Genomic DNA, 132,299 nt, shown 5'->3' on the forward strand with positions numbered 1-132,299 from the left:
CACACTCTACATCTATTCCCACAATACGTTCGGCATTATTAATTACAGTTACTCCAGTGTGTATTGGCACAAAAGGGCCCACCCACAAAGATATATCAGCCCACTATTCAGAGTTACTTCCAAATCCAGTTAAAGTAATTTTTCAAAATGGGCGTGGACATTTCTTGGCACCTCCATGACTTGTGCCCCTGTGTCCAGAAGAATTGACATGTTTGGCAGCCTTGGTTGCTACCAAGTCCCTAACACACCGTGCAGGGCATAAGGCCTTGGATTTTATTATGGACAGAAGTTCCTCAGCCTCTGCCCTGATGCAGTTTATTCTTGAAGAGTTTGAAGTCAGGGTAGAAGGTGGAGTTAGATGCATTAGATACGCCCCTGTCCTCACGGCACAGACCTCAGCATGGAGATTCAGGTCTTTCTGGTCATCCTCCAGTTTCTTCACAGTCAGCACCAAAGCTGCTCAGGCATCTTCTCCAGATACTGCTCAGAGCTTTAAGTGTGTTTGCCCTCTCATGGTCTGATAACAAAAGAGAATTTCCCTCATGGGAAGTTCACCAGTATCTCCTCTTTGGGAATCACCTGGCATTATAGCCATGTCCATACGGTCCCATAGTTTGGATCTTTGGTTAGATTTTTCTTCCTCCTTATCCTGAAGGCATTTCCCTTGGTGCCTGGAAAGGGCTCACTCAGTGGGCCTCGGTTGCTCAAACCCTGCATATTCCCCAGAAAAGCCTGTCTTCAGGATTGGACTTTGGTGATTTAGGTCACTCATGTTAGACAAAGACCTGAAACAAACTGAGGTTTTCAGTGAGGACAGGGAAAATGTGGAATGGGTAGTGAAACAAGAAAACCAATGTACCATCATGGCCTGATTCCACAAAATAAAAATAAGCATAGTGAAAAGAATAAAATTTTTTAAATCCATTTTTATATTAAAAAATTTTTTAAATACATATTTTAAAAGGTGTCATGGCCTCATGATAAATTACAGAAACAAGTATGGTAGTAGCTTTGCATATTTTTCTTTGTAATATGTATACATTAATATTACATGCTCACCACTTTTTTCTCTCCATTCATTTGTTGTATATACATGTTGTTGGAGTTTAATCTTATAATGTAGTCTTCAGGTAACAGAATATTTGGTGGACCTGTGATAGATTTTGAGGAGTGACTAATATGGTCAGTGATGTATACAATAACTGTTGGAACTGTGCATCTCCTTATTTGGTGTAGAGGGTGCAAACTTCTTTACATACAAGGAAGAAAGTTCTACTTTGTTTGATAGGAATAAGAGTTGTCACATTGTTTCATGTAAGTTCTGATAAGTGTCGAAGGGTGCAGGTGGAAACTCAGTAGTCAAATGCTGAATGGCTGTCCTTTCCTTTCTCTTTGTAGGTGCATGAATTTACATTCTCAGCAGCAGTGTCTGTTTTAGACTTTTTAAATATTCCATAACAAAATATGAGGAATATGTTCACCTTGTTGACTCAAAAAGTATTTGGATCATACACAAGCAGATATAGGATTCAGAGATGCAAATTTTTCATCAGAATATGATGATGTAAAATTCAAGGGAGTGTAGAGGCTGGATGGGTGGAAAGAACTACATCCAAAAGAGAAGGGAGGTCAAGTCAGAAGAGGGCAGAGAAGGGAGGTCAAGTCAGAAGAAGCAGAGGCACCAACTCTGATGTTCTTTTTATAAGTGGCATTTTGAGTGTCATGATTTGGAGAGTCTCTGTGGCTGTTCCAAGCAAGGAGAGAGGGGAGAAGGAAACAGCTACAGGAGGAGGAGCAGCAGGGAGGAGGGGCATTGGCCATTCCATACTGCTGTAGAAGGCTCTTCTCTCGTATGTATGTATGTATGTATGTATGTATTTATGTATGTATGTATTTTTTGAGACAAGGTCTCACTCCAGTTGCCCAGGCTGGAGTGCACTGGTGTGATCTCAGCTCACTGCAGCCTTGACCTCCCAGGCTCAGGTGATTCTCCCACCTCAGCCTCCTGAGTAGCTGTAACCACACATACGTGCCACCACTCTTGGCTAATTTGTTGTATTTTCAGTACAGACAGGGTTTCACCTTGTTGCCCAGGCTAGTGTCAAACTCCTGTATTCAAGCTGTCTACCTGTCTTGGCCTCCCAAAGTGCTGAAATTACAGGAGTGAGCCACCACACTCAGCTTCCTCATTTCTTCTCCAAAGCTCAGCTCACACATTGCTCCCGAGAAAGGTTGCACTGATGACAATGGTTTGTCTCCCCTGTCTCTTGATCCTGTCTGTGCTCACTCCTCTGCCCCATCTTTGCCCCACTCTGTTTCCTTTCAGAGTCAGTGGCTTCCTTCTGTCTCATCCAGTGAACTGTGAGCTCATTAAGGAACAGAGTCTTACCCTTGTGTTTCACTTTCAATGTCTATAGTTATCCCACATAGAAAGCCACACACAGAAGACAGATGGATTTGCAAGTGCTTGGATAACAAACTGTTATGAGGTAAAAAGTCTTGACTCTGAGTTGTCCAGGCTCATGGGGCATTGAACAAATAATGAATAAAACACTCAAAGCAACAAAAGAGCAAAGCAATGAAAGAAGCAACAAAAGCACAGATTTATTGTGCACAAACAAAGCGATGAAAGAATGAAGCAATGAAAGCACAGATTTACTGAAGCAAAAGTACACTCCACAGAGTGGAAGCAGGCTCAAGTAAAGGGCTCAAGGGTGCTGATTACAATGTTCTTTAGGGTTTGTATTAAGCTATTGATAAAATAATTTAGTAACACCTCTAGGTGCCCTTTAGAGGCCTCCAACTGGTTACACCCTATGAAGGACTTACTCCGGATGAAACAAGAGGCTGAAGTGGAAACTTCTGTCTTGTTGTAACAGGAGGGAGGATGTGACTTCCATGCTGTCTAGTGCTGGCTGCACCTGCTGTTTTTTTGCTTATGCTTTAACCGTTGGTTACCCTAATTCCCTATTCTCCTGTCTCAGAATGATTTCAGAGGTACAGTAAGGGAAAAAAATGGCCTTGCAGAGTGGGCATCTGAGCGTACCTTTGAAGAGTAGTTCCTGAGAATTCCCAAGGTGGGCACCAGTGATGGAGGCAAAGCTCTCCAGGCAGCAGAAGACCATAAGGCAGCCACCCACTTAGGGCGTCAGTGCCACCTCCTCTCAATGCCATTGGTACCAATGATGGTGCCATTGTTGAATGCTGTTTTTACTCCACCTGGAAGTTTATGCTCAGATAGGGAGCTTCACCAGTGTAAAGTATGGCAGGAGACAAGGACTTAATTCTGAGGCCTCTCTCCCAACCTGGTAAAACCTTTCCACTAGAATTTGAAGGAAAAAAAAAAAAAAAAAAAAAGGTGGTATTTGCGGTGCCCTCATAAACAGGATCCCAAAGATTCTCCCCTCCTCACCCATCAGATGCCCCAGGCTGGAGGGTGGCCCCAAGAGAACACCTTCTAGCCCCTGCCTCCTTCCCCATCTACCCCTATCTATTCAGCGCCCCTCAGAAAACATCCCAAGTTTGTAGCAGAAAACAAAAGTGTAAATCAGAAGAGGTGACATTCACACTTCACACCTTCATGTAGAAGCCCAGCAAGCTCTTGAACCCAGAGCCAGGATGCCTTCCAGAGCCAGCTGCTGCCAAGACCCTGAGAGAAGGCAGTAGAGGGAGGAGGCCTGCTCAGAAGCTCAAGCATCTGATCCTCCATTCTAAAACACCTGCTAGTGCTGCATAGCTGGGGTCTCCATGATGACTGAAGACGAGACTGACACCTGGTCCACTGCTGCCATAGCCACAGTGGTCCTCAGTGTAATGTTGCCATCCGAGTGGTAGCCCAGATGTGCTGGATGTGACTAGCAGGAATGTGTGCAAAACATAGCCCTTAGCAGGGCCCAGTCTTACTAAGAGGTCATGTATGCTCTAGGCAAGGCCAGGCTGGCTCTATGGTCTGCAACCGTCAACTTCATCACAGGGGCAGCAGGGACTGAGAGAAGAAGGGTTGGAGTCTCTGTTATTCAGCTCCTCTGAGCAGCAGATGCCAAGAGCACACTAAACTGCAAGGGTTTTAGGAAGGAGCATAACATTGTGAAAATTATGAAGGACAGGGTGAGCCATCAGACCTTAAAGCAAGTATCAGCCCTAGTGGGAAACAGAGGGGAAGAGGATGGGTGGGACTGCTCAGAACTATATTCTAAGGAAAATCCATGGAGCCTTTAGGGAGTCTTTGAAACAGCCAGCAAATAAGTTCCAGGCGTGCCAGCAGCAAATTGGCCTTAGCACCCCCACCACACTCGGTCATCAGAGGAGAGCTGCCAGGGGAGGCCCATACCAGGTGGATACCTGGAAGGAGCAGCCCCACCCGGAGGAGGTCAGGCACACAGAGTCCTAGGTACTGAGGTTGGGCACCATGGATGGAAGTGCAGCTGAGAGAACCCAGAGGTTCCTGGGCTCCCTGGGGCCCAAGCCAGGACCAGCAGGCGAACACCCATAAGGAACTAGAAGACCTACTTGCTGGTGGGGTTGTCCTAGAAGGGGGCAGGCGGGTGGGACCAAAACCTCCTGCAAGAAAGCAGAATACCATCTGTGGGGCTCAGAGATTGGTTGGTGTTAGGAAAGAGGCTCTTTTCTATTTATTTTAAAAATCAGAGTTATACATTCACAGGTAACAAATGGTCAAATAACACCTAAGAGGCAACTCTTAGGTTTTCTACTTCAGAAAACAGCAACTGTCCCCCTTCTTTGCCATTTGCTGTCTCATTTGCCGGTGCTATCTCCTTCTCCCAGAGTGATGGCCACCCACTCTGTTACCTGACCTTTGTATGATTGCTTCATTGGCAATTTTTTGCAACAATTTGGTAATAATTTGACAGTTAACCTATTCTTCCAGGTGTATAGCATCTCGTAACAGACTAAATTAGATTCTCCTATGTTGCCGATTTTCTTAAGAATATTCCTTATGTTAAAGCCCTGATAAAATATGTTTGAGTTCCTTGGGAGTGTCCCTGCCACAGTGTTTGGGCCTTGATTCAAACAGGGAGATCCCACATTTATGCAGGGACTGCCCTGTTCTCACATGAACTTCTAGCACCATTCTCTCTTCTGGTGACTCCTAGCTATGCTTGATGGGGACATATGAACATCAGGAGCCTCCAAATCATGCTTACATTCTTTGAACATAAACTTGGACCCAAATCCCCCCCATTCCCCTTGGCATTGCTGCCAAGCGCCCAACATTTGAAGGCCCTGGACTCATTGCTGAACAGCCCCTAGTCTGACTTCAATCCACTCTGTATGCCCAGAGTCTGGCCCCTCCCCTCAGTCCTCAATTTTCTCCTGATTCTATTGATCACATCTGGACATTTAGCACAGAATAGGATGAAAAGGGACACGGCAGTAATGGGAGAGATGGCAGGTGAGGTTTCTTTACCATCGCCATGGATGCCTCAGGCCATGTGCACTGGGTGGGGCTTCGGAGGTGACGAGGTCAGACAGTGCTTCTTAGGCCCTGGGTTCATCTCAGTTCACTGGAACCCTCAGACATTAGGAATCCCTGGGAGGTAGCGGTGTCACTGAGCCCCATTTCAAGGGCTTACCACACTCCCCGCTCTGTGTGATATTGACAAGTCCACCCTCTCTGAGCTCCAATTTTTGTTTTTACTCTTTAAAGTGTGGGACATTTCTTTATTCCCGAGTGAACAGCAGGAAATGAGATGGAGTGAGAGCCGAAAGAAGGCAAGGAATATTCCTGAGATTGTTCTCAAAGAGATGGAGATGTCCGTGGATGAATCACAAAGGGAGGAAATGGGTGCAAAGGTCTCACTGAGATCCAATGACAGCAGAACCTGTCAGAGTCTAAGATCTGGACCAGATTTGGCTGAAGTTTTCGGGGAGCCTATATGACAACATTTTGTTTCTACTGGCACCGTGTCATACATGAACAATGTCATACATGAACAATGTCATACATGAACAATGTCATAGCACTCAAAAATGGGTTTAGCCGAAGCCTAAAAATAGGCCACAAAATTCAAGAAGAAGCTAAAATATTATCGGATTATTTGTTAAAGACATAATCAGGAAACTTTAGAAAACACCAGCATGCATCATCCAAAGTAGTAGATTCCAGTTCAAAAAAAAAAAAAAAGACAGCGAGAGAGAAAGAGGAATACAGCAGAAGCTCAGAGGTGGGTGAGATTTGGGAAGACAGTTACTTTGTAGGACCCTGTGAGCAACCTGCACCTGAGTCCAAAAAGACAGCTGGAGTTAAAGAGAGAATGAAGCAGAAGTTGCACCCCAGGAAAATAAATATTTGGTGAGAAACGCTTATAATATCATCTCCAGGAAGATCTGGTCATAAAATCCTTCCAGAGAGAGGTCCTCAAACCCAAATTCACTTCTTGAGGCCAAACACTGAAATGGGCTGAACCCCTGTCTACTGTCTACCCACACCATGTTCCACCTGCAAGGCTTGTCTCTCCTTTAAATGAGATGAGCTAAGAACGGAACCTGTGTTTGAGGATGGGTCTTCATCTTCACTTGACCATAACTTGCCTACAACTTTAGGGTAAATGTAATACTTTCAATACTTTTGTTCTCTATAATTAAAAACCAAAGCAAAACCCCACACCAATAACTTTGTCAAGAGATTCTCACTTGGGCATTGGACCCATTGGCCATATCAAACTCTGATCTGTACACTCTTGGGGGATTAGAATATGCCCAGTTGGTAGAGCACCTGACCAGCTGGGAAAGCACTTGCCCTTCACCTCATTCCACCCTCAAAACAGAGGGTCCAGGAGGACAAGGACTGCCAAGGCTCTAAGAAGTTCTCTCACCCAATGTTACTCCTGACAGCAAATTGTAAGGAGGAGTAGCACTCACCAAGAGGCCTAGGGCCTGCCTTGGATCTTTGCATATAGAACTTAATGGCAGCCCTCAGTGTATTAGTGAAGACATTGATCTTACTAAGGAGAGAAAAGAGGCACAAAGAAGCTGGTCGAACTTGCCCAAGGTCACACAGCCAGCCTGTGGCCCAGCTTGCCTTTGAGCTCAGGCACTCGACTCCACATTCTCTGACACCTTCTGGTTCCTCTGACTTCTTCCCATCTGAGGCTCCCTGCTCTGCGCTCAGATGCCCCCTCTGACTCGCTGCTCAGGAACATAGGCTTCCACAGATAGAGGTAAGGATATGAAACCAGCCAGGCCGGCAAGGACTGAATCCAAATCCCAGGTTTCTCTCCAAGTCCAGCCCTTTCCTGGCAGATATGAGCAGCAAGACCAGGGTAGCCACAGAGGTGAGCTTGGCTGGGCGGAAACTCCCTGAACAGCCAAGTGTGCATGGGATTCTTCCAGGGGTCAGCCCGGTCCTGTCCTGTTCCGGTTAGGAGGCACTGGGCATCTGGGCACTCAAAACCTCCCACTGTGAAGAAGACTGAACCAGTAAGGCCACACGCCGGGCACGGGTCCCCATTTTCAGAGGATGGAGTCAGCCTTGTCAGGGCCGCTCATGTGTCCACCTCCTGCAGGCTCCCTCTATCCAAACGGCAATTCCATACCTGGGAATTTGCAAAAGGAGAGAGTGAAAGGCCCAGGGCATTTCTGTGGTCCCGACTAACCCTCAAAGATACTCTTGGTCTGTGTGTTCCTCATTTTCAAATTAGAGGCTAAACATGGAAAAGGCTGGTAGCAGAGTGTGCAGGTCTCCTGGCCAGCCCTGTATTTACTCCTCTCTCCAGGCAGAGTGGCCAGTGCCACTCGCTCAGGCAGCAGTCACGTGAGGTCCATCCTCTGGGAAGGCCCTCCCTGATGATCCCTCTGTGATTCTGACCACAGGATGCCTGCAGCGCCCAGAGTCCCAGGTGGAGCAGAATCGGCCATGAGAATAAGCTTGGTTCCGAGGTCTTTCTGCTGTTATGTCTGTAATTACTAAACTTTTTTCATATAATTGCATTTTTCAAACATATGAGGATTACAAAAAAATAACCTAACAGGTAAACAGAAGTGCCATTTTGCTTCCATGGCTCTGACCCCCTAAGGGGCAGGAAAGCAAGTGACCTTATTCCTGGTATCAAAATGGCATGGCTGGAGTTGAGGTGGGCTGATGGGAAGCTGTGCATCCTGTAGCACCCTGGAATGGCTGAAATTAAGTCCTTTATGTGGAAAAATTGGCTCATGGAGCAGAAATAGCCCGCCCATAGGCACGTGGGAGCAAGATGTCCTTCAGGCCCCCAAACCTCTTCTGAGCCTCTTTGCCTGCAGACAGCTGGGCGGGCGTGTCTGACCATCCCATGTGGCCAGGGTCCATCTGCAGCAGTTGTGGATTGAGACCTGTGTCCTTGTCCGTGCTGATTTGAGAGGGATTGGAGGAAGGCTGCGGTGTCTTGGTCTTCTTCCCCAGTGTTAGCCACTGCAATGGCAGGGGGAGGAGGTGGTAGGCTGAGAGCACGGACAATGCAAAGGCAGTCATGGCTGATTGCTAGAGGGAAAGATGAAGGAGACATTAACTCTTCTCCTGAGGCCCAAGTCAGAACAGATATTTTTCAGGTGTTGAGCATGCATGTGCCTCACTTGGGTGTGGGCAGCATTTCTGATTGAACAGAGCCACAGCGCTTGATGCAGGTTTATGTGAGCCCCAGTTTCACCAGGGGGTCTTCTCTCCTCCCTCCTCGGATGTCTCATGGCTCCATCTGCACTCTTAGTGGCCTGGTCTTTCTCTGAGACAATTCCAGGCTGGTTCCCCTGCTTTGCTATCCTCCACAACCTCTCCCACACCATTGCCCAGCTCCCAAGAGCTCATTGTGGCTGAGGAAAGGGGGTGCCTTGACATGGAGTTCCCTTCACATGAGGGTCCCAGAACACTCCTCCTGGAAGTGCTCCACCAGGACCCCTGCCACACGCGCCTCTTGGTGCAGGGAGGGGAAGAGAGCAGGTCGTGTCCGATGTGGGTGTGTCTGTGTGCAATGGCTGCTTGTATCCTTGTGTGTTGTGTACCTGCTCAGCAAACGCCTCCAGTTAACTGACGGCCCAAGTGATCCTTCTGATCAGGTACGGCCCTGGAGGAAGTGCAGGAGATGGCCTTCTCTTTTTGTCTTGGGGGGTCCAATTTCCCAGGATCACTTTGTCCTGTGGCCAAGAATGATCCTGAGCAAAACAGCACATTTAACCCAAGTTTGATTTCAACTCAACACTTTCCCATTGTGCCTCCCTCTCATCCCAAATGTGCCAAATACTTCTAATCTTAGTATTTATTCTTTACTTTGTCTGTCAGGTCCTGTTCTCTATGAGTGAATATCCTAATGACCATAATAAAATCAGTTCCCTTTTTGGGGACTGACCTTTGCTGAGAACTGTCTCTATGAATGCTGTCTTGCCGCAAAACTTCACCTCTGGATAAAGCGGCTGTGCTCCTTCTGGGTGTCTGCATCGGGGCTGCTGAGGCACCGCTGAGAATGCACCACACAGCTGACTACGCTGCTGAGCATATCTCATTACCAAAAGCACGTCCCTTTCAAGGATGCCAGGCCATTAGGGCTGCATTGCCACCTTGATGGACACTGGGGATTAATGCCTGTGTGTCCTTGTTTCATTAAAAAGTTTGAAGTTTTCTGGGTGCGGTGGCTCACGCCTGTAATCCCAGCACTTTGGGAGGCCAAGGTGGGCAGATTACGAGGTCAGGAGATCGAGACCATCTCGACCAACATGGTGAAACCCCATTTCTACTAAAATACAGAAAAGTAGCCAGGCGTGGTGGTGGCGGCTGTCATCCCAGCTACTGGGGAGGCTGAGGCAGAAGAATGGCTTGAACCCGGGAGGAGGAGGTTGCAGTGAGCTGAAATGGTGCCACTGCACTCCAGTCTGGTGACAGAGCAAGACTCCGTCCCCCGCCCCCAAAAAGTTTGAAGTTTGATTTTATGAGTTACTGGTATAATGGTTAAGTATATTAATTTCATATAGTTAAATTTTTTTTTCTCCTGACTTTGAAAGAAATTGACACTCTTTCGTGGGCCTGTAAGTTTCCTGGCCCTGGTCACTGTACCCACTCTGCCCATGGCTTAGGGGTCCTAGCAGCAAGCCTGTTTGTGACTGGCCCCTACACTCTCCCACTCTGCCCTGAGATTTTTTCCGAAAGGAATCTCCCTGCACAGAGGGTAGAGCTGGAGATCTCCATGTCCTGGGGTGGCTCCCAGGTCACCACTGCCCAGCATGTCTCTGTCTGCTGACAGGACTCTGCTTTCTTAACTCCTTAATGGAGTTCCTGGAGTTGGAGGGAAGCGCTTCCCACCAGAAACCCAATTGTGTCGGTTTTTCTTCCATTTGAAACAAATGATCAAAGTGATAGCGTTTTCTATGTTACATGTCTGTTTCTGGTCACTTAAAAACAAAACAGCAGGGAGTCTCCCTGACAGCCCAGGAGAACAGGAAGGCAGCCCTGGGGTAACCTGTCAAGGTTCAGATCATGACCTCCAGCATCGGCCACGGCTGGGTGACATCCTCATTCCCCAGGGGACAGGTGATCCTTTCCTCACCCCACAGCTCAGACCCCAGGATCGCCCCCAATCCCCGTGTTCTGAGTTCCTCCTACTTCCCCTTTCCATACTGGTCTGTCCCCAGCCAGCTCCGAAGGAGACCAGCCCTGTGGGACAGGGAGGGGTCCAGCCTGAGACCCGGCCTGAGCCGGGAAGGAGCGCTTGTCCTGCTCTGGCCCCTGTGTCGAGTCCCCTCTTACCCGGCAGGTGGTGACTCCCCATCCGCGGAGGCTCCCCCGCCAACACCGAGTCCGCACCGGTCTGTCCTCCAGGGCCCGGTGCAGGAGCACCCTTTGCCCCTGGGTGGCCTGACCCTGCTGACCACAGGTCACCTCCCTGACCACCAATACTCTGCCAATTGCCCCCTGAGTGACCAAGACAGCCCAGTCTAAATTCCCGACTACCCGGGGTGACCCAATAGTCCCGACTCCCCAAGACAGCGACCCTGAGACAAAGGCTTCGTCAGTTCCTCCGAGAACCAACTGCCGGGAGATTCTGATTGGCTGAGCCGCGTGTCCACGTGACGGACCGAAACCGGCCACCGGGGTCTCCCAACTGCCTGTCAAACGCACAGCCCTGTGGGGTCCCCAGAGAGGAAAAGCCGAGAAGGAGGCTGGGCCGGGGGCCAGGCGGCTTCCTCCATGGACCCTTTAATCCACCTCACTTTTTTATCTTTTTTTTTTCAGCAGCTTTACTAAGTTATAATTAACACACTATGTAATTCGCCCATTTAAAATGTGCACTGGGCCCGGGGCGGTGGCTCACGCCTGTAATCCCAGCACTTTGGGAGGCCGAGGGGGTGGGGTGGGGGGTGCGGGTCACCTGAGGTCATGAGTTCAAGACCAGCCTGGCCAACATGGCGAAACTCTGTCTCTATTAAAGATACAAAAAATATCCAGGTGGTGGTGCGTGCTTGTAATCCCAGGTACTCGGGAGGCTGAGGCAGGAGAATCGCTTGAGCCTAGGAGATAGAAGTTGCCATGAACCAAAATTGCACCACTTCACTCCAGCCTGGGTGACAGAGTGAGACCCTGTCTCTAAAATAAAATGAAATAAAATAAAGAGAATATACACTGGTTCTTAGTATATTCACAGAATTGTGCAATCATCGGCACCGTCTAATATGAGAACATTTTCTATATATATATGTAGAGAAAGGGGTCTTGCTATGTTGTCCAGTCTGGCCTTGAACTCTTGAGGTGAAACCATCCTCCTCCTTCAGCCTGTGCAATACCTAAGCACAGGTGCAAGCATCCATATTACAGGCATGAGATGCCTCACCTGGCCCAGAACTTAGTTTTTTTACTGAAAAGTATTCCCTTGTATGCATATACGATATTTATCCAGTCATCAGCTGATGGACTTTTGAACTGTTTCCACTTTTGTTTATTATGAATAAAGCTGCGATGAGCATTTTTGTACAAGATTGTGTAGATTTATGTTTTCATTTCTGCTTATACATGTAGGAGTATAATTTCTCGGTCAAAGTATAACTCTGTTTAATTTCTGAGAGGAATTACCAACCTGTTTTCCCTCTTCTTTTTTTTTTTTTCTTTTTCAGAGACAGGGTCTCACTCTGTCAACAAGGCTGGAGTGCAGTGGCACAAACACCACTCACTGCAGCATCGACCTCCTGGACTCAAGTGACCCTCCAGTCTCAGCTCCCTAAGTAGCTGAGACTACAGGAACACGCCACCATGCCTGCAGAACTTTTTGTTTGTTTGTTTTTTATTTGTTTTGTTTTTATAGAGACAGGGTTTCATCATGTTGCCCAGGCTGCTCTCGAACTCCTGACCTCAGGCAATCTGCCCATTTTGGCCTCCCAATTGCTGGGATTCCAGGCATGAGACACCGCACCTGGCCGCCAACCTGTTTTCTAAAGTGGCTGCACCATTTCACATTCCCACCACCAGTGATGAGGGTTTTTTCCTCCATCCTTGCCAACACTTGTTCTTGTCTGTAGATTTTATCACATAAGGATATAAGGTGGCATCTCATTGTGCGTTTGATTTGCCTTTCCCTAATGACTAATGGTATTGAGCATCATGTCATGTGATTATTAGCAATTTGTATATTATCTTTGGAGAAATGTCCATGCAAATTTTTCACTCATTTTTCACTTGGGTTATTTTCCTTTTGTTGAGTTGTAAGAGTTCCCTGTGTATTCTGATACAAGTCCCTTATGAGATAAACAAGTTGCCAGGTTTTTCTCCCATCCTATGGCTTGTCTTTTTACTTTCTGGGTGGTGTTCTTTGAAGTCAAATTTTTAAATTTTGGTGAAGTCCAATTTTGTTTTTGTCACTTGTACTTTTTTTCTTTTTTCTTTTCTTTTTTTCTTTTCTTTTTCTTTTTCTTTTTTTTTTTTTTTTTTTGAGACAGGGTCTCATTCTGTCACACAGGCTGGAGTGCAGTGGTGCAATCATGGCTTACTGCAGCCTAGAACTCCTCAGCTTAAGTGATCCTCCCTCGTCAGCCTCCAGAGTAGCTGGAGTAGCTGGGACTGAAGGCACACGCCACCACACCTAAATTTTTTGTTTTGTAGACACAGGGTCCCCTTATGTTGCCCAGACTGGTCCAAACTCCTGGGATCCTCCCGCTTTGGCCTCCCAAATTGCTGGGATTACAGGTGTGACCCACCATGCTCGGCCACTTTTACTTTTGGTGTCATATTTAAGAAATCGCGGCCGGGCGCGGTGGCTCACGCCTGTAATCCTAGCACTTTGGGAGGCCAAGGCGGGCACATCACCTGAGGTTGGGAATTGGAGACCAGCCTGACCAACGTGGAGAAACCTCGTCTCTACTAAAAATACAAAATTAGCCAGGCATGGTGGCACATGCCTATAATCCCAGCTACTTGGGAGGCTGAGGCAGGAGAATTGCTTGAACCCATAAGGTAGAGCTTGTGGTGAGCCGAGATGGTGCCACTGCACTCCAGCCTGGGCAACAAGAGCAAAACTCCATCTTAAAAAAAAAAAAAAAAAAAAAAAAAAAATTGCTTCCTAATCCAAAGTCACAAAGACTTGTCTACGTTTATCTATGTTTTCTTCAAAAAGCTTTATAGTTAGTTCTTATATTTAAGTCTTTGATGTATTTTGAATTAATTTTTGTGTACAGTGTGAGTAGTACCAGCTAGTCTGGAGACTAAGGTGGGAGGATCACTTGAGCCCAGGAAGTCCAGTCTAGAGTGAGCCATGATTGAGCCACTGCACTCCAGCCTGGATGACACAGTGGGACCCTGTCTCAAGGAAAAAAAAAAAAAAAAGCTGGGTCTGATGGCTCATTCTCCTGCAATCCCAGCACTTTGTTAGGCCGAGGCAGGTAGAGCACTTAAGGCCAGGAGTCAAGACCAGCCTGGCCAACATGGGGTTTAGTAGAAACCCCGTCTCTACTAAAAATACAAAAATTAACCAGGAATGGTGGCATGCACTTGTCCCAGCTATGCAGGAGGCTGAGGCAGGAGAATTGCTTGAACCCCAGAGGTGGAGACTGCAGTGAGCAGAGATCACACCACTGCACTCCAGCCTCAGCAAGCATGAGAAACAGAATAAATAAAAAGTTTTAAAATTTTTATATAGGTCCCATTTTGATCTTTTCCCTGGGTTTATTAACTGCGTATGCACGTTGCTGGAGTTCAATTTTATAATTTAATCTTCAACAGAATATTTGGTGGACCCGTGATTGATTTTGTGGAGTCATTAACATGGTCAGTGATGTATACAATAACTGTTGGAACTGTGGGTCTCCTATTCTGCATAGAGGGTGCCAACTTCTTCAGATACAAGGAAGAAAGCTGTATTTTGTTTAATAGAAACAAAAAGTTGTCACATAGTTTCATATAAGTCCTAATAAGTGTTGAAGGGTGCAGATGGAAACTCAGGAGTCAAAAGGTGGATGGCTGTCCCTTTTCTTTCTCTCTGTGGGTACATGAATTTACTTTCTTATGGGCAGAGCCTGTTGGAGACGTTTTTTAAAAATCCCGCAACCAAATGAGGAATATGTTCACCTTGTTGACTCACAGAGGATACAAATCATACACAAGCAGATGGGGATTCAGAGACCAAATGTTTTCATCTGCTGTCGAGGGAGTGTGGAGATTGAGTGAATGGAAAGAACTATATGAGACCAAGAGGGCAGGGAAGGGAGGCCAAGTCAGAAGAAGCAGAGGCACCTACCCAGATGTTCTTTTTAGATGTGGCATTTTGAGCATCATGATTTGGAGAGTTGCTGTGACTGCTGAGCAGAGACAGAGGGAAGAAGGGAACAGGGAAGCAGGACGGGGAGAGGCAGGGAAGAGGGGCATTGGTCTCTCCATACATCTCAGGAGGGCTCTCCTCCCACACTTATTAAAACCTCATTTCTTTACAAAGCTCAGCTCACACATTGCTCCCCAGAAAGGCTGCACCAATGAGTGGTCTTTCTCCCTCTTCTCTTGATCCCCTCTGTGCTCACCCCTCTGCCCCATCTTTACCACACCCTGTTTCCTTTCAGAATCAGCTTCCTTCTGTCTCATCCAGTGAACTGGGAGCTCCCTAAGAAAAGGCGCAGTGGCTCACACCAGTAATTCCAGCACTTTGGGAGGCTGAAGCAGCTGGATCACCTGAGGTCAGGAGTTCGAGACCAGCCTGACCAATACGATGAAACCCCGTCTCTACTAAAAATACAAAAATTAGCCAGACATGGTGGCATGAGCCTGTAATCCCAGCTACTTGGGAGGCCGAAACAGGAGAACTGCTTGAACCCTGGAGGCGGAGGTTGCAGTGAGCCAAGATTGTACCATTGCACGCCAGCCTGGGCAACAAGAGCAAAACTCTGTCTCAAAAAAAAAAAAAAAAAAAAAAAAAAAAGAAAAAGAAAGAAAAGAAAAGAAAGCAAGAAAGCAAACGAGAAAGAAAAGGAATCGAGTCTTGCCCTTGTTTTTCACTCTGTCTATAGATATGCCACATACAGAAAACAGGTGGAATTACAAATGCTTTGTTAACAAATGATTTCAGAGGTACATTAAGGAAACAAAATGGCTTTGCAGAGTGGGCATCTGAGTGTACCTTTGAAGAGTAGTTACTGAGTATTCCTCAGGTGGGCACCAGTGATGGAGGCAACCTCTCCAGGCAGCAGAAGACCACAGAGCAGCCGCCCGCTTAGAGGGTTAGTGCCACCTCCTCTCTGACGGCTGAAGGCTGTTTGTGCTCAACCTGGCAGTTTGTGCTTGGCCTGGGAGCTTCACCAGGGTAAACGGTGGCAGGAGACAAGGTCTTGATTCTGAGGCCTCTCTCTCAACCCAGTAAAACCTCTCTGCTAGAATTTGAAAAAAAATGTGGTATTTGTGGTACCCTCATGGACTGGATTTAAGGGACATGTGTTGCCTAAGTCCCATCTTCAAAATGACCCAGCAGTGACACTGTTCCTTTTCACTCTTAGGGTGCATTTCTCACCTGCATTATGGCCCAGGAATCTCAAGTCACCATCCCTACCACGGTCACCCCAATTTGAAGCAACCTGGTGACCCCAGGCAGGAACTGATCATCAGGGGAGGCTGGAGGCAGGCGGATTTTTACAGAAATCTAACAGCAGGACCAAAACAAGGAAAAAGGTGGAAGCAGGAGGGTGGTCAACTGGAGACCCAGGAAAGGATTCCAGGATGGTGGGAAGTCCTCATCCAGCAAGATTGGTGGAGGCCGCATCTGTGCCCTGCTCCTTTCAAGAGGTTTCCTCTGCACCCCCACCCACCCCCACCCTGGCCACTGACCTGCAGGAACAGCAGATATAACTGTGGGGCCCCGAGGCCTGCAGGAACCCAGGGACTCAGGAAAGGCAGGTGTTGTGTTGAGCAGGATCCAAGTTAGCCAGGGAGGGATGTGGGAGTCCTTATTAGAGGAGGATGTGAAGGGATTGGGATGAAGGAGTCCAGGAGGAGCAGCAGGACCCGAGGCCCTCCCTCTGCACACAGCCTTTCTCTGCTGGGCTCAGGCCCTAGCAACAGTGCCTTATTTATTTCCCCCACCCTTGCTCAGGCTTAGACAGTCCTTGCTCCAATGATGGGGCAGGGGTCATAATGGGACTCTTGTGACATCACTACATCCCACCCCTCATTCTCTCCTGTGAAATTCTCCTGGAGCTGTCTCTGTCCTATGCCCTGTCCCAGAGAGCCCTCCTGCTACAATCCTTCCTTCCTTCTAGCCCCTGCCTCCCTTGCCCCACCCACCCCCAACTATTCAGTGTCCCTCAGTAAACGTCCCAAGTTTGCAGCAGAAAACGAAACCATAGCTCAGAAAAGGTGGCATTTGCATTGCATACCTTCATATAGAAATCTAAGCAAAGCTGTTGAACCCACAATCAGGATGCCTTCCAGAGCCGGCTGTTTCAAGACGCTGCTAGAGGCAGTGAAGAGCACAGGAGGCCTTTCCAGCAGCTGCAGGGAAGGGCAGAGGATTGGGGTCGCCCTCTCAAGCATCTGACCCTGCATTCTAAAACACCTGCTAGCGTTGGATGCCGGGGTTTCCATGGTACTGAATACAAGACTCTGCTGCCTGGTCCACCACTGTTATGACCACAGAGGCCCCCCAATCTAATGTTGCCATCAAGACTGGTAGTTCAGGCTGGGTGTGGTGGCTCACATCTGTAATCTCAGCACTTTGGGGGGCCAAGGTGGGAGGACCGCTTGAGCTCAGGAGTTCCAGAACAGCCTGGGCAACATGGCAAAACCCTGTCTCTACTTAAAAAAGAAAAAAAAAAAAAAAAATGGGCCAGGCATGGTGGCTCATGCCTGTAATCCCAGCACTTTGGGAGGCCGAGGCGGGTGGATCACCTAAGGTCAGGAGTTTGAGACCAGCCTGACCAACATGGAGAAACACTGTCTCTACTAAAAATACAAAATTAGCCAGACATGGTGGCACATGACTGTAATTCCAACTACTCGGGAGACTGAGATAGGAGAATTGCTTGAACCTGGGAGGCAGAAGTTGCAGTGAGCCGAGATCACGCTATTGCACTCCAGCCTGGGCAACAAGAGCGAATCTCCATCTCAAAAAAAAAAAAAAGAAAAAAGAAAAGAAAGAAAGAAAAAAGTAACCTAGATGCACTGGATATGACCAGCAGGAACATGGAGAAACACAGTTCTTAGTGGGGTCAGGCCTTGTGAAGCAGCAGCCTGTGGTTTGGACAAGGTCAGGCTGGTTCTGTGGTCACCCACAGTCAACCCCACCACAGGGGCTGCAGGGACCGGGAGAAGAAGGGTTGGAGTCTGTTTTCCAGCTCCTCTGAGAAGCAGACACCAAGGCAGGATTAAATTGCAAGGGTTTTAGCAGGGGACATACCTTTGTGAAAAGAGTTACAAAAGACTGGGAGAGCCACCAGACCATGAAGCAAGTCTCACTCCCAATGTGAGGGAGAGAGGGGAAGAGGAGAGGTGGGAGCGCTCCGGACCACAGTTCTGAGGAAAATCCACAGAGCCTTCGCTGAGTGTTTGAAACAGGCAAAAAAGAAGGTCCGGGCAACCAGCCTGGCCTTAGCATCCCCACCATACTCAGTCATTAGAGGAGAGCTGCCGCAGGAGACCTGGCCTGATGTACTACACAGTGGATACCTGTGAGAAGCCGCACTCCCTCCAGGAGGTCAGCCACAGCGTCCTGGGCACCGAGGTTGGGGACCATGGATGGAAGTGTAGCTGAGAGAACCCAGAGGTTCCTGGGCCCCAGGGGCCCAAGCCAGGACCAGCAACAGAACACTTACAGAAAGAACTAGACCTCCTTGCTGGTGGGGTTGTCTTAGAAGGGAGCAGGCGGGTGGGACCAGAACCTCCTGCAAGAAACCAGAACATCGTCTGTGGGGCTCAGAGATTGGGTGGTGTCAGGAAAGAGGCTCTTTTCTATTTATTTTTAAAATCGAAGTTATACATTCACAGGGAACAATCAAGTAGTCAAAAAACACCTAAGAGGCTTTATCTCAGGAAACAGCAACTCTGTCCCCCTTTCCTCATTGCCTGCCCACAAAATCATTTTCCTGTCTTTGAGCTGAGTCACAGACCTTCTTCTGTGCTGTCTCCTTCTCCCAGGGTGATGGTGACCCCCTCTGTTCCCTGAGCCCTTATAGCTATGCAGGATTGCTGCACTGGTAATTTGTTGCAGCAATTTGGTGCAAACTAATTTGACGCTTCACTTAGTTTTCCACATGTATAGCATCTTACAGAAGATTACATGAGATTTTAACTCATGGTGCCAATTTTCTCCATAACTGATATTTATGTTAAAACCCTGATAAAGGCCAGGCGCGGTGGCTCACGCCTGTAATCCCAGCACTTTGGGAGGCCGAGGCGGGTGGATCACAAGGTCAGGAGATCGAGACCATGGTGAAACCCCGTCTCTACTAAAAATAGAAAAAATTAGCCGGGCGCAGCGGCGGGCGCCTGTAGTCCCAGCTACTCGGGAGGCTGAGGCAGGAGAATGGCGTGAACCCGGGAGGCGGAGCTTGCAGTGAGCCGAGATTGCGCCACTGCACTCCAGCCTGGGCAACAGAGCAAGACTCCGTCTCAAAAAACAAACAAACAAACAAACAAACAAACACAACATGAAAAAATACATGCTGGAGTTCTTTGGCGCTGTCCCCACCACAGTGTTAGGGCCTCTACTGAAACACCTGCGGTGCCTGGGAGACCCCCACATGTATCCAAGGGTCTGCCCTGTTCCCACATGAACTTCTAGCACCAATCTTTCCTCCAGTGGCTCCCAGCTCTACTTTTGGGGGACGCATGAACATCAGGAGTCTCCAAATCATGCTTATATTCTTCCCAGCATAAACTTGGACCTCAATCCCCCCGATTCCATTTCACACTGCTGTCGAGCTCTTAAGGTTTGAAGCCCCTGCACTCAGAGCTGCAGAGCCCCCAGTTTGACTCCAACCCTTCTCCTCCAAGAGTCTGGCCCTCCCCTCAGGGCTCCATTTCCCTTTGATTCTATTGATCACATCTGCACATTGAGCATGAATAAGATGAGAGGGGACTCGGCAGGATTGGGAGAGGCAGCAGGGGAGGTTTCTTTAACATCACCATGGAAGCCTCAGGCCATGTGCACTGGGTGGGGCTTTGGAAGTGGTAGAGCCAGACAGCCATTCTTGGGCCCTGGGTTCAGCCCAGCTCACTGGGACTCTCAGACATTAGGAATCTCTGGAAGGGAGACTTGCTGTTGAGACCCATTTTCAAGGGTTTACCACACACTCAGCTCTGTGTGATCTTGACAAGTCCACCCTCTCTGAGCTCCAATTTTTTTTTAAATCTCTAAAGTGTGGGACATTTCTTTATTCCATAAGGAAGAACAACAGGCAGGTGGGATGGAGTGAGAGATCGGCTGGAGGTGGAAGAAGGCGAGGAATATTGCTGAGATAGTTTTCAAATCAATGGAGGGGATGTCCATGGATGAATCACAAGGGGAGGGAATGGGTGCAAAGGCCTCACTGAGATCCAGTGACAGCAGGAGTTGCCAGGGTCTGATCTGGACCAGATTTGACTGAAGTTTTAGGGGGGACCTATATGACAGCGTTTGTTTCTATTGGCACAACGCCATACATGGACAATGTCATGGGACTCAAAATGAGTTTGGCAGAAGTTCAAAATTATGCCACAAAACTCAAGAAGTAGCTAAAATATCAGATTCTTATTTTTATCTTTTTTTTTTTTTTTTTGAGACAGAGTCTTGCTTTTTTGCTCAGGCTGAAGTGAAATGGTACAATCTTGGCTCACTGCAACCTCTGCCTCCCAGTTTCAAGCAATTTTCCTGCCTCAGCCTCCCGAGTAGCTGGAATTACACGCACCCACCACCGCACCTGGCTAATTTTTGTATTTTTAGTAGAGATGCGCTTTCATGATGTTGGCCAGGCTGGTCTTGAACTCCTGACCTCAGGTGATTCACCTGCCTTGGCCTCCCTAAGTGCTGGGATTACAGGTGTGAGCCATCATGCCCAGCCAATATCGAATTTTTTTGTTGTTGTTTTAAGACCGAGTTTCACTCTGTTGCCCAGGTTGGAGTGCAATGATGCAATCTCAGCTTACTGCAACCTCCGCCTCCCGGGTTCAAGTGATTCTCCTGCCTCAGCTTCCTGAGTAGCTGGGATTTTCGGTGCTCACCACCGCATCCAGCTAATATTTTGTATTTTTTTTAGTAGAGACAGGGTTTCACCATGCTGGCCAGGCTGGTCTCGAACTCCTGACTTTAGGTGATCCACCCACCTCGGCCTCCCAAAATGCTGGGATTACAGGCCTGAACCACTGCGCCCGGCCTCAAATTTTTAAAAGGACAAAACCAATGAGAAACCTTTTGAAAATATAATTCTAGAAAATAAAGGATGGGAGGAGTAGCGCAGAAGCTCTGAGGAGAGGTGAACCCTGAAGACTCTGTGAGCAACCAGCACCTGAGCCAAAAAAGACAGTATTGATTCTCCAGACCTGAGACAAGGCAGGAGGAAATCTGAGCATAGAGAGATAGTTCTCCAGGCCCTATGCTACTTCTGATCCCTTTCTGCCCGAAATCCTACAAATAGGACTCTAGAATTGAGTATACCTGGGGCCACCAGGGGACTGTGAGGCCTAGGGAGCTAGGGTAGAGATGGCTGCTTCAAAAGATGAGAAACTGCGGGGATAAGGAAAGTGGAAGGATAATGCCTCCGTGTAAAGTCCAAAATCATGTACAAGCCCTGTTCCGTGATGTTAATGTCCACTGGCTGCTCCTTGGTCCTTTGATGATAATTAGTGACTCAACATGACATCAAAAGAAAGGAATGTAAACATCAGTAACCAAAATGAGGCCCACTACCCTAGAGGCAAATATGAGAAAATCAGAAAACAAGCCTTCAAGTGGAAGTGCCTCAGTGAATTTACACTTGTTTGAGCCCACAGAGCTAATACCAAAGCTTCACTTAGAAAACCTCTTATGTCTTAAAGTTATAAGACAGGATAGAATTGGATTGGTATACACTATACCACATGAGGGTCTAAGACCTGGACCAGGTTTCACTGAAGTTTTAGGGGAGCCTTTTATGGTAGCATTTTTTTCTTTTGGCACATTCCATAAATAGAAAATACCAAGTAGCTCAAAAATGGGTTTAACAGGCAGGCATTGTGGCTCACGCTTGTAATCCCAGCACTTTGGGAGGTAAAGGCAGGCAGACCACCTGAGGTCGGGAGTTCAAGATCAGCCTGACCAACATGGAGAAACCCTGTCTCTACTAAAAATACAAAAATTAACCAGGTGTGGTGCCACATGCCTATAATCCCAGCTACTTGGGAGGCTGAAGCAGGAGAATTACTTGAACCCAGGAGGTGGAGGTTGCAGTGAGCCAAGATTATGCCATTGCACTCCAGACTGGGCAACAGGAGTGAAACTCCATCTCAAATAAATAAGTAAATAAATAAATAAAAGGTAGTTTTATAATCAGCTATAGGACTCTAACATATGCTCTTAAATACAGGTTTCCAATAACTTTGGAGATTGTGACATTAGAATAGAAGAAAAAAACTTTCAGGACTCTCATGGAGAGCAGAAATGTTCATGAATATGAAGCAGAACAGGAGTTAACTACATGAACTGAACTAATGGAAGACTAAAACAATCCTTTTATGACTTTTTGCTTAAAGAATTGCTAACCCTTTGTTTTGTTTTTCAAAGCCAAAAACAAGTTTTTTGAGCTATTTACAGCTTTTAAAAATTGAGTATAGAATTCTCCTATAAACAAAATTTGGAGCATATTTCTCTCTACTGAATTTCTCCAAAATTTGGAAACCATTTGTAGAGTATTCTTAATTTATAGCAATATAGTTTTTTGCACAAGTGCAATATGAATCTGTTTTCTTTTCTAACAGGACACAATTGGAAACACTGGTTATTTTACCAAGGCTTTAACTGAAATGGCTTGCTTTGAGATACAGACTCCTTTAAGGAATCAAAGTTGACTTATAGAGACAATAAAATCCCCTTGAGAAAACTGGCCTCATACCTAGTCTATACAGTTCCTGTACAGGGTTCCTGACCTGTGGTAAGTAAAGAATATCAGTTCCTAGCAGGCCCAGGATCCCCAAGTTATATTAAGACCTCAAGAGGAGAGAAATTTACTCAACTCATTCAGATGAGTGAAAACCATGGCTGGGCTCAAGGCTTTAAAGTCTTATCTGAGATTCCTCATGGAACAATGTTCCATCAAAGCCAATATAAAAAGGAGCCTATATGGCAAATAATTATTCTTGCTGTGCTTTATGCAAATAATCAGGCCAAGTATATAATAAGACTAAAGTTTATTTTGCAAACAAATCAGTCCTATCATGGTCTGTTTTTAATAAAAATGAGGACTGGAGAGAGAAAAAGTATGTTTTAAGAACTATGAGGCTGGGTGCAATGGCTCATGTCTGTAATCCCAGCACTTTGGGAGGCTAAGGCGGGCAGATCACCTGAGGTCGGGAGTTGGAGACTAGCCTGACCAACATGGAGAAACCCCGTCTCTACTAAAAATGCGAAAAATTAGCCAGGCATGGTGGCATGTGCCTGTAATCCCGGCTACTTGAGAGGCTGAGACAGGAGAATCACTTGAACCCGGGAGGCAGAGGTTCCAGTGAGCTGAGATCATGCCTTGTACCCCAGCCTGGGCAACAAGAGTGAAACTCCATCTCAAAACAAAACAAAAAAAAACTATGACTATGGTATACCTGTTATTAGATTCTAGTCTCATCCATTGTTTTTGAGGTTTTTTTCTGCAATTTAGACTGATCCTGCTTATTTCTGTAAACCAACCAGTGATCTCTGGCTACAGCTCAGATGAAATAAGAGGCATGGGTAATGTAAAAATCTGGATCAATGTTCTATTTCTGGGCACATATTGGAATCAGCTAGCAACCCCATGCCCCCAAGTCTTACCAGGTATGACAATAGCCATGAGCTACCTGGGCATGATGGCAGCCTCAGGAGTTTTTGAAGCTGTCCTTACCCACTTATTTCATTTGGACACCTCTACTTAAAACCCAAGGAGCCATCTATATTTGTGGCCAATCAGTTCACCAGTGCTTCCCCACTAACTGGAATGAAACTTGTACCATAGGCTATGTATCCCCAGACATCTTCATAGTCCCTGGCAATCTCTTTCTTCCAGCACCAATCTACAGGCATCCTATCTTGCCCAAGGTGAAGAGGGCTATCCAATTAATTCCACTTTTTGTGGAACATGGTATTATACTCTGTGTGGAAACCAGAATTGCTGGAATCACAAAAGTCTCCTTGATCTATAGCCAACTCTCAAAGGAAATAGCCAACAACATTGAGGCCCTGACTAAAATTTTAACAATGGTGTGAGAACAAATTGACTCTTTAGGAGCTGTAGTCCTCCAAAATCTCCAAGGACTAGATATGTTAATGGAAGCACAGGGAGGAATTTGCTTAGCCTTAGATAACAAATGTTGCTTTGGGGTAAATGGATTGGCAAAAGTACAAGACAACATTAGACAACTCCTAAATTGAGCCTCTGATTGATGGGAACAAGCTTCTCAGGGTTAGATTAGGAAGCAACATGGAAATGGTTCACTGGGTTTTTCCCTTTTTAGGTCCACTTTTACTCTCCTACTTTTGCTCCTTTTTGTCCATGTCTTCTAAATCTAATCACCTGATTTGTCTCCTCTCACTTTTGGGCTGACAAGCTCCAGGTGATCCTCAGTGAGGGATACCATCCTCTCAATGATCAAGAGTCACCCTTCTACAGGAGACCAGTAGACTGCCCAACAGTGGGATACAACAGAGGTGAATTCCCTGTCTCTGTTAGATCTGGCTGGATACCGTTTTCATTAACCTATGGAGCCACCCTGCCCTGACAGCTAGCAAGAGGCCAAAACCCACAGAACAGACACCACCACCCCTCTGTCAGCAGGAAGCAGCTACAGAAGACTGACCTTCATCCATTTTTTCCAGAATTGGGTCTAGAATCTTGAGGGGGGAAATGTTAGAGTAGGTAGTTAGACAGACATGAGCAGGGAAGGAGAGGCCCCCACTACCACCAGGACAGTCAGACAACCATCTGGTGATGGTTAGGTGGTTGTTAAACTGTCTCTCTAAAATACTAATTGGTCACAGCTGGCACAAGGGAACGGCAGTCTCCCACTAGATACAAAACACCTGAAGCTGGTGATTAGCCGCTTTAGCAGCTTCCTGATGAGATTTTAGGACTTGGTGAATGAGCTCAAGCATGCCCACTAAGAGGCAAAATGGCAGTTTAACTAGCATATGACCTTCCTCTAGGAACATTCCGCTGCTAAGTGAAAAACACTTCAAGTGAGCATACATACAACTTCAGTTAACACGCTGTGCATGCAGACCCTCCCAAGTGCTGGTAGGCCACTCTGCGAGGGGACAGCCCACCCCAAGGGAAGAATAAGGGGAAGAGAGACACAACCCTCCAGAATCATGCCAATGTAAAAAAAACTCAAGTCAAAGGGCAATCTCTCAAGTTTCCTGCTTGGCCCTTTTCCAAGTGTACTTTACTTCCTTTCATTCCCGCTCTAAAACTTTTTAATAAACTTTCACTCCTGCTCTAAAACTTGCCTTGGTTGCTCACTCCACCTTCTGCCACTCAGATGAATTCCTTCCATCAAGGAGGCAAGAATTGAGTTCCTGCAGACCCATATTTCACTGCTGGTAATAGTATCATGAAAGATAGTCATTTTGAAGGAGGAGGAATGGAGATGTATTCCTATGAATAACCTTACAGTTACCTGTCACTGAGTAAAAAGTGAAGCGTTAATATTAATGCAAGCATCCAAAGTATTTGCAAGGAAGTAGAATAGGAGGAACCTGTTTTCACTGGGATGGGGGTGGGGGGCAAATGTCTAAATCAGTATGACCACTTTGGAAAACAGTTTGCCCTTATCCAATAAAGTTGAACATGCAACTCTGGCCCTGCAATTCCATTACTACACAGCACTTTGCACATGTGTCCTGGAAGACAGGTAAATATTGATCAAGGCAGCAAAACTGAAAACAATCCAAATGTACATTAACAGAAGAATGGAGAAATGATATGCGCTACGGCCATTACAGTGGAATACTGCACAGGTTTCGTGCTCCAACATGCAGGAAAGTCACAAACAAGGTGTGGAGATCCAGAAGAACAGTAGGGCATAAAAAGCTTGCAAAACTATTCCATGTAATCTATGCAAATACAAAGAATTGAGGCAGACTACAACGAAGGGCAATTGATTGAAAAACATAAAATTCTGAATAGTGGTTGCCAAGGTGGGTACAGAGAGTTCTGCAAAAATAATCATAGAAGTTCATTTCTGGAGCTGAGCAATGGCTACACTGGGATGAGTTCTGGAATTAGTTCTTTTTCTGCATAACATGTATGTGTTTATATGTTCTTTCATGTTGACTACTGTATTTCTTTAAAATTTTTCTCTCCATCACCCAGGCTGGAGTGCAGTGGTGCTATCACAATTCACTGCAGCCTTGACCTTCCAGACCAAGTGATCCTCCCACCTCAACCTCCCAAGTAGCTGGTACCACAGGCATGCATACGCTACTCATTTCAATTTTTTTTTTTTTTTTTGAATCAGAGTCTCACTCTGTTGCCCAGGCTGGAGTGCAATGGTGTGATCTTGGCTCACTGCAACCTCCACCTCCCAGGTTCAAGCGATTCTCCTGCCTCAGCCTCCTGAGTAGCTGGGATTATAGGCACGTGCCACCATGTCCGGCTAATTTTTGTATTTTTTAGTAGAGACGGGGTTTCACCATATTGGTCATGCTGGTCTTGAACTCCTGACCTCGTGATCTGCCCGCCTCAGCCTCCCAAAGTGCTGGGATTACAGGTGTGAGCCACCGCACCTGGCCACAATATTTTTTTTGAGACAGTCTTGCTATTTCACCCAGGCTGTAGTGCAGTGGCACAAACTCAGTTCACTGCAACCTCTGCCTCTCAGGTTCAAGCGATTCTCATGCAACATACTCGGTGAGCGTACTCGGTGGTGAATGTACTCCATAAACCTTGCTTTGCCTTTTCTTTTCAATTCTTCTTTTTGTATGATTTTTGTACTTCTCTCCAGGTCATTCTTTCATTCTAGGCAACATACTTGGAGGCTGAGGCAGGAGAATCTCTTGAACCTGGGAGGCGGAGGTTGCAATGATCTGAGATTGTGCCATCGCACTCCAGCCTGGGCAACAAGAGTGAAACTCTGTTTCAAAAAAAGAAAAGGAAAGGAAATAAAATGGCATCCTGAGGGGCAGGTACAGGGGATAGCCCAGGGAAGGAGGTTGCCGTTTCCTGAAATAGAACCTCTTAGAAACTGACTGTTCAATTCATGCAAAATTTGAACAAGAAATCAAAATGATGGAAAGTAACCTCTTTCCTGACCATCACCCAATGCCTGTCACACAGCGCCAGGGACTGAGAGACCCTCCTCCCCATTATCCTGCTCCCTTCTAGGACACCCCACCAGCACAAAGTTTTCCATTGACAGGCCCACGTGTGTCTTCCTGGGGTTGATCCTAGTGCTAGAATCAAGGATATAGGAATGTTCTCAGCTCCCTTAGCCATGACTCCACCTGCTGTCCTCCCAGTGTCCTATACTCCTCAGGTTCAGAGCCCCAGGCCTCAGCACCTCACCTTTCCTTGTTGAAGTCCCCAAGGCCTGACCGTTCACCTGGGGACTCTGCGCTCTCTGTTCCTGCTCATCACATCTGGGCTGTCAACCTGTGGCCGTGTTACCCAATCTGAGCCTCAGGTTTTTTTCTTGTGCAAACTTAGGACAGGGAATAGAATAGGCTTATGATGGACAGGCAGAGGTGAGATGGGGTGAGAGAAACGCAGGAGCTAGAAGGAGGAAAAGACTCAACGAAGGGGTTCCTCTGAGACTGAGAAGTAGGCAAAGGCAGGTTGAGAGTCAGTTTCCGGAATCAAGTACCTGAGGGAAGGGCAGTGATAGCGCCACTGCACTCCAGCCTGGGCGGAAAAAAAAAGAAAAGCTAAACATGCAACTACCATGTGACCTAGTACTTACTGTTCTCGGAATTAGCCAACAGAAATGAGAACTTAGTTCACACAAAAGCCTGTGCACAAGTGTTTATAGCCGATTTATGCAGAGTAGCCCCAAACTGGACACAACCCCAATGCCCTTCAGTGTGTGAATGTCCAGAGCAGCCTGGGGACTGGCACTGCCACGCTCTTACTTGGAATGTGTGTAGTTTTCCAGAGAATGAGTTAAGGTGTGTGTTGAGGGGCTGGGGGCGAGCAGTGCTGGCACACCAGCAGAACTGAGTTGGGTACATCTTGAGCGGAATCTCTAAGGCCTTCAGTTTCCCAGATCTGCTTCCCTTGGAAGCACTTAGGAAACAGGGCCTCCCTCCACAGGACAGCCTCCTGGGCCTGCAAAGGGGCATGTGTTTCCTCCTTAGACATGGATGTGCCTTGTCCTCCCTTCTCCTACACTTAGAGCAACCTGTAAATAATTTGATGGGTGAAATAACCCATTGTCTGGAACACCATTTTTGGTGTGGATTTATGGGTGCCTATGTACCATGTGTATGTATGTAACATGTAACATGTAATCCTGCTCAAAAAGGTTAGAAGTCAGTCAGCTAGCGACTCCAGAATAATCAGACACATGTTCCCCCAACATACCACAAGATGGCAGCACACGCACACAGCATTTCAAGCTCCTGCCCACTGAGATGACAGCAATTAATCTGCTCTCTAGTAACGCCCCTGCCACCCTGGACAGCCCTACACTTAAAAGGTTATGATGCCTGTTTCTATGATAGTGTGTTGCAAACACACACAGCATTTCTGAGGTAGATGAAGAGATCCAAAGGGTAACAGGAAATTATGTAGTTCAGAATTCTTCACCTTTTTTAAAAAAACTTATGTATGTATGTATGTATGTATGTATGTAGTTATAATAGAGACAGGGTCTCACTATGTTGCCCAGGCTATTCTTGAACTGCTGGGCTCAAGTGATCCTCCCACTTCAGCCTCCCAAAGGTCCGGGATTACAGGCATGAGCCACTGAGCGTGGCCAGAATTCTTCACCTTTTGGTAAAGAGTGTATATGTTGCACCTGAAGCCAGAAGTCAATGATACTCGATGAAAGGGTTTGTTCAGCGCAGATGACTGACTTGGGTTCATGGCTTGCATGTGTCATAATTGTTGCTGTTTATTTCCTGAAACTTTAGAGGACATTGGGCACAATATCAATGCCTTACATGCATGGTCGCATTAAACTTTACTGTAGCCATCTGACATAGTGATTATTATCCTCATTTTACAGATGGGGAAAGAAAGGATTAGAACTTCAGGAATCTTGGCAATGGAACGCACAGTGAGTAGAGGCAGAGAGAACCCGCTTTCCTGGTGGCCCACACTCCTCCGGCACACAAGGCTCCCTCTAGCCCGCGCATGTGTCTCAGCTTTTACTGCTGGAGTCTCAGTTATATGATTATGTATATGCTCAATCCTACATCAATTGAGAATGGCCCTTAGCTTGGAATTAGTGAGAACAGTAATTAGAAATTTATTATCAGAAAAAAGGTCATAACATTATCGGCCGCAGTCTCTTTGCTGTGCATCTTTCTCATCTAGACAGAACAGCCACAGGGAATCCAGGTCCTCCCCACCACCCCAGGCTCAGCAGTTCACACTTACCCACCCAGCTCAGGCACAGCAGTTCACGCTTACCCACCAAGCATGGGCACAGCAGTTCACTCTTACCCACCACCCCGGGCTCAGCAGTTCACGCTTACCCACCACCCCGGGCTNTCAGGCTCAGCAGTTCGTGCTTACCCAGCACCCCAGGCTCAGCAGTTCAGGCTTACCCACCACCCCAGGCTCAGTAGTTCATGCTTACCCACCCAGCTCAGGCTCAGCAATTCATGTTTACCCAGCACCCCAGGCTCAGCAGTTCATGCTTACCCACCCAGCTCAGGCACAGCAGTTCACGCTTACCCAGCACCCCAGGCTCAACACTTCATGCTTACCCACCCCGCTCAGGCTCAGCAGTTCATGCTTACCCACCGAGCTCAGGCACAGCAGTTCACGCTTACCCACCACCCCAGCTCAGCAGTTCACGCTTACCCACCCAGCTCAGGCACAGATGCAACACTCAGCTTAGCAACATTCAGCTTAGGATCAGGTAAACAGGCAGAGCTTTCTCTCTCTCTTTTTTTTTTTTGAGACAGAGTCTCTCTCTTGTTGCCCAGGCTGGAGTGCAATGGTGCAATCTCGGCTCACCACAACCTCCACCTCCCGTGTTCAAGCGATTCTCCTGTCGCAGCCTCCCAAGCAGCTGTGATTACAGGTATGCACCACCACGCCTGGCTAATTTTGTATTTTTAGTAGAGATGGGGTTTCTCCATGGTCAGGCTGGTCTCGAACTCCAGACCTCAGGGGATCCGCCCTCCTTGGCCTCCCCAAGTGCTGGGATTACAAGCGTGAGCAACTGTGCCTGACCTTTTATTTTTTTTTCTTTTTCTTTTTGGTGGAAAAACCCAACTCCTATCAGAGCATATTCGGCATGGGAATTTTTTTTTTTGAAACAGGGTCTCTGTCGCCCAGGCAGGAATGTAGTGGCGCAATCATGGATCACTGCAGTGTCAAACTTCCGGGCTCAAGCAATCCTTCCACCTCAGCCTCCTGGGTACCTAAGTCTATAGGCAAGCACCTATAGTTTTAAATTTTTTTTTTTTGTAGAGACAGAATCTCGCTTTGTTGCCCAAACTGGTCTTGAACTTCTGGCCTCAGGTGACCCTCTGGGCCTCCCAAAGCACTGGGTTTACAAGCATGAGCCACCATGCCAGACCTAACGTCTCTAATTTTTTAAATTGTTTTTAAATTAATGAGACCAGGTTTCACCATGTTGCCCAGACTATTCTCAAACTCCTGGGCTCAAATGATCCACCCACGTTGGCCTCCCAAAGTGCTAATGTTACAGGTGTGAGCCACCGTGCTCAGCCAGCATCTCTAATTTTTGACAAGCAGACTTTTGGTACGTGATTTACCTAAGTTATGTAAAGTTATATTCAACATTATCTCTCTTTTACAAATCAAGAAAACAGGGTATCGTTAACTTTCCTAAGTGATATATTTAGGGGAAAAATGAATTTAGCAAAGTGGAGGTCTTTTGTGTCCTTTTACGGATAGTAAAATAGCATCTAGGAGAATGGGAGGTTGAAGGGAACTGTCAAAGATTTGGGGCCAACTGAGACCAGTTAGTGGCCATGACCAGGAGGGGACCTCAGGTGCTGCTTGCTCTCCCCAGCCAGGTTCGGCTGTGTGGGTGCAGACCCAGACTTGGAGGTGAGATGAAAATAATAAGAGGGAAGTGATGGAGCCAAGACAGGGCAAGGGCCTTGAGCACACACAAGGAAGAGATTCCAGCAGCTGACAGTCTCATTACAGCTGGCAGGGTAGTCAGTGAGAGCATGAGATGTGGTGGACCACGGGCAGAGAAGCTGGGAAGGATGCACTGGTGGTCTCAGCGCAGGGAGGGTGCCAGAGGGAGTGAACAGTGGAGTGGAACGTGATGCATGCCATTTCTGTTACGGAAGGGTGTCGCTATTTGACAGGACAGCTCTGGGATATGACCATGGGAATGAAAGACTGGGGAGATGACAGGATCACTGGCAGGAAACTGAGAGGTCAGTATTTTGGAAATATTATTTACAAAGATACTGATATCACCAAGGACAGGAAAGTGTTAGAGAAAGTGACAATGATTCAGAAAGTGAAATCTCTAAGGAAGAATGTTTGTACCCAGGCTTTGGTAGATGAAGGTAACCACGGGGTGGTGGGAGAAGCCGTTTTTCACGGGAAGGAGGCAGAATGTTCCAGGAAAGCATCAACGACCGGCAGAAAAGACACTCACCCCACCCACCCCTCCTCAAGCCCATGGACATTCAAAAAGCACAGGGAAGAAAACATTCCCATCTTGAGAGAGCCGTAGGGGAAAGTGTGGTTTCACGCAGAGCTACAAAGTCCAATGTGGCAGCCACCAACCACATGTGGCTACCGAGCACTTGAAATGTGGCTCCTGGGATGAGGGACTGAATTTTTAATTGAATTTCATTCAAATTAACTAAAAACTGAGGCAGCAGAAAATATTTTTCTGTTAATCACAGCTTTATTGGTTTGGTAGGACTTCATTTCACTTTAACCATTGAAAAGCCAAACTGGCCAGGTGCAGTGGCTCACGCCTATAATCGCAACACTTTGGGAAGCCAGGGCAGGAGGATCACTTGAGGCCAGGAGTTCAAGACCAGCCTGGGCAACATAGCAAGCCCCCAAACCAAAAAAAAAAAAAAAAATTAGGCCAGGCGCGGTGGCTCACACCTGTAATGCCAGCACTTTGGGAGGCCAATTCGGGCAGATCAGAGTTCAAGACCAGCCTGGCCAACATGGTGAAACCCCATCTCTACTAAAAATACAAAAATTAGCCAGGCGCAGTGGCACATGCCTGTAATCCCAGCTACCTGGGAGGTGGAGGTTGTGGTGAGCCAGGATGGTGCCACTGCAGTCCAGCCTGGGCTATAGAGTGAGACTCCATCTCAAAAATAAATAAATAAAATAAAATAAAATAAAATAATAAATAAATAATTAGTTGGGCATGGTGGCATGCTTCTGTAGTCCCAGCTACTCAGGAAGCTGAGGCAGAAGGATCCCTTGAGCCCAGTAGATCAAGGCTACAGTGAGCTATGACCACGCTACTGCACTCTTGCCTTGGTGACAGAGCAGACGCTGTCTCTAACAAAAAAAAAAGAAGGGGTCATTTCTATTCTCTCTTCCACCAGAGACCTACACGCCACCACTTGTGCTGCCACGATGTCTAGTGATCCCTGAGAAGTCCGAGCATATTTTGTGAGTACTCAACACCAACACTGATGGGCGTCGGAAAACAGCCTTTGCCATCATTGCCATCAAGGGCGTGTATTGAAGATATGCTCCTGTGGTGTGGAGGAAAGCTGACATTGACCTCACTGAGAGGCCAGGAGAGCTCACTGAGGATAAGGTGGATGTGTGATCACCACTATGCAGAAAACATGCCAGCCCAAGATCCCAGACTGGTTCTCAAACAGACAGAAACATGTAAAGGATGGAAAATATAGCCAGGACCTGGTCAATGGTCTGGATAACAGCCTCTGTGAGAACCTGGAGCAACTGAAGAAGATTTGAGCCCATAGAGGGCTGTGCCACTTCTGGGGCCTTCATGTCCCAGGACAGCACAACAATACCACTGGCCGCTGTGGCCATAACATGGGTGTATCCAAGAAGAAATAAGTCTGTAGGCCTTGTCTGTTAATAGTTTATATGCCTAAACAAAATAAAATAAAAAATTTAAAATCATAAAAAAGAAAAGTCAAACTAACATGTGCTCTACACATAAAATACACACCAGATTTTAAAGACAGTATGGAAGAAAAAAGATGTAAAATATCTTCTAACATTTCTATACTTTTTGCATGTTGCAGTGTTTTCGTTTATACAAAGTATGTTTTTCATGTTGGATTTATTGGGCTACATAAAATATATAGCTGAAATTAGTTTCACCTGGTTCTTTTTACTTATTTTAATAGGGCTACTAGAAAATTTAGCTGAGCAAGGTGGTTCACACCTGTAATCCCAGCACTTTGGGAGGCCAAGGTGAGTGGATTGCTTGAATGAATTGGAGTTTGGGAATGAAAGTAAAAGAATCAAGGGTGGGCCGGGCACAGTGGCTCACACCTGTAATCCCAGCACTTTGGGAGGCCGAGGCAGGCAGATCACCTGAGGTCAGGAATTTGAGGCCAGCCTGGCCAACATGACGAAACTCCATCTTTACTAAAAATACACAAATTAGCCAGGCATGGTGGCACTCGCCTGTAATCCCAGGTACTTGGGAGGCTGAGGCAGGAGAATCGCTTGAATCCGGGAGGCGTAGGTTGCCATGAGCCAAGATCATGCCACTGCACTCCTGACTGGGTGACAGAGCAAGACTCTGTCTCAAAAAAAAAAAAAAAAAAAAGAATCAAAGGTAACTAAAATTTGACCTGAGCAACTGGAAGGACGGAGCTGCCAACTGTTATTCAGAAGACCGCAAGTAGAATGTTTGAGAGGAAGGGGTTGCACGTGAGTTCATACTGGGATATGTTAAGTTTGAGAGACTTGCTAGACCACCTGCCAGATTTTGAGTGGGCAGTTGTCTAATAGGGATCTGCAGCTCACGGGAGAGATGAGGCTGCAGGTATAAATCTGAGGGTCTCTACCACATAGATGGTATTTAAAGCTCTGCAACTTGACTTCCGAATTTAAAAGAATTATAGATCAATCCACAGTCATCTCCCTGTGGCTTGCTGCATAACAATGGTATAACTAACTCCCAATTCATTCTTAAGGGTCCGTTTTTTTGCAGATGTGTATTCCTACAGACATTTGGCTCAATCTAATATTACAGTCAATGCGTATGCCCTAGACAAGATAGAGTATAAGAATTCAGACTGGGGTTTCTACATTTCATGATGTAGAAATCCTATAGATGCTCACCAAGAGCTTTCTACCCTCTGCTCACAAGATGCTCTTGCCTCATTGCAGACATTTCCCCACATACCTAGAATTTTGTTTACAGTGAACAAAATGTTGGGTAAGAGTCTCCTGAGCTGAAACAGTTACACCCCCGCAGCTGAGGAAAGCTGTTCCCTCTGCATTAGGCCAATGGGTGAGCAAGCAATTCTCCCATCTAGACCCACAGCATAGAGAACCCTGTACAGAAATTACCCAACAACATACGCTGAAAAACTAAAAAGGGGGTGGGGAGAAATTGCGTCAGATGAATCCTTCTTCCCCTTTGTAGTTCCTTGGTTAGCTAAGAAAACGCAAATAAACTCTTCATTGTCACCGTTTAACCCTGGACTTGTTCTGCATTCCACTTCCCTCAGGAAGCCCACACCTCCTGATACAACCCACACCACGGTTGCCTTCCCCTCCTGGAGGTCACAGAGAAGGCATTTAAAAATGGCTCCCGGCCAGCATGGTGGCTCACGCTCAGCACATTGGGAAGCCTAGACGGGAAGATTGCTTGAGGGTAGCAGTTCAAGATAAGCCTGAGCAACACAGGGAGACCCTGTCCCTATTTTTTTTAATGTTAAAAAAATTAATTTAATTAAATAAAAATGGTTCCCACGTCAAAGAGAATAAAGAACTACAGAAGTCAAGTGTTAGATGGTCATCACTGCATTACCGATTTTACTGATAAGGACATTGAGACCCAGAGAATTGAACTAACTTGCTCAAGCTCAAAACTGGTTAGGAGCAGATTCAGAACCAGTGCCCTGGCGCTCCCCTACCTTTTTTTTGGCTGTCTCTTTTATCTTTTTGTTATGGAAAATTTCAAACACATACAAAGGTAGGCAGAATATATACTCATCACTCAGCTACAATGATAACAATTACCAACCAGTTGCCAGAATCGTTTTATCTGTCCTCTCGTATTTGTACCGGATTGTTTTAAAGCAAATCCAAGATACTTGAACTTCTGTTAAATGGGATGGAAACAAATAAAAGATAAAACATTTTTTTAAAATCCAAGATACTATCATTTCTCTAGTAAATACTTTAGCATGTTTCTCGAACTGATAAGAAAATTTTAAAAAGAAAAACACATGCCACCAAACACTCAATAAAGCTGACACTCAATAAAGCTAACAACAATCCCTTTGATATCACCTACTATCTGCATATATATATATATATATATATATTTGAGACGGAGTCTCACTCTGTTGCTCAGGCTGGAGTGCCATGGTGCAATCGTGGCTAACTGCAACCTCTGCCTCCCAGGTTCAAGCGATTCTCCTGCCTCAGCCTCCCGGGTTCAAGCGATTCTCCTGCCTCAGCCTCCCAAGCAGCTGGGACTACAGGCGCGTGCCACCATGCCTGGCTAATTTTTGTATTTTTAGTAGAGATGGGGTTTCACCGTGTTAGCCAGGATGCATATTTATTTATCTGATTATCTCAAGGGTATCTTTTTACAACTGGCTTGTTTGAATCAGGATTAGAAAGGTTCATACATTGCATTTGGTTATTATTATCTCTTAAGTCTCTTTTATTCCATAGCACTCTTACATCTCTTTTTGTTTTTTTTGTTTGTTTTGTTTTTTTTTTTTTTTGAGACGGAGTCTCGCTCTGTGGCCCAGGCTGGAGTGCAGTGGCCGGATCTCAGCTCACTGCAAGCTCCGCCTCCTGGGTTTACGCCATTCTCCTGCCTCAGCCTCCCGAGTAGCTGGGACTACAGGTGCCCGCCACCTCGCCCGGCTAGTTTTTTGTATTTTTTTTAGTAGAGACGGGGTTTCACCGTGTTAGCCAGGATGGTCTCGATCTCCTGACCTCGTGATCCACCCGTCTCGGCCTCCCAAAGTGCTGGGATTACAGGCTTGAGCCACCGCGCCCGGCCCTCTTTTTGTTTTAATGCCATTGGTTTTTTGGAGAGGATGAATCAATTGGCTTCTAGAATGTTCCATGTTCTGAGTTTGGGTTTTTGCTCCCTATGGTGTCATCTGCATCCTGTAGTACTCTGTCCCCTGTATTCCCTGTACATTGGAAAGTCAGGTCTAAAGGCTTGTTCGGATTCAGCTTTTTAGGGAAGAAAACTTAATAAGAGATACTGTGTTTTTGCTATAGCTACCCATCTGGAGGGCTCCTTGCCGCGTTTGGTGATGCTAAGGCCAAATGCTCAGTAGGTTCAGGTGATGTGAGCCTGATCTCTTCATCATAAAGTTCCCTGTAAACCTTTCACGTCGTGGTTCTAGCATCTCCTGATGATCATTATCTACATTCACTGTTTCATTCATGCCTGCAAGATGATTTTCTAAAAATTCTATCATTCTTTTTGCTTCTCTTAATTAGAATTATTCTACAAAGGAAAACTTTTCCTTATCACTGACTTGGTGTTTTTGAAATACAGCTGATGCTGGGCACAGTGGCTCTTGCTTGTAATCCCAGTACTTTGGGAGGTCAAAATGGGTGGATTGCTTTGAGCCCAGGAGTTCGAGATCAGCCTGGGCAACATGTCAAAACCTCATCTCTACAAAAAAAATACAAAAGGTAGCCAGGCCTGGTGGCACATGCCTGTAGTCCCAGTCAGTCAGGAGGCTGCAGTGGGAGGATCAGCTGAGCCTGTGAAGTCGAGGCTGCAGTGAGCCATGATTGCACCACTGCACTCCAGGTTGGTCAACAGAGTGAGCCCCTGAAGAAAGGAAAGAAAGGGAAGCAAGATGAAAGATGAAAGAGGGGAAGGGAAGGGAGAAGGAAGGAAGGAAGGAAAAAAAGGAAGGGAGGGAGAGACAGAGGAAAGAAGCAAGGGAACTAATATAGAGAGGTAGGATAAATGCTTGATTCTGTCCCTTTATTTCTCAATTGTCAAAGAACTGGCCTATTCCCTGGGAAATTCTAGTGGTGACAAATGCAGGGGGTCTTGTTTTTGTTTCATTTTGTAATTTGGTCATTATGATATGTTTCAGTCTATTGTAAACATCTGTTTTGGTGCTAAAACTTGTCCCATTTTAAGTGAGTCAGTTCTGGGTTCCTTTGACTTCATCTGTTAGTGTTTGATACCTTCCTTGCTTTCAACATGATAAGCGGTCCAGTGCTCACCTCATTCATGCTCTGCCCTAGACCTGTGAAAATCTGTTTTCCTGCTGGTCCGGAGTGACTCATGGGCCATTCCACAGCCTCCCTATTCCTTGGGCTTATTTGGGTCACTTTCGCTGGCTAAGAGCTGTGGTCATTAGAATTTGGTTTTATTTGGCCAGGCACAGTGACTCACACCTGTAATCCCAGCACTTTGGGAGCCCAAGGCAGGTGGATCATGAGGTCAGGAGTTTGAGATCAGCCTGGCCAACATGATGAAACCCCGTCTCTACCAAAAAATACAAATATTAGCCGGGCATGGTGGCATGCATCTATAATCCCAGCTACTCGGGAGGCTGAGGCAGGAGAACTGCTTGAACCCTAGAGGCGGAGGTTGCAGTAAGCCGAGATCGCGCCATTGCACTCCAGCCTGGGCAACAAGAGCAAGAGCAAGAGCAAGACTCCATTAAAAAAAAAAAAAAAAGTTGGTTTTATTGGCCGAGCACGGTGGTGCACACCTGTAATTCTAGCACTTTGGGAGGCTGAGGCAGGTGTATCGCTTGAGTCTAGGAATTTGAGACCAGCCTGGGCAATGTGGCAAAACCCCATCTCTACAAAAAAATATGAAAATTAGCCAGGCATGGTGGCATGTGCCTGTAGTCCCAGCTACTCGTGGGTTTGAGGTGGTAGGATTGCTTGAGTCCAGGAGGTCGAGGCTGCAGTGAGCCGTGATCATGCCACTGCACTCCAGTCTGGGTGACAAAGTGAGACCTGGTCTCTGAAAAAAAAAAAAAAGACAAATCCCAACTCTCCTGCAGTCTCTTCAGTGCTCTGGGGCAGGAACATAACTGACTTGGCAAGAATAGGCTGTGGTTCAGGGAAGGGCACTCAGAAACTAGGTGGTCAGAATCCTGAGTAGGGTACAGGGGTGGAAGGGGAGAGAGCTTTTGTTTGTAAGAGTCTGATCAAACTATAACACTGATCATTCTTGGCACCAGCTACATTTTCATCCGCATAGAGGGAATCAGGCTGAGCGAATAGGTTAGTTTGGCTCAAGGAAGAAACTGGTCTGGGTAATGTAAGGATGAGAGTAATTCAAGGCTATTGTAATTCAAGGCTATTGTTCGTTTTTTTTGTTTTTTTTTTTGGCGGGGGGGGGGGGGGGGTGGTTGGGGGGGATGGAGTTTCACTCTTATTGCCCAGGCTGGAGTGCAGTGATGAGATCTTGGCTCACTGCAACCTCCGCCTCTCAGGTTCAAGCAATTCTCCTGCCTCAGCCTTCCGAGTAGCTGGGGTAGCCTGCCACCACGCCTGGCTAATTTTCTTTATATATTTAGTAGAGATGGAGTTTCGCCATGTTGGCCAGGCTGGTCTTGAACTCCTGACCTCAAGTGATCCACCCGCCTCAGCCTCCCAAAGTGCTAGGATTACAGGTGTGAGCCACCGTGCCTGGCCTAAGGCTATTGTTCTTAGAGGTAAAGAAGGGGACCTCCCCTTTCTCTTGGGGTGTGCTGGCCCCAGGTATGGACCTGGCACCAGCAGAAACAGTGATTGGGGTTTGAGCAGCAACACGGCCTCATGCTTACTCCTGGGGTTCTCTATGGCAGGGTATCACCAGGGGTTCAAGAGAGTTTCCTAAGTATCAGTATCATACACTTCCAACCACTAAGTGACACAATGATGACCTCTAAAGATCACCCACCCATCTAGCATCAGGCTAGGTGCTATATACCCATCTCTAACCCACGCCATAACTCTGCCAATTTGAGACTATTACTGCATTTTCCAGAAAAAGAGACTTAGGCCAGGCATGGTGGCTCATGCCAGTAATCCCAGCACTTTGGGAGGCTAAGGCAGGAGGATCACTTGAGCCCAGGAGTTCCAGACCAGACTGGGTAACATGGCAAAACTCCATCACTACAAAAATTTTTCTAAAATTAGCTGGGCATGGTAGCATGCACCTGCAGTTGCAGCTACTTGGGAGGCTGAGGCAGGAGGATGGCTTGAGCCCCAGGCATCAAAGCTGCAATGAACTGTGATCATGCCACTGCAGTCCAGCCTGGGTGATAGAGTGAGATCCGGTCTCAGAGAGAGAGAGAGAGAGGGAGATTGAGAAACCGATAGATTCACACAGGTGGAGGCAGGATTCCAATGTATTGCATGCTGCAGCCGTTGAGCATGGACCCACCTATCAATTCCCAGAAGAAACCAGCTGGGAATTTATGTGCCATGTGCATCTCTGGGATATTTCCTAAGAGAACAGAGGCTGAGGCAAGGTGCACAAATTCTGTATCTCTGGCAGAGCCCTCCACATGAAACTGCCTTTGCAAAATTAGACAGTCAGAGAAATCTGACATAGCTGACTTCATGTTTCCTCTAACCTCCAAGCTGTTCTTGGTCATCTCTGGGCATAAGCCAAACTAACTTTGGGAGACATTTAGTTTATAGTTTAACCTTAGCCTACCATAGCCCTTCCCAAAACTAAATCACCTTTGTAAAACTAATGGAAGTCCACAAGGTTAAGAGAATGAGAAGGGCCTGAATTCTGCTAAGATGTAGGCATAAAGGATAAACAGCCATTGTTCCGGAGGTCACAAGATTTGCAACTTCCCCAATTTCTCTTGTATATAACATTGCTATTGTAGAACCTAAGATTGGTCTTTTGAGACTTCTGCATTTCTGACAATTGGCTAATCCACCCAGACTCATGACTAATGACTAACCAGTCCTCTGGCACCCTCACCCAGAGGCAAACCATTTTCCATGCCCCTGTGATGGCATCCCCAACCAATCAGTAGCATTCCCTGGTCCCTTGTCCATTGCCTAGTTCCCTGCCCACCAAATTATCCTTGAAAACCCCTAAACTCAAAGCCTTCAGGGAGATCAGTTTGAGTAATAACTCCATCTCCTGTGTGGTGGTAGGTCTTGCATCAATTAAACTCTTCACTGCAATGCCGCGGTCTCATTGAATTGATTTTGTCTGTGCAGTGGGGAGGACGAACCCATCAGGCAATTACAAAAATATACTGGGAGTCTGGGCACCTCTGCCTCCGCTATCCACATGGCCACTTCCTTCTAACATCAAGCCTGGGACATCATCACGCTCATTCCTCAAATCTTGGCCCTTTCCTCAGAACAACCTTGCTGAAAGTCAATGGAGACAGACTCTCACGCCTGTCTCAACTAAAGACACTTGTTGACACAAGAAACTGTGCTTCTTTTTTTTTTTTTTTTTTTTTTTGAGACGGAGTCTCGCTCTGCCGCCCAGGCTGGAGTGCAGTGGCCGGATCTCAGCTCACTGCAAGCTCCGCCTCCCAGGTTCAAGAGACTCTCCTGCCTTAGCATCCCGAGTAACTGGGATTATAGGCGTGTGCCACCACACCCAGCTAATTTTGTATTTTAGTAGAGACAGGGTTTCACCATGTTGACCAGGCTAGTCTCAAACTCTTGACCTCAAGTGATCCACCCACCTCGGCCTCCCGAAGTGCTGGGATTACAGGTGTGAGCCACCGTATGCAGCCCACATCATGCTTTTAATTTGCATTTCCTTAATGCCTAGTGATGTTGAATATCTTGTGTGTTTATTGATATTCTTATATCATCTTCAATGTGATGTATCCTCCTACCTTTTGCTCATTTTTAAACTGAATTTTCTTTTTTTGTTGTTGTTGTTTTATGACAAGGTCTTGCTCTGCCACCCAGGCTGGAGTGCAGTGGCACAATCACAGCTCACTACAGCCTTAAATCCTGGGCTCAAGTGATCCTCCCACTTCAGCCTCAGCAGTAGTTGGAACCACGGGCATCACTGCACTTGGCTATTAATGTCAAATTTTCAGAGTTCTTTGTCAGACATTTGTTTTGCAAATATGGTATCCCACTTTGTAAACTTGTCTTATTTATTTAGAGACAGGGTGTTGCTCTGTTGCCCGGACTGGAGCACATGGGCACAATCTCAGCTCATTGTAGCCTCAGCTTCCAGGGCTCAAATGATCCTCCCACCTCAGCCTCCAGAGTAGCTGGGACTACAGGCATGTGCCGTCACGCCTAGCTAATTTTTGTATTTTTTTGTAGAGATGAAATTTCACCCTGTTGCCCAGACTGGTCTTGAACTCCTGGACTCAAACAATCTGCCCACCTCAGCCTCCCAAAGTGCTGGGATTACAGGCGTGAGCCACTATGTCTGGCCCTTTTTGTCCTTTTAACAGGTCTTTCATGGAGCAACAGTTTTACATTTTTACAAAGTCCGGTTTATTGATCTTTTAATTTTATGAATGGTACTTTTGCTGTCATGTCTGAGAATTCTTTACCAAGCGCTGGGTCCTGAAGATATTCTCCTGTGTTATCTTCTCTTGTTTTTGAGGACGGGGTCTTGCTCTGTTACCCAGGCTGGAGTGCCGTGGCACAATCATGGCTCACTGCAGCCTTGAGCACCTGGGTTCAAGCAATCCTCCTGCCTTAGCCTCCAGAGTAGCTGGGACCACAGGTGTATGCCACCACATTCGGCTAATTTTTAAAATTTTTGTAGCAACAGGATCTTGCTGTGTTGCTCAGGGTGGTCTTCATCTCGAAGTTCTGGGGATTAGAAGTGTGAGCCACCAAACCCAGCCTGTTATCTGCTAAGATTTGGGGTTTTATATTTTAATCTATGATTCATTTTGAGTTACGTCTTGCATAAGGTGTAAAATTTAGGCCAACGTTTGCTCTTGTGGCATTGGATGTCCCATTGCTCCAGCATACTTTTTTTTTTTTTTGAGACTGGGTCTCGCTCTGTCGTCCAGGCTGGAGTGCAGTGGCACAATCTTGGCTCACGACCTCCGCCTCCCAGGTTCAAGCAATTCTTGTGCCTCAGTCTCCTGAGTAGCTAGGACTACAGGCGCATGCCACCACACTCGGCTAACTTTTGTATTTAGTAGAGATGGGATTTCACTATGCTGGCCAGGCTGGTCTCGAACTCCTGACCTCAAGTGATCCACCCACCTTGGCCTCCCAAAGTACTAGGATTACAGGTGTGAGCCACCAGGCCTGGCCGCTCCAGCATAATTTCTTGAAAGAAAAGACCATCCTTCATTGAATTGCCTTTGCATGTTTGTCAGAAAGCAGTTGACTGTGCTTGTGTAGATTTTCCTGTTCTGGGCCACTGATCTATATATCTATCCTTCTGCCAGTACCAAAGTTTTGATTCCTATAGTTACATAAGTTTTAAAATCAGGTAGCGTGATTCCTCCCACTTGCTTCTTGTTCAAAACTGTTTTTAGCTATTCTAGTTCTTTTGCCTCTCCAAATAAATTTTAGTTTTTCCACCCAGGCTGGAGTGCAGTTGCATGATCTCAGCTCACTGCAACCTCCACCTCCCAGATTCAAGTGATTCTCCTGCCTCAACCTCCAGAGTAGCTGGGATTACAGACACCCACCACCACGCCCGGCTAATTTTGTATTTCTAGTAGAGACAGGGTTTCACCATGTTGGCCAGGCTGGTCTCGAACTCCTGACCTCAGCTGATCCGCCAGCCTTGGCCTCCCAAAGTGCTGGGATTATGGGTGTGAGCCACGGCGCCCAGCCCCTGCTATATTCTTAATATAGCAAATTAGTCCAACACTGATCAGACTCTCAAGCGTACTCTTCTGGCATTTGATAAAGTATCAAGTTATTTAAGAACATTTGGACAAATTTTTAAAAATTGAAGAAAACAATTGAGCAACTACCCTATCACACATAACATAAAGCTATACTAATCGCATGGATGACTCCCAGGTACCACACACTGAGACAGAACTTGGGAGGAGGTGGGATGGCAGCAGGTTTGGTAGAAGGAAGAAGGAAGTGCTTTGTTGAGATACATCAAGTGTGAGATGCTTATTAGACCTTAAACTGGAGATGGGGACACAGCGGGATGTATGAATCTAGAACTTATGGAAGAGGTCTGGTCTCTTCCATAAGACAGATACATTTAAAACCATGGGATGCCACTGAACTTTTGCTGAGCTTTTATTGCTTTCTTCCTGTTAAATCAAATAGTTTGGCTTTGCAAGTAAGCTTCAGAAGTTCACCCATCCTATCCACATTTCTGTTTTCATGTTTAGGTAAATTTAGTAGAGGACTAAATAAACTCTAGTATTCCTCTTATTATTCCTATACTATTATTACTTTCCTCATTACTTTTGAACACTTGCCTTTCGTGTCATTTCCCTTCTTAAAAATCATTTAACTTTGATCTCCTATACAATGCTAAGCTTCTCTCTGGCATTCATAATACATTCTCCATTGTCCAAATGGCTCCTTCATTCCCCCTGAACACACCACACGTATGACCCTGGCCTCTGACTTTATGTAGACTGCGACCCAAACTGGTTTCACAACTCCCTTGACCTGTACCTCTATCTGTAAGAGCTTGAGAGCTCTATGAAGTCTCCAACTGTTCCAGCCCATCATCTCCCCTCATCTCCACACACATTTATATGGTAGTCTTCATCATATGGTCTCTTGCATTTTAAAAACCTCAAACCTACTTCTCAAACTGTACAAGCCCCCTAAGAGGTCATATTGGGATAAGTTTCCAATCATGAATGCCAAAATCATGCAGTATTTCTAATACAAATACTTTGCTTTCTACCCCAAAAATACACAATCCAAAACTAAAATGCAAAGGAATAAATCAATTGCATCCAAATCTAAATTAACAGGACTCCACTATCAACCTAGAGTACCAAGCCAGTAATAATGTGAAAGGCAGAATTTAATCAGAGGTATAGAGAGTGAGCGTAGGCAGAAATGGCAATGAGTGTCCACCAGGACTAATGAGGCGATCTGCCCCCAGGCCACACAATTCCTATCCAAGGCAGCGCCTTTTTCACTACCAGCCCACCAACTGCAGGATTGAGGTATGCTGTCCCAGGAAGAGGCAACCAGGCCTGGGGGAAAAACTGTACCTTATTCTTCCACTTAAATGGAATAACTATCCCTGTATTTCTCCTCAGTCTGCATGGAGTAAAAAATTGGTTTCAGCATAATCCATCAAATACATGACTCCAAGCAACCAGGACAGAGAACTCCATGTGTAAACATACAAACACATGCAAACACACACACGCACATGTGAGCGCACACATACTCCAGACATTATGGCCAAGCATGCCATACAAAACTGTATGTTTATCGTGAAACAATCTGAGTTAGGAAACTAGGATTGTTGCCACCACCATTTATTTATCTAGTTCATAACTAAGAACACTATAGCAGTGCTGGAGATGCAAAGACGTCCCTGCCCTTAAGGGGCTTACAATCTTACTGGAGAATATAACAGGCACATAAGAAGCTGGACTACAAGGAAGCATGAGCTAACAAATGCCAGACTTTGGAAGGCAGCGTAGTTTGAGAACATGGGATTCAGAGTCACAAAACCCACATCCTAGTCCCAACCCAGTACATCAGTGAACCTCTCTGGGTTTTTTCCCAGCTACAGCATTAAATAGTTAAGACTGAGAGGCTGTCTGCATGTTTCCATGGTGATTCAGATCAAAAGCTGAGATGAGCTTTATGGAGTAGGTGGCACCTGAGCGGGACACTGAAGGAAGGCAAAGGAGGTGTTTCAGACAAGGAAAGCAGTACTGAGGTAGCTGTAAGCTTGGAGTTTGGAGGGGAGATGACAGACAAGTGTCACAAGGAGTAATGGCAGAGAGGTGGGTGGGTGGCAGGAAGTACCACCACACTTCCCACACAGGGGTGAGCGGCGTGCCTCACATTTACATCCGATCATTTACAGTACATAATTCCAGAGAGTAGAAAATACCAGAGGACAATGGCGGCATTTTATCAAACATTTCACTTGATTTCCATAAAGTATAAAATAATTTAACATTATACCTCTACATTTCAAAATTCACATCAATAAACCATCCTGTCAAAATGTAAACCAATTCAAAGTTTACATTCTTAGTAAACATAACTAAATCTCTTAATTCAAAAGGACATTTGATACAAATTATATTACTCCAATAATTCCAACATTCATTTTCCACCATGTTCCAAGCACTGTGAAAATAAAAATGACTATGACAAGGTCCCTGCCCTTGAAGAGCCCGCAACCTGGCAGATGAGCAAAGATCAACTCTGCCTACCCAGAATTACTGTGATGCACAGCCTGATCAAGGTACGAGCCATGGAGCACAAAGATGGATTCATCCTTTCTGGAGTTTCCACAAGGGCTCAGGAGAGACATCTTGGGCACAAGAAGAAATGAGTTTGGCAGAGAGAAAGTGACTACGGGAGGAGAGGGCTCCCAGGCAGCAGACACACGGGCACAGAGAGGAAGTCCAGGGCCAATGACAGGGACAGTGTGGCTGAAGCAGGGTGTAAAAGGCAACAGCTAGTGATATGAAGGCCCAGACTTAGTCCTGTGAAAATAAGGAGCCATTGCTTGTCATGTTTTAATCATCAGCTAACACTGGTTCATAAGGTCAGGAACAGATAGGACAGAAAGTGAGCAGGAAGGTTCTGTCTGTATTGTAGACAGTGACTGTCTGCTCTCCCCAGCAACTAAACTGCTCAGAAGCCACACTCCCCATGACCTCCTTCCTTCATCCTTTCTTCTGTCTCCTTTTTCTCTTTATGATCTGCTTCCCCTCTGTCCTCGAGTCTTCAAAATGGAGCCAGCATTGGGAAGGCAGAGGAGCAAAGGAGCAGGACTAGAAACGAACACATACGGCTAATCGAGTTACCATAAAGAAATGGTAACCGTATTGGACAAAGGTCTGCAGATGAAGGAAACTAATTCTTTTTCAGGAGTTTTCCAAAAGTGCCCAATTCACACCAAAATGTTGGAAAATCTCATACAATGTGGGAAAGGTATAGAGAACCCTTGCAGAAGACTCCATTTCCTAAACTATTTTCCATTAATATCAATGTTACAAATGCAATACCATAGGATTTCAGAGCCTATCTTCACACAAATAAGATCTGACCAAAATTGCATTGCTTAGCTTAAAAAATAATACACAATGTGTAATTTCAAGTCTTAGGTTCTCAGCTACTACCAAAATATGTCAATATATGAATAAACTGCCTCATGAAAAACATGCAGTAAAAGGTAGATGCAAATAAGCCATCCCTTTGGGGTAGACACTATATTAAAATTTCTTGTCATATTATAAAACCATTCTACAAAAGTAACACCTTCTTGAAATTTCATTTTGTAATGAAGAAAATAAATCTGTATCATTTTATTTAACATTCATTCTTTAAGTTACAGTTAACACAACCTGCTTCTAATCCAAGAAATCCTAGTATAATCTGAAACACATGCATATACATTTAGTAAGACCTTCTACATTTCTAAATAAATTACATGCATGATATACAATAAAGAATACTAATATGAGAATTCAGGACATTTATTTTTCTGCATTGAAATTTAACTACTGTACAACACACACATATACAAAACAAACCCACAAAGCAACAGTGTGTAATAGGTAGTGACAGACACACAAAATAAGCATATTTAAAATGCCTAACAGCCTTTTTTTTTTTTTAGGCAACAAAATACGTCCAGTCCTTGACATCTTCTCATACTCACCTAGCACCACAGATGCAAGGACCTAACAGTAAACATGTACAATCTCATGCTTAACACCTAAAGCATGCACTGAATTGAATTTGTATGTTGTGATCTATTCTACTAAGTATGCAATACATACTTTTACTTACTAATATTTTATACATTAAATTACCCTGCAGCATTTTGAAATTTTAACATTGATGTAAAACAACTTTTGAAAGATTTATGAAACAAGTTTCAAGGTTTAACTTCAGGCTGGTTTGGTTAAGTGGAAAAATGGCAACAGCCTCAAGGTTCATACTGAATGAAAATGGTGTTGTGTGCATGTCAACCCATGTAAAAAATACCTATATACAAGATGGCACAAAAATTTGTGCAGTTGGAATCACCAGTGCAAATGCATGCATTTGAGGTACTTATTTTTTCCATGGTCAGGTATAATTATGCATAGTCATTTTCCTTAAGTGCTAAAGATTTCAGACCTGATCAAATGAAAAGCTGTAAGTGTAAATATGAGCTATTTATATAATTTCAAAGTGCTACGCTTTTAATGAACATTTGCTTAACATTATAGATTTATATATTTAGTTTAAAATATTTATATTACCAACCAATAAATTTTCTCACTATAAAGAGACTGACTGGCAATTATACCTGGCCAAGTAATTTAAAGAGCATACTTGCAAGAACTGTAGTGAAAGAGTTAAATACTTCATTATTGCTTCATTGAACTGAGAAGCCCAAAAGGCATAGATCAACAATGCTCAATGATGAAAAATGAATACCCAGAACAGCGGTGCATGCCCCCAAAATGACCTCTGTGCAATAAAAACTAAGCATTCTCCACGTTATCAATGCCGTTGGCATCCACGTGGATATCAGGATCCCCACACAAAGATGAGGGGACAAAGCGGCTAACAGTGGGACACAAACAGCTCTTAAGCTCTGGCAATTCTTGCTTCAGGCGTTCCAATTGCTCCACTTGGAATATATTTGGTTGTTCAGGCATCCAATCATATATCCTATGATGAAACAAATACAAAATACATAAAATACTGTAATTTTATGGTTTACCTAAGACCTGCCTGACTCAACCTTTTCATAAGATTTACAGAATGCCTGGAACATCCACATCAGAGTTTTTGTTTTGTCTTAAAGATGAAAGTATCCATTCTATTTTTTAAAATTTCTCTTCTTCCCAGTCTTTCCAATAATCCAGAATAGCAGCACTGCCCTTTTGTATCCCGGATGCAATGGAGCTCAACATAAAGCAACTGAATCAGAAAATGAAACGTCTAGTTTACTTGTGATCTAGCTTAAAGTATTTGCCCTCCAACTCACTTTTTTTGTTTTTAAACAAATGGAAATCTAAAAAAAACTGACTGTTCTGACTTCAAAGTCACTAAAGATCAAGATAAGAAGACTGCTCACCACCCTGGGAACTGCTCTAAAGCTGCTCCATAACGCCAGATGCATCCAGAGTGGAGAACTCCGAAAGAGCCTCCGGTGGTCTGACACTGGCACTGCCCATCCGCAGAGAAAGGATGGCCTCCTGTGCCTGAATGTGACAGCCAGGTCACTATGTAAGCCAGGCAACTATGTAGTATCAGAGAATCTTTATGACATCACAGTAGGAAAGAATTATTTAAACATGATAAAAAATATGATGACTCTATTAAATATCTGACTGTTTTAGAACAGAGTTTCTACTAATTAAAGACATATCTAAGAGAATGAAAAATGACCTCTGCATCAAGGTATCGAGACAGAACAGAAGCATCTAACTTCGTTCTCTCCCTACACTCCACTGAAAATAAAACAAAGAGATTCTTTTTAATAAAATCCGTAAGTATGAGAAAAATCCAAGAGACAAAGCTACAACATTTTGAAAGTTGGAAAACAGATGGATAAATAAGAACTAAAAGTTTGTCAGTGAGATAACTGAAAAGGCTGGCTCACAGGCCAGTGGTAGGAAACACGAAGAGCGGAGTTAAAAGCAGGAGCAGATCGATCTAAGACAGCGACTGTCAAACCAGAAACCACCCCTACTCCTAATCCCCCCGTGGAAGAGGAGAAAACAGAATCTAATCAGGAGGTTGCTAACCCAGAACACTACATCAAACATCCTCTACAGAACAGACGGGCACTCTGGTTTTTTTAAAAATGATAAAAGCAAAACTTGGCAAGCAAACCTGCTACTGATCTCTAAGTTTGATCTTGTTGAAGACTTTTGGGCTCTATACAACCATATCTAGTTGTCTAGTAATTTAATGCCTGGCTGTGACTACTCACTTTTTAAGGATGGTATTGAGCCTACGTGGGAAGATAAGAAAAACAAACGGGGAGGATGATGGCTAATTTACATTGAACAAACAGCAGAGACAAAGGGACCTCAATCACTTTTGGCTAGAGACTCTACTGGGCCTTATTGGAGAATCTTTTAATGACTACAGTGATGATGTATGTAAAGCTGTTGTTAATGTTAGAGCTAAAGGTGATAAGATAGCAGTATGGACTACTGAATGTGAAAACAGAGAAGCTGTTACACATTTGGAAGGGTATACAAGGAAAGGTTAGGACTTCCTCCAAACATAGTGACTGGTTATCAGTCCCACGCAGACACAGCTACTAAAACAGTTCCACCACTAAAAATAGGTTTGTTGTTTAAGAAGACACCTTCTGAGTATTCTCATAAGAGACCAAGTCAAGCAATCGAGATTTTGGAGCTGAATCAAAGCCTCTTCAAAAACTACTAGAGTGGACTGGATTTAAATGTGATTTCCATCCAAATGTTGCTAAGATGTAAGAGAAGTCTCATTCACTGAGGTGGGAGGACTAGAACTCAGGAGGTCAAGGGAGCAGTGAGCTGAGATTGTGCCACTGCACTCCAACCTGGGCTGCAGAGCGAGAGACCCTGTCTCAAAAAAAAAAAAAAAAAAAAAAAAAAAAAAAAAATCCTTAATGACTTCAGGGAAATAGCATGTTCATTAAATGAGAATAGGATGCTAAACATACGGAAAAAACTACATTCAGAGAAAAAAAGACAGTCATTGGAAATTAAACACACAATAGTAGACATGAAAAACTCAACAGAGGCCAGAGAGGGTGGCTCACTCCAGTAATCCCAGCACTTTGGGAGGACAAGGCAGGCAAATTGCCTGAGCTCAGGAGTTCAAGACTAGCCTGGGCAACATGGCGAAACCCTGTTTCTACTAAAATACGAAAAATTAGCCAGGCATGGCGGTGTGCGCCTGTAGGCCCAGCTACTCGGGAGGCTGAGGCATGAGAGTTTGCTTGAACCCAGGAGACAGAGGTTGCAGTGAGTTCAGATCGCATCACTGCACCCCAGCCTGAATGATAGAGACTGTCTCAAAACAACAAAACAAAACAAAACAAACAAAAAACAGAAAAGCTCAACAGAATGCGTAGAAAGTAAGACTGAGAAAATCTTTCAAATGAAGCAAAAAAAAAAAAAAAAGACAAACAAAAATGAAAAATCTAGTCCAAGAGCTATTTGATTCAAACAAAAAGACTTCTATAAAGGAAAAAAAAAAAAAAAAAATCCAGAAAATTGAAGGGGACAAGAATCAAAAGAAATATTTTTGAAAAAATCTTCCCATGTTTAAGAACATGTATTGACAGACTAAAAGGGTTACCAAGTGTCCAGCAAAGTGGGCAAAACCAGACCCACAAGAAAACGCCATCTCTATAGAATTTCAGAACACTGGTAATAAAAGGAAGACCCTCAAAGCTTCTAAACAGGAAACACAGATTACATGTGAGAACATAATCAAGATGGCTTCACACACAACAGCAACACTGGAATGGTAAAGATGATGGAGAATGTTTCTAAAATTCTAAAGTATTTCTAACACAGAGTTCTATACACAGCCACGACATTTCTGGACACATAAGACCTCAAAAACATTTACCTCCTGTGTCCACCTTTCTTAAGATGCTGAAAGACGTGTTCCGTAAAACTCATTGAACCAAGAGAGAAAAAGATATGAGCTACAGGAAACGGGAGATCTAACACAGAGAATGGCAGCGCTCAGGATGACAGCTGTGCACAACCAACCTACTGGAGCAGCCCAGTGGACAGGCAGATGTGTTGAGGGCTATTACTCCGAGAGAGACACTGTCACTCTAGCAGCTATGTTAACCTAAGAACAGAGTGCCCTCATGAGCCTGAACTGGCATATTACCTAAATATGGTCTAACCATGTGCTGATTAAGTTTCCACGTTACCTGTAGGATTAAAATGCTTTGGCCTACTCCTGAGAACTGGTAACAGGCTACAATGAGTGAAGAACCAGGAAATACAGGATAGCCCACTCCTGCTATACTTCCAATGCCTGACCCACAGGCAGATGTGCTGAGCTAGAGACCTAGCAGGTCACACAATCAGTTCAGAAAGTTAAGACTGGCATTTAAGTGCACACATATAAAGAGGTACATGCATGAACAGGAAGTATCTAAAGGATACTTGGAATTGTTTCAGGTACATACTTGTAAATATACCTTATCTGTGTACTGGGTTGCCACATAAAATAGGTTGGGTGCAAAAAGGTTTAAAAGTCACTGTACTATCAATAATGTTCACAGCAACACTATAAAATAGCAATTACTTGGCAGCAACCTAAATGTTCCTAAAAGACAGTATAAGTTGTGGTAAAGACAACAATGGAATATTAATACGACCATGAAAAGCAGTAAGGTATAGCTACATGCAACAATATAGGTTAACTTTAAAAACATAATTACAAGTTTTATAAAGTATAATTAAAGCTTGAAACTATATAAAACTACAGCTGGGGCAGGAGAATCACTTGAACTCAGGTTGCAGTTAGCCAAGATAGTGCCACTGCACTCCAACCTGGGTGACAGAGCAAGACTCTGTCTCAAAAAAATGAAAAGAACGGCCTCTTACTCATCATCATAAGTGCAAATTTCCCAAACAAAATACCAGAAAATGATATGTAGCAGTTTAGTGTTTGACAACTGAAAATACACACTCACACACTCTCACCACACCTCTCTCCAATCCAAAATGCCTCAAAGGCTCCAAGTCACTAATCATTCAAAACCTTCTATATGACGTCTAAATTTGATAATGGAAAAAAAAGCATAAGCAGATTATTTAGAAATAGAGGTAAATGCCAGAAAAGCCAGATAATAAAGATACGAGGGGACAGGGTCTCAGCCAGAGACAATGGAAGAAATAGGTACAAGAAATTTTTTTTTGTATTATAAGACTTATCAAACTATTTGAATTTTAAAACTATATACACATACTTTTTTGAATAAAATTTAAAAAAAAAACTTTTTGAGGGTAAAAACCAACTCAACACAACCCACCTTACCCCTCCTCAGACCCTATTAGGAATCCAGTGCCTGGCCACCTCCCTGAAACCCTCAACAGGGTCATGCCCTGATTTACACTCTTGCCTCTGCCTAGAATACAAATGTTGTCAAAGTAAACATAACCACTCCCCAAATTCCAACTCAATTCTTCTTCTTTAAAGCTCCAAGCCAGGAAGAACTTTCTGGAGCACTTGTCATATCATATATCATCCTCTTCTCCATTACATGTCAACATTTGATTTCAACCAAGTAAAGCCCTTAAGATGAAGGATCTGCCTGAAATTTGTATACTCTACAAAACCATAAATGGTATAACCTCATAATACACTTCCTTGCCAGAAAATATTTGTAATCATTCCTTGTAACAAAAATACACATATAACCATATACATTCAAAAATTTGCTAAAGCCAGTACTTGTTCCAAATTATTAATTTAAAATTTTAATTAAATTAGCTGGAAACATTGAAGAGCACTATGAGTCACACATGCTATTTCATGCAAAATTAACCAAATAGTTTAAAAGGCAGGTAGGTAGGATTTACTGGGGCTACAATTTTAAAACCAAACTAATTGAGACAAAATACTGGAAGGAAAACAAGCTTTATTAAGAAAGTAATACAACTTTATGGGAAGAAGAGTAATATGAACCAAATCCAAGGAAAGTATTGTTTAGAGCAGGCCTAGTGAGATTTTATCACTTACTCTTTGTGTAACACTTCTCAAGCACAGGCAATCTTCATTTTACTGCACTTCGTCTTTTTTTTTTTAATTTCTTATAATTTAATTTTATTTTATATGAGATGGGGTCTCCTCCCAAAAGTGCTGGGATTACAGGCATGAACCACCGTGCCCCACATGCGCTTTTCAGATACTGTGTTTCTTACGAATTGAAGCTTTGTGACCACCCTGCACTCAGCAAATCTGTTGGTGCCATTTTCCCAACAGCATGTGCTCACTTCATGTCTGGGTCACATTTTGATAATTCCCACAATATTTCAAAGTTCCTCATTATGATTCTATCTGATATGGTGATCTGTGATTAGTAATCTTCAATGTCACTATGGTAACTGTTTTGAGGTGCCACGAATCGTACCCATAAATCAGTGTGTTCTGACTGCTCCAATGACCAGCCTCTCCCCTATCTTTCTGCCTCTCCTCCGGCCTCCCTATGCCCAGAGACACATCCATATTGAAATCAGGCCAATTAACCCTACAATGGCGTCTAAGAGTTCAGGTGAAAGGAAGAGTCTTAAATCTCTCAATTTAAACCAAAAACTAGAAATGATTAAGATTAGTGAGGAAGGCATGTTAAAAACTAAGATAGGCTGAAAGCTGGGCCTCTTGCACCAAACTGTTAACCAAGTTATGAATACAAAGGAAAAGTCCTTGAAGCAAATTGAAAGTGCTACTACAGTGAACACAACAATGAAAAGCAAGCAAAGCAGCCTTACTGCTGATGAGGAGAAAGTTTTAATGGCCTGGACAGAAGATCAAACCAGCCAAAACATTCCCTTAAGCCAAACCTAATTCAAAGGGCTTAACTCTCTTCAGTTCTATTAAGGCTGAGAGAGGTAAAGAAGCTGCAGAAAAAAGTTGGAACCCAACAGTTAAATAACAATGAAAATTGTAGGGCCCTTCAGAATTACGCTAAATCTACTCTGTCTGTGCTCCAGAAATGCAACAAAGTCTGGATGACAACACATCTGTACACAGCATGGTTTACTGAATATTTTAAGCCCATGGTTGAGACCTACAGCTCAGGAAGAAAAAAGATACTTTTCAAAATACTACTGTTCATTGACAATACACCTGGTCACCCAAGAGCTCTAACGAAGATTGTTGTTTTCACACTTGTTAACACAAAATCCATTCTGCAGCCCATGGATCAAGGAGTCACTTTGACTTTCAAGTATCATTACCCTAGAAATACATTTCAAAGACTGTAGGTGCCACAGACAGTGATTCTTCTGAAGGATCTTGGCAAGGTAAACTGAAAACTTCATCATTCCAGATACCATTAAGAACATTTCTGATTCATGGGGCAAGATCAAAATATCAACATTAACAGGCATTTGGTAGAAGCTGATGCCAATCCTCATACATGACAAAGGGTTTCAAGACTTCAGTGGAGGAAGTCATGGCAGATGTGGTGGAAACAGAAAGAGACCTAGAAATAGAAATGGAACCTAAAGATGCGACTGAATTGCTACAATCTCATGATAAAACTTTAACAGACGAGGAGTTGCTTCTTATGGATGAGGAAAGAAAATGGTTTTCTGAGATAAATCCACTTCCAACAAAGATGCTCTGAACATTGTTTCAATGACAAGATATTTAGAATATTACATAAACTCAGTTAATAAAGCAGCAGCAGGGTTTGAGAAGATGGACTCCAATTTAAAGATGTACTACTGTGGGGCCGGGAGTGGTGGCCACCTGTAATCCCAGCACTTTAGGAGGTAAAGGCAGGCAGATCACCTGAGGTCAGCAATTCGAGAACAGCCTGGCCAATATGGTGAAACCTGTCTCTACCAAAAATACAAAAATTAGCTGGATGTGGTTGTGCATGCCTGTAGTCCCAGCTACTCGGGAGGCTGAGGAAGGAGAATCACTTGAACCTGGGAGGCGGAGCTTGCAGTGAGCCAAGACTATGCCATTGCACTGCAGCCTGGGTGACAGAGCAAGACTCCATCTCGAAAAAAAAAAAATAATAAAATAAAAATAAATAAAAATGTTTTGGCAGGGCACGGTGGCTCATGCCTGTAATTTCAGCACTTTGGGAGTCCAAGGTGGGTGGATCACTTGGGATCAGGAGTTCAAGATCAGCCTGGCCAACATGGTGAAACCCTGTCTCTACTAAAAATACAAAAATTAGCCGGGCATGGTGGCAGACGTGTGCCTGTAATCCCAACTACCAGGGAGGCTGAGGCAGAAGAATTGCTTGAACCCGGGAGGTGGGGGTTGCAGTGAGCTGAGATCATGCCACTGCACTCCAGCCGGGATGACAGAGTGAGACTCTGTCTCAAAAAAGCAAAAACAAACAAACAAAAAAGATGTTTTATTGTGGGTGAAAAATGCTCTTAAACACCATCACGTGCAACAGAGAAATACTGTGTAAAAGAAAGAGTCCACTGGTGCAGCAAACTTCATTTCTGTCTTATTTTAAGAAATTGCCCAGCCACCTCAACCTTCAGCAACCACCACCCTAATCAGTCAGCAGCCATCGACCTCAAGGCAAGACCCCCCAGCAGCAACACGATTATGATTTGCTGAAGGCAGACTGTCAGCATTTCTTAGTAATAACATATTTTAAAATTAAGATACATACTGTGTTTTCTCAGACACAACGCTACTGTACACTTGGTAAACTACAATGTAGTATAAACATAACTTTTGTTTAGACAGAGTCTCACTCTGTCACCCAGACTGGAGTGCAGTGGCACGATCTCGGCTCACTGCAACCTCTGCCCCCTGGGTTCAAGCGATTCTCCTTCCTCCTGCCTCAGCCCCCTGAGTAGCTGGGATTACAGGCGCACACCACCACCATACCTGGCTAATTTTTGTGTTTTTAGTAGAGACAGGGTTTCACCATGTTGGTCAGGCTGGTCTCAAACTCCTGACCTCGTGATCTGCCCGCCTCAGCCTCTCAAAGTGCTGGGATTATAGGCGTGAGCCACGGCGCCTGGCCTAAACATAACATTTATATGCACTGGGAAACCAAAAGATTTGGGACTTGCTTTGCTGTGGTGGTCTGGATCCCAGCCTTCACTATCGCTGAGGTACACCTGTATGAGCAAGTCTGCTAATCCCTCAGCTGAGTAAATGACATCCCTTCTGACCCCACATGTCTTTATACTAAAGAAACCTTTTTGTCTCTCAGATGAGTGGCTGCCAAGGAAGCTGATGGAAAAAAAAAGGATTTGTTCAATAAATTATTTGAATCCCTACTGGGTGCCCCACATTGTTCTAACCTCAATAGCAATGAACAAATCAGGCAAACAGCCTTGCCCTCCTCATGGAGCCTATATTCTCATTTGCATGTGAGCATTAGTACCAAGGAGGATGGAGGAAAGGGGCTAAGGAGAAAAAACAAGTAAAATATAACACAGCATATGTGGTGTGTCAGATGATGATAAATGATATGGAGACAGGTCAGGAAGTGCACTGTGAATAGAGGCTGTTATTTGAAATCGGTGATTCAAGAAAGTCCTCACTGAGGTGACATTTAAATTGTTACGGAAGTCTTTCTCTGAAGAATGGGAAAACAGCAGATGGGGGAATTTTGTGGAAGGTCAGAGAGGGAAAGAGGGTTGGTGGGGTGGCAGATTGGCTCGTATAAGGCCCTCAGACTTCAGCTTTTCCTTTAGGTGACACAGAAAACCATGGGAGACTTTTAAGTAGCAGCATGATCAGACATAGGTCTTAAAAGCTTCCCTCTGGCTGCTGTACTAAGAACAAACAGCCTGACCCTTAAGGGAAGAGGCAGTCACCAGGGGGCAGACTACCTCAACAATCCACACCAAAGATGAGCTGCTTTAGTTGAGTGACAACAGTTAACTTGGTGAGTAGACGATTCAGGACATATTTTGAAGACAGAACAAAAAGATTTTCTATCTGACTGGATTTGGGGTATGAAATAAAGAAGAGAGTCATGGAAGACTAAGAATGTGGTCTGAATTGTCACTTATACTGAAATCAGGAAGACTGTAAGAGGAACAGGTGTCAATACCTGGATATAAAAGTCTACAGAGGTCTAGGGAATGGTCTGAGTTGGAGGTACATAAGTTTGGGAACATATAAAGTTACGAAAAGCCACAGAATTGGATGACAGCACTGAAAAAGTTGGTACAGACAGAAAAGAGGTCTAAGGGCTGGAAGTCCACCCTCACCCCCAGGATGATTTAGCATATATATCTGAGTTAGGGCCCAGTCATCTGAATCCTTAACAAGCTTCCCAAGTGATTCAGCTATCCTTCAAACTTTGAAAACACCCACAAGCAAATGTCAAGATAACCTCAGGCTGAACTGCAGAATTTTAACTTAACTAAGTTCAATTTTATTTATAATTTCATAAGATGAAATCTATACTTCTAAATTCCATGAAAATTGTTCATGAAAAACAAATACCTATCATAAATTAGACCATTAACTCCAAGTTCCTTCAATTTCCTTCTGTTTTCAGGATCATTGGTGTCATCACCCCAGCAGAATATGACTAGTCCCTTAGCTTTTGCCTCTTGAATATAGGACGGGTTTCTGAGCAAGTCTTCAGTATGTGCATTTATCCCCTAGAAAAAGAAAAATTAGTTGTGCATGAAAAAGAAACATTAACTGCAAAGCTAAATGCTTACACTCCAAAGTACAGTAGGTGAGAAAAGAAAATGTTTTTTCTTCCAATTATTTTATCTTATTCTTTTTAACGGACACTTCATATATAAATATATTCACAATATATTTATACATAATTTATAAACATACATATTGAATGTGCAGTCAAAAAAATTTACTAATGGAATGCTCTATCAAAACAAGTTTACATTCATCTGTAAAATGGGAATAATATTTTTAAAAAGGCATACAGTCTAACCATTTTTAGATTATTCATAAAATCTATTCAGAAAGTTAAACGAAAAAATGTAATGTATGCCTGTAACAAATTTTGTACTTAATTTGTTTTTCATTCTGAGATCTAATATCCTCGCTTTTAAGTAGAGCCACTTGTTTGCTACAGTTTAGTCAAAACGTTAACCATTAGATGTGTAAAGTAATATGAAATCTTTACTACTCCTCTACAATAAAAATAGAAAATTAAAAAGATAAAAATTCAAACATAACTTACCAGTAGATTTTCGAACTGTGCAAAGCTCATTGCAATGGGGGTTGTCCGAGATCTGAGGTCCATGAGTTCGGGATAAATCTCAGATTTTCCTTGAGTTAAAAATAGTATGGGATATTTGTTCTGCTTTTGCCGAACCCTGAAAAGAAACAATTTAAAAAATACCTTTCAATGGGGAGTAACTGTAATATTCCTTTTTGAAATTTTAGAAAACACTAAAAGTAAAAAGAAAATAAATGAGGTTGGGCGCAGTGGCTCACACCTGTAATCCCAACACTTTGGGAGGCCAAGGTGGGCAGAGCACTTGCGGTCAGGAGTTCAAGACCAGCCTGAACGACATGGCGAAACCCTGTCTCTACTAAAAATACAAAAATTAGCCAAGTATCATGCACAGGCCTGTAATCCCAGCTACTGAGGAGGCTGGGGCACAAGATCGCTTGAACCCTGAAGGCAGAGGTTGCAGTGAGCCAAGATCACGCCACTGCACTCCAACCTGGGCAACAGAACAAGATTCTGTCTCAAATAAATAGATTTTTTTTTAAGAAAGAAAGAAAACAAAGGAGCATAGTCCCATTACTCAGATAAAACCACCAATAACATGTGTTGCCTTTCAGGCCAGGTACAGTGCAGTGGCTCATGCCTATAATCCAAACACTTTGGAAAGCCAAGGCAGGAAGGTTACTTGAGCCTAAGAGTTTGACACTAGCCTGGGAAACATGAAGAGACCTCATTTCTACAAAAAATACAAAATTAGCCAGTCTTAATGGCATGCACATCCAGTCCAGCTACTCAAGAGGCCAAGGCAGGAGGACTGCTTGCGCGCAAGAGGTCAGGGCTGCAGTGAGTCATCACTGCACCACTGCAGCCTCGGTGACAGAGTGAGATTCTATCTCAAAAACAATTTTTTTAAAAATAAAAGATAAACACAAATTTAAAATTTTTCTATACAAGAGCTAAAATATTCTCAGAAATTGTCAGTGATAAATCCCTTGGGAGCTTACAATATGGTAAGAAATATATGACCTGCCTGTAAAACAAAAGGGTGTAAGGTTCTAGGACTCAGGAGGTGTGGACTTCACAGGAGTAGTAGGCACCCTAGCAAGCAGTCAGAAAAGGACATGAGGACACACAACCTGACATGATTTGAGAGGACAGATCAGGGGAAAGCTGGACAACTACCCCAGCTCCAGACTGGTACCTTAAGTCCTAGACACATTCTAAGAGTATAGGAAAAAACACTGGGTATTACTCACATTGTGCAAATATCTGCATCAAATGAAGAAAACACTATTCTCCTCTTCCCAGAATTTTCTAAAACAGTTTTTAAAATTATATCCAAAAACAGATTCATGTCAAAATATGTTGATAAGTTACCATCCCACATTCCATCCTATGTGAAACAGAAAGCAAAATAAAAGTCACTGCACACCCTAAAACCACAGTGCTAGAAACTCTGTTTTTATTCTGGCAAGCTATGATAGAAAGAAGCCCTGACAGCATCTAGTCCAACTATTATTTTACAGATGATGAAACCTGAAAAGATTAAGTGACTGGCCCAAGATCACAAAGCTATTTAGTGATGACACAGGTCATAATTCAGATACAGAGACTCTCATACAAAAAGCAAGTAACTATTAACTATATCATCAATACACTTTTGCATTATTAAAGTTAAAATAAAAGCTAAAACTCTAGAATATTGCAGTTCGCTATGATTTTATTTCCATAAATTATAGGACACGTCATCTGCTAACAAATAAATAAAATGTCCCTATTAATTATTACCAGTTTAAAAGTCTCATTCTTTGGGTCTTGGGCATATCAAGTAACCAAAAATTAATTAAAATAATTCAATAAACATAGCCAAGACACCAAGACAGCTCTATTGACATTCAAATGTTAAATGTTTTAAGTGTTAGTCACTGAAATAATTCTGGAAGCTCAGAAAACTAAAAATCACATTATTAGGGTAACCTTAGTTGAGCATTCACTACATTAATAAGGACCAGCTTGTCATAAACAGCATGATTTGAGAGCAATTACAGATTATTCTGACTGAAACAAATTCAAGGGTATTGCTCAATGCCCAATCATGACATCTGAATTAACTACTTTCAACACCCCACACCCTACCCCAAGCCCCTTGACATGCATCCCATCAATTTGCACATATTCTCTCTGATATATTCAATAGTTAGCTAATTGTTTTCCACAACTGAAATATAAGTCCCAGGAAGCCAAGGCCTTATTCTCTTTTGTGCACTGCTTGTCCCAAGCACTTGGAAAATGCCTGGCCCATAGCAGCTTTTTGAAAAACATTTGTTGAACAAAAAATTGACTAAATTTGGAAGTGATTTAAAACACAACTGCAAAAAAATTTTTTTTCTGAGTAATTATTACTAGCTACTGTTAACAACAGAAAACTGCTTAGAAAATTATTTAAAACATGTTATTAGATGGGAAATAAGAAAGTAAAAACTAAATCCAAGAGATGTGACTGTCCACTTTATAAGTATCTCCCCAAAACCATATTGTTCACACAAGACACATGTAAACTGAAATTTCTACAATAATCATCATTAATCTGAAGTACTCACATACTAGCATGAATGTAAGATATGTTTTATTTAAAGGATCCAAAAGCATTGTGCTTGATGGAGGAAGCCACAGTGAGATTTCATTTTAGCTTATTCCATTAAAATACAAAGACAAGAATGAAAGAATTTTTTAGAAAGGGCATAGAGAGTACAGAATGTGCGGCACAGAGAATTACTTACCCTTTGTTGGCAGATCCATTTTATTTCAATGTTAAACCCTACATCTTCTGGCAAAGACTCTAAAACCTAGAGTTTTGTTTGTCGGTGGTAAATTTTGTTTTTGGTGAGATGGACAGCAGAATAAGAAAACAAAAAAAAAAGTAGAATTATTACTAAAAATAAGAATTTATCATTAGTAGCAATAAAATGTTTTGTGCATAATGCACAAACATATTTTGTCATACTCAAAGCGACAGCCTGTTAGATGATTACATTAAATAAGGTCAAAAGAAATTAAGCAGGAAAAGCGGGGGTCTCAGGCACTGTCTGTGATAACTGACCAACACCAAGATGGTTCTTAACCTTAAATCCTTTCCGCCATTACTAGTGAACATCCAAAGTGAACTCTAACACAATAGGCAACATCATGAATTCAAGACATTTGTCATGTATTCTACATTGCATTTGGGGATGTCAATCCACTTGCCTAAAATCTATGAAAAACCATGATTTTTAGATTGTTTTGAAGGTGATGATGCTAAACAAATACCATAACTCCCTGAAAAGATGTATCCCCAAATGAAAAGATTAGGCTGAAGCTCATAAATCAAAAAAGTTATAATTTATATAAATGACAAATGCTATCAGTGTATCTAAACTAAATTATCTAGACACCTTGCCATCAGATTATTTTGGCAGTTGTAACTAGAAAATGATGTTGAAAATATGAAACTTGGTTAGTAACCTCCAAAGAACAGACTTGTTCAGTCTTAAACAAACATGAAGGCCAGACATATACATTAATATGCTCAGGGCAAAATGAATTTGACAGAGATTATGTTTTATTATTATTACTACTATTTTTGAAGCATAGTCTCACTCTGTCACCCAGGATGGAGCACAGTGGCACAATCTCAGTTCACTGCAACCTCTACCTCTGGGGTTCAAGCAATTCTCCTGCCTCAGCCTCCCGAGTAGCTGGGATTACAGGTGCCTGCCACCACACCTGGCTAATTTTTTGTATTTTAGTAGATGGGTTTCACCATGTTAACTAGGCCAGTCTGAAACTTCTGACCTCAGGTGATCCACCTGCCTTGGCCTCCTGAAGCGCTGGGATTACAGGTGTGAGCCACTGTGCCCGGCAGATTATTTTAGATACTTCAAAATTTTAGATATCAAAGAACATGTGTAGCATATATGGTATTTAATTTTTTAACAGCAAATAAATGCCTACAAACAGAATAACATAGTGGTAAGAACATAGCCTGGGAGTCTGGTGACCTGGCATCTAGCTCTGGGTCTACTCTAACCAGCTGCATGTGAAGTACAGCATCTAAAACAGTTTATATTCAATTTTGTGTGGGACTTTTTTTATTTTCTCCTGTATCTAAAAGACTTATTTAACACATCTGTCATATTTTTGCTGGACTAATGCAAAATCAGAAAGATTAAGACAATACATTAGTGTTGAGATTGCTCAACAGCGAATTTGCCAGAAAAGTGTCTATATAATGAGATTATTTTTGGTGTTAAAATTTTTTTTTTTGAGACAGAGTCTCGCTCTGTTGTCTGGGCTGGAGTGCAGTGGCACAATCTCAGCTCACTGCAAGCTCCGCCACCCGGGTTCACACCATTCTCCTGCCTCAGCCTCCAGAGTAGCTAGGACTACAGATGCCCGCCACCATGCCCAGCGAATTTTTAGTAGAGACGGGGTTTCACATGTTAGCCAGGATGATCTCGATCTCCTGACCTCGTGATCCACCTGCCTCAGCCTCCTAAAGTGCTGGGATTACAGGCGTAAGCCACCATGCCTGGCCAAAATTTCTTTGTGATTGAATTATGATGGCAAAGTGAGTACATGAGTTTTCGTGTGTGTTTTAACTTATTTGACTAAAAGGTTGTCAAACCTGTATTACAATTTAAGATTTTTTTTTTCCGGGAATCATGAAATTTCTAAAAAACAAATGATTTTAGCAAATCAAATTAGAAGAAATGATCTTACTTAGATGGGCTTCATAAACACTTTAAAAATCATACAAATTATATTTTATTTATTTATTTTTGAGACAGGATCTCTCCCTGTTGCCCAGGCTGGAGTGCAGTGGCACGATCACAGCTCACTGCAGCCTCAACCTCCTGGGCTCAAACTGTCTGCCTGCCCTGGCCTCCTAAAGTGCTGAGATTACAGGAATGAGCCACCATGCCCGGCTAAAAATGACGTTTTAAATGCATCAGGATAATGTTCATTGTAGGGGCTCTCTTTTAGCGTCCTTTTTGCAGAGTGAATAATCAATACTTAATTTACCTTTAACCACTGAGATTTTAATGATTTAGATTGTTTTATGAACCCCTCAAGAAATACATACCTAAATATTTTAACAAAATATTCATCGTAGTCACGTCTTTCCTTTCTAAATCATTTCTAAATCTTTCCTTTCTAAATCAAGTTTTAGCAAGTAGCTAATATACTAGATAAAAACCATTAAGCTAATAAGCTCCACTCCCCAAATAAGAATTTCCACATAATAGTTAACTAAAATTACCTATTTTTGCCTAAGAAATCTACTATACCTGACATGAACAGAAAGACCAGAATTTAGAAACTGGAGTCGACAGAACAAAAGCAGAGCCAGCATCTCTTTGGCATCTGTGTGGGCTTTCCTGATGCTGTCAAGGATATTCCTGTATTAAATTGTATCTAGTTTTTAAATCTTCATGCTAGTTTTTGCGTGAAGATCTATTTTTTCAGAGTGTATTTCTGAAATTTCAATATCATCTTAAGTAAGAGGGGCACTTATTTTCTTTGGTTGAAGAAACTCACTTCTCTCCCAAAACTAAGGAATAATTTAAAATATTGTTAAAAACAAACAAACAAACAAAAACCTGCCTCTCCCACCATCATCTTTCTCTCACCCCATACCTGTGCCCTCTCCTTTCCATTTATAAACAGAAATAAATGGATTTGCTACTCTTACCAAATTAACATACTGAGATGGGAATTTTTATTTATTTGAGTAGAAGTTACTCTTGGGGAAAGAAACAAAAGTAGCACAAGTATACCACACAAGAATGTATCTTGTTGGCTGGGTGTGTTGGCTCATGCCTGTATTCTCAACCCTTTGGGAGGCTGAGGCTGGGGGACAGCATAAGTCCAGGGGTTTGAATCCCCTTGAGACCAGCCTGGTCAACAAGGTGAGACCGTCTCTACAAAAAAATAAAAAAATTAGCCAGGCATGGTGGTGCACACCTGCCGTCCCAGCTACCTGAGAGACTGAGTGAGGTGGGAGGATCACTTGAGCCAAGGAAGTGGAGGCTGCAGTGAGCCCTGATCACACCACTGCACTCAGCCTGGATGACAAAGTGAGATTCTCTCTGTCTGTCTCTGTCTCTGTCTCTGTCTCTCTCTCTTACACACACACACACACACACACACACACACACACACACAAAAGTATCTTCTCTAAAGGCACCAATGATGATAAGTTCATATTAACATTGTTTTTAACACAGTCTTTTAAGGATCCTTTTAAGAAACAAAAGTAAATTATTCATACATAACAAAGTTAATGATAGCCTTGCCTTGGTTTTCCTCAATAACTTACCATCTTAAGAGAAGGAAATGGCTGATTTTCTGAAAAGGAATTTTCCTCCTGGACCACAGATTCTGAAATTTTAAAACAAAAAATCTCAGTAAATAAAAAACCACTATATCACTAAGAGCTTTCTTAAATCCTTAGCACCAAAAAAAGAGGGAAAGAAAGAGTGTGAGAATCGCGAGAGCATAAGTAACTCTGAGATCCCCCTTTTTTAAAATAGAGATAGGGTCTCATTCTGTCATCTAGGCTGGAACACAGTGGCATGATCATCGCTCAGTGCAGCCTCAAACTCAGGCAGGCTCAAGTATTGATCCTCCAGCCTCAGACTCCCGAGTAGCTATGCCCACAGACGTGCACTACCACATCCAGCTCATTTTTAACTTTTTTTGTAGAAATGAGGTCTACGTTGCTCAGGCTAATCTTGAACTCCTGGCCTCAAGCAATTCTCCCAACTTGGCCTCCAAAAGTGCTGGGATTACAGGAGTGAGCCACCATGCCCGGCCCCTATATACAGTATTTTTAAAGGCTCTTGTATTTATTAACCATCAAAAACCCATTTTCTAAATAAGTAACCTTCATGAAAACCAGTTTGCAATGATTAATAAGACAACAGTCTGTAGACCCAAGAGTGATTACTTTCTTATAAAATTTGTACTAAAGTACTGCTCTTTAAAAAGTACTCGCAAGCTGTGATTTTGCTATTTTTCCAGAGAATTAAGAGTTGTGTGATTTTGCTAAGACTAAATTTGAAATACTAAAATCAGCTCAGAAATTACAAATTAAGAGAATATATAGCTACTATTGTGCTTTAGTTATCATTATCAATTAATACAGACTAAAAAAAATTATTTTCCAAAAGTGGAAAAAATTAAAATATCAAGTTTTTCTTTAAAATACACACACAAAACTGTATTACAAATTCAAAGATAAAATCATGTAAAATTTTACAGTGGAATAAAGGTAGAATTCATTTTATTACTAAAAGTCATAAAATACCTATGAGCCTATATAGTTACATTTATGCTCTGGGTGGGGATAATCTTTAGTCTTAAGCACTTCACGATCTTTATAAAGATATTAAAACTGTATGGTTATCACAATGACAGATAAACACCTATATCTATAGTGCACCTACTATATGTACAGCACCATCACTCTCTGGGAATAGAAAAACATTTTCCTACTCCTGAGGAGCTAACATTCTAGTTGAAAAGATGGGACATATATGAAAATAAAGGATTTAAAATGAATACAATAAGCCTCATATGAATGGCACAGCCATTAATTTCTATGGGAGTAGAAAAGCAAAGTGAAATTATAAAGGGATGTGGTAGGCAGGACAAAGCTTACCCACGGTCATAACAGGTAAATGACAGAGCTGGTTCAAATTGACCCTGAAGCTGGATTCTATAGCTGATTTACTTTCCACTTTGTAATGGTTAAGAATATTTGGAAAGATTGATAGGTATTAATACTTTGATCATCAAGCTAAGAAAAGCAATGCAATGGTTACTATACACATGATACGTATTTAGTAGAAAACAAATGCAAATTTCCGAACTATAAAATTACATTTAGAAGGCCCAGTATTACATTCATAAAAATGACCAAGTATGTGCTAAAATGGATTTTAAAAATCCTATTAATGCTAACTACAAAAGGAAAACAGTGTTTCCATATTGGTACGTACCTTTCCGATCCTTATATTTCAATGCAGTCACATGAGTGAGCTAGAAAGCACACAAACAAAATGAAATTGGAAAGGAAGCCTTAGCTTATGAAGAGATGGTTAACAGAACTATAACTTGAAAAACTAGCAAGATAAAAACGCCTATAAAATGTAGAACTATCAGTTTAATAAGAATAAGCACTAGCCATTGTATATATTTTATATGTGCATACATATATTTAAGATAATAATCAAATACTCAATTAGGGAAGAATATAAAAATTCTTCACTAGGTAACTGTTAACAGGGAATCATGCATTTATTTAGGTTCCTAATAGGGATAGGAAGAGGAACCATGTAAAATGATATGATACAAAATATTCAAATGTATTGGAAATTAACATTTATTTACCAACTATTGCATAAAAGGCCTACTGTAAAATAATGACCATTATATGAAGAAGGGCTACTGCAGAACAGAAGCAACCTAAAGATTATGAACAGGCTAGCCACTATGGCCTACAAAAACTTACGTCTAGTTTGTTCCTTCATATACAAAAACCAATGGGGTCCATGGAAATGGTTGGAGAAGATAGCTGGATCAATACAGACCCCTTCTCCCAAACAGAACAGAATACCAAAGCACACACTCTACACATTAAACATAACAGTCATCCCCATGTGCAAAGAAAACATAACCATATACAACCAAGTACAATAGTCCTAAACTAAGGGATAATTTACATTTCATGTTGTTATTACTACCTTTAACAACTGGAGTTGGTCAAATGTTAATTCTTTTACTGGAATTTCAAATAATTCAACTGGATCAGCATCAAATTTCTAAAAAAAAAAAAAAGAAAGAAAATTAAGAGAAAAGTGAGCCCTAAATTATCACTGAATGCTCACACTAGACAGGCCTAGCAACTCTATTTACTCAACCATGAGAATAACAGTGAGTAGCCATACTGAGCCCATGCGGGGGACCCCTTCTAATCTAACATCACCTCCCAGCCCTTATATTCTGGCTTTCATTTTTACTGCAGTGTAGAATACCTGGAAGGAAAAAGGAGCTGGGAGAAAGCTGTAGCGCTGAAGACAACTGAGATAGAACCAGAAGTCAGTCATCTCCCCTACTTCTTGTTATGCTGTCTATACATTTTCTTTGATACTTATCCATACTACATGACTAGATATCAGTATGAAAGTACTATATAGAATTTATTTCTGTAAGTTTCTAATCTTTTCAAATACTTTTAAATATTTGATTAAAAACAGCAGACACATCAAACGTCATGAAAAAATTGTCCGATTAGCTATAAACCATAATACTTAACAAGCACTCTGAGCTATCATGTTTCCCCCAGAAGCAAATCTGTTGTATTAGGTTTTAATGTCTATCAAATGATCAATGTCACTCTGTTGAAGGCACTTCTACAGGAAATAAGGTATCACCAATAAATCATCTGTCCAACAAATATACTAAAATCCACCACACATATATTCATTCATGTACATTGGTATGAACCTGTACATACATAAGGTTTTTCTGGAACACATAAGAAACTATTAAGAGTAAGGCAGTGAGAACAAGGAAAAACAGGAAAGATTTATTTTTCATTTCATAATCTTCTGAAATACTTACATTTTTTCTAATGAACATGAAATGTTTTTATAAGAAAAATACCAGCTTAAAAATAAAAATTCAATATAAAAGTTCATTGCTTTCATTTCTCAACTCATTCAGGTTCAACTTCAGATCAAGATATAGCCTGGTGAAAATGGGGCATTAGTAATATTTGAACTCTCGTTGATTTTCAGAAGTAAATTGTAGCTCGGCCAGGTGCAGTGGCTCACATCTGTAAATCCTGGCACTTTGGGAGGCTGAGGTGGGCGGATCACCTGAGGTCAAGAATTTGAGACCAGTCTGGCCAACATGGTGAAGCCCTGTCTCTACTAAAAAATACAAAAATTAGCTGGGCGTGGTCCAGCTACTTAGCAGTCTGCAGTCCTAGCTACTTAGGAGGCTGAGGCAGCAGAATTGCTTGAACCCAGGAGGTGGAGGCTGAGCCAAGATCATGCCACTGCACTCCAGCCTAGGTGACAGAGCAAGACTCAGTCTCAAATAAATAAATAAATAAATTGCAGCTAGATCAATTAATCTCAATCTTGGCTAATAAGATCATTTATCACTTTACTCTTTCTCATTTATCTTTTCATTAATGTTCTTCCATGGCTAAAACCACCTGTTTCATGTGTTTGGTCACTCTACTCATGTAATCTAAATAGATGCATCTCCTTCCTTCCCCCTCCCTTTCTCCCTCCCCTCCCTCCCTCCCTCCTCCCTCCCCCCTCCCTTCCTTCCTTCCTTCCTTCCTTCCTTCTAATACCATTTCGCAGAAACAAAAGGGTCCTTTCCTATACATCATAATAATCCAACCCCTAGGAACTCTGATTAAAATTCACCAGCAGGTGGTGCCAGGTTCCTTGTCACACTCTTTCATACAACAGGCAGTATCTGGTACAGTGATGTTAGCAAACTAGACTAACTTGAAATCAACTCAGTTGGAAATTAATACCCAACACAGTTTTAGCATTCACGTTTCTGAGAAATCACTTGGTTACATAGTATACTGATGTTTAGGGACTACATCATTGTCACGATTATGTTTGCACAAAAACAATTACAGTTTTTTTAAAGCTACATAAATTTTTAAATCTCATTCTGGAATCCTCCCCCCCCGCCGCCCCCATTATGCCCTCTTCTCCATTCTTCTGGTCCCCTACTCCAATTCAGGCTTACCTTTCCTGTAGCCCACATTGCTGCTCGCCCTGCCTGCAGTCTCTGTCCTCTGACATTCCTATTTCATCAGCTACCAAAACATTAGTCGTGAACATTTCCCTTTTCAGCTAAAAAGTATTCCCTACCTCCCTAGCTCTTGAGTCTAAACCTCTTCACTGAGGCCCTCCGCCATCTAACTCCAAACCACTTTTTGAATTTTTCACTGTGGCTCACTAGCTTTATTAATTGAAGAAGCTTGAAGCAGAAACAGCTGGAATCCCAGAAAACAAACACTATGGTATCTTCCTCTCTTGCCTCAATATAGTAGCACAGACAGTCACACCACCACAGAAATCACCTGGAATGTCCCTTTTCTATAACATAATAAAGTGTATTCAGCAACAGAGACCCTACTCTAGGAAGGCAGTATCCCACCTCATTACTGTCTCAATGTTGCAAGAGCATGAGAGGGAAGGACTGGCAGGAATACACCAAAAAAATGAATTAACCAATTCTATTAAATAAGTAATTAAAAATATTTTTAAAACTTCCTAGTTTTTAAACCTTTTAGCTAACATTAAGAGTCTGAAATGAAGAAATTTCAACGTACCTTTTTCATAGTCAAACAACAGGTCAGATCATGATATACCACGGGCACAAAGTCCTTTGAAAGGTGTACATCAAATTCCACAAAGGCTGCACCCTGATAGAAGGAAGCAAGTATTTGAAAAACATTGCCTGGTACACAGTACATCTCAAACTGCAAGAACATAAGAAATTTTTGTTCACTATAAAATTATGGACCTGTACAAACTTTTTCTAAAAAGTAACGTATTCTCTTAAAACAATGGCTTTTCTCTTTTGCAAAAGCACAGCTACTTTTTCCTGGGCAAAAAAAAAAAAAAAAAAAAAAATGGACACAGATTCACTTTAAAACATCCAGAGGCACCTCAGTGGCAGTGAGACAGCCTTCGGGCTGTCACTTCTACAACTGCTATCGGCAGAAACGGAACCCAACAAGTGCCTCGAGCTCAGGGATCCCTCACATTGCTGCCCACTGTCCCTGCAAACCTTAGCTGCACAGCTAACATGAAAGATTTGGTGAGGAAAGGAATAAGCTGCAAAGCGCCTTAGCTCTGCTCCTTAGTGCACCTGAGCAGTCCACTGTACAGCCTTTCTCAGCAAAATGTCAGTACTGAATGAAAGAGGAAGCCATAACTGCTGATGAACAGACAGAGAAAACAGAAACAGGAAAAAGATGATGCTCATGTCCAGTTTCCTAATGAGAGCCAAACAAATGAGGAAGACATGAATTATAGTTAAACCCAAATTTCTAAAAACCAGATTCATACAGAAGGAGCAGGACTGAAATTAAAGAAAAAAAAAGAAAGAAAGAAAAAGGCAGATCCACTCACCCCCATGAATTAATTCAGTTAAAGTCTGTATGTCATAAACTGACATACAAATATGCACCTTTCCTGAAAGAAGGCCAGCTGCGATAGAAGGAAGGAAGGTTTGAAAATTCTGTAACACTACTTTGCTGTGACCCACAGAGGTGCTGTACTAGAAAAGGTGGGTGCATTTCTACCCCTTACACCGGCTCTAAGTTGTCAAGGGGTAGAACTCAACATGTGAATACACATGGATCACAGACTAGAGTCAAAGGAGTTCAAGAGTATGGCGAGGGAGCCTACTTCCTTGCAGACTTCTGATGCGGGAAACTTAGCACCTCTTGTTTGAAACAAGACAAAACCAAAAACCCATTCTACCAAAGAGGACAAACCCTACCATTCCCAAGTAGTTCTATGAAACATTTTAAGTTGTAGCTTTCTAATTTGTTTGGTTTTAGACAACCATAATCCTTATAGAAAACAATTTTAGTAGGAGACAAAACTTAATCCCAAAATTCATTGTAAGGTTTAAGTAATAAGCCAATAACAGACCAAAACATCTTCACAGATATGAATTTAACATTAAAATAATTCAATAACAATTAAAATAACACTTCTGAAAATGTGATCCCTGTGAGTTACAAAGGATTTCATTAGAATATGGAAGAAAAAGGCTTAATGAAATCCTCTCTCAAAAAGCACATATCTAAAAATTCTTGGCGGGGTGCGGTGGCTCATGCCTATAATGCTAGCACTTTGAGAGGCTAAGGCAGTCAGATCACTTGAGGTCGGAAGTTCAAGACCAGTCTGGCCAACACGGGGAAACCCCATCTCTACCAAAATTACAAAAATTAGCTGGGCACGGTGGCACACGCCTACAATCTCAGCTACTCAGGAGGCTGAAACAGGAGAATCGCTTGAACCTAGGAGGTGAGGTTGCAGTGAGCTGAGATCACGCCACTGTACTCCAGCCTGAGAGACAGAACAAAACTCCATCTCAAAAAAAACAAAAACAAAAACAACAACAACAAAAAAAAACCTGGCTCATCACACCAGGCAAGATGGCTCATGCCTATAATCCCAGTACTTAGGGAGGCCAAGTGAGGGGATAGCTTGAGCCCACAAGTTCAAAACCCACCTGAGCAACATAGTGAGATCCTGTCTCTACAAAAAATACAACAATTAGCCAGGTGTGATGACACATGCCTGTGGTCCCAGCTACTTGAGAAGCCAAAGCAGGAGGATCACTTGAGCCCAGGAGGTTGAGGCTGCAGTGAGCTATGATCCTGCCACTGCACTCCAGCCTGGGCGACCAGGCCATCATGTTTATAGCTAATGAAATGATGTTTAGACTAGCCATGACAGTAAAACTGGTTGCAAATTAATTATAAACTATAGCCCAATACTACTAATAAATATATTTTCAACAAAGATAAAACAATATACTACTATTTTAAATATTAAAATTATAATCAATTCAAGATGTCATGAATTTTAAAATGCATTATTTTACATACCACTAAGAGGGGGAAATATGCTGCCAATTAAATTACAACTCAAAGCTAAGTTGTAAACCCATTCCAATTTCAGAGAGGTTAAAGTATTTTAAAAGTACACCTCAGAATAGATGTTAGTTCATGTAAGTAATGAGGTTAAACACTGACTAGCCAAGTTTACTTCCCGAACTATTTTTTACAAGGCAAAGTTGAGGGCATATGGAGTACATTGTGGAAAAAGTGGAAATTAAAAAATGAGATGTTCCTCCATTTTTCCCCTAGTTTCACTTTGGAATGTGAGGCGGTCCAGACAAGTACAGAGGAAGAGGGGAGAAAAATCTCAGGTTATTGATTAAAAATGTCCAAGTTGCAGTTGCTGAAAATCCTAAAAGCTAAAAAACAGACTCTAATCCTTTATAACTGGATTAAAAAAAAAAAAAACAAGGAGTTAAGGAAGACAATCAAGTTGCTATGCAAGGGTAGAAACTGATACTTTTTTTTGTTGTTTTTTAAAGAGATAGAGTCTCATTCTGTCATCCAGGCTGGAGTGCACTGGCCATATCATAGCTCACCGCAGCCTCAAACTCCTGGGCTCCAGCAAAGCTCCTGCCTCAGACTCCCAAGTAGGTGAGACTACAGGCATGAGACACCACACCCAGCTGATACACTTTTTTCAAGTGTTACATAAAATCACCATCAAATCTTTCCTTCTTTTTTTTCTTTTTTGAGACTGAGTCTTACTCTGTCATCCAGGTTGGAAAACAGTGGCGTGATCTCAGCTCACAGCAACCTCCACCTCCCAGATTCAAGCAATTCTCCCACCTCAGTCTCACAAGTAGCTGGGATTACAGGCGCAGGCTACCATGCCCGGTTAATTTTTTGTATTTTTAGTACAGACCAGGTTTCACCATGTTGGCCAGGCTGGTCTTGAACTCCCAACCTCAGGTGATCTGCCCATCTCGGCCTCCCAAAGTGCTGGGATTACAGGTGTGAGCCACCGTGCCTGTCCCATCAAATCTTTCTAAAGGCATTTTTTCCAAAGTGAGTATCTGAATAAGCACATTATTCAGGTGGTGAAAACCAATGCTTAGTGGGAACTTTTTTTTTTGTCTCAATTACTCAAAATTTATTATCTCAAAAAAGGATGCTGGCTAGACACAGTGGCTGATACCCATAATCCCAGTACTTAGGAAGGCTGAGGCGGGAGGATCGCTTGAGCCCAGGAGTTTGAAACCAGCCTGGGCAACATAGTGAGACCCTGTCTCCACAAAAGAAAAAAAAATTTAAAAATTAGCCAGACATGGCGGCACATGTCTCTATTCCCACTACTACGGAGGCTGAGGTGGGAGGACTGCCTGAGCCCAGGAGATTGAGGCTGCAGTGAGCCATGTTCGCAGCACTGCATTCCATGCCTGGGTAACAGAACGAGACCTTGTCTCAAAAAAAAAGAAAAGATGCTTATGGTTCTATTGTCTTTATCCCAATCTTCACCATGGACCTGAATATAAATGCCAAGAGATACTTCCCCTTTCTAACTATTAATAAAAACTGGAGGAGACTCCCTGATCCATATTTCTCTACCTCAGCAGTCTAAAGTTATTTAAAGGTTACTTACATGACTAGCAGCATTTCTTAAAGAAGCAATAGTATTTTCTTGAACTTTAGCCAGCCTGAAAAGAAGAAATACAGTTATCATAAACTATAGGGAAGATAAAGAAACAAATGTAATAAAGAGGCAAAGTGTATTTTCAACAATGGGAAACAGTACTTATTCTGTATTTTGAGGCCAATTTTGACATCCCCCAAATATGACTATGGCTGTCACTAGGAATTTATTCCTTAAATGCAAGCTCTAACAGTGATAGATATTTACAAGCTGTATACCAACATAGCCAACACAACATACACTTGCCCTGTACTATGGACTTTTTTCTTGGAGCCATGCAAAGTGATCAGTAAAAATAATCCTTTTCAATGGCAGAAGAAATAGAGACATAAAAACCTGCTCCTTGCAATACAGCCTCCAAAGGACTTACTACTGGCAGACTGTGGGGGAATGAGAAACAACCGACACACACGCAGGATAGAAGTGTGGAAAATCTATTAATAATAAGAACAGAAAGGGGGAAAATGTATTGTTTAAGATGGGGCCTGAGAGGTTAGGTGCGGTGGCTCACGCCTGTAACCCCAGCACTTTGGGAGGCTGAGGCAGGCAGATCACTTGAGCTCAGGAGTTTGAGACTGGCCTGGGCAACAAGGTGAGACCTGGTATCTATAGAAAAATACCAAAAATATAGCTGGGCATGGTACCACGTGCCTGTGGTTCCAGCCACTGGGGAGACTGAGGTGGAAGAATGGCTTGAGCTCCGGAAATTGAGGCTGCAGTAAGACAAGAATGTGCTATTGCACTCCAGCCTGAACTACAGAGACCCTGTCTCAAAAACAAACAAACAAAAAAGGTGGGGGCGGGTGAGGGTCCTTCTTCCTTAAATGGTTTTTTATAGACCTTAAAATTAAAAAATCCTAATCGTCTCCACAGCATCACTTTAAAACAAAATGGAGAGGGATTAAAATTTACAGTAGAAAATCTGAGGCATGAGCTATAGCACTGGTAATTAAACAAACTTATAAAAGTAGAAAGGGAAGACAACTATTCCAGGCTACAATCTAATATCTGTTGAGGAGAGACAGCATCTTTTGGTTGAGGTTCAAGTTAACTAATATTCCTTGAGTTTAATCACACTTTTCTAGACTTGGGATAATGCTGTCCTAACCCTTCCATTTTATAGATGCGGAAACTCAGACTGAGAGAGGGCAACACGTCAAAAGTAAGGACCACAATACAGACACACACACTGATGCTACCAAAGCTTTCTGCATCAAGCTTTCCTTCCTGTCTTTTAATTTTTAATGTCTTCCTCCTTATCAATTCAGTAGATATATTATAAAATTGACCAGAATTTTAAGGTTGGTCTCTAACTCCAATTACCAAATTACATTAAATTCCCTTGGTAAAAAATAAAAACATCATTTCACCTTTGCTGAGAAAACCAGTATAACTCTATCAAACATGAGCTACACCAAATGCTAATCCTACTCAAATATTCAACTTACTGGGCAGTTGTTGTAGAGTTTCCTGCACCTCGATGGCCAACATCCAATGGTATTCTTGGCTTCCAATACTTGGAAAATGAAGATTTCATGTCACAAGTGTATCCTGGTAATGGCTTGATAATTATATAGTCAACTTTCATAGGAAAAAAGAGGGAGGAACAAAAACAAAAACGATTAAAAGGGCCATTATGAGCTGAATTATATTTAAATACCACTCAAGTCAGCTTTATCAGTTTCTATCAAACAACAACAAAAAAAATCAAGATTCAAAACTTTTAGAAAATGTAACAGACATGCTCCTTAAATTGATACCAAAGCAAATTATTAATTTCATCTTTATCATTATCAAATACTTAATTTGAAACTAATTAAAATTCCAACTTAACCCCTTGGGTTATTTGGCAGTGTCTTCAAACTTACCTCTCACTTTGCCTATTGTTTTCCTGGAATTTCTGCTCATGATGGGAAGAGTAAGAATTCCAGCACTCTTTCCACTCTCAGCAATGGTGGATGATAAGAGACAAGCTGTACCCACATGTCCAGGAAGGGCATCACCCTGAACTACGTGCTCACTGAGATCTTCCTGAAAAAATGAGATTTAAAATAATCTTAATTTTTAAACTTCTGTATTACATACATACATAATTTACACATACATATATATATATATCACCTATATATGAAATATGTATATGTATTTTTTTCATAAAAACTTCAATATTTTCGGCCAGGTGCAGTGGCTCACGTCTGTAATCCCAGCACTTTGGGATGCCAATGCAGGCGGATCACGAGGTCAGGAGTTCGAGACTAGCCTGGCTAACATAGTGAAACCCCATTTCTATTAAAAATACAAAAAATTAGCCAGGCATAGTGGCACATGCCAGCAGTACCAGCTACTCAGGAGGCTGATGCAGGAGAAATGCTTGAAACCGGGAGGTGGAGGCTGCAGTGTGCTGAGATCGTGCCACTGCACTCCAGCCTGGACAACAGAGCAAGACTCCATCTCAAAAAAAAAAGAAATTCAGTATTTTCAATTTAAAGATCAAAAACCTCACTTAAAGTCAACTGAGAATCTCTGGGCAGAACTGATAAGAAAGAGATACAATCAAATTTATATTCAAGTGACTTGATGTCTTCTCTATAATTAAATACATTGGCCGGGCGCGGTGGCTCACGCCTGTAATCCCAGCACTTTGGGAGGCCGAGGCGGGCGGATCACGAGGTCAGGAGATCGAGACCATCCTGGCTAATACGGTGAAACCCCGTCTCTACTAAAAAATACAAAAAACTAGCCGGGCGAGGTGGCGAGCGCCTGTAGTCCCCGCTACTCGGGAGGCTGAGCCAGGAGAATGGCCTAAACCCGGGAGGCGGAGCTTGCAGTGAGCTGAGATCCGGCCACAGCACTCCAGCCTGGGCGGCAGAGCGAGACTCCGTCTCAAAAAAAAAAAAGAATCCTTCTCAAAAAAATAAATTAATTAAAAGTCACTAGAAAAAAAATACAAAAGCTAAAATGTATTTAAAATATAGTAAATATGATGTCTTCAGTCNAAAAAAAAAAAAAAAAAAAAAAAAAAAAAATTAAATACATTTTCTTGTACAGTTTAAACATGTATGTATTTTCGAGACGGAGTCTCATTCAGTTTAAATTTAAAGCACTGCTCGAAAATTTCTAATCACTTTTATGTTGTTTTAGGACTAAGATATATTTGTAGTGAATTTTTAACATCTTCTCTAAAAACGTGTCTACACGGCCAGGCATGGTGGCTCACGCCTGTAATCCCAGCACTTTGGGAGGCCGAGGTGGGCGGATCACAAGGTCAGGAGATCGAGACCATCTTGGCTAACACGGTGAAACCCCGTCTCTACTAAAAATACAAAAAAATTAGCCGGGCATGATGGCGGGCGCCTGTAGTCCCAGCTACTCGGGAGGTTGACGCAGGAGAATGGCGTGAACCCAGGAGGAGGAGCTTATAGTGAGCTGAGATCACGCCACTACACTCCAGCCTTGGCGACAGAGTGAGACTCCGTCTCAAAAAAAAAAAAAAAAATGTGTCTACACAAGAGTCATATAGGGATAGTAACTCTCTAGGAAACCAAATACTATACTCACTTTGAGATTACACTGGATATTTTATCAGCCTAGTCTATGAATAAAACACTATTACAAAAAATGCTAACCAAATTAAAGGGAAGGTAGGACATTCAAGAGTTTATTAAAAGGCAGGTTTATTAAAAGGAAGCAACAAGAAAACGTTCAGGCCAGGAGCGGAGACTCATACCTGTAATCCCAGCACTCCGAGGGGCCAAGGCAGGAGGATCGCTTGAGCCCAGGAGTTCAAGACCAGCCTGGGCAACAAAGACCCCGTCTCAACAACAAAAAAAAGTTGTTGTTTTTTTTTTTATTTCTGAGACGAAGTCTTGCTCTGTCGCTCAGGCTGGAGCGCAGTGGCATGATCTTGGCTCACTGCAACCTCCGCCTCCTGGGTTTAAGCAATTCTCCTGCCTTAGTCTCTCGAGTAGCTGGGATTACAGGCAAGTGCCACCACACCTGGCTAATTTTTGTATTCTTACTCTTGACCTCATGATCCGCCTGCCTTGGCCTCCCAAAGTGCTGGGATTACAGGTGCGAGCCACCGCACCCAGCCAAAAAAGTTTTTTTTTAATTAGCTGGGTGTGGTGGTACACACCTGTAGTCCCAATTACTTGGGAGGCTGAGGCAGGAGGATCACTGGTGCCCAGGAGGTTGAGGCTGCAGTGAGCCATGATCATGTCACTGTACTCCAGCCTGGGCAACACAGCAAGACCCTCCCTCCAGGAAAAAAAAAAAAAAAAAAGAGAGAAAAAAGAAAAAGAAAGAAGTCATCAAAACTTCATATTTTTATAATAGAGTCCCACAGATCTTACTGCTTAAGATTAGATTTTTAAAAATCCATCCTGAATTCTGTCGTTAAGAAATGGGCTGGGGGCTACTGGTGGTCAAGACGTATTCCCTACCCTTCAAGATTTAAACTCTAATCTAGTATAAATGGGTGTGGAGGTGGAGCTAGAGGCTAAGAAAACCACTACATATCACTACTAAGCCAGGCCGACAGCAGTTAGGACCTTAGGGGATGTACCAAGTATTATGTGTTGGGGAAATATGAACAGCCAGTGATCTGCAAGCACTAGTGTAAGTATCACATGTAGCTCCAGAAAGTTAGCAGCACAGATTGTCAATAACCTGGCACAAACTTTATAATTTCATTACATATTTACAATATCAAGTTGCAAGTCAGTCCCATCAACAAATCCTAATAAAGTACCTCAATAAACGACAGGCTTCATCATAATGAGAACTCGATCACACTTCTTACATTGGTATGCCCGCCAAGAGGTAAAAACCCTGCCCTGGTCTCTATTTACTGCTCATGGTTCCTTTGGATACAATTCATTCACATTTAGATTTAGCAGACAGGCATCAAAGACATCTGGTCTTGATGTGAAACAGCAATACTGCTGTTCTCTTAATTATATTTTTAATAGTACTTGAAGATGACAACTCTAAGATTTTTAAGCTTAACTGTACAGAGGAGCATACCTCTAAAAAGTTAGCTTTACACAAATTAGATTAAAATAAAAATCGAAACATACGTTAAAATAAGCTCATCCCCTAAGTCTTTTAAGCTTAACTGTACAGAGGCGCGTACCTCTAAAAAATTAGCTTTACACAAATTAGATTAAAATAAAAATCAAAACATATGTTAAAATAAGCGTGTCCCTGCATTCCCCTCACTGCAGTAACTACTCACTTCAAAAAAGTCAAAGATTAGTTCCAGGTTATCTGGTTCCATTGTCTGTATGCTGTACTCTGTCCAACGATCAGGCTGTAAGCCATAACCACACTCCGGCTGTGAATGCCTGCACTTGAACTCATTGTCGCTTATTAAGGATATCTCCAAGCTATTGGACATTTTGTGGAGTACAGTGGGAGATACCCTTTCATCATCATCTTCCTCCAGGCCTTCTAGTGTCAGCTTCACTCTATGTAATAAAAAAAAATAATAATGAGATGCAAGAAGTGGCAGAAACGAAAAACTCATACAAATGTTGCCTAAATTCTACATTTTAAAGTGCCCCCAAATATGCTAAATCTTCGAATAACAAAAATAACGCATTATGCAGAGACTACACATACTACAGGTTAAGGAATTAGGTGTGTTTTTATAAAATATTGATGTTATCCACATATATTTTTGCAAAGTATTAAAATGGGATAAATGACCATTGTGCCTACTAAGGTTGTTGATTCTTTCATTAAAAAATAAATAAATCCAGGGCTGGGCCAATGGCTCACACCTGTAATCCCAGAACTTTGGGAGGCTGAGGCGGGAGGACTGCTTGAGCTCAGAAGTCTGAGACCAGCCTAGGCAACATGGTGAAACCCCACCTGCAAAAAATATAAAAATTATCCAGGCATGTGTCACATGCCTGTAGTCCCAGCTACTCGGGAGGCTGAGGTGGGAGGATCACTTGAACTTGGGAGGTGGAGGTTGCAGTGAGCCGAGATTGCACCACTGTACTCCAACCTGGGTGATACAGCCAGATCTTCTCTCAAAAGAATATATATATATATAAAAAATTAAACATACATAATATTCAAAAATTTTCTGTTGTGTGGAAAATTTTTCATTTTCAAGACACAGTAAAATTTAGAACACTGAAGAATATTTCCAAAAAATATTTTCTCTTTATGGCATTATGTAGCAGACAATCATTTCCATTATATCAATTTTTTCTTTTTTTCTGAGAGAGTCTCGCTCTGCCTGGAATGCAGGGCTGCGATCTCGGCTCACTGCAACTTCTGCCTCCTGGGTTCAAACGATTCTCCTGCCTCAGCCTCCCAAGCAGCTAGGATTACAGGCACCCGACACCATGCCCGGTTAATTTTTGTATTTTTAGTAGAGACGCGGTTTCACCATGTTGGCCAGTCTAGTCTCGAACTCCTGACCTCAGGTGATCTGCCCACCTCGGCCTCCCAAAGTGCTGGGATTGATTACAGGCGTGAGCCACCACGCCCAGCACATTGTATCAATTTTAAAACAAACTGCTGCTACACTATGAAAATTTAAATAGAAACTATAAAAATACATAAGCTTAGAAAACCACTTATCTATATAAACAAATTTTTTCTGGTTCTAAATGTAGAGATTAAGACTAACTGCAACAGTAGCAACCTGAGCGGGGATAAGTAGTTCACTATTACAAAGCCCTGTAGTTACTAGAATATGTAACATTATCCCAAACTGTGTAAACTTAAAGACTAAAACCAATTGAGTCTGAAATCTACAGCACTAGTTAAAAAAAATGGCATAATAAACATATACATGGTCATACCTAAATCTAGATTTTTTTAGTTTTTTCTTGGTTATTGATACAGGAGGTTTTTCAGAATAATGCAAACGTAATCTTATTTCAGTCTGACACGTCAGCCATCCAGAATCCAGAGTTTCAACACCATCTGACAGAATAAATATGAAGAACAGTAATTATTATACATTTTTTTAAACAACACAATAAGTACCTATATGCATTGATAATTCTAGTTCACACTCACTTTTTTTTTTTTTTTACCTCCAAAGGAAATACATTTTTTAATGAGATCTATCTAATCCATGATTTGTTTCCTAGACCCCTGCCTAAACCGTTGTTCATAGGTTCCAAAGGTAAAAATCTGATGGAAAAGATCCTTTCAGCAAATAAGTATTTTTAGAATAACAACAAAAAAAGAATTAAATTCTTTCCTTTCTAAATATGAAAACAGGCCAGGCGTGGTGGCTCACGCCTGTAATCCCAGCACTTTGGGAGGTCAAGGCAGGCAGATTACGAAGTCAGGAGATCGAGACCATCCCGGCTAACACGGTGAAACCCTGTCTCTACTAAAAACACAAAAAAATTAGCCGGGCGTGGCAGCGGGCGCCTGTAGTACCAGCTGCTCGGGAGGCTGAGGCAGGAGAATGGCATGAACCCAGGAGGCGGAGCTTGCAGTGAGCCAAGATCACGCCACTGCACTCCAGCCTGGGCAACAGAGCGAGACTCCGTCTCACACAAAAAAAAAAAAAAAAAAAAGAAAGAAAAGAAAAGAAAAGAATCCCAAAATAATGAATCATTGTGAACAGACAGATTTAGAATACATATTCCAAAGGCCTTCAGAAAAGATCCTGGTTCTATCAATACCATCTTTGAAAAAAATCTAAAAGGAATAAATTCATTTTTTTTTGAGACAGAGTCCTGCTCTGTTGCTTAGGCTAGAGTACAGTGGTGTGATCTCAACTCACTGAGGACTCCATCTCCCAGGTTCAAGTGATTCTCACGCCTCAGGCTCCAAAGTAGCTGGGATTATAGGCATACACCATGCCCAGCTAACTTTTGTATTTTTAGTAGAGACAGGGTGTCACCATGCTGGCCAAGCTGGTCTCAAACTCCTGAACTTCTGACGTCAAGTGATCCGCCTTCCTCAGGCCTACCAAAGTGCTAGTATTACAGGCATGAGCCACCTCACCCTGCCCACATTCACACTGTAATAATACACTGAGGTTACCTAACACTGGTACTCTTCTCCCCAAAGCAAATACACAGGTAGTCTTAAATTCTTCATTAAAATATAACTTTTATATAAAATAGGGAGGGAAATTAAATGAATATTAATAATTAGCTATGCTGTCACAGCACAAATAAATTAAAATATTCATATTGAATCCATGACTGAAATAATACAAATCTATTTCAGAAAGAGCACATGGTCCAAGATAGCATCTAACCTAGCAACTGTTCTACTAGGGATCACTGTTACACTTCCAAAGCGTCACTTTTGATATTTAGCTGCAACTAGTTATGCCACTAGTCCTGGGGATCTGAGATATCAGAAGGTAAGAACAGAACTGTGAGTCAATTCCATATTCTCAAATTTATATATTCTGCCATAAATAAACTGCATGATCGTGACAACACTGTTAGCATTAACTTGAAGCTACTCACCTACTTAATATAGGTAACAAAATTTTCATAAATACCAGAGAAACTGTCAGCTGTTTTGGACCTAAGCTTTTTCATAAACAGGGTTAAAATAAATAAATACCAAGAAACTTCTCTCCTTAGAAATTCTCTCCTAACTTAAGAATGCTTAATAACTGTGGGACTTTAACCTTTTCTTTTCCGGAAAAGACAAAGTGAGACCATGCATCACAGCTCAAGCAAAAACTACTACTCCATAAAGCACTCCAAAACATGTAGTGTAAATACTACTTATGAAAGTAATAAAGACTCTAAAACACTTAACACTAAAGCTATTCAAGTATTGTACACTATTTTCTGATGTAATATAAACAATCTCAAACAAAATCAAGGAAAAGATGTCAAATTCCTATTTAAATACTGCCAGAGCATGTTCATTTCTACCATACATAAACACATATACCTAATAAAAACCACAACCAAAACATTCAGGCCTGTTCTTTCCTGTGCTCAGCAGGAAAGCAAACTGGTTATCAGCAATTTATCTCTGATTCAGAGTCAGTACAAACACAAGTCCGCCCACCCTCTTTCCACCTTTTGACTCCTACAGTACAGCATTCAAAATGAGGATGCAGGCCGGGCATGGTGGCTTACACCTGTAATCCCAACACTTTGGGAGGCCAAGGCTGGCAGATCACTTGAGGTCAGGAGTTTGAGACCAGCCTAACCAACACAGAAAAGCCCCATCTCTACTAAAAATACAAAAATTAGCCAGGTATGATGGCACTCACCTGTAGTCCCAGCTACTCAGCAGGCTGAGGCAGGAGAATTGCTTGAACCCAGCTGGTGGAGGCTGCAGTGAGTGGAGATTGCGCCACTGCATTCCAGCCTGGGTGACAGAGCAAGACTCCATCTCAAAAAAAAAAAAAAAGAGAGAATGCAGTTTAATATAACAGCCCTGATACACTGTAAGAATTCCAGCTGGGTGCGGTGGCTCATGCCTGTAATCCCAGCACTTTGGGAGGCTGAGGCAGGAGGATCACCTCAGGTTGGCAGTTCAAGACCAGCCTGACCAACATGGAGAAACCCCGTCTCTACTAAAAATACAAAATTAGCTGGGCATGGTGGCACAAGCCTGTAATCTCAACTACTCAGGAGGCTGAGGCAGGAGAATCGCTTGAACCTGGGAGGCAGAGAGTGCAGTCAGCCAAGATTGTGCCATTGCACTCCAGCCTGGGCAACAAGGGCGAAAACTCCATCTCAAAAAAAAAAAAAAGAAAAAAAAGAAGAAGAAGAATTCCAGTCACCCAGCTGGGCATGGTGGCTCACACCTGTAATCCTAGCACTTTGGGAGGCTGAGGCGGGTGGATCACTTGAGGTCAGGAGTTTCAGACCAGTCTGGCCAACATGGCAAAACCTTGTCTCTATTAAAAAAAAAAATACAAAACTTAGCTGGGCATGGTGGCAGGAGCCTATAATCCCAGCTACTCAGGAGCCTGAGGCAAGAGAATCTCTTGAACCTCAGGGTCGGAGGCTGCAGTGAGCCAAGATTGCGCCACTGCACTCCAGCCTGGGTGGGCAGGGGTAAGAATTCCAGTCACTGAAGATAATTAGAATTCTTAGGATATGGTATTTGCTAAAACAGAAAATACACAAATAACACTTTCAACATATTCAGAAGTTAAAGCATTTTCTACTCTATCTCAAATTAACTTAAACATTCAGCCAGAATTACTAGAACACTCTGGTTAGTCTGAATTTTACAGTATATGCAGATATACAAACACACAAAATTCACAAACTTAGTCTTAAGTGTAACATTTCACACTTCAGATATTTAGAAACATTAATGTAATTTCAAATATAAAAGAGGTAAAAGGCTACATTAGCAGTTCAGTATACTACACACTTTAAATTATATAACATTATACACCTGAAATTGCTAGTCAAGTGAAAACCAAAAGGATAACATTTTAAAGCGCAAGAATTATATTAGAAACTACTTACTATTTAACAGAAGGGATTTGTTTTTTGGATCTAGTCTCTATTTTCAAAATCATACACTACAGTCATGCATTGCTTAACAATGAAGGTAAGTTCTGAGAAATGCGTCATTAGACGATTTCATTGTTGTGGGAACATCAGGGAATGTACTTACACAAACCTAGATGGTGTGGCCTGTTGCTCCTAGATTCCAACACCGTACAGCATACTGAATGCTATAGGCAACTACATAACACAATGGTAAGCATTTGTGTATCTAAACACATCCACACATAGAAAACATAATGCGCTGTACTATAACGTGCGCTACGTTACGACGGCCATGTCACTGGGCGACAGGCATTTTTCAGCTCCATTATACTCGTATGAGACCACTGCCGTATGTGTGGTCTGTCTTTGACCAAAACATCGTTATGCAGCACACGACTGTATGTTCTATTTTCCTGTGCTATATACTTCCAATGAAACGTAGAGTAACATCTCAATCATTTCAGTAGACATTTAAATAAGTCAGTCTCACTTACTGTGGATTCCAAATTGTCCATCGTCAATAATAATTTCGCTTTCTAGAATTTAAGGAAAATAGAAAATTTAGTTAAAACTCTTGATGCATACTCAATGAACAAGAGAAATTACCCACCTTAAAGATCATTTATAATATTAAATCTACAGCTTAAAAGCAGCCCAAGGTGAATAAGCATATTTATTGTAGCCCTCAATAAAGAATTCCCTTTAAAGGAGGCTAGCAAACAGTAATAGTTCTTATACACTTTGTTGATTATCCATTATGTTAAAAGGAAGAAAAAGAAAACTCTTCAGAAAGGTGCTCTAGAGGCACTGGGATTAACTTCTACACTAACCAATGTACAAGACTCACAGGTTGCTGGACCATGATAACTCCTCGATTTTCAAACCAAAGGTCTTGGCACAATTAAAATGCTTATTCTTATGTAGTGCATATTCTGAACTTGTCTCAAATGTAATTCTCCTCATATCCCAACTATTCGCTACTGCCAGTTAAAAGCTTTACTTTACAAACAGCGTGAACTTACCTGTATGTACAGAGCTGTGAGGAACTACCAAAAGAATAAATGCTAGCACATCCCCTTCTCCTAACAGAAATTTCAACTCAATGAGAAAAGCTGTAAAGCCCCACCCCTCTGAGTAAAATACAATTTATCTTCCTTGCCTACTTCCCTTCCCAGTTTACTTTAAACATTAGTCTGAAATACTTGCAAAATGGATGTGACAATTCCTAATAATGATTCTCTGGTAACGTTCACACAGCTTTTAAGTTCAAAAGTTATATTTCTCAAAATATACATTCCTTTCTAAAAGACAAACAAAATCATCCCACTTCTCATAATAAAATATATTTAACTGCAAGATGCTTTAAAATACAATTTTTTAAAAACATTCAATACCTAGTAAGTTCCAACCTCAGTATGGGAATATTATAATTTTAAGTATACTGTCATAAAAATCCTAAATACAGTATCGAAAATGTATTAAAACATACAAAAAGAAAATCCAATAAAGAGGATGGAATGAGATACTGTTTAAACGAGATGTGTCCTTACTCCGGGGTAAAGCAGAAACTCCCACTGCTTTCTAATTTAAACCAGAAAACTAGCATCCAGTTATCTTTCAATTTTAACTTTACCTAGAAACTAAAAGATACGTTTCTCAGCACTGAGTCAATTTATAGATGAATACATGTGGGTAATTTAATGTATGTGAAATGAACTTCAAATTCTATTTTCAATATGGACAAGGAAATTCAAAAATACTTGTATGAAGAGAAATGCCATATTAAAGAATAAGAAGAGTGGATAATGTGTTTAAAAGACAACAACTTTCAAAAAAAAGAAAACAACTTTCTGAGTAGCAATTCTAGCATAGCTAGCAGGGAATTTAAGAAATTCAAATTCATTCATACAAGTTTATTCAACTATTTACCAGTTTCTTAAAAAAAAAAAAAATAAGAAGAAAAGAAAAAATAGAATAACTTACTCTATTAATATTCAAAGTTAAAAATTTAAGAATCTTTGTTTTGGATTAATTTTTTCTTCAAATGTTCTCTAAGCCTGAGCAAGTAAACAAATAGAGCCATGGATGCTCAGTCAAGAAGAATGCTATCTTATAAACTTTCTAACCATTCCAAATGAAAGTAAATATTTCATAAACTAATCTAACCCAAGAAAACAAAAATATCTAGATAAACATTTCTAATAAAGTTTATTTTAAAAGGCAATTAAAAACTGTTCAGTTTTGAAAGATCCATGAAATGCTCAGTGAAATTTGTAGCACTGACAATGCATTGACCTTAAACTTTAGAATAAAAATTTATTAAATCCCACTAAGCCATTGTGCAGCATATTAGTAACTTTATGCATATGCCTCAAACAGATGCAGTTAATGCCCATACCTAAAGGGGTTATTGATCGTGGTTGTAGATGAGTCTCCCACTTGTGAACTATCACTTGACATGGACCACCGATAGTCTGCAATTTAAAAGTTAAACGTCTGCAATAATTTCTTATATCTTATTTTCTACCCATGACTCCATTAGATGTTTGTGGCCTAAATCTTATACTAAATATGAGACCAAAAGATTCATCTTATTATCAATATTATATGCCAAAAGTCAGGAATGTACCAGATCACAAAACACGATGAAATGCTGGAAGAAAATTAGAGGCAGTAAACGAAGAAAAATGAGATGAACTGGCACACGGAACTGTCTCAAACCCATTTCTAAATCTGCCTACAATATTAAATTGTTTCAAAGAAATTTTCATTTTTAACTGATATTAATTCTTAAGATAAATATCAAATATACTTTCTTTGGTATGTCAGACATCAGTGAGGTATTGCTAGATAAGTATGTACCTCCTGCTCTATGCATTTAGAAAAAGCCTACGATAGTAAAAATAGTAGGAACAAGTACTGCAAGAGCAACTATCACAGGCTACTCAAGGAACTAACAAGCATAATAAAGTTCTTTATTACATTTATTTAAGAATACTAAGTGAAAAACAGGAAGATTTCTCATATCACAGGAACTAGTGTTTCTAAAGAACACAGGAAATTCTAGAAGGGACACGTGGCCAGGTAACTTGAAGAGCAAGTGTGATAAAAGAGGAACTAACATCCAGTTCCATTCTTATGCCTTAGTCTAAAATCTCATACAGTGTGACAATTCCTCATACTGTTTTCCATTATCAAGTTCCCCTACTAAAAAAGAACATAAAGTTATGTGTTGATAACACATGCAATAGTGAATAACCATGCAAGGTTCCCTGAGTATACCTAAAAGACTAAAATTTAAGTGTTCTAATTTTCCTTTTATTTTTAAAAAGAAACTCACTAGTTGTAATTACATGCTGAAATAAAACTCTTAAATACAGATTTTGGAAGCACATTTTCAAACTATAATCTTACAAGGTATTTTATTCGTTATTTGTTCTGTAAAGAAATTTAATTAAATACAGAGAAGGAAAAAGAAAATACAAAACTCACCCATATCATACCATTTAGGGATAATCACCATCAACATTTTCACATATAATCTTTGAGCCTTTTTCTAGGCATTATATTACACACACTCTTTTTTTTTTTTTTTTTTTTTTGAGACAGAGTCTTGCTCTGTCGCCCAGGCTGGTGTGCAATGGCATGATCTTGGCTCACTGCAACCTTGCCTCCTGAGTTCAAGTGATTCTCCTGCCTCGGCCTCCTGAGTAGCTGGGATTAAAGGCACGTGCCACCACACCCAGCTAATTTTTGTATTTTTAGTAGAGACAGGGCTTCACCATGTTGGCCAGGCTGGCCTGGAACTCCTAACCTCATGATCCGCCCACCTCCGCCTCCCAATGTACTGGGATTACAGGTGTGAGCCACTGTGCCCAGCCTATACATACTCTTAAAAAGCCTAGACATAAAAGCTTCTCTATTATCTTTAGAAGGCATTAATAATGGACTAAAATATTCTCCTATACTTTCCATAGGATTTTAATATTGATTAAATTTGATAATATGCCAAACAATAACAAATATGTAACAAATTAGGCAAATTATTAAGTATTAAATGCAAGAAATAGTCCTGTCACTTAAAATAACCAGGCTAAATTCTTTTCTGAAATCCTCAAATTTCTGAAGTTTAAAAACTAAAATAGTACTATATATTTCTTCAAATCATTAATTCTGGGATACTAAATAAAATTATCTTTTTCTCTAGCCAAATACTTCCCTGCTATAACAGTTCACCTTAATTGGTAGATTGCATAGATTTTTAAAAAATGTAATGTGAAATTGCTCTTTTAAAAATATGGTGACTTTCATATCCATTATACTAAAAAGAAAATCAATTTAATTCTAGATGATGTTTACTATAACATTTTTCCTGAAACATTTTTTAAATGTGTTTTTTAGACATCAAACTTTCTAAACCTCAAAAGTTGCAAATATAGGCCAGGCGTGGTGGCTCATGCCTGTAATCCCAGCACTTTGGGAGGCCGAGGCAGGCAGATCACTTGAGGTCAGGAGTTCGAGACCAGCCTGGCCAACATGGTGAAACCCCATCTCTACTAAAAATATAAAAATTAGCCGGGCATGGTGGCACATGCCTGTAATCCTAGGTACTTGGGCGGCCAAGGCAGAAGAATCCCACGAATCTGGGAGGTGGAGGCTGCAGTGAGCTGAGATTGCGCCACTGCACTCCAGCCTGGGCGATAGAGCGAGACTGTGTCTCAAAAAAGAAAAAGAGAAAGAAAAAGAAAAGGGTGCTATGAATATAATATTAAATGTCAAAAAGAGATACAGTTGGCATAGCAGAGAGTTTGCTTTAATTCAGATGTCAGGGGAACTTTATAGACTGTTGACAGCAGTATCTTTAATCAGGTAAGAACAGTCCTTTGGATTAAATTTGATAGGGAACATATTTTAGTAGCAATTTTAACAACTCCACTCTCATCTACCCACTACCCGACTGCATAAAACTACCTAGACTTGAATAGAATAGCATATTTGAGGAACAGTCCAAAGGGCCAGGTAAACAGATGACAGAATTATGTCTATCATCATTCAGACTACAAACACACATTGGTTGGTAAACTGTTACAATATAGAAAAAAAAGAACCTAGTTTTAAAATACACTGAATTTCCAAAGTTGTTAAACCTACTTTATTAAACTTTAGAAGGCAATCTTAAATTTTCAGCTTTACTTCCTTAAAAAACAATTAACAGGCCGGGCGTGGTGGCTCATTCCTCTAATCCTAGCACTTTGGGAGGTCAAAGCGGGTGGCTCACCTGAGGTCTGGAGTTAAAGAACAGCCTGACCAATATGGAGAAACCCTGTCTCTACTAAAAATATAAAAATTAGCTGGGCACAGTGATGCCTGTAATCCCAGCTACTCGGAAGGCTGAGGCAGGAGACTCACTTGAACCCAGGAGGTAGTTTGCAATGAGCCGAGATCGCACCACTGTACTCCGGCCTGGGCAACAAGAGTAAAACTCCACTTCAAAAAAAATAAATAAATAAAAACTAACAACTGAGCATTGGGAAATTCAGAATCTCAGCGATAACTCCAAAACATGCAATCCTTTTATTTATTTATTTTTTAATCCTGGTCTCATTGTACATGCAATACTTTCTAATATATTATCTGTAATAACTTATTCTTTAAGATCTACGAAAAGAAAACAGTTCTGAAAGAACACATTCTGACAAAGTCTGCCAAAATTTTAAGCTTTTTGGAGTAACATGGGAGATAGATCTTTGGAGAAAAAAGTAATGATGTCAATCTAAGACAATATTCCATTAACAGTACTGGCAGAGTTATTCCACAATTTAGTATACATAATGTCAGACGACTGCAGAAATGTTTCCAAACATGCATATTAACAAAAATATTTTTAAAAATTTCTTCCCACAAGAATAAGTCTTCATGATTGTTTTCTTAAACAGTTACTGACATCACTCAGTTATACCAAGCACTGAGAGAAATAATTAAGACTATCCAATATGTAGATTGGAAGTTTGTTTTTTAACAAATCACCAAGCAAAATTATTAGTTAGCCATGTAATAGCACTGCTTGCATATATCACAAATTTTTAAAACTTTTACTGATTGTTATCCTTCCACAATTTTGAAAACAAACTGAATGTAAAGGGGGGGGTCTGAGGAATCAAGGCTGCGTGTGGTGGCTCCTGCCTGTAATCCCAGCACTCCGGGAGGCTGAAGCAGGTGGATCACCTGAGGTCAGGAGTTTGAGACCAGCCTGGCTAACATGGCGAAACCCTGTCTCTACTAAAACAATACAAAAATTAGCCAGGCATGGTGGTTGCATGCCTGTAATCCCAGCCACAGATTGGGAGGCTGAGCCTCCCAAGATTGATTCTTCCAGAGGCTGAGCCAGAAGAATCACTTGAACCCAGAAGGCGGAGGTTGCAGTGAGCCGAGATCGCGCCATTGCACTTCGGCCTGGGCGACAGAGCAAGAGTCCATCTCAAAAAAAAAAAGAAAAAAAAAAAATTCTCTATTTTTAGTACAACCAGTAAAAGACATAGTCATCTAGGCATGAGTAAAGCAAAGGAAGCTAGGCCAACAGACTGTCTGAGAATGTTCAAATCTCAAGTTAACAGCTGACAGTATTTACCATTCAGAAGAATTTTAGATACTAATAAACTATTGTACAAAATGACAAACTAGACTATTCTGAAAATAAACAATTATCTATCGCAGGTGACTGATTATCTTGTTAAAGGACTTAAAACTCAAGGGAGATAGAGGTCAAAATAAGACAGTGTGTAATGAATCTAAGTGAATGTTAGCAACTATGAAAGTCAGAAACATAGATATGTGCTGAAAAAGAAAGATGTATTTCTACAAAAATGAAGGAAAAATTTCAAAGGATATAATGAAAAACTGGCTAACATTTCACTATGAGGAAACATCCCTAATTCTACCCACAAGCAAAGAGGGGTTGACACGGAAAAAAAAAAAATGTTGAAATTACATGTTAATTCAAAAAGTATCTTTGGTGAAGATGTGACATCAGGACTATCTGCAGATTCATACCAATGTTTTCATTCCAGGAATACTCACTACTTTTATGTGCTATGTTCAAATAAGATAGTATTTTGTTTTGTCATCTGTGAAATTATTTTAAAATGTAACATATTAACACCTTATCCTAATTCACAAAGAGAATATGTAGCTGTGAAAAAGTGAGAAAAAGGATTTCAGGACTCTTCTAAACTAAAAGGAATATGCCAGAAAAAGCAATGCATGGGAGAAAAATATGAATGATAAAATTTCATTTACTCAATAAAATTTTGCAACGAAAGGATCTAAAAATCTATAGTTCAAATCTTTTGTTTTATAGATGAGGAGGCTAAAGCCTAAAGGTCAACTGGCTTGTCCATAATCGCAAAACTTTTAGCTTTAGTTCCAAAACTGCCTGGGTAGATTACCTCCTAAAACTTTCAACCCAGTAACATTAACCTTTCTCCCATTTCAGCTTTTTAATGCTTTCATTATTTATTTTCCTATCATTTTTTATATTCGTAACATTATGTATTCCAATAATTTACATCATTTCACAATTTAAACTGCCTTGCACATTACTTCTATTATTTGACAATGTACAACTAGACAAAGTTTCATAATACTTCTATTAAAAATGCTTTATTTAAAAAGCGCCACCGACTTTTTTAAAGTGTCACATTAAGCTGGCATGTGGAGAAAAAAACTGTAGCCATATGCATGGGATTTTATGTAGCTATTTACTCGATTCCATGAAAAACATACTTACCGTGGCAGCCCCTGCATCACACGGTACATGTGTACACGATACAGAGCACCTACTTAAAGAAACACACTCACCAACACATACTGTAAACTTTTGCAAGTATTACAAGGGGAAAAACTTGTTTTTACTGTTAAGCAGACTTCTTGCCAATTTTTTCAAAAGGTATTTTGGACTGATCTGCTGCTTTTGGTTACATTTTCAATGAAGAGGATAAATACTTAGGTTGGCTTAATTTGACCTGTGTTGACAATAGTCTTACTTTAGAAAACTATGCCCAAATAACTCATTATCATCTTTCTCGTCCATACTCCCCTTTCTAAGTAAAATTTAGTTGCTTTCACATATTACAAAGCTAAATTTCATACACCAGGATCCTCAGGTAAGCCTGCTGTGTCTATGACCTACGTATTTACACATAATTGCTTAAGTTATACTAAAGAACTTTACCATGATGCATAACCCCATGCCAAATCAATGAGATGCCCTTTTCTTAAGTTAAAGTGAAACCATTGTCAAGAAAAGTCAACACAATGATCAACCACAATGTAATTTAAGTTCAATTACTGGGTATTCACAAAATATTCTTGGAATAAGAAACGTAATAGGTGCAAAAGACAGCTAAAGTGGGTTTGTCATTTTTTTCTTTTCTTTGTATAATGGTGGCTAAGAGAACGAGGTAACAGTGGCTGCTTGCATTTTTCACATGTAACAAAAACACTTAATGACTCCCAAAGGAAATACATTTTTTAACAAGATCTAATCCATGATTTGTTTCCTAGACCCCTGCCTAAACCCTTGTTCATATGCAGCCCAAGGGTGTCAAAGGTAAAAATCTGAAGGAAAAGAATCCTTTCAGCAAATAAGTATCTTTAGAATAAATGGAAAAGGATTAACTTTTTTTTCTTTTCTGAATATGAAAACAATCCCAAAATAATGAATTGTGAACAGGCAGATTTAGAATAGATAATCCCAAAGGCCTCCAGAAAAGATAGGGGTCTATCAATAACATCTTTGAAAAAATCTAAAAAGAATCAATTAAATTTTGATCAGAGTTAATACAGCCACTAAGAGATGGCTGCTGTGAAATAATTTTTTTAATTACTCACTTAAAACAGGCTATATACTTCTCTAAATGTATTTACACCACACAAGGATTAAAAAACAAAACCAAAAGTAAAACCTCTGCAAGTGGTCCCTAACTAGTTTACAAAAGTAACTGAAAATGTACACTTATAGAGAACACATTAAAACCAATTTCATAAGAATATTGCAGAACATACTTACTACGTCTTTTTAAAATTCCATGGCAGACATCATCTGCCTTTGAAGTGGCTACTTCCTTGGTTTTGGTAAATTTTATTAATCAAGAGTTCTATTCCTTATTTGACCAAAGCAAATGCATTTTAATTTGAACGTTTTCCAACTTAAGTGAGTTGCTTTTGAAGGAAGTGCTAAAGAAACTGGAAACTAGATAAAGAAAACATACCTTTGGTTCTAAAAAGTACCCTTTGAAGTAGCGATACTGAACTGATACTCCTCTACTGAGTACAATGGTTGCTTTCCATAACATGCTGTGAAGAAAGAAAATTAAAAGCAGCAGCATCAATATCAAACTACAGTGCATAAAGACTTCTTAATTCACAAAAACCCTCAAATAAAACATGTGACCAATATCACTCATTTATTCCTACACAAAATTTTACAGGCCTACTCTGTAGCAGGCAATGGGAACACAGGAGTATATATTGCAGAAACAGCCTCATCTTCAAAGAGCTTCCTTTGCTGTGTGGGTAGATAGAAAAATAACCAAAAAAGATAGATACAAGGAAGTTTTGGAGGAGGCTTTTAAAAGGAAGGAAGGTTTTAATGAGGAAGCGCTGTCTGAGCTGAGATCTACATGATGAGAAGGAACCAGCCATATAAAGAGCCAGGATAAGTTTCCAAACAGAAAATTCAAGTCATACAAAAGTGGAAGCCACAGTCAGAATCTTCTCTGACTTCCCATTTAGTGAGGGATGTTACATGGCTGATAAGAGACTTTGGGTCACAGCTTTTGTGTTACAAATGAGAGATAAACATGAATTACACTCCTGTTCTTGACTATCCCTTATTCTAAACTGTTCTACCCAGGCTCTGGCTATTCCTTAGACAAGCAGTCAGAACCTGTACCTTGTTTCAGGCCAATGTCTTTCTCTGAACTATGTTATTCCAACAGAAACTAAACATTTGACTCAACAGCTGCCTTAAGGTCAAGAATTCACTACAATTCATTACTGTAACCCATTTTTAGCTTCAAATAATAAACCAGTGGTATCCAAAGCATGGTCCCAGATCATCATTAGCAGCTGGTAGCTTCTTAGAAATGCAAATTCTCAGGCCCCACTCAGACCTACTAAATTAGGAACTCTGGGGGGTGGGGGCCCAGTAATCTGTATTTTAACAAGCCTCCAGGTAACTTTATTTTTTTATTTTTTATTTTTGAGATGGAGTCTCGCTCTGTCTCCGAGACTGGAGTGCAGTGGCGCGATCTCGGTTCACTGCAAGCTCTGCCTCCCGGGTTCATGCTGTTCTCCTGCCTCAGCCTCCCCAGTAGCTGGGACTACGGGCACCCGCCACTATGCCTGGCTAATTTTGTTTTTGTATTTTTAGTAGAGATGGGGTTTCACTGCATTAGCCAGGATGGTTTCAATCTCCTGACCTCATGATCCGCCCGCCTCAGCCTCCCAAAGTGCCGGGATTACAGGCGTGAGCCACCATGCCCAGCCACCTCCAGGTAACTTTTATGAACACTTTCAGAATCCCTGTCATAGACCATTAACCAAACCTTAATTCAGTATGAGTAGTTTAACCCTACCTGGTTCTGCTAAGACAGGTTTTAGGGCATTGTCCTCACTCTGATACAATCTTAGCTCCTAAATTAAATACAGATATAGCTCACTGTATTGCACTTTATTATACTTCACAGATACTGTGTTTTTTACAAATTGAAGGTTTGTGGCAAACCTGAGTCCAGCAAGTCTATCAGTGCCATTTTCCCAACAACATGTGCTTACTTCGTGTCTATGTTACAGCTTGGCAAATCTCATGTTTCAAACTTTTTTGTTATTATTATATCTGTTACGGTGATTACATGCTACAGAAAAATCTTTCAATGAAAGGAACGGTTAATCAATGTGGTAAACCTCATTTTTTTTTTTTTTGAGATGCAGTCTCGTTCTGTCGCCCAGGCTGGAGTGCAGTGCCATAATCTCGGCTCACTGCAAGCTCCGCCTCCCGGGTTCACGCCATTCTCCTGCCTCAACCTCCTGAGTAGTTGGGACTACAGGCGCCCGCCACCATGCCCGGCTAATTTTTTGTATTTTTAGTAGAGACAGGGTTTCACCATGTTAGCCAGGATGGTCTCGATCTCCTGACCTCATGATGCGCCCGCCTGGGCCTCCCAAAGTGCTGGGATTACAGGCGTGAGCCACCGCGCCTGGCCCATTGTCTTATTTTAAGAAATTGACACTGTCCTTCAACCTTCAGCAACCACGACTCTGATCAGTTAGCAGCCATCAACATCGAGACAAAACTCTCCACCAGCAAAAAGATTGCAATTCACTAAAGGCTCAAATGATTGTATCATTTTTTAGCAATAAAGTATTTTTTAATTAAGGTATGTACATTTTTAAAAATCACTGCTTTAAACAAACCAACATGGCACATGTATACATATGTAACAAACCTGCACATTGTGCACATGTACCCTAGAACTTAAAGTATAATAAAAAATAAATAAATAAATAAATAAATAAATATCACTGCTTTAAAGCAAGAATAGCAAATGCTGCCAGGCATGGTGGCTCACAACTGTAACCCAGCACTTTAGGAGGCTGAGGTGGGCGGATCACAAGGTCAGGAGTTCAAGACCAGCCTGACCAACATGATGAAACCACATCTCTACTAAAAACACAAAAATTAGCCAGGCGTGGTGGCATGCGTCTATAACCCCAGCTACTCAGGAGGCTGAGGCAGGAGAATCGCTTGAACCTGTGAGGCCGAGGTTGCAGTGAGCCCAGATCATACCACTGCACTCCAGCCTGGGCGACAGAGTGAGACTCCATCTCAAAACAAAAACAAAAAAAGAATAGCAAATGCTTGGCACATGTTCCCTAATTTTCCCCAACAAGCCTTAGAATTCTTTTCAACAGAGGTTTCCAGGCAGACTCTTCCAATTCAGAATAGAAAGTTGCCATTTCTGCTACCCCAAAAGGAAAAAAAAAAGCGGGGGGGGGGGGGCAAATTCCCAGTACTACCTCATCTATAAAACAGTTGGAGCATGTGAAACTAGCCCCAGATGTGCAGAGTAGAATTAGTAATAAGCTTTGAAAACTGTGCTGCAGCCACTCTCTCAGCCATTATTTCTCAATCTCCAGGATCTAGGTATGTGTATTTTTTTTCAAGTCCTCCCAAGTGATTCTAATGTGATCCCTGGTAAAGAACCACTAAATGAAAATAAGAGATAAAGAAGGCAAAGCAGCGAGTCTTTTTACTTCACTTGTCTAAGCAAACGTGGCAAATTTAAGAATGAACCAGAACCCAGGCTTACACCCAGAACGTTGGGAGGCCGAGGCAGGAGGGAAGCTTGAGCCCAGGAGTTCAGGAACAGCCTGGGTCTCAACATAGTGAAACCTCATCTCTATAAAAAAAATTTTAATTAGCTGGGCATGATGGTGTGCATCTAGCTACTCGAGAGGCTGAGGCAGGAAGATCACTGGAGCCCAGGAGTTTGAGGTTAGAGTGAACTGAAATCACGCCACTGCACTCCAGCCTGTGTGACAGAGTGAGATCCTGTCTAAAAAAATTTTTAAAAGGCTGGGCACAGTGGCTCAAGCCTGTAATCCCAGCACTTTGGGAGGCCGAGGTGGGTAGATAACAAGGTCAGGAGATCGAGACCATCCTGGCTAACACGGTGAAACCCCGTCTCTATTAAAAAAATACAAAAAAAATTAGCCGGGCATGGTGGCGGGCGCCTGTAGTCCCAGCCACTCGGGAGGCTGAGGCAGGAGAATGGCGTGAACCCGGGAGCGGAGCTTGCAGTGAGCCAAGATCGCGCCACTGCACTCCAGCCTGGGCGACAGAGCAAGACTCTGTCTCAAAAAAACAACAACAACAACAACAAAAAAAATTCAAAGAAAGAATCAGCACTGTTTGGTGAAGACAAAATTATCTGATGAAATTAAATCAAAACCAGGAAAGACAGATAGTCATGTAGTAGTTTAGTGCAACTGCCTAATTCTGAATTGCCCTTATATCCTTTCCCAAAATACCATAAAATCTACAAGGAGGGCAAATGAAACCACAAGTGACCCACTTCTTCAGCAGTATTAGGAAATGATACCATGACCTTCAAGTTATCTCTAAGTGGAAAAAAATTCCAGGAAAGCTCTAGCTGCTATGAGCCTGTGGGTAGGGAGAGCTGGTAAGAGAAAGCTTAAGACGCTCCCTGAAAGAGAGGGGCACAGCAGACTTAGATGTAGAGTATATTAAAATTCCAAAGAAACACAATTCTAAAACTCATGAATATTGTCTAAAGGCACATGGATTCCTGTGTCATCTACTCCCTTCTCCCTGTAAAACACTGTTTATCTGCCACCTGTGAATCAGCTCTATTTCACTGTACATGCACAACATATGAACAACTGGTCCTCTTAAAGTTGTTAAGTGTCTTATCCTGTTCATAACTTTTTGACCAAGTTGGCTGAAACTGACTTAGGACAGGCAAGGGTGTGTTTTAGAGACAAGTTCAGAAAGATAAGAGGTTTCACTTCAGACCAGAGTGGCTGATCAGAAAATCAAAGAAAAAACAGCCACTTGAAGGAAATACTAGTCTTTGAAAGACTAGTAAAGAATATATACTACTGAAATAATACAATTTACCAATAGAACTCTTATAAGAAGAGCTGAGAATTGGCTGAGAAAATGTGTGATACTAGTGACAAACTAGAAAAAAGGGAGTTCTGTGTTTTTTTATTTTCTTTCCCTTAGCTTCCATTACTGTTGTTTTACCTTCCTTTGTTATTTTCCTCTGCTTTACCACCGGTGCTCCTCAAACTATTTGCTGTCAATGACCAGCAGTTTTTGTTTCCTTTACTCAACCTGTTTGGTGACCAATATTCTCATCTACATACACAGTTCAATGAGATGTGCCCACAGTGACATGCATGGAGTCAAACTGCTATACCCATTTCTAAATGCTTGCTCTCAATTTTTGTATTTCTCACATCATGGATTGACTTTTTTTAAAGTCTTTTGGACTGGTACTGGTGCACAGGCCACATTTTAAGTCATGCTGCTCTACAGGAAAATAGAGCCTTAGCAATCACCTAATCTGGCACTGGATATACTTGTATGCTATTTAGGAAAACCTATAACACTTCCAACTATCCACAGCGGGGTAAGTGCCACCTCTGCTGACATCCACTCATTTATGCTAACGCCTTTACTGTGTAGATGAGGTAACTGAGGCCTACAGACATCAGTTGCCTGAGCTCACACTTAACTGCAGAAGAGTGGCTGACACCTAGATTTACCTTTCTCCATCCGCTGGGCCCATACTAAGTTTACTGATGGATTCAATGCCACTAGTGAATACATTTCTTTATTTTAGCTAAGATATCTAAGTATATGTTCCACTCTCAGCTCCTTTTAACACTAATACTTCAAGGAAATACTTTCATAAGCAAATACAAAAATTAGATCTCTTATCAAGAATATGTACTGACAATTAAAAAAATAAATCAGAAAAAATGAAAAAAAAGAAAAGAATATATATTGACAAGACAAATGATAATGCCTTAAAATGTTTCTTTAAATAAGAAAGCAAGGTGGGAGGATCTCAGGTCCAGGAATTTCAGATCAGCCTGGGCAACATAGCCAGACACCACCTTTGTGCCAAAAAAAAAAAAAAACCCAAAAAAACAAACAAAAAATGCCATCTCCACACCAAAAATAAAACACACAAAAAAACCCCACAATTAACTAGGCATGGTGATGGGTGCCTATAGTCACAGCTACTCAGGAGGCTGAGGTGCAAGGATGGCTTCAGCCCAAGAGTTCAAGGCTGCACTGAACTAGGATCACACCACCCTACTCCAGCTTGGGTGACAGAGCGAGACCCTGTCTAACTAATTATGGTGGTAAGTACCTAAAGAACCAGTCAAGAAGTAAAAGTGTATTCATTATCCTGAGTTGTAAAAATAAAAAATAAATTACAAAAAAAAAGAAATGAAAGTGGTTGAGAGGCGGGGATTACCGGTAAGAAAGGAACCTGTTTTTACCACACACATTTTGTAAAATTATTTCACTCATAAAACTATGCAACATGATAACGATGATAAAAATTAAAACTAAAAGAAAAAATACCAAGATATCTTAAAAGCCCCTAAAATCCTAAGGTTAATGTCACAGTTATTCTGTAACCTCACATTTCCATACTCACCTTTCACCTGTGTCATTCTCTGGAAGAAGAGCCACAGCATTTTGAGGATTCCAGTTTCCCAAAGCATCACAGCTTCCACATATTGCAAAAACTTCTCCTAAAGAAACAGAACAATCAGTCATAGTGGGACAAGTAGGGAAGTTTGCATTAGTTCAACCAAATGTGCTGCCTCCTTTAGCAGAGATAAAGGAGCCTCACTAGATATAGGTTTGGGCCCAGGTACCTACCACTCACTAACACTTGCCTATTAACTCGACTCACCCTTCTAGAACCAAAGCCAGAGAAAAGGCAGAAGGCATACGGATGTTTTCTTCATCTGTTCAACTACTCATTGAGCCAGTAACAAGCATCCAAGAATACACATGGGATAAAACCACAGTCTCTGCTTTCAAGACAGCTTCCAATTTTAACAGGCAAACACTATATGTCTATCAGTACTCTAAAGGGTCATTAATATTTTCTAGAAAGTCAAACAGTAGCTATTAATAAGTTTCACATCAAGAACATTATCAAGGCCAGGCGTGGTGGCTCACACCTGTAATCCCAGCACTCTGGGAGGCTGAGGTGGGCGTGTGGGGGCAGGTGCCTGTAATCCCAGCTACTCGGGAGGCTGAGGCAGGAGAATTCACTTGAACCCAGGAGGCAGAGGTTGCAGTGAGCTGAGATCGCACACTACACTCCACCCTGGGCAACAGAGCAAGACTCCATCTCAAAAACAACAAAAACAAAACTTCAATGAGAGAGCAGAAATGTAATTAAAAACCCATCAAAACAAAGACTTACATAGTTGGAAAATCTAGTACTTCTTTTTTGGTTTTTGGAGATGGAGTTTTGCTCTGTTGCCCAGGCTGGAGTGCAGTGGCATGATCTGGGCTCACTGCAACCTCCACTTCCCGGGTCCAAGCAATTCTCCTGCCTCAGCCTCCCTAGTAGCTGGGATTACAGGTACACACCATCACGACTGTGTAATTTTTGTACTTTTAATAAAGATGGGATCACCATGTTAGCTAGGTTGGTCTTGAACTCCTGACCTCAGATGATCTGCCTGCCTTGGCCTTCCAAAGTGCTGGGATTACAGGCATGAGCCACCCCATCTGGCCAAAATCTAGTACTTCTTAACTAAAGTAATGACTATCATTTCTTTTGAACACTTATCAATAGACTTTAAAAGCCAACATATAGCTACCACCTCTTCTTGCTAAATTTTATATATTTAGCAGAACACACTTGGATAAAAGTAAGTAGAAGTCTCTGACTTAAATATCAACACATTCTGAATACAATTAAAATTCATAAAGAAAAAGATAATGAACTGAGTCCAACTGCCAATTTGGCTCAAGACAGACTCCTCCACATTCTGAGAACAGCTGGGATTCCAAGCTTGAGGCACCGCTCTAGTAAGACTAGAATTGTACTCAGCTTTAGCCACCTGCATGAGCATTTTGTTAGCTTGGACTGCCTAAAACTTAACTAAAATTCCAAGTGTGACAGTCATTCAGATTTCAGGGCTCTAAATACATGTGGGCCAGGCACAGTGGCCCATGCCTGTAATCCCAGCACTTTGGGAGGCCAAGGCAGGGAGATCACTTAAAGCCAGAAGTTCGAGAACAGCCTGGCCAACATAGCAAAACCCTGTCTCTACTAAAAATACAAAAATGCCAGGTGTGATTTGCTGATGCCTATAATGCCAGCACTTTGGGAGGCTAAGGTGGGCAGGTCACTTTAGGTCAGGAGTTCAAGATCAGCCTGGCCAACATGGCGAAACCTTGTCTCTACTGAAAATAAAAAATTAGCCGGGTACAGGCCGGGTGCGGTGGCTCACGCCTATAATCCCAGCACTTCGGGAGGCCAAAGCTGGCGGATCACTTTAGGTCAGGAGTTCAAGACCAGCCTGGCCAACATGGTAAAACCTTGTCTCTACTGAAAATAAAAAATTAGCAGGCACAGGCCGGGTGTGGTGGCTCATGCCTATAATCCCAGCACTTTGGGAGGCCAAAGTTGGCGGATCACTAGGTCAGGAGTTCAAGACCAGCCTGGCCAACATGGTGAAGCCCTATCTCTACTAAAAATACAAAAATTAGCTGGGTGTGGTGGCACGCACCTGTAATCCCAGCTACTCGGGAGGCTAAGGCAGAAGAATCGCTTGAACCCAGGAGGCCGAGGCTGCAGTGAGCTGAGATCGTGCCACTGCACTCCAGCCTGGGCAACAGAGCAAGACTCTGTCTAAAAAAAAAAAATTAGCTGGGTGTAGTGGTGGGTGCCTGTAATCGCAGCTACTCAGGAGTCTGAAGCAGGAGAATTGCTTGAACCTGGCAGGCCGAGGTTGCAGTGAGCCGAGATCACGTCACTGCACTCCAGCCTGGGCAACAAAGTGAGACTCCATCTCAAAAAAAAAAAAGGCTGGGCACAGTGGCTCCCACCTGTAATCCAGCACTTTGGGAGGCCCAGGCGGGTGGATCACGAGGTCAGGAGTTCCAGACCAGCCTGCACAAGACAGTGAAACCCTGTCTCTACTAAAAATACAAAAATTAGCCGGGCGCCATGATAGGCACCTGTAATCCCAGCTACTCAGGAGGCTAAGGCAGGAGAATTGCTTAAACACAGGAGGCGGAGGTTGCAGTGAGCTGAGATCGTGCCACTGCACTCTAGGCTGGGCGCAGAGCAAGACTCCGTCTCAAAAAAAAAAGTCACGTTTTCAACAGAGTTTACAATCTGTCACTCAAATAATTCTAGAAAATATCCAAGAGGTGCTATAAAATAGGGCCAGAACCTAGTGGAATCAGGAGGCTGGCCCTAACCTAGTGGAATCTGGAGGCTAGCAGTGGGGACAGGGGAGAGAAGGAACAGGGGGAGTATGAGAGTGGGCAAAGATCTAGGCAGAGGAAACAGCATTTGAGAAAGTCCTAAACGAGGATAGAAAGGAGGAAGGAATGCAGCACATTTAAGGAACTGAAAGGCCTGTATAGCCAGAGTACATAAAACTGAGAGGTACCTCAGTTTTATGAGAGCCCAGGTGTGATACGGCTTTGACATGCTATCTTACACTAAAATTATCTCACAGCACTTTAAGGGACTGCAAAAAATACAATGAGGCTAAAAACATATTCACACATAGGAACAAGGTTATCCCAGCCAATTGTTTCACCAACTTATTCTTTCTTTCTTTCTTTCTTTCTTTTTTTTTTTTGAGACAGAGTCTGGCTGTCACCCAGGCTGGAGTGCAATGGCATGATCTCAGGTCACTGCAACCTCTGCCTACTGGGTTCAAGCAATTCTCCTGCCTCAGCCTCCCAAGTAGCTGGGATTACAGGCACGTGCCACCACGCCCGGATGATTTTTGTATTTTTAGTAGAGACGGGGTTTCACCATGTTGGCCAGGCTGGTCTTGAATTCCCGACCTCAAGTGATCTGCCCACCTCGGCCTCCCAAAGTGCTGGGATTACAGGCATGAGCCATTGCGCCTGGCCTACCAACTTCTTGCACTAGCAAAGTTTCCTTCATTTTAATGCTGCCTAGAAACCACAGCCCAACCATCTCTGTCCTGTGCAAAGTTAAGTATAAATTCACAGCTTTTTTGGGAAAACATGAGAACAAGACAGTGTTTGAGGAGGTTTTTGGTGTGCTTACTATGCTCCAAGTACATTTCTGATATCAGGCAGGACCTACAGATATTTTCATCTAAAAAAATCAGGTGCACTCTAATAGCAACTCCATATTTAAGGTAATCCAGATAAGAAGCATGCTAATTTAATTTTAATTGTTTTAAAGTAAAACTTTTAAAATACCTGGTAAAAGAGTTCCTCTTATTTCAAAGGCAACCTGAGAAGGTGTCATTCTGATGGATTTCTTTTATGATGTTGTGCTAGAAAAAAAAAAAAGTAACTTATAGTATAAAAATATTAGCATTAGATAGCCACCATCAAGAAACAATTTCAACCATTTATATTTTTAAAAGCAATATTTAATGTCTTTGCAGTTTTATGGTGGGGTTTTGTTTGTTTGTTTGTTTTAAAGTAACTTTAGTGCAGGGTGGGGGTAGGGGAAAGAAACAAGTGAAAAAGCAAAAAATAAACCAGGCACAGTGCCTCATGCCTGTAATACAAACACTTAAGGAGGCTGAGGCAGGAGGATGACTTGAGCTCAGGAGTTTGAGACCAATCTGGGAAACATAGTGAGGTCCTATAGCTACAAGAAAAAAAAAAAAAATATATATATATATACACACACACATACACACACACACACACACCCCCATATACACATATACACACACACACACATTAGCCGGGCATGGGGAACATGCCTGTACTTCCAGCTACAGATTGACACTGAGGTGGCAGGATCACTTTAGCACAGGAGGTTGAGGCTGTAGTGAGCTGTGATTGTGCCACTGTACTCTAGTCTGAGTGACAGAGCAAGACCCTGTCTCAAAAAAACAAAACACAGTCTGAATAAAGCTTTTTTTTATTAAAGCAAAAAATGAAAATGAATCTCAATTATGAGAAAAAAAAAAAAAAAAAAGATTAATTTCAGAGTCCTTGTATATACAGTGACTCAATTACTTGGGAAGTATCTAGCAAGTTTGAAGCCCAGTGCTACAAAGCTATTCTTTAAGAATGTATGCCCAAAAAGAAAACAAGACAGAATGCACGCCTGAAATACACATTGTAAAACAAAGTATCCAAACTTGCTATTTTTTAAGTTGTCAAGATTCTCTTGCTACATACTTTCTCTTCTGATAAGCAGCTGTTCTGAATTCAACCCTATCTTTCCTGACCCGGGTAATACTGTGGTAGAGAAGAAAAACAACTATCGCTAATTTTTTCATTTCTTCCTTGTCAAAGGAATCTGTTTCCCATCCACTAACTTAAATACCTAAAGGAATATAAAAAATAGATTAATACACACATACATATAATATACTTTGAGATACTTACATAATTTAAGTGGACAGAAAACATACTCCATCCAAAGACACACCATATTCTACATAACTTCTCCAACACCCCCCAAAAAAACCTTTGCCCCCAACCCACCAATGTTCCTACAAGAATTCCAATCACATCTTTATTCTGCATCATGAACATTACCAGCTTAAATTTCATTTGCATTTATATATTACCTTACAAAACAATTCTAAAGTACCTTGCATAGCTACCTTTCATAGTCACTTTTCCAGTTCTGCTTTGCTCCCTCCCCCTCCCCCCGAGTCATTTAATGAACACTGCTACGCAAAATTCACCACACTTCCCAGTTAAGGTAGATAGATTTATACCAGCAGTTCTCACCAAAGGCAATTCTGCCCTCCAGGGGATTATCTGGTAATGTCAGGAGGCATTTTTGGTTGTCACAACTGGGAGTGGCACTCCTAGCATCTAGCGGGTAAAGGCCAAAGAGTGCTGCTGAACACCATACAATACACAGAACAGCCCTCCACAAATAATTAATTGTCCAGCTCCAAACATCAATGGGCTCAGGTTGAGATGAGGGCCAAGAGTCCAGGCTCCATGTTAGCTATAAACTATGTATCATCACATTTACATCAATTATAAAATGTAACACTGATATATATATATATATATTTATAAATGTACATTGTCAAATATTCATCTCACAGAGCGCAAGACCACTAGTGTGGAGTCATGTCATATTTGGATACGAAATTCCCTATTTGGCAACTCTACCATTTTGGTTAGAACACACAATACTACACTAGTGAAAACCTTCCCTTTGGTCAGGCACAGTGGCTCATGCCTGTAATCCCAGCACTTTGGGAAGCCAAGGCGGGTGGGTCACCTAAGGTCGACCAGCCTGGCCAACATGGTGAAACCCTGTCTCTACTAAAAATACAAAAATTAGCTGGGCATGGTTGTGGGCACCCATAATCCCAGCTACGCAGGAGGTTGAGGTGGAAGAATCGCTTGAACCTGGGAGGCAGAGGTTGCGGTGAGCAAAATTCATGCTACTGCACTCCAACCTGGGCAACACAGCGAGACTCTGTCTCAAAAAAAAAGAAAGAAAGAAAAAAGGCCGGGCGTGGTGGCTTCATTCCTTATAATCTCAGCACTTTGGGAGGCCCGGGCGGGCGGATCATGAGGTCAGGAATTCAAGACCAGCCTGGCCAACACAGTGAAACCCCATCTCTACTAAAAATACAAAAATTAGCTGGGCATGGTAGCACGTGCCTACAGTCCCAGCTACTCGGTAAGCAGAGGCAGAAGAATCACTTGAACCCGGGAGGCAGAGGTTGTGGTGAACCGAGATCACGCCACTGCGCCACTGCACTCTGCAACAGAGGGAGATGCCATCTGAAAAAAAAAAAAAAAGAAAGAAAGAAAAGAAAAGAAAAGACTTCCCTTCATCAGAATAATTTCTTATACTATCTTCTGCATCTAAGAGTAAACATGGTGGCCAGGCATGGTGACTCACGCCTATAATCCCAGCACTTTGGGAGGCTGAGGCATGAGAATCACTTGAACCCAGAAGGCAGAGGTTGCAGTGAGCTGAGATTGTGCCACTGTACTCCTGCCTGGGTGATGGAGTGAGACTCTGTCTCGATTTAAAAAAAAAAAAAAAGGCCTGACATTTAAGTTACTGAATTAAATTTAAGAGAGCAAATAGTCCATCACCCATCAAAACGGCTGAATGACCAACTTCAATCTTAACCCTATAAGGTGCGCTTTCATTTGGTGTTTACTGTTGCGGTTCTCAACTAAGGACAACCTCATATACATGATTAAATAGTTGATATTTTGCTATTTGTTGACTAATTTTAACTAACTATTTTAATCAACCGAACGGAAATCAGATATTATTCCTATGCACCAAAATCAACAGCTAGTACAAAATTATCTCTAGATTTCTACTGCATTAAGGCAAATGGAAAACTTAAGTAAATTTAATAAAAGGGAAATGAACTGATTATAAAAACTGAGTCTTTTATTCTCAAAGTTGTTTAGAAGAGTGACTACAGTAACTTAGCAGTAAACAGCTGCAGTAAATGTACTATACAAAGCTATATACACAAGCACAAAAACACCTCCCAGAAAACCTCTCCAAAAGTCAACAAAGCATCATCTTCCACTTGATTTACCAAAGTCAAGCAATCTGGTTTGATTTCCACCCTGAATGCCCTCCCTCTCCAAATTTGATACCATACCAAATAAAAGCCTTGGGAGCTGTTCCAAATGCAATTTACTTGATTATGGACAGAGGCCAAAAGTCTGGTGCTGTGTTGAAGTATACAATTTTGGCATCCAGTTACCACCAAAACAGCAGTGACCAAGTAAAAAAAACGACTGTGTTGTGGAACAAAAAATGTATGCACCCACCCATATATCCTCTTCTAAACAAGGAAAAAAAAAATCCCAACTTGGAAAGGGAAGGTCAGTTCTGGATATACATAAAAACAAGAGTAAGATGAAAAATGTTAGTCATTGTATGCACATGAGCTGACCAGATAATGTAACCAACTCACCTATTACCTCACATATAGACTACACTTTCTGAGATAGGCCTCTGCTTTTTGGTTTTTGAAAACATAACATCTATTTTGTAATCTTTGAAGAGAAAGACTAAACAGCATTCTCATCTGAGATTCTGAGTAGTATTTAAATAACCCTTTTTAAAAGACTCAAGCAATTAGCAAAATATGACATGGTAATCTACATTTTTAAAAATTTCAGAGTTCACACTACCTGACAAAATAAATTTTACTCTCTTCTTTTCCTCAAACTTTCCCCACACGTGACACTACTGATTTACCAGCCTGGGAAACAAAAGGGGTATGAAGTAAACCAAGGTACAGGGACATTTACTTTAGAGCTAAATTGAAGTCAGGTATTTTTAGCTAAAGTGTTTTGCTGGCTAAAAGGAACATCTCTGTTTTCCTTTGAATTTTTTTCAAGGAAAAAAGCTGTTTCCAATTATCCTTCCCCTTTCCTAGGCCTTGGCAGCTTTGATCCTCCTAATTAGCTAAATAAAGTAATATATAAAATGCCTACCTTTCCCTGAGTTAATTTTTGCTCATCTTGGTGAAGGATCACTACAACCCTTGCTACATTTCTGATAGGTTGTGACTGTCATTCTGATTCCGGTATACTTGAAGCCAATATCTTAATCAAACATGTTAAGACATTAATGGGTCTTTATTAAGAAAGTGTTTCTGGAATAGGTTTAATTAAACCAAGTTAATTCCTTGATCAACTTTCTAAACAATGCAGTAACATTTTCCCAAATGTTTTCCATTCATTTTATCGTGATATTATTCTCATGCGTATGTTTCATACGTTTTTTTCCTGTTTTAACTCATACATAAAGATTTGATTCATCGACGTACTTTATGTACGTATCAAATTTTACTCACTTTGCTACGATGAGTTTTCTTTTGTGGTCATTATTTCTCAGAGTCCAGCTTTCCCATGTCGTTATTATGCAGATTTAAATGTTGTCTACAATACTGGTTTTCTCTAGCTCTCGGTTCTTCCTAGTTCTTAAATCAGGAATGGACTGCACCATGTGCAGTTTTCTTGTTTGCTTGGTGTTATTTGTATCCATGACATTAGGAATTTTGGAAGAAAAAAAAAAAAGACTAATACCTTGTGTTTGTTTCTTAGTTAAGTCACAACTCGTCAGAAACGTAGCAAGGGGAAGCATGACGGGGTAGAGTAGTGGGTGAGAGCTGTGCAGAAATGGGAGGAGGCGACAGAAGAGAGTGAAGAAAAAACATCGGGTCCAAACATCCTGCTCGGTTCCATCAGTTCCTCTATGCAGGTCTACATCAGACTAAGACTAACAGCTGCCTTAAGGTGGAAGATCCTCTACAATTCATGCCCGATTTCTTTTCCAGCGGGCCAGTGGAGTCTGGGTAGAGGGCTGATAAGACACCTAAGTGATTGAGGCTCTCTCTCCTACCTCACTCAGCAAGGCAGTCTGAAGAGCTTTGGGAAAAGTAGAGCTTTGGAGAGAAGGGGCAGCCGACCTAAAAAATTGTATCGAGGGCACTCATGACTATTCCTGGAATCTTTTCCTAGGAAAGGCACTTTGGTTTCTTGGAATAACTGAATTATACAAGCATGCCCTAGACTACGTGTCCAGGCAATTTCAGAAAATAAGCAGTTGTCAGAACACGATGAGTAACTTAGGGACAGAGACCGGCGGTGAGCCAGGGGGCCGCTGTGGGGCAGGGGATGTCCCCAGAGGACCTCACCTGCATTTTTGGTGTCTTTGTTCCCGGACTCAGTACTCTGCATATTTGCGGTGGTCCTATGCTCCACTTACCCTGCTACGCCTCAAATGCTCCACGTATTTTTTAGAAGGGAACTAAGCCCCAGGCAGCCTAGCGGAAGCGCGGCAGTGAACAATAAAAGTCGAGTGCGTCCCAGCCACCGGTTTAGCGCAGCGAACGCCCGGCCGCCGTTCCCCCGCTGGCAGTGCCCGGCCCGAAGACCCCGCCTGCGCCTTGGCCCCGACGCCCCCAGCCCCGCCGCGTCCCGGGCCGCCCTGACAGCTCGGCCCGCCACGTGAGCGGCCGCCCGGCCCCCGCACCCGGCTCGCCGCCTCACCTGCCGGGTTCGCTAGTCCGCAGGTCCGCGTCGCCGCCGCCCCGCCCGAGAGCGAGGACCACAGGCAGAGGTACCGTGCGCCCGCCGTCCGCGCCTCGCCAGCGCTCCCCCAGGCGGCCTGCCGCGGCGCCGAGCGGCAGGAAGCGGCTACGCTCAAACCGGTTTCAGCTGCTCCAGACCAAACTGCCAGGCCACCCCAAGGGGCGGGGCCGGAGGGCGGTGGGGCGGGCCCTGACGTCACGCCCGGCGCCATCCCAGCCAATCGGCAGCCGCGCGCGGGGGGTGCGGGCCCGCGCGTTCCTGGAAAGGGCTGACGTCTGCGGCCGAGGGCCGCCGGGCATCCCCCATGTCCCCGCAGCCCTTCTCAGCCGACCCCAGCGCCAGCACCTTGACACCTGCCCTGGGGTCATAGGTGTGTACTGTGGTCCATCAAAGCCGCCTCAGAAATAACCCACGTGGGCCGGGCACGATGGCGCACGCCTGTAATCCCAGCACTTCGGGAGGCCGAGGCGGGCGGATCACGTAAGATCAGAGTTGCAGACCAGCCTGGCCAACATGGTGAAACCCTGTCTCTACTAAAAATACAAAATTAGCCGGGCTGGTGGCGCGTGCCTGTAATCCCAGCTATTCGGGAGGCTGAGGCAGGAGAATCGCTTGAACCCGGGAGGCGGAGGTTGCAGTGAGCCGAGATTGCACTCCAACCTGGGCAACAAGAGCAAAACTCCATCGGAAAGAAAGAAAGAAAGAAGGGAGGGAGGGAAGGAAGGAAAGAACTGACTGTGGAGCCTGGAGCTACAATTCAGAGTTGTGTTGTATTTTTTTCCCGTGTTTGGAAACGGGGGAAATTACCAGTACTGATGTTTTCTGGAAACTGTCTTTCGTTGCAAAACAACAGTCACACTTAGATCAAATCATTAATTGAAAACGATTAAGTCACCTAAGCTGGATGAGAGTTTATACCCTTTGTGGGTCGACAAGCCAGTAGCACCTGCCAGAACTCAGAATTGCAGACTCCCAGGACCATCCCAGACCTGCCCTATCAAATCTGCCTCTAGCAACATCCCCAGGTTAACAAGTATGCAAATTAAAGTTTGAAGGAACTTTTTTGAAAGCAGACTCTCCCTGCCAGAGTCGTAGTTTATTTTCTAAAAAAATGAGCCCTAACAAAAAAAATTTTATTTTTTTCCTCTCCTTTGGTGGTCTCCAGAAAGTTAATCAGCATTTGCCACTTGAAGTTCTCTTACGAAACTTTACAATTTGCCGGGCGCGGTAGCTCACGCCTGTAATCCCAGCACTTTGAAAGGCTGAGGAGAGGGGATCAGGAGGTCAAGAGATTGAGACCATCCTGGCAAACACGGCGAAACCCCGTCTCTACTAAAAATATAAAAATTAGTCGGTTGTGGTGGCACACGCCTGTAGTCCCAGCTACTTGGGAGGCTGAGGCAGGAGAATTGCTTGAACCCAGGAGGTGGAGGTTGCAGTGAACCGAGATAGCGCCACTGCACTCCAGCCTGGCAACAGAGCGAGACTCCGTCTCAAAAAAAAAAAAAAAAAAACAAAAAACTTTGCAACTCACCTAACTTACAGTGTTACCTTACCAGTATCAAAGTTACTCTCTGGTTAGTGTCCAATATAAACTTATATTAGCAGCTTTTACTTAAATAAAGTGAGATATTGAAAAGTAAAAAGAGGCCTGGTGCGGTGGCTCACGCCAGTAATCCCAGCACTTTGGGAGCCCAAGGCGGGCAAATCGCCTGAAGTCAGGAGTTTGAGACCAGCTTGGGCATCATGGAGAAACCCCATTTCTACTAAAAATACAAAAATTAGGTGGGTGTGGTCGCACGACTGTAATTCCAGCTACTTGGGAGGCGGGAGGCGGAGGAACTAGAATAACTTAAGCCTGGGAGGTGGAGGTTGCTGTGAGCCGAGATTGCACCACTGCTCTCCCACTTGAGTGACAGCTAGACTCTGGCAAAAACAACAACAAAACAAAACAGAAAACCAACTAAAAAGAACCACCTTTTGGGAGATGTTGAAGTTCTCTTACAACAAGACATAGAGAAATAGCTCGAGTTGCACGCTGGTTCAAAATGGGCCTACTAAAAATGTGTTTGGATTGGATGAGCTCTAGCTTTAGGTAGAATTTCTGGTTTTATAAATCGGAATGTTCTCTACCACATTTGATATTTAGCTTGGATTCAATCCCAGAAAATTTCTGACAATGTCATCCATTCAGTTAAATAATTAAGTGCCTGCTTTATGCTAGGCTCAGGATGCAATAGTTTTTTGATAGTACTCATTTTAATCCCAGATTTCTTAAAGAATTAAAATTCCTTCTGGTTATGTGCCATTACCCATTAAACTCTGCTGTCCTACATTTCCTACGTAGCTTGGAGTGAATTTCCTCTGTCATACTTCAGTGATGAATTTTTTCAGAAGAGCTTGTTTCCTTAAAATGTTTATAGATCTGTATTTTTCTTTTCTTTTTTTTTTTTTGAAATGGGGTTTTTTTTTTTTTTTTTTTTTTGAGAAGGAGTTTAGCTCTTGTTCCCAGGGTGGAGTGCAGTGGGTGATCTCGGCTCACTGCAACCTCTACCTCCCAGGTTCAAGCAACTCTCCTGCCTCAGTCTCCCGAGTAGCTGGGATTACAGGTGCCTGCCACCATGCCCAGCTAATTTTTTTCTTTTTAGTAGAGATGGGGTTTCAGCATGTTGGCCAGGCCGGTCTCGAACTCCTGACCTCAGGTGATCCACCCACCTCAGCTTCCCAAAGTGCTGGGATTACAGGTGTGAGCCACCACACCCAGCCAGATCTTTATTTTTTTCTATAACCACCATTGAGTCAAGCTATTTGTCTAATGTTTATAGTTCCAGTAGACCTAATCCAAGGTCTAATGTTTATAGTTCCGTTTAATAGACCTGCTCCTTCCCTAAATCCTTTTGAAATGACAGAAGAATTATACATGTTCAAAAGATGCCATCAATGGCCAGAAACAGGAATGTCTAGAACAGGGGTTCTTTTGGCTCCCCTGGGTCACGTTGGAAGAAGAAGAATTGTCTTGTACCACACATAAAATACACTAACACTTTAGATAGCTGATGACCTTTTTAAAAATCACAAAAAAATTTATAAAGTTTTAAGAAAGTTTACGAATTTGTGTTGGGCTGCATTCAAAGCCATCCTGGCCCACATGTAGCCCCTGGGCCATGGGTTGGACAAGCTCATTCTAAAAGATATGGAATAAACCAGTAGCATTAGAAGACGGGCAGAGAGGCTGGGAGTGGTGCCTTACGCCTGTAATCCCAACACTTTGGGAGGTCGAAGAGGGCGGATCACGAGGTCAGGAGATTGAGACCATCCTGGCTAGCATAGTGAAACCCCATCTCTACTAAAAATACAAAACATTAGCCGGGCGTGGTGGCACACACCTGTAGTCCTAGCTACTTCGGAGGCTGAAGCAAGAGAATTGCTTGAACCTGGAAGACAGAGGTTGCAGTGAGCCGAGATCGCGCCACTGCACTCCAGCCTGGGCGATAGAGCCAGACTCCATCTCAAAATAAATAAATAAATAAAAAGACTGACAGAGAAGCATATACCATCCAAGAGAAGAAGGAATTCCTGCAGATGCCATTTTACACAGCCTTGCTTAGAAACTCTTTGATAATGCAACGTATTTTAGATTATTCCAAAATCACGCTGCTCTGATTGGGATATTTAAGTAGAATATAGATAATTAGAATATAGGTAATGCATTCCCATATTCCTTTCTCCCAACACTCTGTGAAATGTTAACTTTCCTTTCTTTTTTTTTTTTTTTTTTGAGGCGGGGTCTTGCTCTGTTGCTGAGGCTGGAGTGCATGATCACAGCTCACTGCACCCCTGACCTCCTGAGCTCAAACGATCCTCCCACCTCCACCTCCCTAGTAGCTGGGATCACAGGTGTGTGCCACCATGCCATTACACCTGGCTAATTGTTTTTTACTTTTTGTATAGGTGGGGTCTCATCATGTTGCCCAGGCTGAACTTGAACTCTTAGTCTGAAAAGACTCTCCTACCTCAGCCTCCCAAAGTGTTGGAGTTACAGGCATGAGCCATGGCTCCCAGCCATAACTTTTCAAGCACATGGTTAATGAGATCAATTTAGGTCTTACCTGATTACTTCCAGAAGAGCGCCATATGTTTTGAATTATATAAAATATTTAACATTCATTCTTGTACTTGATTAAATAATGAAATACGTTACCTCATTTGTCTGAAATCAGGACCACAGGATCTCACCTTATGCCATCATTTTTTGAAAAACTGTAGTAAGGAGTCTGAGCCTACTCTGGCTCAGGAGGCTACCTGATTTAAAAAAAGAAAGAAAACAGTAACATTTCAGCCTGGGCAACAAAAAAGTGATTGTAGCTTATATATATATATATATATATATATATATATATATATATATATATCTCCACGTCAGATATATGGCAAAATATGGTGGCACCAGGCAGTAGTACTAGCTACTCTAGAGGCTTAGAGGGGAGAATCTCTTGAGTCTGGGAGGTCCAGGCTGCAATGAACCATGATTGTACCTCTGCACTCCAGCCTGGGTGACAAAGGGAGGCTATGTCTCTTTAAAAAAAAAAAAAAAAAAAATCAGCAGTATTGATGCAAAAAACTCTAGACATAGAAGCCAAACATGGGCTTGAATCCTACCATTCACAAGTGGACGTTTTTTTTTTTGGACACAGAGACTCACTCTGTGACCCAGTCTGGAGTGCAGTCTTATAATCTTGGCCCACTGCAGCCTCCACCTCCCAGGTTCAAGTGATTCTCCTGCCTCAGCCACCCAAGTAGCTGGGATTTCAGGTGTGTGCTACTACGCCCAGCTAATTTTTGTATTTTTAGTAGAGACAGAGTTTCACCATGTTGGCCAGGCTGGTCTTGAACTCCTGACTTTAAGTTATCCTCCAACCTTGGCCTCCCAAAGTATTGAGATCACAGGCATGAGCCACCGCACCCAGCCTGTGACATTGTAGACATTAATCTTTGGTAAAAGTTTTGCTGCTACTGGTTTATTTATTGATGTATGTTTTGACACAGAGTCTTGCTCTGTCCTCCAGGCTGAAGTCCGATGGTGCTATCTTGGGTCACTGCAGGCTTCATCTCCTGGGTTCAAGTGATTCTCCTTCCTCAACGTCCCAAGTAGCTGGGATTACAGGTGTGCACTATTACGCCCAGCTTATTTTTGTATTTTCAGTTTTGAATTGTTGGCCCAGCTGGTCTCAAGCTCCTGACCTCAGGTGATCTGCTGCTTCGGCCTCCCGAAGTGTTGGGATTACAGGAGTGAGCCACTGGTTCTGGCCAAGACAGGATCTTGTTCTGTTCTGAGACTATGGGTGCACATCACCATGCCTGGCTAATTTGGGGTGTGTGTGTGTGTGTGTGTGTGTGTGTGTAGAGATGCAGTCTCACTATGTTGCTCAGGATGATCCAGTGATTTTTTTTTTTTTTTTTTTTTTTTGAGATGAGATCTCACTCTGTCACCCAGGCTGCAGTGCAAGTGGTGCAATCTCAGCTCACAGAAGCATCTGCCTCCCAGGCTCAAGCAATTCTCCCACCTCAGCCTCCCAAGTAGCTGAGACCACAGGTGCGTGCCACCATTTTTGGTAGAGGGGAGCTTTTCCATGTTGCCGAGGCTGGTCTCAAACTCCTGAGCTCAAGTGATCCTCCCACATCCACTTCCCAAAGTGCTGGGATTACAGGCGTGGGTCACTGTGCCCGGCCAATACACGGATTTTTTAAACCAACCACCAACTATAGCTTCTACCATTATGAATTTCCTTTTGTGGTCATTATTTCATGAGTCCAATTTTGCAAGTCTATATTTTGTTGCAAAGTATTGATTCTTCCAATAATGTTTACGTAATAGCGCAGCTTACCTTGGCAGTTTTAGCTATTATCAGCTTCATTTTGCACTGATTCTTTCCCAGAAATATTAATTATGATTTGGATAAAAGAATAATCACATATTTATCTCTTGGCCAATTCATGAAAATATTTTTATTATTCTCAGATATTCCACAATTGCTCTACTGTGAGAATCTTTTTTTTTTTTTTTTTTGAGACAGAGTCTCGCCCTGTTACCCAGGCTGGAGTGCAATGGCATAATCTCAGCTCACTGCAACCTCCACCTTCTGGGTTCAAACAATTCTCCTGTCTCAGCCTCCCAAGTATCTAGAATTACAGGTGCCCGCCACAATGCCCAGCTAAGTTTTGTATTTTTAGGAGAGACAGGGTTTCACCATGTTGGGAGGCTGGTCTTGAACTCCTGACCTTGTGATCCACCTGCCTCAGCCTCCCAAAGTGCTGGGATTACAGGTGTGAACCACCGCATCTGGCCTATACGGTGAGTTTTTAAACCAACCGCCAACTATAGCTTCTACCATTGTGCTTTTCCTTTTGTAGCCACATTATTTCATGAGTCCAATTTTGTAAGTCTATATTTTGTTACAAAGTATTGATTCTTCCAGCAATGTTTGGGTAATAGCACAGCTTACCTTGGCAGTTTTAGCTATTATCAGCTTCGTTTTGCACTGATTCTTCTCCCAGAAATATTCATTATGAGTTGGGTAAAAGAGTAATCACTTATACTTATCTCTTGGCCAATTCATGAAAATATTTTGACTATTCTCCTCAGATATTCACAATTGCTCTAATGTGAGAATCTTTTACCAGACTCAAACACTATCAATTTTATGTGTTTTATGCACCTCATTGGTGGCCCTGCTACTCGAATGAACTGTCCATGCCTTTTATTCCCTTGGCTTGAGTCCATGGGCAATTTCCCAAATTATAGTATGCACTACTTAGATTTCATGTAGGTGACAAAATTGTTAGTGTTTGCTATTGATTGTTCTTTTAGATAAAGATCAATCCTAAAGGCCGGGTGCAGTGGCTCACACCTGTAATCCCAGCACTTTGGGAGGTCGAGGCGGGCAGATCACCTGAGGTCGGGAGTTCGAGACCAGCCTGGCCAACATGGAGAAACTCTGCCTCTACTAAAAATACAAAATTAGCTGGGCGTTGTGGCACATGCCTGTAATCCCAGCTACTTGGGAGGCCACGGCAAGAGAATCACTTGAATCCGGGAGGCGGAGGTTGCAGAGAGCTGAGATTGTGCCATTGCACCCCAGCCTGGGCAACAAGAGTGAAACTCCATCTCAAAAAAAAAAAAGAAAGAAAGAAAGAAACGAAACAAAACAAAACAAAGATAAAGATTAATCCTATATTAAGAAGACCAAGGAAGTGCCTCAAATGTGAGCCTTTAAACCAATTTTAAATTGGCTGCAATTTTTTGGGTGTATTACTTTCCAACTTCTTGAATCCATCATAAGATCCAAATGTCTGGAGCAAGAAAGGTTCACATGATAAGATCAAAAGGTCTTCTTTGACCCATTTCTTCCTTTATGAAATGGGAATGTAACACTACAGGATGGCCTGGTGCGGTGGCTCATGCCTGTAATTCTAATGCTTTAGGAGGCTAAGGTGGGAGGATTGCTGGAGACCAGGAATGTGAGACCAGTTGGGCAACATAGCAAGACCCCATCTCTAAAAAATAAAAATAAAAAATTAACCAGCCGCGGTGGCTCACGCCTGTAATCCCAGTTACTTGCAAGACTGAGGTAGGAAAATTTCATGAACCTGGGAGGCAGAGCTTGCAGTGAGCCAAGATTTCACCATTGCACTCCAGCCTGGGTGATAGAGCAAGACTCCATCTCAAAAATAAATATATAAATAATAAATAAATAAATAAGGGCCAGGCATGGTGGCTCACACCTGTAATCCTAACACTTTAGGAGGCCTTAGCAGGTGGTTTGCTTGTGCCCAGGAGTTGAGGCCAGCCTGGGCAATGTGACAAAACTCTATCTCTACAAAGATATAAAAGTCAGCCAGATGTGATGGCATGTCCTAGTGGTTTAAGCTACCTGGGAGGCTGAGGTGGCAGGATTTCTTGAGCCTGAGAGGTTGTGGGCTACAGTGAGCTCTGATCACACCATTGCACTACAGCCCAGAGGGGAGACCTTGTCTCCAAAAGAAAGAAAAACAAATTCAAAATCCATCTCAAAAGTCTAATCTTAGGTTCTATAACAGTGATGTTAATTGCAGGAGTAACTGGAGAAGTTACAAATCTTGTGATTTCCAGAATAAAGATTTGTAATACATCTGCATCTTAGTCAAATTTAAACCCCTCCCATCCTCCTAACCTGTGGCCTTTCATTAGTTTTACAAAGGCAGTTTAGTTTTGAGAAAGGCTGTTACCATTTTTTAATTTTTTAAATCTTTTTCCTTTTCAGGGCGGGTGCGGGAGCCAGATCCTGTCTCAAAAAAAAAAAAAAAAAAAAAAAAAGAAAGAAAGAAAGAAAGAAAAGAAAGAAAAAAAAGGAAAAAGTTTGTTTTTTTTTTTTGGAGACAGAGTCTCACTTTGTCCCCCAGGCTGGAGTGCAGTGGCGCGATTTCAGTTCACTGTAACCTCCACCTCCTGGGTTTAAGCGATTCTTCTGCCACAGCCTCCCAAGTAGCTTGGATTATAGGTGCCTGCCACCATGCCTGGCTAATTTTTGTATTTTTAGTAGAGATGGGGTTTCACCATGTTGGCCAGACTGGTCTCGAACTCTTGACCTCAGGTGATCTGCCCGCCTCTTCCTCCCAAAATGCTGGAATTACAGGCGTGAGCCACCGTGCCTGGCTTTTCTTTTTTTCTTTTTTTTCTTTTTGAGAAGGAGCCTCACTCTGTCACCCAGGCTGGAGTGCAATGGTGCATTCTTGGCTTATTGCAATCTTCGCTTCCCAGGTTCAAGTTATTCTCGTGCCTCAGTCTCCCAAGTAGCTGGAATTACAGGCATGCGCTACCATGCCTGGCAAATTTTGTGTTTTTAGTACAGGTGGGGTTTCACCATGTTGGTCAGGCTGGTCTTGAACTCCTGACCTTAGGTGATCTGCCTGCCTCTGCCTCTGCCTCCCAAAGTACTGGGATTACAGGCGTGAGCCACCACTCCTGGCTGGCTTTTCTTTTTCATTAAGAAACGTATGAATGCTTTTTTTCCCCCCGCTTTTTGAGATGGAGAGTCACTCTGTCACCCAGGCTGGAGTGAAGTGGTGTGATCTTGGCTCACTGCAACCTCTGCCTCCTAGGTCAAAGCGATTCTCCTGCCTTAGCCCCCAAAGTAGCTGGGATTACAGGCATGAGCCACCATGCCCAGCTAATTTTGTATTTTTAATAGAGACGGGATTTCCCATGTTGGCCATGCTGGTTTCGAACCTGTGACCTCAGGTGATCCACCTGCCTTGGCCCCCTAAAGTGCTGGGATTACAGGCAGGAGCCACCGCCCACCCGGCCCAATGAAGCTTTAAAGAAAAATTACCATCTTTAACACAATGTAACATAATTGCAGCTCTTTAAGGCATGTGTAATATAAACTCTTTAGAAATCAAGACCTTATAAAACGAAGAAGCCAAAGTTATTTCAGAAAACATTGAACTGAGCCATTTTGTTTCCTCCCTGGTCCATTTATTATGATGATGAATAATAATGTTATTATGATTATTTTTTGTATCTTTCCAAATGCCTCTCGGTCCTGTGCATTCTGCATTAAAATGGATTCCCTAAGGGAATTCTTTCTACTGCTTAAATGTGTCAACAATTCACTGGCTATCTTTTTATCATTTTAGTGAAAATATTGATGACTGTCTACAGAATGAGCTGCTGTTTACAGGGTATATCCTTAATGTGAACAAAAGAGCTCTAACAGCACGGTTACCATGCACCAGGCTCAAAATCCCAGCTGCCAACTCCAGGCTGGAAGCCAGCCAAAGTGAGCTAGGACTGGAGTCAGGAAGACAGGGGTTCTTGGCAATGGCACCCAATTAATTATGTGCATGATTTAGATGGGGGAAGATTAGAGGCCATGCTTTTGCTCTCTGTTCTACTCCTGACTTGCTGGCTCATACTGTACCTTTGTTATTTACTTACAACATGAAAACAAAGAGTGACGACTCACACTTCCTTGCCTTTATCTGTTATATCTCTATTTTGCTTTCCTATAACCAGGCTTTCAAGGCATGGAGGTAATTTTATTTTATTTTATTTTATTTTATTTATTTATTTTTTGAGATAGAGTTTTGCTCTTATTGCCCATGCTGGAGTGCAGTGGCACAATCTCAGCTCACTACAACCTCCGCCTCCCGGGTCCAAGCAATTCTGCTGCCTCAGCCTCCCGAGTAGCTGGGATTACAGGCATGCACCACCACACCTGAATTTTGTATTTTTAGTAGAGACGAGGTTTCTCCATGTTGGCCAGGCTGGTCTCGAACTCCGCACCTCAAGTGATCTGCCCGCCTCGGCCTCCCAAAGTGCTCAGATTACAGGTGTGAGTTACCGCACCTGGCCCTGGCAAGGACTATGTCTTATTGATCATACCAGTTGTTATATGCACAGTTGCTGGCACATAACAGTACAAATATACTCACAGAGACTGCTGAAAATTTCAGGAAAAAGTATTAGGTTTGTCAACCCTAGATGTCAACATTTTATTTATTAATCATATAACAATGCAGGGCTTAGCTACTGAAGAAGTTTTTTTTAAATGTATTGACTTTGGAATGCATACCCCAACCCAGCACAGGCCCCCACCATGCCCTGTTGCTCACTCTCCTAATCATGCATTTCATATTTCTGGCCTGGCCCAGGATTCCAGGCTTTGGATTTCAGGGTAAAGAACAAACTCCTGATTATCTCAATCCTGTTCAGTAAAGGGAACTTTATCCTCTTTCATGAAAATAGTTGGGCATCCTGGCTATGTCCCTTGCTGTATTTTCCTGCTAAAAGAGCAAATTAAATCCAAACCCAAGGTGCATAGAGAGAGGGTGGAAATCATCCAAACCATTTGGAATTCACCAATGCTATCATACAATCAATTAATGTGACTACATATAAACAGGCTAAGAGATCAAAAATGAAATAATAAAAATATTTTCCCAAAGAAAAAGGAGGACAGACTAGGTGGGTTGGCTCACGCCTGTAATCCTAGCACTTTGGAAGGCTGAGGCAGGCCAATCACTTAAGCCCAGGAGCTTGAGACCAGCCTGGGCAACATGGCGAAACCCCATCTCTACTAAAAATACAAAAATTAGCAGGGTGTGGTGGCGTGCACCTGTAGTCCCAGCTACGCAGGAGGCTGAGTTGGGAGGATCACTTGAGCCCAGGAGGGTAAGGTGGCATCGAGCTGAAATAGCACCACTGCACTCCAGCCTGTGTGGCAGGAGGGAGACTCTGTCTCCAAAAAAAAAAAAGAGTAAATAAAATAAAAATAAAGAAAAAGGAAAAGAAAATAAATACCAAGGGAATATGAAAGTAATGATTAGCATTCTAAGGTTTTTTTTTTTTTTTTTTTTGAGACAGCGTATTGCTCTGTCACCCAGTAGCAGGGACTCCCGGAACCTGCCACCACGTCTAGCTAATGTTTGTATTTTTTTGTAGAGATGGGGTTTTGCTATATTACCCAGGATGATCTTGAACTCCCGAGCTCAAGCAATGCACCTACCTTGGTCTCACAAAGTGCTGGGATTACAGGTGTGGGCTACCACCCTAGCTGGTATTTTTTAAAATCAGAGTAAGTGGTCTTTACCTATTTAATACAAACATTAGACCTATAACTCATGATTGGAAAACTGAATTAGGGCCGGGTGCAGTGGTTCATGTCTGTAATCCCAGGACTTTGGGAGGCCAAGGTGGGCAGATCACTTGAGGTCGGGAGTTCAAGATCAGCCTGGACAACATGATGAAACCCAGTTCCCACTAAAAATACAAAAATTAGCCAGGCATGGTGGCACACACCTGTAATCCCAGCCACTAGGGAGGCTGAGGCAGAAGAATCACTTGAACCAAGGAAGCAGAGGTTGAAGCCAGCAGAGACCGCACCGCTGCCCTCCAGCCTGGGCGACAGAGCGAGACTCTATCTCAAAAAAAGAAAAAGACTAAATTATAGTGTGTGCAGTCAACCAATGCCCATCAGAAATGAAAACGATCTCCTAAGTTATTTTATTACTCAGCCAAGTATGGAAAATAGCATTTGCGTGGGCATGGTTGCTCGTACCTGTAATACCAGCCGTTTGTGAGGCTGAGGTGGGAGGATCCCTTGAGGCCAAGGTTTCAGATCGGCCTGGGCAACATAGTGAGATACCATCTCTGAAAAAAAAATTTTAATAGGGATTAATAAATTCTAATATTGGTTTAATCTGAGCGCTGGTAGCTTACACCTGTAATCCCAGCACTTTGGGAGGCCGAGACAGGTGGATCACTTGGGGTCAGGAGTTTGAGACCAGCCTGGCCAATATGATTGAGTTGTATGTTTTACCTCATGGCATGAGTAAAACATACTAATCTTTTAGTAGAGATGGTGAAACCCCATCTCTACTAAAAATACGAAAACTAGCCGGGCATGGTGGTGAGTGCCTATAATCCCAGCTACTCAAGACACTGAGACAGGAGAATCGCTTGAACCTGGGAGGTTGAAGTTGCAGTGAGCAAGATTGCGCCATTGCACTATAGCCTGGGTGACAGAGTGAGACTCCGTCCCAATCAATCAATCAATCAATCAATAGTATTAATTGATTTTAGAGAATTTGTAACCACCCAGTGGGTTCACCTTGCCTGCTACCTAGACAGAGCTGATTTCTCAAGACAGGGGAATTGCAATAGAGAGAGTAATTAACACAGAGCTGGTACAGGAGACTGGAGTTTTATTATTACTCAAATCAGTCTTCCTGAGCATTTGGGGATCAGAGGTTTTTCTTTTGCTTTTTTTTTTTTTTTTTTTGTGAGAGTGTCTCGCTCAGTTGCCCAGACTGGAATGCAGTGGCTCAATGCTCAATCTCAGTTCACTGCAAACTCCGCCTCCCGGGTGCAAGCAATTTTCCTGCCTCAGCCTCCCAACTAGCGGGGATTACAGGTGCCCACCACCACGCCTGGCTAATTTTTGTATTTTTAGTAGAGATGGGGTTTCACCATGTTGGCCAGGCTGGTCTTGAACTCCTGACCTCAGGTGATTCGCCCACCTCGGCTTCCCAAAGTGCTGGGATTACAGGCATGAGCCACTGTGCCCGGCCAGGGGATCAGAGTTTTTAAGGACAACTTAGTGGGTGGGAGGAAGCTGGTGAGCCGGGAATGTGAGCCAGGAATGTGGATTGGCCATGTCAGAGACGAAATTATAGGGAGTTGAAGCTGTCTTCTTGCACTGAGTCAGTTCCTGAGTGGGGCCACAGGATCAGATGAACCAGTTCATCTTTCTGGGTGGTACCAACTGATCCATTAAGGGCAGAGTTTGCAAAATATCTCAAGCACTAATCTTAGGAGCAGTTTAGGGAGGGTCAGCATCTTGTAGCCTCTAGCTGCATGACTCCTAAACCATAATTTCTAATCTTGTGCCTAATTTGTTAATCCTACAAAGGCAGTCTAGTCCGCAGGCAAGAAGGAGGTTTTTTTTTGGGAAAAGGACTGTTATTGTCTTTGTTTTAAACTATAAACTAAGTTTCTCCCAAAGTTAGTTCAGCCTATGCCCAGGAATGAACAAGGACAGCTTGGAGGTTAGAAGCAAGGTGGAGCTGGTTAGGTCAGCTCAGTTATAATTTTGCAATGGTGTCTTCAACATTTTTCTGGGTTTTGGGAGAGAATCTCCAGGCAGGGAATTCACAACAGAAGAGTTCTATAGAAAAATGGCCTCAGGTGGTGGGGCATGGTGGCTCATGCCTGTAATCCCAACACTTTAGGAGGCCAAGGCGGGTGGGTCACCTGAGGTCAGGAGTTCGAGATCAGCCTGGCCAACCTGGTGAAACCCCATCTCTATTAAAAATACAAAAATTAGTCAGGCGTGGTGGCAGGCAACTGTAATCCCAGCTACTGGGGAGGCTGAGGCAGGAGAATCACTTGAACTCGGGAGGCCAAGGTTGCAGTGAGCCGAGATCATGCCGTTGCACTCCAGCCTGGGGGACAAGAGCGAGACTTTGTCTCAAAAAAAAAGAAAGAAAGAAAGAAAGAAAAGAAAAGAAAAATAGCCTCAGGCTGGATGTGGTGTCTCATGCCTGTAATCCTTGCACTTTGGGAGGCTAAAGTGGGATGATCAGTTAAATCCAGGAGTTCAAGACCAGCCTGGGCAACATGGCGAGACCCTGTCTCTACAAAAACTAAAAAATTTAGCCAGGTGTGGTGGCCTGTGCCTGTGGTCTCAGCTTCTTGGGAGGCTGAGGTGGGAGCATTGCTTGGGCCTGAAAAGCCAAGGCCATAGTGAGCCACGATCACGTCACTGTGCTCCAAGACACTTTGAGACAGAGCCTGTCTCAAAAAAAAAAAAAAAAGGAAAATAAAATAAAATGGTATCATTGTCTAATAAAGTGTCAAAACATCATTAAAGTCAGTGATTACATCCTTAGGTCCCAGATCAAACTCCAGAGAAGCCATTTTCAAGTCACCAATTCATGATTCAAATTATAGAATTATAACCAAAGTGAGGACCTCTTGTATAAGACGAACAGCCAAAATTCTTTCCCTAGAAGATCAAAACTTATTTAGAAAATGTTAAGGAACTTGGAGCCCTTAAGAATCCTGTGTTACCCAGAAATCTCTTTTTGTCTTCAAAATAATGATGATCTGTAGTATGCCAGTGATAGGGACAGGAGTCAGATAAATTGTAGGCAGAAAAGGGCAGGGTCCCTGATAAAGCCCTACCCTCAAGCCTGGAACCTTGGCCCAAAGTGAGAACATGCATTCCTGTTTTCCCACTTGAAAGCTGCCTTTTCCAAAACCACTCATGACCTACCATGCCACTCATCCTGTACCCATAAAAACCCCTGACCCGACTGGGAGAGAGCAGAGAAGGAGAGAAGAGGAGAAGCAGCTGGACATCAGAGACTGCAGTTGGATGTCGGAGAGAAGCAGCTTGATTACAGAGGGACGGCTTGACAACCTTGCTTCCGTCCCTAGCTGGACTGCAGGGGAAGATCACCTTCCCACTCCATCCCGCTTCTGGCTCCCCTTCCTGCTGAGAGCCACTTTCATCAGCAATAAAATCCTCTGTATTCACCACCCTTCAGTTCATTTGTGTGACCTGATTTTTCCTGGATGCTAAACAAGAACTCAGGTGCCATGGGTGCAGATGCTAAAGGTTGTCACACTGACCCTCTGCCCTCGCTGGCAGAGAGCAACCACCTCACAAAAAAAGAGAGGGCCCACTGAGCTGTTTAACATTTAAGCCATCTATAGATGGCAAAGGGGGAGCACTATAACACACACCCTCTGGGGCCTTGGGAGTCGTGAGTACTCCCCGCTAGACACTGCCAGGGGCCCACATGGAATTTTGCTCCTGTTTGTGCCCAAAAGCACTCACTCTGGCACCTGCACCTGCTCACCTGCGTGCTCCTCCTCCTGTGAGGGGTTGAGAGCTGTGGACTGAGTAAGTGAGGCATCCCTGTCATGAGGCCCATGAAGGGGTCAAGGAAAATTTCCTGTTTCACCAGGTTCAGCCAAACCAAGATGCCCACATCTCTTTATATAGCATGCAGTTTTCTTTTCATCTCTTTCTCTTTTTTTTAAATAATGTCTCTTTTCATCTCTCTTTTTAAATATGATTGGTGCATGTTTCTGTGTTCTATATACCGAAGTCATATCATAAACTATATTATGAACCTATAGTTTCAGAAGGCCTCCCTTTGCTTGCTTCAAGTAATTCTCTACCTTTTGGCTTCAATGCAATATGAGGAAGAGGAGGAGGCAGATGCGATGAACACAAAGCCTCCACAGAAGAGGCCCTGCAGTCATTTTCAACACAAGGCTTCGAGGAGAACTCACCAGCACAGTAGGCTGGAAAGAAACACATTTGCTCTCCCTGTCTAGCTGTGAATGTGTTCAACTCAGTTCTGTCTTCCTGTCTCTCTTACAACACTCATGGGAAATATCATTTACAGACACCACTGTGTCCCCATGGGTGTCTTGTCCAACAGTTACTAAATGCCCTGGGGCCTTGGCTGCATCTCCTTTCTTAGTACTCCCACCCCAGACAGAGCATCATAACATCCATGAGTGGCAATGACATTATTATTCCTGGTCTAATTTATTTTTAAAAATAATTTGCATGCATCAGTATGCAACCCAATCTTGCTTGCCTGCTTGTTTGTTTTTCTTTTCTTTTTCTTTTTTTTTTTTTTTTTTTTTGAGTCAGTCTTGCTCTTTCATCCAGGCTAGAGTACAGTGGTGCCATCTGGCTCACTGCAGCCTCCTCTTCCGGGTTCAAGTAATTCTCGTGCCTTGGCCACCCAAGTAGCTGGGACTACACATATGCACCACAACTCCTGGCTAAGTTTTGTATTTTTTCTAGCGGACATGTGGTTTTGCCATGTTGGTCAGGCTGGTCTCAAACTCCTGACCTGAAGTGATCTGCCCGGGTTGGCCTCCCAAAGTGCGGGGATCATAGGCCTGAGCTACCCTGCCCCGCCCCTAAACTTTCATTATAATCCAAACAGAATTGTATTCAACAATTGCCAAGGCCGGGTGTGGTGGGTCACACCTGTAATTCCAACACTCTGGGAGGCTGAGGTGGAAGGATTGCCTGAGGCCAGGAGTTCAAGACTAGCCTGGGCAACACAGAAAGACTCCATGTGTCCCCCTCCAAAAAAAAAAATAGACCAGGTGCGGTGGCTCATGCCTGTAATCCCAGCACTTTGGGAGGCCAAGGTGGGTGGATCACCTGAGGTCAGGAGTTCGAGACCAGCCTGGCCAACATGGCGAAATCCCATCACTAATAAAATTACAAAAATTAACTGGGTGTGGTGGTGCATGCCTGTAGTTCCAGCTACTGGGGAGGCTGAGGCAGGAGAATCACTTGAACCTGGGAGGGGGAGGTTGCAGTGAGCTAAGATCACACCACTGCACTCCAGCCTGGGCAACAGAGCAAGGCTCCCTCCGTCTCAAAAAAAAAAAAAAAAAAAAAAAAAAAAAAAAAAGCCAGGCATTATGGTACACGACTATAGTCCCAGCTACTCAGGAGGCTTAGGCGAGAGGATGGTGTGAGCCAAGGAGTTTCACCATGTTGGTCAGGTTGGTCTCAAACTCCTGACCTCAAGTGATCCACCCACCTTGGCCTCCCAAAGTGCTGGGATTACAGGTGTGAGCCACCACGCCTGGCCCATCTTTGAAATACTATTGTTAGTTCATTTTACAGCAAAGGAAACAAAGGCCATTAAGGTTAAATAATGTACCTAGTTCAGCTTGGCTGCGCGACTTTATACAAACCACTAATTCTCTTAGGCCCTTAGTTTTATGGCCTATAAAACTGAGAGAGTATCTCCCTCATCAAATGTAAGGATTAAAAAAGAATGCCAACTGTGAAGGAGTTCATATGTGAGATACCTGGTCTACAGAAAACAATACTCTTCCTTTATGTTCTCTGCAGATGTCGAGTACTACTATTAAAACAGACTCCTGGCGGGGCGCGGTGGCTCAAGCCTGTAATCCCAGCACTTTGGGAGGCCGAGACAGGCGGATCACGAGGTCAGGAGATCGAGACCATCCTGGCTAACATGGTGAAACCCCATCTCTACTAAAAAACACACACAAAAAAACCTAGCCGGACGTGGTGGCGGGTGTCTGTAGTCCCAGCTACTCTGAGGCTGAGCCAGGAGAATGGCATAAACCCGGAAGGCGGAGCTTGCAGCGAGCCAAGAATTTGGCCACTGCACTCCAGCCTGGGCGACAGAGCGAGACTCTGTCTCAAAAAAAATAAAAATAAAAAATAATAAAATAAAAATAAAAACTCCTTAGCAATACTGTTTAGAAGATAGCTCAAATGTTTGGTACATGTATCTCCTCTCAACTTCAAGTTCACTGTCCTCAGCTTGGGGACTTGAAACTGGCCATCATGGGAATCAGAAGCCAGCAGAAAACACCATAAATCAGGGCTATTCTCCTTGGAGAGCCAGTTCGATATTTACCAGCATGTACAGTTCCTAAATTGAAAGATGATTGATGAACTTACTAATCTGGCTCAAATTCAGGCTTCATTTATTTATTTAGGTAGAATGCTTCACAACTGGGCTCTGCATGTCATGAGGGCTATCTTCCCAGCTGTAACATGAAGGAATCCCAAGAATGGCAAAAAGAAAAACAAAAAACAAAAAACTCTCCTAAAGATTTTTCCCATTTCAGCTGTTTCAGTCTGATTAGGGAAACACTACATACTATACATAACATCTTTGAGTGTTGATGTGAGCTTTTTTTTCTTTTTTTGAATCTCTGCCGCCTGTTGCTTCCATAAAAGGCCCCAATTAATGATATTTATGAATAGTCCAATTTGTTTTTTTTTTTTTTTTTTGAGACAGTCTCGCTCTGTCACCCAGACTGGAGTGCAGTGGCGCGATCTGAGCTGACTTCAACCTTTGCCTCCTGGGTTCAAGCAATTCTCCTGCCTCAGCCTGGGATTACAGGCAGGATTACAGGCGATTGCCATGCCTGGCTAATTTTAGTAGAGACGGGGATTCACCATGTTGGACAGGCTGGTCTCAAACTCCTGACCTCAAGTGATCCGCCCACTTTGACCTCCCAAAGTGCTGAGATTACCGGTGTAAGCCACTGCTCTCAGCCACAAATAGCCTAATTTGTTTGGCATACTTGTACCTTGGAGTAACTATTTTACCAACCAGACAATATTTCTTCTCCTAAGGGACCATATCTTGTACAAATGCTTGGTCTAGAGAAATTACGATATTTTATTAAGGCCAGGTGAGGTGGCTCATGCCTATAATCCCAGCACTTTGGGTGGCCAAGGAGGGCAGATCATTGGAGCCCAGGAGTGTGAGACCAGCCTGTGCAACATGGTGAAACCCTGTCTCTACCAGCAATTTAAAAACACAAAAATTAACCAGGTGTGCTGGTGTGGGCCTGTGATCCCAGCTACTTGAGAGACTGAGGTGGGAGGATCACTGGAGCCCAGGATATAACAACCCAATGGGTTCACCTTGCCAGCTGCCTAGACAGAGTCAATTTATCAAGACAGGAGAATTGCAATAGAGAAAGAGTAATTCACACAGAGCTGGCCACAGTTGTATTATTCAAATCAGTCTCTCCGAGCATCTGGAGGTCAGTTTTTAAACGTAACTTGGCCCAGGTGTGGTGGCGTACACCTGTAATTCCAGCACTTTGGGAGGCTGAGGTGGGCAGATTCCTTGAGGTCAGGAGCTCGAGACCAGAATGGACAACATGGTGAAACCCCATCTCTACATTTCAACAACATGGTGAAAACCCATCTCTATAAAATACAAAAAATTAGCTGGGCATGGTGGAGCACACCTGTAGTCCCAGCTAGCCACTGCACCCGGCCAACTCACTTATTTAAAGTGAAATAAATTTATACTATCACAGTTCTGAAGGTCAGAGGTCCAAAATCAAGGTGACAGCAGAACCATGATCCCTCTGAAGGCTGTAGAGGCGAATCTATTCCATGCCTTTCTCTGAGCTCCTGGTGCTCCCAGCAATGCTTGGCACTTATTGGCTTGTAGATGCATCACTTGAATCGCTGCCTGTGTTGTTGTACAGTGTTCTCCTGTGTATCTCTCTTCCTGTTGTCTTCCCTTTGTGTGTCTGTCTCTGTGTTTCTTCTCCTTTTCTTAGAAAAGGAGACCAATGTGATTAGGGCTCACCCTAATGACTTTATCTTTTTATTTACTCATTTATTTTTGAGACAGAGTCTTGCTCTGACACCCATGCTGGAGTGCAGTGGCACCATCTCGGCTTTCTGCAACCTCTGCCTCCTGGGTTCAAGCAAGTCTCCCACCTCAGCCTCCTGAGTCCATGGGATTACAGGTGCCCGCCACCATGCCCAACTGATTTTTGTATTTTTTTTGGGGGGGGGGGAGGGAGATGGAATTTTGCTCTTGTTGACCAGGCTGGAGTGCAATGGCGCGATCTTGGCTCACCACAACCTCTGCCTCCCAGGTTCAAGCAATTCTCCTGCCTTAGCCTCCTGAATAGCTGGGATTACGGGCATACACCCGGCTAGTTTTGTATTTTCAGTAGAGATGGAGTTTCTCCATGTTGGTCAGGCTGGTCTCGAATTCCCCATGTCAGGTGATCTGCCCGCCTCGGCTCCCAAAGTGCTGGGATTACAGGCGTGAGCCACTGCATCTGGCCTAATTTTTGTATTTTCAATAGAGACGGAGTTTCACCATTTAGGCCGGGCTGGTCTCAAACTCCTGACCTCAAGTGATCTACCTGCTTCAGCTTCCCAAAGTGCTGGGATTATGGGCATGAGCCACCACACTTGGCCTAATGATTTTATCTTAATTTGATTACTTCTGCAAAGACTGTCTTTCCCAATAAGGTTACATTCACAGGTATGGGAGTTGGGACTTGAACATGTGTTTTTGAGGAACATGAGTCAACCCATAACAGATACTGAGAAGGTTGTTCTCAGAAAATGGTAGATATTTGGTGCAGGAGGTTGTAACTTATCAGGCCAAGTTCAAGAGGATCAATCAAGGGACAGACAGGCGGAACAGATGTATAGAGGGAAGCAGAGAGAAAACATCACAGAAAGTCGAAGACTGGTCTCCGTGACATCCCTTGTGTCAATTCACCGTTCCATTCTTTATTTTTATTCACCTGAGTAACTTTCTCTTTCTTTCTTTCTTTTTTCTTTTTTTTTTTTTTTTTGACAGAGGGTCTTGTTTTATTACCCAGGCTGGAGTATAGTGGTGTGATCATGGCTCGCTGCAGCCTTGGCCTTCTGGGCTCAGCAGTCTTCCAGTCTCAGTCTCCCAAGTAGCAGAGACTACAGGCTTTTGTCAGAGACAGAGTTTTGCCTCGTTACTCAGGCTGGTCTGGAACTCCTGAGCTCAAGCAATCCTCCCACCTCTACCTCTCAATGTGCTGGGATTACAGGTGTGAGCCCAGCCTGGCTTTCTCTTTCTATACTCTAAAATCATTAGAATCCTGAGCAGAAGAGTAATTTTCCCAAAGTCAGTGTGGAACGGGTCATTATTTCTGAAAACAAGTTCACCAGCCAGAAGACACTGATAAATACAAAGGAAATGTGATAAGTTCTTCATAAAGCAAAATTTGGCCAGGCGCAGTGGCTCACGCCTGTAATCCCAACATTTTGGGAGGCCGAGGCGGGTGGATCACAAGGTCAGGAGTTCAAGACCTGCCTGGCCAAGATGGTGAAACTTCGTCTCTACTAAAAATACAAAAAAATTAGCTAGGCATGGTGGCACGCACCTGTAATCCCAGCTATTCGGGAGGCTGAAGCAGAGAATTCCTTAAACCCAGGAGGCGGAGGTTGCAGTGAGCTGAGATTGTGCCACTGCCCTACAGCATGGGCGACAGAGCAAGACTACATCTCAAAAAAAAGAAAAAAAAAAAGCAAAATGTATCCCATAAAAAAGGTATCCTTCCATAAATGTATTTTGTTTCTACTTGTTTTTTCTTTTTTTTTTTGAGACAGGGTCTCACTCTCGTTGCCCAGGTTGGAGTGCAATGGTGTGATCCTCCCACTTCAGCCTCCTAAGTAGTTGGGACCACAAGTGAAAGCTACCACACACAGCTAGGTTTTGTTGTTGTTGTTGTTGTTGTATTTTTAGTAGAGACAGGGTTTTGCCATGTTGCCCACGCTGGTCTCAAACTCCTAGACTCAAGCAATCCTCCCAACTTGGCCTCCCAAAATGCAGGGATTACAGGTGTGAGCCACTGCACCCAGACAGTTTCTACTTTTTATGGATCAAAATATTCATTAAAATGGAAGTGACAGCAGGGCACGGTGGCTCACGCCTGTAATCCTAGCACTTTGGGAGGCCAAGGTGAGCGGATTGCCTGAGGTCGGGAGTTTGAGACCAGCCTGACCAACATGGAGAAACTCCATCTCTACTAATAATACAAAAATTAGCCAGGCGTGGTGGTGCATGCATGTAATCCCAGCTACTCAGGAGGCTGAGGCAGGAGAATCACTTGAACCTGGAAGGCGGAGGTTGCAGTGAGCCAAGATTGCGCCACTGCACTCTAGCCTGGGCAACAAGAGTGAAACTCCATCTCAAAAACAAGCAAAAACAAAAACAAAAACAAACACCCGGAAGTGACAGGAATGTGTTTTGTTTTACAGTGTTCCCTGTGGCAAAATTAAAACTGGCAATCCTATGTCTGGACTTAGAATTTTTAAAAATTTACTTTCTTGGACCACAAACGACTGATATAAAGCAAACTGAAACCAGTGTTCTGCCTGCGGAACACCCGCAAGCTTTGCTGAGTAGGGGATCTCTCCTGGATCCCACCTCTGCTTCTTTTCCCCCAGATGTCTCCTTTCATATACATTTTTACCAGCCTGAGCGTTCCTAAAGCCTTCCCTTGCATTGACTGTGAAGTTCACAGCAATTTTTTTGTTGCTTGGAAATGACTACTCCTCTCTAAGGGTGTGTTTCAGGAAAAACTCTCCCAAACTGTGCTTTTCCACTGTTCTCACACCACCACGATGATCGCCAACACAGAAGAAGACTTCTGTGGCCAAATATGTAGGAGTTTTCCCCCATACACCAAGCAGCCGACACCAGATGGGGGCCCTACAATTTAATTCTGACATTATCTACTTGGAGATAGCATCAGATCCCATGGGTTGAGGGTTCAGTCCCCAACACTGCGTCCCTTCAGAAGACATCAGTGGTAAGTCTGTGCCACTGGAACTTCGGACCTACCAATGACAAGTTGAAGTCTCCACGACCCCCAATTTGGGTTCCTTAAATTTGCTAGAGGCTCACCGGACCCAGGGAAACAGTGATGTTTACCAGTTTATTATAAGGGATACCAGTGAAGAGATGCATAGATATGAAAGAAGGGGTGCGGAGCTTCCATGCCCTCCCTGGGTGCACCACCCTCTAGAAATCTCCACACGTTCAGCCCTCCAGAAGCTCTCCAAACCAATCCTCTGTGTTTTTATGGAAGCTTCATGGCCTCAGCATTCCTTCTGTCAGAGGCATTTGAACCAGAGCAACTCCATCTTGAATACAAGCTGGGTTAAAAAGGCTGACACCTACTGGGTTGCATTCCCAGATGGTTAGGCATTCTAAGTCACAGGATGAGGTAGGAGGTCAGCACGAGATACAGGTCACAAAGACCTTTCTGATAAAACAGTTTGTAGTAAAAAAGCCGGCTTAAACTCACCAAAACCAAGACGGCAATGAGAGTGACCTCTGGTCATCCTCACTGCTACACTCCCACCAGTGCCATGACAGTTTACAAATGCCATGACATCAGGAAGTTACCCTATATGGTCTAAGAAGGGGAGGCATGAATAACCACATTCATGCTTTTGTTTAGCATATATTCATATACATTTTTAGCATATATGCTTTTGTTTAGCATATATTCAAGAAATAACCATAAAAATGGGCAACCAGGGCGGGCCGCTGTGGCTCACGCCTGTAATCCCAGCACTTTGGGAGGCTGAGGTGGGCGGATCACGAGGTCAGCAGATTGAGACCATCCTGGCTAACACCGTGAAACCCTGTCTCTACTAAAAATACAAAAAATTAGCCGGTCGTGGTGGCGGGCGCCTGGAGTCCCAGCTACTCGGGAGGCTAAGGCAGGAGAATGGCATGAACCCAGGAGGCAGAGCTTGCAGTGAGCTGAGATGGTGCCACTGTACTCCAGCCTGGGTGACAGAGCGAGACTCTGTCGCAAAAAACAAAACAAA

General features: G+C 42.6%; 1 protein-coding gene, 2 long non-coding RNA genes and 1 pseudogene across 3 annotated transcripts; 1 reads left to right on the forward strand and 3 right to left on the reverse strand.

Moving 5' to 3' along the window:
* Nucleotides 1-6,045: 6,045 nt before the first annotated feature.
* On the reverse strand, nucleotides 6,046-11,021 carry LOC112632972. Its single transcript, XR_003121465.1, has 2 exons — nucleotides 10,727-11,021; nucleotides 6,046-8,476 (listed from the first exon to the last, which is right to left on the reverse strand). It is a non-coding gene; the product is annotated as an uncharacterized LOC112632972 (long non-coding RNA).
* Nucleotides 11,022-14,313: 3,292 nt separating this feature from the next.
* Nucleotides 14,314-16,397, reverse strand: LOC112632973. Its single transcript, XR_003121466.1, has 3 exons — nucleotides 16,267-16,397; nucleotides 14,700-14,760; nucleotides 14,314-14,478 (listed from the first exon to the last, which is right to left on the reverse strand). It is a non-coding gene; the product is annotated as an uncharacterized LOC112632973 (long non-coding RNA).
* Nucleotides 16,398-44,308: 27,911 nt separating this feature from the next.
* Nucleotides 44,309-108,600, reverse strand: GPCPD1 (glycerophosphocholine phosphodiesterase 1). Its single transcript, XM_025399240.1, has 20 exons — nucleotides 108,535-108,600; nucleotides 102,757-102,833; nucleotides 98,972-99,068; nucleotides 92,978-93,062; nucleotides 86,107-86,182; nucleotides 84,203-84,244; nucleotides 80,058-80,181; nucleotides 78,473-78,704; nucleotides 75,105-75,267; nucleotides 74,685-74,817; nucleotides 73,186-73,240; nucleotides 69,294-69,386; nucleotides 66,667-66,744; nucleotides 65,923-65,962; nucleotides 64,239-64,300; nucleotides 60,658-60,723; nucleotides 59,134-59,270; nucleotides 57,884-58,019; nucleotides 57,172-57,332; nucleotides 44,309-47,700 (listed from the first exon to the last, which is right to left on the reverse strand). The coding sequence occupies exons 2-20, from the start codon at nucleotides 102,803-102,805 to the stop codon at nucleotides 47,511-47,513; spliced, it is 2,019 nt and encodes a 672-aa protein (XP_025255025.1). The 5' UTR covers nucleotides 102,806-102,833; nucleotides 108,535-108,600; the 3' UTR covers nucleotides 44,309-47,510.
* LOC112633138 lies at nucleotides 47,932-49,346 on the forward strand (annotated as a pseudogene).
* Nucleotides 108,601-132,299: the final 23,699 nt, after the last annotated feature.

Source organism: Theropithecus gelada, chromosome 10 (genome assembly GCF_003255815.1).
Source record: "Theropithecus gelada isolate Dixy chromosome 10, Tgel_1.0, whole genome shotgun sequence".
Lineage (NCBI taxonomy): Eukaryota > Metazoa > Chordata > Mammalia > Primates > Cercopithecidae > Theropithecus > Theropithecus gelada.

Excerpts from the sequence above, each read along its gene's own strand:
- GPCPD1 (XM_025399240.1), bottom strand. The coding sequence starts at position 102,805 with ATGACACCTTCTCAGGTTGCCTTTGAAATAAGAGGAACTCTTTTACCA. Across the intron at positions 74,818-75,104 it reads AACAATAGGCAAAGTGAGAG|TTGACTATATAATTATCAAG; the intron begins GTAAGTTTGAAG and ends TTCCTATGAAAG. Across the intron at positions 59,271-60,657 it reads AATGGATCTGCCAACAAAGG|GATGGAATGTGGGATGGTAA; the intron begins GTAAGTAATTCT and ends TGTTTCACATAG.